General features: G+C 38.0%; 7 protein-coding genes and 1 long non-coding RNA gene across 12 annotated transcripts; 2 read left to right on the top strand and 6 right to left on the bottom strand.

Annotated features, from left to right (window-relative positions):
* Nucleotides 1-6457: 6457 nt before the first annotated feature.
* LOC131971429 (P2Y purinoceptor 1-like) lies at nucleotides 6458-7423 on the bottom strand. The gene has a single exon (XM_059332869.1). It carries the CDS (start codon nucleotides 7421-7423, stop codon nucleotides 6458-6460), a length of 966 nt encoding a protein of 321 aa, XP_059188852.1.
* A 3524-nt stretch (nucleotides 7424-10947) lies between these two features.
* On the bottom strand, nucleotides 10948-12735 carry si:dkey-78k11.9 (P2Y purinoceptor 1). The gene has a single exon (XM_059332867.1). The coding sequence runs from the start codon at nucleotides 12733-12735 to the stop codon at nucleotides 11761-11763; it is 975 nt and encodes a 324-aa protein (XP_059188850.1). The 3' UTR covers nucleotides 10948-11760.
* A 2304-nt stretch (nucleotides 12736-15039) lies between these two features.
* LOC131971434 (uncharacterized) lies at nucleotides 15040-21023 on the top strand. Its single transcript, XR_009394382.1, has 3 exons — nucleotides 15040-15068; nucleotides 16929-17065; nucleotides 20955-21023. It is a non-coding gene; the product is annotated as an uncharacterized LOC131971434 (long non-coding RNA).
* Nucleotides 16714-24356, bottom strand: ccn5 (cellular communication network factor 5). The gene is made up of 5 exons (XM_059332870.1): nucleotides 24294-24356; nucleotides 22867-23083; nucleotides 22170-22418; nucleotides 19581-19822; nucleotides 16714-17315 (listed from the first exon to the last, which is right to left on the bottom strand). Exons 1-5 carry the CDS (start codon nucleotides 24354-24356, stop codon nucleotides 17028-17030), a joined length of 1059 nt encoding a protein of 352 aa, XP_059188853.1. The 3' UTR covers nucleotides 16714-17027.
* Nucleotides 24357-38621: 14265 nt separating this feature from the next.
* ada (adenosine deaminase) lies at nucleotides 38622-61223 on the top strand. Its single transcript, XM_059332859.1, has 11 exons — nucleotides 38622-38984; nucleotides 44076-44137; nucleotides 45224-45346; nucleotides 47731-47874; nucleotides 47970-48085; nucleotides 50471-50595; nucleotides 53297-53368; nucleotides 53808-53909; nucleotides 58292-58359; nucleotides 58461-58590; nucleotides 59858-61223. The coding sequence occupies exons 1-11, from the start codon at nucleotides 38844-38846 to the stop codon at nucleotides 59960-59962; spliced, it is 1188 nt and encodes a 395-aa protein (XP_059188842.1). The 5' UTR covers nucleotides 38622-38843; the 3' UTR covers nucleotides 59963-61223.
* Nucleotides 61224-62391: 1168 nt separating this feature from the next.
* On the bottom strand, nucleotides 62392-95448 carry pkig (protein kinase (cAMP-dependent, catalytic) inhibitor gamma). Of its 4 annotated transcripts, none has more exons than XM_059332873.1 (3): nucleotides 95207-95448; nucleotides 67326-67507; nucleotides 62392-63109 (listed from the first exon to the last, which is right to left on the bottom strand). In XM_059332873.1, exons 2-3 carry the CDS (start codon nucleotides 67477-67479, stop codon nucleotides 63027-63029), a joined length of 237 nt encoding a protein of 78 aa, XP_059188856.1. In that variant the 5' UTR covers nucleotides 67480-67507; nucleotides 95207-95448; the 3' UTR covers nucleotides 62392-63026. The 4 variants fall into 4 exon arrangements, with proteins under 4 accessions (XP_059188856.1, XP_059188858.1, XP_059188855.1 ...); XM_059332875.1 differs by lacking the exon at nucleotides 95207-95448 and adding an exon at nucleotides 83224-83334; XM_059332872.1 differs by lacking the exon at nucleotides 95207-95448 and adding an exon at nucleotides 80131-80241.
* A 5630-nt stretch (nucleotides 95449-101078) lies between these two features.
* ttpal (tocopherol (alpha) transfer protein-like) lies at nucleotides 101079-107817 on the bottom strand. Of its 2 annotated transcripts, none has more exons than XM_059332861.1 (6): nucleotides 107805-107817; nucleotides 106435-106661; nucleotides 105190-105433; nucleotides 104012-104205; nucleotides 103548-103658; nucleotides 101079-102103 (listed from the first exon to the last, which is right to left on the bottom strand). In XM_059332861.1, the coding sequence occupies exons 2-6, from the start codon at nucleotides 106642-106644 to the stop codon at nucleotides 101825-101827; spliced, it is 1038 nt and encodes a 345-aa protein (XP_059188844.1). In that variant the 5' UTR covers nucleotides 106645-106661; nucleotides 107805-107817; the 3' UTR covers nucleotides 101079-101824. The 2 variants fall into 2 exon arrangements, with proteins under 2 accessions (XP_059188844.1, XP_059188843.1); XM_059332860.1 differs by having other exon boundaries at nucleotides 107678-107807.
* A 1600-nt stretch (nucleotides 107818-109417) lies between these two features.
* On the bottom strand, nucleotides 109418-116139 carry hnf4a (hepatocyte nuclear factor 4, alpha). The gene is made up of 10 exons (XM_059332858.1): nucleotides 115976-116139; nucleotides 114844-115018; nucleotides 114134-114228; nucleotides 113567-113673; nucleotides 113324-113479; nucleotides 112817-112904; nucleotides 112569-112721; nucleotides 111216-111452; nucleotides 110996-111118; nucleotides 109418-110550 (listed from the first exon to the last, which is right to left on the bottom strand). The coding sequence occupies exons 1-10, from the start codon at nucleotides 116061-116063 to the stop codon at nucleotides 110408-110410; spliced, it is 1365 nt and encodes a 454-aa protein (XP_059188841.1). The 5' UTR covers nucleotides 116064-116139; the 3' UTR covers nucleotides 109418-110407.
* Between the last annotated feature and the right edge of the window lie 13618 nt (nucleotides 116140-129757).

Genomic DNA, 129757 nt, shown 5'->3' with positions numbered 1-129757 from the left:
ATTTTACTTAAATCATTTGTGTGCAAATACTGACAATATATTTTTTAAGTAAATCTTTTGAGTTATTTTCAGTGTGGAAAGAAAAAGAGAAGCAGGCAGAGAGACAGAGGCTCCAAGGTTGCCTGGTGTTGTTCTCTCCTTCAGGCCGGATTGTTTTGTTTATGGAGACATAACATTTTTTGTTTCAAATTAATATTAATTAATTAATTAATTTTGTTTCACTTACCTTTTCTGACTTTTATCTTTGGTTTATGTTTTTTTGTTTTCCTTTATGAGTTATGTTTTGGGTGGAGGAGTTTTTTTTTTGTTTTTTTCCTGCTCTGTGTGGAAGCGTAGTAAAATTGTAATTTACTGGTGTGCAGAGTGTTACTGTAATGTAAACAAATGTTCCCCTGTGAGGCCAAGTGGCGTTACCCCTTTGGGTTTCGTCTTATTTTTTGTTTTACTAGTGCTGTGGTGGCTCTGGTTAGAGCATTTGTCTCGGGGGCACATCATGGTCAAGGGGAAGTGGCCAGTTCTGGTTGCTTCACCTCGCCATGAGTTTCAGTGTTTAAATACCCACCGCTGGTCATCCACATGAAGACTAGGGTTGAGATTAGCTAGTTAGTAATGGTCAGGTAGTCAGCTAGAGGGGAGCCTTGTTTACTGTCCAGGCCATAGTGTTTGGCTGGTTGTGTATTGATTTTTTGCACACACCCAAGTATGACAAGTGTTGATGAGTTAATTTTTATTTTTTATTTTGTTCTTTATTTTGTATTTCTCCTTTCAGTGGAGCTTATTGGCTTTCTGCACAAAAGAGCAGCTGTTAAAAATAGCACAACATTTTGGCCTTGACGTTGATGACAAAATTATAAAAGACAGAGTGAAACTTGTCTTGAAGGCCAGTTAAAAAATTAAAAATTAAAAAATAAAAGAGGGGGGATTTATCAGAAGTCCCGTCAGCATATTTAAATTTTGTCCATTAATTATATTGCAAATATATATTTATATAGCAAATTGCAGCCGTTTTAAATGCAGTCTGTTTTTACCCCATTGGTCAAAGTTATGTTTTGGAACTGAAATAGATTGTTAATGCAAGTTGCTCAACTTCCTGTGTGAGTTGATGTGATATCTTGCTAAAAGATAGATGACAGGTGGTTGAAATCAAGTGAGTGTAATAGATGGAAAAGAGTACGTAGGGGAAGAGAGACAAAAAAGAAGGTATTAGTATGTGTTGACAAGAGAAGAAAAGAGAAGAAAAGAAAAGGGCAACTTGCTTGCTACGAACTGTATGTAATTAAACATTTTTTTTTTGGATGTTTGAACTCACAATCTGCCTGAATTTATATTCTTGCCCCAACATTTCATGCAATTTATTCTCCGATACTGATTCAGTTATCAGTGTACTGAGATATTTTGTTACATTTTGGTTTCATTTCCACTGAGTGTGCGTCACTATTCTACAGTAAATGTTTTAAAGGGCCAGCCACTGTGGGTGAAAGGGGGGTGCCCCTGGATTTACCACAGTTGGATCATGTGTCCTTTTGCTGTACATTAACTGCACTGGAAGCCTCTTGTCTACACAGGTCCAGGAGACATGACAGCTCCAGACAGAGAAAAGCTCTGGTAAGAGTGTAAGACTCTCTGAGTGTGTGTGGCTGAAGGTCATCAACAGGAAGTGGACAGAACCACGTTGGGCAAGTCCATATCAGGTTAAAAAAGAGCTGTGAGAATCATACATTCATGAAAAAATCACATTCATATAATCAATTGTTTTTGACATTATATACTGCAAATTTTTTTTTTTGATAAATGGGTACAGAAAGATTGTTTTGGATACGGCTGTGTTTGTGTTTGGCTCTGCTATCTCTCTTTATAGTGCTTCCTGTTGTGTCACCTGGAGCCGAGGGGGAGAGTGGACGGTGGTAATATTACTATATTATGTACAGAAATTGACATATTGATGACACAAGCATAGTGGTGTTGTGTGTTGTGTGTATTTCTCATATCTGTTCTGTCTGTGTTTTGCGTCTCCATGGTCATCGAAGGTAAAACCCTTTCTCCATATCAAATGACATTAATCCACTCCGAAATGCTTTGCTGCTCACTGATATTGCTACTATTCATAATTTTGTTTGAGTTGGCCTAATGAATGTTAGGCCAAAAGAGGGAATTGTTAAAATAATTGATTATTTTCTATATTGGTAAATGGTTTTATGCTTTATTTCTGCTTCTCTGTGGTCTGTCTCTGTTCTCTGTGAGTGACGCAGGTCACTATCAAAGGTCAAACCTTGACTGTAATAAATATCTCTATGCATTTATATTAAGTCAGACAATATGATTTGATACATTGATTGTGTTTGTGTGTTAATATTGATGTAGAAAACTATGATTACTTTAATTACATATATTCCATTTGTTTAAACTGATTAAGATTCTATAAATCACAAAGAATGACATCCAGATATATTGATACATAGTTTTTGCTGTGTGTGTATGTGCGTTTGTGAGTGTGAGTGTGTGTGTGTGTGTGTGTGTGTGTGTGTGTGTGTGTGTGTATGTGTGTCTGGAGAGGGGAGACCACAGAAGGCCGAATGAAAATCCCGTGTGAGAATCTCTGTAAGTCATAACAAGGAAAAATGTTTGTGCTAACAAGTTTGTTAGTAGGTCAAGGCAAGGCCTGGTTTCGGCAGCAAGCAACCAGGTGGCATGACGTGCATTAAAACTGGCGAATGAGCGGATCAAGAAGGCGGAACTTCCTGGAAGAAATCGACCAGCATGTTTTGTAAACAAATGTTAGTATTTTAATGGGTTCCAGGGAGGGAGTCGTGGTTCAGACTTCATGAACTGAAACACGTCTGTTTGTATTCAGGGAGTTAATTTTGAACACGGAGATCTCTGTAAAGTGCACATTTTTTGACGTATTGTAATAAAACTTTTGTTAAACTGAGAAACTTGGACGTCTCCAGCTCTTCATTTCCCCATCAAAGAATGCGCAGAAAAATGGTGAGGTTTTTTCTGTTGGTGACAGATTTTTTTCTGTCGGTGACAGATTATCAATTTTCAAGGTTTCCTCATGCAATTTTTGCATAACACTATCTTGATTTTTTTTGGACTGCATGTGCAGTAAGTATTGGGAACTAGGAGGAGACTATTGATGCATTCATGTGGTGTCAGAATAATCAGAAAAAATATTCCAGACTTGGAAAAATTAGCTTGAAAACGTTGGAACAACAACTTGGAAAGTCTGTGAAAATTTTAGTACACCAGTTGTCAAGTTGACATCATATTACACAATAACATGGAGAACGGGGAAACAAAACAAATATTAGGTTAATGGTAACAAACTTTTCATTAATTCACGTTGTGCATGCATATTTTGATTATTTTTTAAGGTCTATTAACATTAATCCTGATAGCAAGTCAGATAAAGAAATATTTTAGTTGTTAAAGAGAATAAACATGATTTTTGAAACACTCAAAGCTGGACTGGGACAAAAAAATCAGCCCTGGCATTTTTGCCTCTACCAACCCACCACAACTGATGACTCACCAAGTATCTTAGTGCTCTCCTAACCATGTAGATATCTGAACTATATAACTACACACTACACTACATTTAGGCTACATAAGATGACCCTCATCCTAGAGTGTCAAAACACAGGAAGTCAGAATGGATATGTTTCACTTTCTAATATAAATGCAATAACATGCAGCACAACAAAGCAAGATAATAGGCCTGCAGGAAAAAAAATCGGTGGGCAAGTTAGCCTGCAGAGACAGAAATGTCCTACTAGCAAATTTAACACTGTCACAGTAAAATCATAATTTTCACATCCAACTGCTCGTCTGTTTATCAACTCCAAATCTATCAACAACTGATCAAGCTAGCACAGACAACAGCAAATCAGCTTCAAACACTAACAGAACTGACCAACATGAAATTATTGCGAGGCACTATAATGTTAAACTGGTAACAACAGTTAGCCTAGCATGTTGCTGTGCCAGTCAATGAACTTCAACCAATTAAGCCATTAAGTTAAAGTCCATAACTGTTAAACTTCATTAAAAGTTCAGACGTGCCAAACATAGTGGAGGCAGCAGAAACTTCCCTCTCTTCCTGTGCTGCGTGCGCACCTGTTACTGTTCGTAAACAAGACACCGATACACGATACATTGATGATGTAGCAAACAAACTACACTGTGTTCAAAAAGGTAGCAAGCTAACAAAATAAAGTTATTAACCTGACTTCATGATATTTGAGCCAGGCAGAGAACCATTTGTCGCTTCTTACCGCATGTTGCCGGGTGCTGCCATCTTTCCACCTCTCTCTCCTAATTCCCTAAAGGATAATTCCTCCATCATCACCTGGCGGCGCCGTGCTGAGTCAGCTCCAGCTGCCGCAGCAACAAACATTTCAGATAGTTTGGCGCATTTTGCAGCATCTGCCTGAAGGGCTTGTCGTTTGTTTTTCTCGTAATTTCTCCGCTACTTCTATGCATTTCTTTTACATTTATATTTTCTGGCTGTGCCGTGACTGACTGATTGATTGACAGCCGATGGGCTCAAGGAGGAGGGCTCTCGGCCCTCCGTGATTTTTATTGATCATTGGCCAATGAGACTGCCGGGCCGTGACGTGACTGGCTGATTGACAGCAGAAGGGGCCAAGGAGGAGGGGGCCTTGGCCTTCGGCCCTGCCTCTACCTGTTTTTATCAGTCAACCAAAAAATAAATTAATCAATTAAAATGTTTTTGTTTTTTCAAGTTGTTCGGCCCAAAAGTCTTGCCGGCCCACCCGGCATTTGCCCGGTATGTCAAATGGCCAGTCCAGCCCTGATGCTGGATACACATTAGGACTTAAAGCTCATTAACACACCAAAGTCGGATTAGCAAAAGTGATCATCTGACATTAGTCAGTTAGTTTGGTAAGCAAGGGGCATCCATAATTTAAAATGAACACCTGACTACTTAAAGTGTGTTTTAGTACAACAGAATACTTTTTTTAAGCAACCTAAATGTCACAATTAACTTTGACCTGTTCACAGTGCTTTTTCAGTTCATCAAAGTTCGAAGACAAAAAAACAGACAGTGCGTCTGACAAGAGACATGTTAATCATCCCTAAAGCATACCCTGCTCTACCCTCAATGAGGCTGTCATTTTCAAAATGAACATTATGCTGTATTGAAGGAGACTTCAAACGAGCGATTGTAACCATAAACCCAGGAAAATTACTGGGGTAACAAATCAAGTGAGAAGTAGGGTCCTTTTCTCATTGACTTTCTTTGATTAAAGTCCTATTTACAGCCAGTGGAGTCGCCTTCTGCTGGCCATTACGAAGAATGCAGGTCAGAGTCACTTCTGCATTGGCTTTGATTTGCAGACACAGATGTTCTCGCTTTAACTGTTAGCTTATTTTTTAAGGTAATTGTTCCATATATTACTACATGATAAAACTAATTTGACAGTTGGCCAATACCTTTTGTGAATCCATATTCTTAGTTATGGTACTGGATCATTCTTAGGCAGTGCCGAAGCGGCAACCTCCGGGTCTGAGCAGTGAGTTAAACCAGGAAGTGCCTTAAGCTGCAATCTACTGAAAATTCCAGCAGGGGGTGCTGACGAAGGTTCCAGAATCATTTGGGTCCATTCATTTCAATACAAAATGAGAAAACTTCTCACTTGATTCAGAAATTTTCTTAGGACAACACTATGGTCTCAATCTCTAGGATTTTTTTTTTCTTCAAGACAATATGATGTTAATTGTGTAAATTATGGTCCAGTTTAGCATAAAATAGAAGATAAAGAATCGTATGATTTTGGGCGTTGCTACCTTTGATTGACAAGGTCACTAACAAGGCAAGCCGTCATCAGAATAGAAGAAAAGCAATGTGTATCCACGGCACTGTGTCTGTAAAGTTAAAAAAAATAATAAAATAAGGACATTTACTGGTTTGGTCTCATAACTTTGACACCAATCACCATAATTAACTTTGTTGTCCAATTCCTTAACTCATGCTTCAACAAAATGATTGTTTCCGCTATATTGACATAGTTCTTCACTCCTATTTGTCGTTGGAGGCACATTGTGCTCACAAATACAGTACCAATATTGACACATGAATCTGCCATTATTCTTTTCTTTTCATTGATGTGCAGTTCATTCACCTGTGCAGTCAGTGAAGCTCATAGAATTTGCATCCTGTCTATTTTTTACACACTTGCACTATCAAGTTCCTGTTTAAATACGAAGGAAAGCATGCATACTGAGCCTCCACACCATGACAATAATACAGCAACAACCTTTAAAAAGTGACAAGTGACATTTTCAAATAGTTTCAATAATTTGTTTGGCTGTTTTTTTAAAATCTGACTTTTTATGACCATGTTACATCCAAACATTAACCGAGTACAATAAACATGTTATAATGGAAGATGATGCAATTCAGTTGTTTAATTTAATTTACATATCAAATCCTTTACATCAGGGAAACTTGAGTAGGTGTGATGGGCTCCCGCATGACAGCTTGACGAGCTCGCTGGAGGAGTCGTCGGAGCTGAGCAGAAATATTTTCCTTTGCATGGAGGTAAACCAGAGGGTTGAGAGCACTGTTCAGACACACAAGGCCACGACTTATCTGACGAGCAATGAATACTCCATTAGACCATCCAGGGCAGATGTTCTGTTTTAATAGAACTCTTGACCAAAGGCTGAGGTTCTTGAATACATGATGGGGGATGTAACAGACAGAGAAGAGAAGAATCAAGATGCACAAAAACTTCAAGCTTCTCTGTTTCAGCACCTTGTCTGTGGTATGTGTGTGACAGAGAAAAACAATCACATGTCCATAGCAGCCCAGTATGATGAGGAATGGGATAAAAAACCCAGTGAGTGTCCATCCTAGGCTGTATTTCAGATAATCCTCAACATAGAGGATATCGGTGGTATCATAACATTTCTCAGTGTTGTTTACCGATTTTTTAGTGAAGAACATGTCCGGAAGATTTTGAACACTCACCAACAGCCAAACCATGACTGAGATTCCCACAGAGTGAGTCAGAGTTATCCTTCCCTTCACTCTCATTGGATGGACAATGGCCAGGTACCTGTACACACTTATACAAGTAAGGAACCCGATGCTGCCATATAAGTTCAGGTTGAAGCAGAATCTTGTTATCTTGCAGAATGCATCTCCAAAGATCCATTTACTCTTCATTGAGTAGTACACCATCAAAAAGGGGAGTGTGAGCAGGTACAAAATATCTGCAAGTCCAAGGTTGAGAACAAACACGTTGACGTTACCCAGTTTCTTCCAGTTGTGCAGCAAAGACTTCAGTCCCCATCCATTAGCTAGCAGACCAACGATGAAGACTAAGATGTAAACTGCAGGCACGAATCTGCCTTTAAAACCAAAGTTGATGCGTGAACAAGACGTGTTATTCATTGTTTCTGGAGAGCAGATAGTAAAGTTATTATTCCTGGTGAGCGTGAGATCGAATAGATAAAAACAGAATCACAGCATGGGTGGATCAGAGAACACTTCCTCATTCATACCAGCCTCTACATGCCACATAAAAGGGTTGGGTATCAAAAACCAGTTCCAAGTTGGAACTGGTCCCGATTTCCCCAAGAGCAGTGCAGTACTGCAGGAAGTATTCTATAGTCCATAAAACTTGCACTAATCTGCCAAGACCTCCTACGCAAAACAAACACAACGTGTCACGGCATACATCAAAAAAGAATGTGAGAAAAAGAAACAGCTAGAATCTCAGTTCCCTAGGCCCTGAACTCTCAATGACTTTACTGATGCCAACCAAGTAGTGCTTGAGTGTGGGAGGCTGTCAGGGTGCAAACTGGCACAAATAAACAAACACCCATCCGACCAAACGAAAGTCAATTACAGGTATCAGTCATGACGTTACATACCTGTTTTATAAATTAAATAGCTAATTATAATAATTAAAAACAACACATTTATCTGACATCCACTTTGAGTTTTTAGTGTAGCTCATGTCCCGTCACTACCATGGAGGAGCGGGATTTATAACATATACTTGAGCCCACCACCAGGTGGCAATCAAGATGTTTTGGCCTCACTTGTTGGGAGTTTAAATTTTGCACATCTTTGTATACTGTCTAAGCTCCTGATCCAGTCTGTGCATGCACTGGTTGTAAATAAAAACAATATTACGATGGCCAAAAACTATGATGACAACAGCCAGAATGCTGAACTCTAAACTGTAGTCCACAAACCAATGGGAGACAAGATTTGTGGTGTCGGGGTTACATCCCTTTGCTCTGTTGGAGTCTACTCTGCTGAGGTATGCAAAATGCATGATATATACATATTGGCAGCAATTTCCTAGGACTGGCCATAGGCTCTTGGGGGCCCTAAGCAGTATTTGGTGTCAGGGTCCCCCTAACATTTCTTCGTATGGCACTGAACCAACTTTTGTAATGTACATATTAGTTTAAGCACACATAACATGTTAAGCACAAATAAGCATGTACTGAGACCTACTATCAGCAATACTCTCTTTAAATAGACAAAAACTTTTTTAAATGGTTAAATTTGAAGAATACTTTTTCTTCAAATCCACAAAATGGTAACCTGAGAGGAGCTTTCTGCAGAAGATAGTGACCTAAAGGGGAATATAAGTCAGAGCACCATGTGGTGGAACAGAAGAGACACACATGCTTTGCTGTCAGACCTCGTCCTCTCATACCTGTATTTATACTGCTGCAGATACAATCAGCCTGGAGACATCATGCATTCTTCTGGAGAAGGCTGACATGCTGATTTAACTTTAGAAGAACTGCTGACTTTGTGTTGCAAAAAATAGTTATATTTTGCATTGTTGCTGCTTCCATAATATTCATTCATTCATCATCCTTAAACACTTTTCTGAACTCGGGTAGCGGGGGGCTGGAGCTGATCACAGCTGACATTGGGCGAGAGGCGGGGTATATCATGGACAGGTTACCAGACTATCACAGGGCTAACACATAGAGACAGACAATCACACTCTCATTCACACCTACGGGGAATTTAGAGTCCCTAATTAAACCTAAGTGCATGTTTTTGGACTGTGGGAGGAAGCCGGAGTACCCAGTGAGAACCCACGCTGAAACAGGGAGAACATGCAAACTCCACACAGAAGAGCCGCAGGCCGGAGTCGAACCCTCTTGCTGTGAGGCAAGAGTACTTACCACTACACCACCGTGTAGCCCCCTCTTCCATAACAACTGTCTGTTAAATATTTTTGCATTATTGCAATATTTTTTTGTTGTCATTTGTTTAAAAAAAGTTTTGTCTGTAATTAATGACAGTTGACTGATTTTAGCCTAAGTGTTCCACAAATAAAGCAATGGTCATTTTTGGGTTTTTTTCCTCTCCAAGAAATATTGCAGTCAGATCCGTGATTTGATAAACTGAATAATGTAAGTTTCTGCACTTGGTGTATCCAGGAAGTAACATGGATCAACTCTTGGCTATTAGAATTTTTCAATTTAAAATATATAATTAAGGTTATCTATAGTAAATCCGGGCTACACGGGGGTGTAGTTAGGTGGTTAGCGCTCTCGCCTCACAGAGGGTCACCGGTTCGCCTCCCGCCTGCGGCTCTTCTGTGTGGAGTTTGCATGTTCTCCCATGTCAGCGTGGGTTCTCACCGGGTACTCTGGCTTCCTCCCACTGTCCAAAAACATGCACTTAGGTTTAATTGGTGACTCTAAATTGTCCGTAGGTGTGAATGAGAGTGTGATTGTCTGTCTCTATGTGACAGCCCTGTGATAGTCTGGCGGGCTGTCCAGGGTGTAACCTGACTCTCACCCAATGTCAGCTGGGATAGGCTCCAGTCCCCCGATTGCAGATAAGCGGTTAAGGTTAATGAATGAATGAATAAAGTAAATCCATGCGGAGCTTTAAAACAGCTTAGACTCCAGTATAGGTTTATATATGTTCTTGTGTAGCCTTGTATGTTTTCCTTCTTTTTCAGATTCCTCTGGGGGAAGAAAACCTTGTGACGGTGACTTAATGTCAAACTCTCCTTCTAGCTGTTTCTAACATGAAAGTTTTTAACAGTTATGTGTGCTTCTTGTTATTCAAATATGTTCTTTCAAAATAAAGACATTTTTTATGTAAATATAAGGTTAAAGCAGACTACCATCTTGAATTCCTCATACCGGCATTTTTTTGGTTTGCTGGGCAGTGGCCGTGTTCAAGTCCCGGGCGTTCCTGGATGCATGCCACCATCGCTACAAACTGTGAACAATCTTAAAACAGTGACTGTGCAACTGTTTTACAATGTTAAATAGAACCGTTGTATTTCGTAAGATGTCATAAGAACCGTTGTATAAGGAAAGGTTGTTTACCACTATCAAAACTTTAGTGCGTCACCAAATACCTGCTGAATATAATGACATTCCATCATCCTCAGCTGGAGTTTGTGTTTAGTGCTAATAAGCAAATGTTAGCATGCTAACATGCTAAACTATGGTGTATTGCTCATCTTTTCTCTGATTTTGCTCAACTATGCTGACAGGTTTCTTAAAATCTCTGATAAGTTTTTTTTCTTTTGGAGGCACAATGTGCATGATCAGGGTTCCACACATAGTTTCAACACCTGCACACAAATCTACCATTTTTCTCCAAGCCCTTTGATGTGGCGTGGTGCAGTAAGTGAAGCTTAAAGTTTGCAGCTTTTGTATTTTCACACCATCACACTATCAACTTCCTGTTTTAATACAAAAGAGATAATGCATTTCAGTGAGCCTTCCTACCAGAACCATGCTATGTGGGCCTATTCACTCAGCAAAACTTTCTAATAAAGAAGTGACATTTTCAGAAATTATAAATTGTCTTTTTTTATTATTTTTTTATGGGCGTTAACAGCAATATTACCACCACATGGAAAAAAAAGCCTTGATTCTGTATAATATATATACACAAACTGAAAGCTGGGAAATGTGAAAAAAACAGAATGCAAATCATCCAATCACATTCAGACTTGATGCTGCACTCGTCTGGGGCCTCAGCAATACACCCACCAAGTGAGAAGTCAATTGGATGAACAGTTTGAATTGAGTTATGCCAAGGACAATCATACAAACACAAACTAACATAGATTTAGTAACATGATGATTTAGTGCCACATATGGGCCAACTGGCACCAAATCTGTCACGGCCACTCAGACATGATATCTATGTGGTTGCAATATCATAAATAGTTCACAACATATGGCATTTTTTTAAACAACCATGCCCACAGCCTTTAAGCAAATTTTTAAGGGCTAACATGAGCAAAACTGTAGAGCACATCAAAAAGCTGGAGAAGTGACATTTTCCAGCTTGGTCCATGGATGTTCTTGACCAAATTTAGTGGTGATAGCTCCAAATTTGTAGCAGAATTAGCAAAGAAACTTTAGATTTAATTTAGATTTATAATTTAGAGACTATTCAAAATGGCTAGAAATGTATATGGACGCAAATGGGTGTGGCTTATATGGATGGATTCATCTGAATACAAAGAAACCAGTAATAACAACAAAAAATAGTTTTTATGACTGAAGGTTCAAAAGTTAAAGACCAAAATGTAAAGTTTATTGTTATAGCGCCACCTTCTGGGAAAATTGCAGCAAATCCAACACTGGATCACCAGCATTACTTCTGCCTAGTTTGAAGTAGATCAGATGAACGGTTATCGGGACTTGCATAGGACACACAGATTTATAAAATACAACAATAATGGCAGATGATGCAATACAATTGTTCCATTTCAGTCACATATGAGACGTCAGGGTAACTTGAGTTAGGCTGACGGAAAACCTTGTGACAGCTTGACGAGCTCGCTGGAGCAGCTGCCTGAGCTGAAAAAGAATCCCTTCACTTCCATGGAGGTAAACCAGAGGGTTGAGAGCACTGTTCAGACACACAAGACCACGACTTATCTGACGAGCAATGTAGACTCCATTAGACCATTTACGACAGATCCTCTGTTTAAGCAGAACTCTTGACCAAAGGTTGAGGTTCTTCAATACATGATAGGGGATGTAACAGACAGAGAAGAGAAGAATCAAGATGCACAACAACTTCAAGCATCTCTGTTTCAGTAACTTGTCGGTGGTATTACTACGACAGAGAACAACAATCACATGTCCATAGCAGCCCAGTATGATGAGCAATGGGATAAAAAACCCAGTGAGTGTCCATCCTAGGCTGTATTTCAGATAATCCTCAACATAGATCTTGTTGGTGGTATCATAACATTTCTCAGTGCTGTTTACCGATGTTTTAGTGAAGAACATGTCCGGGAGACTTTGAACACTCACCAACAGCCAAACCATGACTGAGATCCCCACAGAGTGAGTCAGAGTTATCCTTCCCTTCACTCTCATTGGATGGACAATGGCCAGGTACCTGTACACACTTATACAAGTAAGGAACCCGATGCTGCCATATAAATTCAGGTTGAAGCAGAATCTTGTTATCTTGCAGAATGCCTCTCCAAAGATCCACTTATTCTCCATTAAGTAGTACACCACCAAAAAGGGGAGTGTGAGCAGGTACAAAATATCTGCAAGTCCAAGGTTGAGAACAAACACGTTGACGTTACCCAGTTTCTTCCAGTTGTGCAGCAAAGACTTCAGTCCCCATCCATTAGCCAGCAGACCAACGATGAAGACTAAGATGTAAACGGGAGGCAGGAATCTGCCTGTAAAGTTAAAGCTGATGTCTGGACAAGAAGAGTTATTCATCGTCTTCTGGAGAGCAGTTGGAATAGTTACTTCTCTGTATGAGTGTGCTGGTCTTCTGTGCAGATATAGATCAAATCAGAGCACGTGTGGTTCAGAGGACTTCCTGTTTTACGCCCCAACCTCTAAATATCACATTTAAGTTCCTGCACCTTCCTGCAAGTATCCAGGAAATAACATTGATTGGCTGATTTGTCAGAAAACTTCAGTTGAAAATATAAAATTAAAGTCATGTTAAGTGAATCCAAGCTGAGCACAAAAATTACTGGTTTATATTTGCTTGTGGGGCCTCACTTGTAGATTCTTTCTTTTTATGATTTATTTGATAAAACCATGAGAAATAGAAACTGACTGAAATGGTGCAGTGGGTCACAATGAATCATCTGTGTGCATTTGCAAGTTTTCTTGCTGGGTGCTGTTTGATTCCTCCCACTATCAACCACATAAAACCATTTTATGGCAGCCTGTGTCTTCTTTTGGCTCTTCAAAAGGAAACAGTGTGTATATTTCATATAGTCTATAGTTAGATTGCATGGACTGTACTACTACATTGTGTATGATATTAAATAACATATTTAAATAATCAACTTATTAAATCTGCGTTGTCGTTTCAAGAAGTAGCCTCATTGTTCAGATATATTCTTTCAAAATGAAGAACAGGTTTTCAGAAAAATGTTTATATTTTATGAATAAACTTTGCAGTTTATGTGTTTAAGTCAAGCATTTTGCTGGTGGGTGACTTGTTACAAATACGAGATGCTCAGATTTCTAAAAGAAGTATTGGTCATCCGGTAGGTTTAGAAGCGGTGATGTTTGTTATCAGTAATATTACAGAGACTGTTTAATATAATCCTGTTTAATTTATACTCTAATAATATCACATATCTTATAATACTACCTCTAATAAAATCCCTAAAAATGAATAAAAAATAAAGCTATTGCACTTCTTTCATCTGCAGCAGTGGATTTTTTTCTCCTGTTTTCTAGATATCAGGATGTCTAACAAGGTTCTCTGGCCTGAGTGAGGTACACTGCATGCTTATATGTGCAGAATTAAGCAGACATCTAGGCCTGTCATGATAACACATTTTTTGGGATGATATATTTTCCAAGAAACTATCACAATAAACAGACCATTTTATGTCACTAATATATATAGAAATTAGGAGCATAATAATCCAAGTACATCCATTTCCACTGCAATGAACTTTTAAATCTCAAGAATATTAAATATTGGAATTGATATGTGGAAAAGAAATATTCAAATATCCTAGATAAATAAAACATAAATAAATAAAAATAAATAAAATAGACTCTCAGGCTCTGTTATCAAAAAACAGCACTGAAATAAATAAAATGTATTATAATATGTTATATTATAAATAGTATATAAACAGCTGGAATGGCTGCTTGGGAAATATAGGGTTTTTTCGGCAATTCGTACTGTCTGCCAAACATTTGCAGCATTACACAACACAAAAAAACACAAAAAGTCTGCGTTACAGCATTATTTGGGGATAATAATAATAATGGACGTAGTCACCGTGACGTCACTCATTGGTTTGTAGACTGCCAGTTGGAAGCATCGAGTTCAGCGTTACATTCATAGACATATATACATATATATGTCTATAGTTACATTCGTTGCCATCTTGTTTCCGATACGGGGAGCAGACCATATTTTGACTGTGGAGAAGCGACAGGGATCTGACGACACTGACTACACGCCTCTACACCGGCAACCTGACTGAGCGAAGTCACTGCTAATTCATGTTAGCATTAACTGGGATGTAAACGTCCTTTTTTCTATCTATATAACGTTATATATAACTTTATTGACACAGTGCAGTGGATAGGCATTGCTCTGCTTCTCTCCTGATGACGGCTCGCCTTGTTAGTGACCTGTCAATCAAAAGTAGCCACGCCCCAAATCATAGGATTCTTAATCATCTATTTTCTTCTAAATGGGGCCATTAGTAGAACTATTAACATCAAATTGTCTTGAAGATTTTTTAATAGCGATTGAGAACAGTGTTGTCCTAAAAAAATTTCTGAGGTAATAAATCAAGTGAGAAGTTTTCTCATTTTGCACTGAAATGAATGGACAGACTTTTTTTGCAGTCAAATGTAGCACCCCCTACTGGAATTTTCGGTACAATGCAGCTTAAGGCTGGTTTGCCTCCAATCTCAGAGATTGCCGCCTGGTTACTCGGTTACAACGCGTCCACTGTACGCAGTGCGTGGCTCCTTTAAGACGCAGGGCAGTCTACAGTGTGTGCGCGCGTACATACTATTGGGTCTGTGGAATGAATGGACGAGCAAGAAAGAGCGAGCAGGTGATTCAGGTGACAGTAAATGCAGCGGGGGGCGCTCTCCATGCCCAACCGTGGTTTTTGTTCCCGGCTGAGTAAACTGGGTGGGATGGTTGTTTTAAAAGCACTTTCAGGTTCGTTGTATTGCTGGTTTGGGGTGCCACTGCTCTCATACCGGCAGGTTGATTAGGCTGAAATCCGAAATGTCCCCACGCCACACCGGCTTTGGCACCAATTCCATTAATTCCATCACATTTTATGGAATTGTGCAGCCATTTCGGAAACTTAGCTTCGAGTAACACACTGTGTTTGTGTCTGTGTTTCAGCTAGCCAGTCATGCTCTGTGTGTGTGTGTGTGTGTGTGTGTGTGTGTGTGTGTGTGTGTGAGCCCCGCCTCCCAGAGAGCAGACCGACTGACAGGAGCAGGAAAAAAGCAGCGCGACTGGCAAAAATGTTGGCTTATGTAATTTTATATATCGAGCGATAGGTCGATATGGTAATTAACGTGACAGGCCTACAGACATGAACAAAAAATAAGTAATTAATAGTAACACTGGGGATTAATGTGTTTTATGGAATATCAACAATACCTTCTGTGGTGCTGTGTTTTTATTTGTGCAAGTTTTTAAAACCTCATTGGCAAAGGAAGAAGAGTCCTGCACAGTAATTATTGATGTATAAAGAAGTGAAACGTTGGGGAAAACTACAGTATTTACAAAATTAGTTTATAAATCTGTGAATATTACGTGAAAAAATATTAATCGGAAACACAAAATTCAGCGAGTAAAAATGCAAGACATTATTCACTATATATAGGAGACATCTATCCAGAATTATTTTTGCAGAAAATAAAGAAATAAGTGCAATGTCAAGTGACTACAAACACACAAACACAAAACTGTACACATTTAAAGTTGCATTGCTCACGTCATAAAACAATATCTGTCAACACAAAGGTTGGAGTCATTCTGTGGCATAACATTTCTATCAAACAAACATATGTTTAAGTCATTCAAATTGGCTCTTCAAGCCAAAAGATTGCTGGTTAGCAGTGTAAATATGTCTTTCAAACTATCTTTATGACCAGTTCAACATTATGGCCAACTATCCTGAATTCATAATTTAGGTATTTAGGTGAAAAAAAGTATTTTCAATTAGAAGAACATTATTTTTCCTGGCCCAGATACACTAATGTAGAATTACTTGAATTTAATTGGCTAGCTTGCCCTACATTTTTTAACCCTGTGTAAAAAAAAAAATACAAATTTTGAGCTTCATACAAGCCTAAAGATTTGGAAAAATCTTTGACTTTGACTTGACTTGCCTTGTTCAGGAGCCTCAGCAATGCATTTAAACAAAAACTAAATATAAATCACAGATTACACCAGCTTTAGTTTCACTGTATTGGCTCCTGTCACTTTGAGGATCGATTTAAATGCCATTTTGGACACACACGGCATAACATATACACATTTTTAGGCTCCTCTGTACTAAAAAGAGTTGTTGTGCCCTCTGACATCTAAGATGAAAAGTCTCAGAGAAGGCAATCAGTGCACATCTTTCTTAAAACCTACTAAAAGTTTTACATTGAGGCTAGCCTTTTTTTCATTGTTTAATATCCTGTATCTCCTGCTTTCCCTTTTCTTGTTCCCGTAAAGCACTTTTTTGGTTCTGTGTTTAAAAAAAGTGCTATATACTGTAAATTAACTTGTTTTCTCTAGTTTTGCCAAATAATAAGACCACAAGTATAGTGGCTTCCCAAGGTGTGAGAGTTTTAAAAGAGCTGTGAATAAGTGCAGTTTGATATTATAAATGTGTGAAGATCAAAATTAATCAAAAAATCAGTCACAGATTTGATCTACAATGATCATTTTCTCTTTCAAGGTCCATTGATTAGAGGATGCCTCTGTGGGTCCACCCGATGATAAGAACCAGCCAGTGAAGTCCTCCTGCTCTGAGTGAATCAGCACTCGTCCCGGTCGATCAGGGTCTGAATCCCCACAGAGCAGGGTTACTGAAAGGTTTGTAGGGGCAGTTGTTATGACAGACACATGAATGGATCATCATCACTGGTCGCTGTAGCAGTCTGCCAGTGGGGCAGCGGAAGGTCACCTCAGCCGTGGTCGTCTGATAAGGCGTGCAGCAGTGGGAGTCAGTGCATTGTCCGCAGTACCGGAGCTGGTAGGCACGAGTGCTGTAGCAGCCCTGGTGAACAAGCCGAATGGGCCCTGGTGACGTGTAGCTGGCCTTGCACTGCCCCTGCCGTCCCCACTGGGAAAAAAGCATGCACATACATAAGTGTGTTCGTGAATAATTACTCAGAGTGCCGTACTGGTTGTTAATTCAGAGCGCTGTTGAGATATACTGTTTGGTTGTTCAGAGCACCACACATTCAGAGCGGCACAGCGTTCTATGGGAGCAGTGTCTGCAACTTAAATGCTGGAAGGGGCCACAATTTTCCATGGACACTACCACAGGGCCACATATAGGACCGTGCACATCGCCAGATATGATGAAACTGCATTTTTAAATATGATAACAGTGCAGTAACGTAACATATTTCATGCTCAAATGCATGTATAACAGTATAAATAGGAATACAAAAGGTTTGAAGCAAATAAAAAATAACCGCTTACTGTGGAACAGCAGAGCAACATTAATTGCAAGAAGTAATTTTGTGCATTTTTACACAGTACTTTTTTAAAGATTTCATGCTCAAATGCATGTAGTTGTACTGAGGGCCACTTCAGGTGAGGGTGCGGGCCGTATGCGGTGCTCGGGCCTCCAGTTGCCCATCCCTGAAGTAGATGGAGCAGCTGAGCACCAAGTACAGAGAAACATTGGCAGTTCGTGAAGTTGAAAAAACAAACAAGTGGCAGAACTCTGCATTTCACATGTTGCCACAAATGGTTTTGCATTATGTAGTCTTTTTTTTATAGTAGTAGTCTTTCGAAAATTAATTTAGTCTGTTTATCTAAAGGAAAACACCAAATTCAGGCACCAGGTGGCACTTGTTTAAAAATGAAACATAATATAATGTAGTAAGCCTGTCAGGCATTCTGTATTGCTTTTATATATATATAGTCTCCTGTATTTATGAGGTGCACCTAAATGCACCACGAAGTTGTCAGCGCCCACTGTTCACTGTGACCGCAGTCTAAATCAGTGGACAGAAATATAATCCGCTCAAAACAGAAGGAAGTAACTAAGACATACAAAAACAAGTTGTCTGTCAAAACCTACAATTACATTTATCAAACTGTGTTGTTATCTGGCAAAGTACACAGCATGGCAAATAAACACTAACATGCATTCATTCACTTTAAGGCGGTTTATTCTTCAACTCTGTCTGGGAAAATGCTGTACTCAAGCTGTTGTTTTGGGTTGTTGTATTTGGTTGCCATGACTTTGCAAAGGACTGATGGTCTTTGTTGTGTATCAGTTGCTTATCTTCAAAGTGGAGATAGAGAGGATGACCATATGTCTGATTTTAGTGTAGCAGACAGCTCTGCAGTCATAACTGTGATGTTATAAAATTTCATAAAACTCAAATTTCTGTGTTTGTATCAGTGTCTTACAGACTCATATATAAAGCCATGACAGTAGACAATGCTTCAACAACATAGCTCAGAAATGTTTTTAAATCACCAGTTTTAAGGTGGCCATGCAAAATTCTTGTCCAAATGACTGCCCTTGTGGCCAGAAGCGTTTTTTGAAGAATATTATTATGTCACAGTGAAAAAAATAAAATTCACTTCACCATTTATCCTACTAGACATTTGTGTGGCATTTTGTCATTAGTATCTATAAGTATATCAATTCTTGAGTTATGGCTAAAAATGTATTCTGTGAGGTTACAGGTTACCTTTGACCTCTAAAATCTAATCAATTCATCTTTGAGTCTAAGTGGCATTCGTGCCAAATTTGAATAAAGGCCTTCAAGGTGTTCCCGAGATATTACGTTCACAAAGAGGGGACGGATGGACAACCAGACTACATAATGTCACTGGCACGGAGGCATAATTATGAAGCAGGCAAAATAATTAACAGTTTATTTAGGGCCATAATAAATCACCAGTCTGAAATAGTCTGATATAGAGAGGGCACAAAGAGCAGCGGCACCTTGTGAAAAATGTCAGTGTAAAAGAAAAAGTCAAAGTCACAAAAATCTAGTAACAGTACTGTGTACCAGTAGGTGACCAATCGTCAATTCACACAGAATATAACTATAACTATTTCTACCTTAACATTTTAATTTGATTGTGCACAGCAGCTTTGTACTGGAGAAATCTTTGGGAAAGTCAGTTTTGTTGTGTTGGCCCTGATTACAATAAACATATTCACTTACCTTTTGTTGTACCTAGCTATGCAGACAATTTCAGAGACAATTATCTCAAAAACCGGCACAAAAAAAGCTTAGACCATTTTTTGTGATTTGGATAAAGTGAACATTTAGAGCCCTCAATGGAACCTAATGGGACATATGAGGGGATATAGCCTGACAACATACAGGCAGGTAAATAAACAGAAGCTCACCATGGGTTTCCTCTGAACAGGCTGACCTGTATGGCAAGGCCGCACTTTACAGAGTCGAGTTTCCATTTGCAGCTTACAGGCTGGGTTCCGGTTTGAGACCCGTGTGGAAACCCCAGCCCCACAGCTCTGGGAACAGGCACTCCACTGGGTGCTCTGTTCTATGCAGGTGGAGGCAGGTGGGGTCAATTTGTTTAGAGGATGATCCATCGGGAGAGCCGGCCACAACCTGCCAGGTCTCATGGCTGAGGAAACCAAATATAGCAATGATTAGAGTGAGAAGCAAATTCAGAAAATTCTAATTCACACCACAGTTTAAACCGATGTGCTAAACTAAAACTAGATGCTGACTCAACTCATTCACCTCCCTGACTCAGTTAAAGTCTCATTGGATTGTTTTTTGCTCAGAAAAATTCAAAATTCAAATCTGATCCAGTGCTTTGGATTTTTGTGAATATAAAAACCCAAAGCAAATCTTAGTTTCCCCCAAAACTTGCATATACAAGTCAAAATAATTAGCTGATTTTCAGGAATGACTTGTGAATTCAAGTTTCGTATCCAAGAACAAAATGTTCTATTGCTGCTCTCATAAGATTGTTTGACTTGTGTTTGGAATTCCAGATGTTTTTAGAGTGGCTTCATTTCCCTAACACACCCTCTCTCACTCACACACTCCCCTTTAAATAGAGTAATAGTCTCTACATGGCTTCATGTTTAATTGTTTCACAGCTGTGATTGTTGTTATGAAACTAGGAAACATGGTGACTGAGAAAAAAAAATATGTTTTAACTTTTCCAAAGAAATGTGGGTTATATTTGGACTCTGGGAGTTTCCTTTGGCCAGCCACACCCCAGTTTAATACAAAAATGCTCCAGTAAAAACTTCCAGACATGACTACAAATGACAAATCTCTTATAAATGAAGGAATGATTATGTTGCCATCTGGACTAATTATCAATGAGCAACATTTGTAGCAGAGAAATCCTGCAATAGTAAATGTTGAGATATTTCTCACACTGGAAAATGTGATGTAAATGAATGTGATGTTGCAATAAAATTGAAATAACTAGTGTGACAATTTCGTGCAGAATTTGACAGAAAACTTGATACCACTGCTATGTCTGATTATTAAATATGAAGCTCGAGCCAGGAGGCGGTTAGCTTAGCTTATTAGTGTACAGACTGCAAATAGGGTGAAACACCTAGCCTTTCTCTGTCCAAAGGTTAAAAAACCCCACAACTTGTTGTTTTCATACTTCTTTTAGTTGGTTTTTGTATTGATTAAAGTAGAAATAGACCCCCCAGCCTTTCTAAGTGGTATAATTATTGGTGCCATTGTTGCAAAGAAGACAACTTGATGCTTTCCGTTTTCCTCAGAGCCTACAACTACCAACAACACAGGACATGCTGCAATTGTTTCCAAAAGAAACATAGATGTTTGTTTCTTTTGGACTACTGGGAGGAGGAGATTTATTTTCAAGCTCTGGGGGGGATGCTGGCGAGGAGTCTGGCCAGTGTTCTGGGGAGCTGGCAACAAAACCAGGTTCAGTAGCCTCGACGGACATATCAGAAGCAAAGAAACAGAAGAGGATGTTAACGGAAGAAGCTAAGAAGAGAAAAGGACTGGGTGACTGAGCAAGAGGCCGTCGGGCAAGAGAAAATGTCTGACTGGTTGTTAAAGAGCTTTGTGAAATAAAAGGCTGCAAGACAGATGCCAAGCTGGACTTCTTGCTGTAAATAGTAAATAATATAAACTGGTCCTGTCTTTCTTGTAATTCCTAGTTCATTTGCATTGAATGTCATCGTTTGCTATTTCTTCTTCCACAGGATAGCTGTTGTAAGCTACTTTGTTAGGTTGTGTTTTGTTTAGTTCTTAACCATTTTGTTGAGTTACTTGTTAGCAAAATGCTCTTTGGTAAGCTTTTATTGTGAAAGAACAAAACTGATGGAGTGAAGCTTTAATCTGACATTGTGCTGTCTTGGTTATGACCATGGAACACATGTGTTATTATTCATTATGTTCATAAATAGAGGCGCAATTTAGAAACCCTTAGAAAAACACTGCTGTAAATCAAGCTTTCTTTTTCCCGACCTGGTAGCAGACACTAAAAGCGTGGCTTTTAGCAAACCATTCTAAATGCTGATGGTGTCATTATTATATAGCCATTGCATTGTACAGTCGACATTGACATTACAATAATAAGTAAAAGCATAAAATGTGTCTATTGCCACTTTAATAAGCTTTATAGCAGCTCTTAGAGATTTTTTAAACCTTTGGACAAAGTCAGATTAGCTGTTTCCAGTCTTTATGATAAACTAAACTAATCTGCTGCTGGATGTAGCTTCACATTGACCATACAGACATTACAGTTGTATCATCTCATCTGACTCTCAGTAAGAATAAAGAGAATAAGTGCATTTTCTATAATGGCAAACACTTATTTTATCTGTTATTGTCTGCTATAAAGCTTGTACTGTATTCCACTGCTGCTGCTCGTAATGAATCTACTTTATAATATAAATAAAGCTTACATTCTACCCTTAACGATTGGATTAACCGCTATAAATCATCCATCCACCTGTATAATTTACCTGTGATGGCATCCTGAATGACTGTGTTCTCGAGGTTCTCACACACCCATTCCTTGCAACATTTCCCCGGAAGCCGGATATGTTGTGGGTTGGGACAGTCTGGAGTGGGAAAACGGATGTTCAGAGGACAAGTGGGCATACAGCTCACCCCTCCACCTCTGCAGTGGCAGTAAGTGTCACAGGAGGGCTGAAACGACTGGCCCTCATGGTATGTAATGCCGTTGACTTCACAGCCCAGATCCTCCTGACCTGTAGGAAACACACAGCACAGACGGTGTCTTAACTTAGGGGGACAGAGTGGAGGAAAATGAGAGAGAGACGTGAGGACACAGGAGCTGCTGTCCCTGCCAATGGTTATGTAGTTTTATGGGAAACCAGGCCTCTCTGCTAAGAAACTGAGGAGTCTGTTTTTCAATCCATGAGTGTTGTCTCTGCAATCTATCATGCTGGTTAAAGGGCAGTCATTAGAGGAAATGTGTCAACAGCAGTCCTGGAAATAGAAGTTGAAACGTTTTGGAGCTCTGGCAGAGCAGCCGCCCGGCAGGCCGTCCCGCTCTGCTGAGCAGACTTTAAACATTAACTGTCTGTTTGTCCCGCTCACGCACACTGACTGAAGCATTATGACCTCCTCTCTGTATGTCCTCCACTCTGTCCTACCCACACAGACATGGGCCTGGTTGTTAGAGGAGGCACTCACTGACACACTCCCCAGGGTCTCCGGGGAAGCTGGCACTGTAGTCGCACTGCAGTCCTCTCTGGCTGTCGCAGGGGAACATCTCAGTGCAGGGCTCGCCTCGCTGCCGGGCACACACCTGGCAGCACCGGCAGCCATCCTGCACCAGTGGGACTCCTGAGGGGCAATGGGGGACAGAACTGGGGCAGTGGCAAGGCCTGTCACACAGCTGGCACAACACCTGCAGGGACAACACACATGGGAACAGATTAGAACAGGGGTAGTACTAGTTTACTGCCTATGGGAACATGATCATGATATTTGATTCCACAGACACTCAACAACTGAGCCAATGAAAATAACTTCAGACTTCACCAAATACATAAAAAAAGTCTATCCCAAGGCATTTACTGGTTTCTGGCTGAGTTGAAGTTGGAGAAAAAAGTGAAATTCCTGTGAATTCCTGTGAAACATCACATCACCAAACCAGACATATTTAGGCTATTACATTTGATCCTCTTAACTAATGTGAAATTTATTTCAGTTTGAGCATGAACATCATCACCATCTTTACCATCACCACCACCCGATTATTATAATCAGCACCTATTATCCTAATTACATTTTCACATTAGGAGTGTGTTAATATTATTGGTATCCTCAGAAACTGCACGCTGGTGTGCGTCAGTCCAAACCAAACCACTGTTTCCAATTACATGATTCTGGTGGAGCCAAAACATAGACGAGTTATGCATCATTTAGCATGCCTTTATGCAAGCAAAAAAAGGCTAATCGACTCCAAAAATCGTAGTCGTCTAAGACCAAAATTACCAATTAAAAAGACCAAAATTACCAATCAAATAAATAACCTACCACAAACATACACTGCAAGTACATAGGACACTGTTTCTTTACTGTAAATCAACCTTGTACTAGAAAATTTGCCCTTGAAAATGCAGACAACCTGGTGTCACAAGAGCTATGCCAACAAGTCAATCTGCTGAGACTATAAGAATGATGAATACCGATTAGATTTCAGAGAAATAAAAGATAATTCTTCAGTATTATGATTCATATTTTAAATTTTGTTTCTAGCAAAAATGCCAAAAAAAGTCCACTTCCTGCCTCTATTTCTGTCCAAACAGGATGGTTATTATCACTCTCCTCTTTGTTTCAAATCAGGTTAGACAGGAAGATAATAATCCACCCATAATACAAATGAAATATATATAATGTATGGATAAATAATCACATTGAGACTTTTGTGACTTCCTGTGCAGAAAAAAAATCAAATTAAAATTTGACAAACAATGTCTATCAATTTTGTTACAATATTAGAGCCAAGAAAAATCACACAACTTCCAGACCAATTCTTTCTCTCTCACATACACATATTACATTATAATCTAATTCAGAACAAACTACTGTAAGTAAACAGGAACAGGCCTCACCTGTGTAGCCACACACAACAGAACAGCCAAAGCTATCACACAGTCACACAACAGTCGGTCCATGGGGGCTTGTGTTGCTGATGGAGCTCAGTCTGTCTCACGAATCTGTGTGACGATGTTTGCCTACTGCTCATTCTTGCGCCTGCTGACATTTATAAAGTCTGGAGTCTGATGTCAGAGGCTGACTACCGTGTAAACAGCCACTGGACCAGCATCAGAAATGTTTCACATTCCTCCTCCCTGCTGCCCATTTCCACTTCCAGACACACACACACCTCCACCCCCAAGTCTTTCCCCTCTTTTTCCTCTCCTCCCTCTCTTTCCAGTCTTGTGGTGTTCTAAGTTTACACAGCTTAACACGAGCTGAGGGGAGAAAAATACATTAGGCCAGTTGTCTAGAAGTCAAAAAACCTCCGGGGCTTTTGTGGTGACGATTCTGAATTAAGTCTACCAGATTTTTATCTTGCTGATGTTTTTACAGGCTTCTGCTTCACTGTATGGTGAGTCAGATATAGCAGATGATCTTTTGAAGGTACGCAAATAGAGCAGATATTCCCACAATTTAATTTTCATCCCAACACCTAAAATATTTCAGCCAGACTTAAAAGAGATTAAATCTGTCTCTTCCTCTGGTTTCCATAGTGGAAGGGCATGAACTTGAGTCATCGCAATGTCATCTATTGTAAGAGAACTATTCCTCTGAAGATAATTTAAATAGGAGCCTGAAACCAACAGGACTCCTCAGAATCCACAAGGACACATTTTGTATTCATAGACTGTATAAAAGAAGTGGACATAGCCACATTGGCGTCACCCACTGGTTTGTGAACTGACATTTTAAAGCCTTCAGATGGCATTTTGGCCATCACTATTCATTGACTTCATCTTTGTTTACAGTGTATACCAACATTAGCTAATTCGCACTAAACACACCTAAAGATGATGGGTTGTCATTAGCTTTGAAGGTATTAAGTCAATAATGTTGACCGAGTGATTGCACCAAAAGTAATGTTTAATCAAAACCACAAATGTCAAACTCATAGTGGCACTAGAAGAAAGGCTGAGGATCACCAAAGTCTCTTGGGAATAGGGTTGGGAGATGTCTACCACATTGGCATATGACAATGTACACAGTGAAACAGTATGATGGATTATTGTCAGCGCAAGTCATCCACACCAATCAAATCACACTGGCACAAAACCCACTAGAGGGGCTATATCCACCATTAAGAATAATTATTACTGCCTTATTACGTATTTCACCAGAAATTAGCACATTGCATAAGTGTTTTCTTTCAATCAGAATTAAACCTTTTTAAGCACTTAATAAACGCCACCAGAAACCTCAGGCCCAGGTTTAGGTTGAAGGTTGGGACAGTCAGTGGTCATTGACTGTCAACTGTCACAAGGGACAATGCCATTGTCCATCAGCCCGTCCCTCTTTAGGAATCATGAATGTCTCTAACAAGTTGATGTTGAGATGTTCCATTGATTAAGTAACATGTTTGACCTGCTGGTGGTGCTAGATAAAAAGTCAGAGCATCACCAAAGACCTATGGGTTCATCCTCTGGGGACCATGAATGTCTGTACCAAATTTCATATTAATCCATTCATTAAGTCTTGATTAATTTCAGTCTGAACGAAATTGGTAGTGACCGACAGACTGACATCCCTATAGCAGCTTGTGTGGCAAAAAACGTTACAGAAATATTTAGTTTAGAGTACAACTTTGTACATACAGCATGTTTCAAAGCAGGATGCCGTCATTGGCCGCAATATGCCTAAATCTAAACACTACAGCAAAAAGACTGCAGTCACTGAAACAGAAAGTAAGCCATTCATGGTTAAGGGATTCAGTCAAAAGTAACACTAGATTCCTGAATTTCAACTTCAGCCATTTCTCATAGAGCTGGGTGGGCAGTGAAGACATCCAGCAATGAGTTATAAATAGAGGAAGACAGACAGAAAGAAAGAGAATAGGAAAGTATGCAAGTCTGGGCCCTGGCAGGTGGGCCCCAGGTGGCCAGCAAGTGTAGATGTAATGCAAGGCCTGAAATTGAGCTTTCTTTGAAAACTATGCTGTCCTGGCCACCACTCCATGTGTTTTCCATGCTCTCCAAGAATGACAGAGGCTGGAAGGATTGCACTGTAATAGCTCTACTAGAACATACACCAGTTGGGCAGAATATCTCAAACTATAGTATATAAGAAATATAGCCTACTTAGACGATTGTTTTGGATGGAAAGGGCCTTTCTTGGTGCTTAAGATTCTGAATGGCCATAAGTAAACTTACTAGGACAACCTGTATGAATAGACTGGTTTCATTATGATTTATGACTGTGTGAAAAAGATGTAGCCAAGTCATAACATCAACAACTGGAGCCAGTATCAGTCATAGTGAAATCATACAGTATCTGCCAATTCAAACCAAGAGACACAGAGAACACGTTTTTCCAGAGCGCACAGATGTTGGAGGGCTCCCAGACAGTAAAGTATCAGTCTTACTGACGGTGGACACAGTTGAAGAAACCCCCAAAATCCTGCACAATGGTTCTCATTCAGTTTTGGCGAATATTGTTTTGGTATGTGATGGTATGTAGGAAAAGCCCATTGGATCCCTTGTTGATTCGCGAATGAAAAAACTGCAGGGCAAAGCAATGAAAATATTATCTGTCCTGTAAATGTTAGAAAAGAATGCACTGATCTGAAGGAAAAATCACTCCACCAAATCTGTCACTGAGGAGCAAAAATGTCTAACACATGTTCAGAAAAGTTGGCCAGTAACCCAAAAATACCTCAGAGTGGAAGCAGAACAAAATACAGCCGAGACTTACTAGACTGTTGTAATGATAGTCAGTCAGAGCTGACACTGTGCTACAAGTATGCACCGCTGAAATCACATTTACAGATGTGAAACCCTGCAGTTCTGCTTGGACAATATACCATTTGTGAAAATTAGTTCCACAGTGAAATTAGACAGTAACAAGTGCTGATTGAATATCCAGTGTCTGTCTGTAAATTCACCACTTTGGTTTCAGACTGAAATATCTCGACAACTACTTGATGGATTGCCATGAAGTTTTCTACAGGCATTCATTCAAGCCCTGACTTTTCATCTAGCACCACCAGCAGGTTGACATGTGTGCTTTTTGGTGCCAACTGCCTCAACAACTATTGGATAGATTGACATGACATTTGTTTAAATGAAATTGGTAATCCAGACTTTTCATATAGCGCCACTGACAGGTCACTATTCATTTTTTCCAATACTTTGGTTTATGACATTCCCGTCAGCCTAACCTCTACTTTGAATTTAGTTCTAATTTGCATAGCAAATGTTAGCATGCTGACATGCTAAACTAAGACGTCGGATATTGTAAACATTATACCTGCTAAACATCCTCATTGTGAGTATTTTAGCATGCTGGTGTTAGCAAAGTACAGCCTCACAGAGTCGCTAGCATTTGTTTGTTAAAAATATTGAGCATTAACTGAAAAACGCATTGATAAAATGACTGATATTGCCATTGCCATATGTTTCACAGTATTATTCATTTTCATTCAAAAATATATGTAAATGTTCATGGGAAGATTTAGGTATTTCTACCAAAAAAAAAATCTTGATTCCAAAACAATTAGTATGCCAGGACATCCTGACAGATTTTTGCCCATCAAAAATATTGTGCCTTCTGTGACCTGGATATTGCACTAATCCATGTTGCAATTTAGAGAAAATTTTGATTAATTTTGCAGGTCTAGTTCTGAGTTAACAAGAGGCTGAGTTGCACACAAACACAGAGATTTGAAGTGCATACGTAGCAAGCTAGCTTACAGGTACCGCACAGTAAACAAACTGTCCAGAGGCAATTTATGCAGGAGGAATATTTGCTTTGCTTTCAGTCTTGTTTTTGATCAACTAAAATCATAGAAATCATTGCTGCCATTTGAACCACATGACAACTGGTTAAAGAACATTACTTTTATCCCACCAAAAATAAAGCATTAAATACTCCACATGCTAACAATTTGATTATGGAGTTATTTTTGTAGTTTTAACAAATAAGAACCATCCTACTAATACGCTCATATTTTTAGGTTTATGCTTTTACTGAAAGTACATTTTCGTAGCCCCAACACTTGTGACCTCAGAAAAACCCAGACAATATTCAAGTTTGCCAGTTTGTTGGTTTGGGTGGTGCCAACTAGATGGGTCTGATTTGAATGCGACTCGGAATAAACTGTGGGCTGTCCAGCTCTTTTCCCAGGACAATATTTGACACATGCATAACATGCAGAGCTGCTCCAACTGCACTTGGTAATTGGTGTCTGAGGTTTTGGCAACATGTAGTGCTGAAAGTTTTCCAGTCATAGACAGGTTGGCTGTGCCAGATCTGCAGGTATTCTTTCAGTGAAGAGGGCAGATTAGCCGTGACTGCTGGAACAGTCAGAAATAGCAAAAAGTATGCAAGTGGTCCAGCTTTGCAGCCTTGAGTCAGAAAACACACGTGAGTTGTAGTCTGCTCATGATGTTGATGTACTGAGTTGTACTGACTCATTATTCCAGTAAGGATTCTGGGGAGGGCGGTGACCAGCATCACTGGATCACCACCACACCCTGTAGAGGTCACAGACAGAGCTGTCCTAATCCATTCAAAACACAATAAATGCTTAAACTGCACTGTGTCTGTTCTGTCGGCTTCTCTTCTGTCTTTCTTTATGTCTCTCCTCCAACACCCCTCGGCTCAAACAGTTTTTTTTTGTGAGTCAGCACAGAAGTTAATTTCATCTTGCTTTACCACTGGCTTAGAAATAAAATGGTTAAATTTAAGATGAGATTTAGATTTAAATGACTTGTATTTGTGAAATGACCACTATATATCTTTACTTTATGAATCTTGTTAGTAGCCTGAAAAGTGGAATATGTGCAGCTTTAAACTAGGGTTGCACATCTCTCTGTGATAAACGACTTGATTCGCATCTAGATACACAGGTTACGATACGATTCAAAATCGGTATGCTTTTATTACAAACTGATTCGATTTGAATCGATACAGTGTGAGAACGATTCGACTTTTAGACAAAAGTTTTAGATTTTATCTATCTTCTGATTTGCCATGGAGTTAAAAATCTGTTTTATTGTTGGTATTGTTGGTTGTTAGAACAACAAAAAGACCACAAACATCTTTCTACATTTAATAATGTAAAGAAAAATTGTTCTAGAAGCTTTTTTTCCTGTCACCCATTCAGATTTATTATGGATATTATTAAAGTAAAAAAGAATTAAAAAACAGCAGAGAGTCTGTCTCCCAGAAAGAAACACTTATCCATCGTTTGTCACCAGAGAGGCCCATGGAGTTGCGCGAGAACCGTTTCCTGGGCAGCTTCAGCTCTTGAGTTGTTTTAGAGACGCCGACGCAAACTGTAAGTGTGTGAAGCTGCCAACTGATTCTAAGTCTCGCGATACCCAATCCATGACTCTACAACCGATTAATCTAGGAATTCATGGCTGAAATGTATCGATTGAGGAGGCTGCTACCGACGCTGTCGTATCTCTCCCTTGTTAAACCGAATATCTGGTCGCATCGGTTTATTGTTCACAACTCTACTTTAAACAACTCTGTCATAAAGCTTTCAATAGAGAGTAAAAAGACAGGAGTAGGGGATGAACTTTTAAGCATATGGAAACATTTCTTAACATTCACATAACGCAATGAACAGCAAAAAGCACTTTCACCACTAAGGTAGCCATTTCCTCTGAAATCGCTCTTGCAAAACTGCAGAGGAAATACTACAGGTGCACAGCTGTTATATGATGTAATATGCAACTTAAATTGTCCGAAGCTGTCTAAATATATCCAAAAGAACAAACTGAGACATGATTTAATTCGGCCTAGCCACTCAGCCAGAGACTAAATACAGTAATTACCAAAATTCCACACACCAGAAGTCTAAAAACGTCCGAGAACAGAAACAAAAACCACATATGTACACTTTCCAGAGAAAGACAGTTTTCTCAAGAACTGATTTTGTAAGTCCTTTGTCAATGTGCATATTACTGCCATTTATATGAATAATGTGTCAATATGTGGTCCAGCTACAGTAGGACACACAAACGCAGACAGCCAGGACTCCCATAACATGAATAACTCCAGCTGCAGCCAAAATGTTTTTCCTAAAATGACACCTAGAATTCCAGACATTCCAGCTCGACGTGTGAAAATCCCACAGTGTTGCCACAGGAACACCCAGAGCCGACGATAAGGACATCATCCTGACCAAAGGTCACCTCCTGACGTACACAAGGTTGAGGTCAGTCCAGTGTCTACAGCGACAAAAGAAAAAATGGTCCAGACGCTCATTCACACCTACTCATTATGACAGCTGCACTGACAGATGTATCAGCAAAGGTAGAAACAACATTCTGTATATCACATACCATATCAAAACCCAAAGAACGTTGCTCTAATGAGAAATGACAACTTCCTAACCCGTTAACCTTCACGTGTCAGATTCTTATCCGAGATTTCTATATGTTGGTCTGTTAGTGTGTCCAGACTGAACTATCTCAACCACTTTTGGATGGATTTCATAAATTTATGTGCAGACACATATGATCCCCAGGTGATTAATCCTACAGACTTTGGGGGTCCTCTGCCTTTTTATTTTGCACCATGAATAGGACAGGTCAAAGTGTTTTTTTTCTATCCAGTGATACACATTATATCTACATCTACAACATGGAATGGCACAAACGTTTACACTGACATTCATTGTTCCCAGATGATGAATGGTTGACATTTGTGGTTTTAAGTGTCTGGACAGCCACAACACTTCATGTCCCAATATTCATGTTTCCTTTTCAGGGCAAAATGTAATAACTTTCATCCCCTTACTTTTAGATAGCGCGATCATCAGTTCAAATTTTTAAAAGAACGTTTTCCAATACCTGAACAACTAATGACATTCCCATTAGCCTTAGCTGCACTTTTAGCAAATGTTAACATTACATTCTGCAACGCGACATCACCTTTGTTGTCTCTACGACATTTATATGGACAAAATATTCAGTTTTTTCCCTGATTCCAAAAAAGACAAGATTCATTCTAAGGTGTTTACATGGCTAATGAAAAGGAATATTCAACTGAAATTCCCATTGACATGCAGCCGTGCATACTCCAGTTAGTGTGATATTTCTCAAAGTTTTACACCGTTGGTGAACTGTGCAAACAGTCTTCCTAATTCATTCCTGCAACCACCTCCTGAAAAAATCAGTTATTATATTTTTGCGTATTCAAAAACCTGTTGATATACCAGTCTGGCATTATGTTTAAAAGAAGGGATGTTTCTTTTGATCATACAACTCTTCTGCATCCTTGCAAACTGTTGGCAAGTTAGTTTGTGTACAAAGCATTGGCAAATAGGCAAGACACTGTTGCAGTAAAAAAAAAAAAACACCAATTGAGATGCACATTCCATGCACTGTATGCATATCCAAAGAATGCTCCCTAAAATCCAAATAATATCGGCATATCCTATGTTTAAATCAGAAAATGCTCCATTTGGAATAAGGCACAACTGTGACCAGGTAACACAGAACAGCTAGCATGCAGATTCAAGTGTTGTTTTTCAATTAATATTACTATATGGCCTCCTAACACACTGGTTCTAATACTGGGCTATACAAAAATTATATTGCTGCATATTGCTGTCTCATCATCCTCTCAATTATGTAAACTTTTTTTTTTTTTGTCCGAGCCCGGTTTCAGGAGGTGTTTGTGGAGAGATGATTGCAGCAACACAGCGTGGAAATAACCCACTGCATTCACTGACACACCTAAACCAACAACACATCCATTTCTAGCTTCTGTTACTAAAAATAAATGAGAACAAATAAATAAGGAACAAGGATTCAATTCACGACAGCAACCACTTCCTAGCATGGTACACAGTGTCAATATTTTAGCTGAGATTGTGCGCTAAGCACAGGGAAAGGAAAGATATATTCTACAGACAGCTGGAGACTTCTGAAACACAGAAAGTTTTTTATACTGCTATTATACCCCCACAGAAAGCTTGAGTTTGCATGATTTATTTGTTCTTTGACAGAACCATAGGGAGCACCTTGTTCATATCTTACTAACAAGGTCAATAATTCCAACGAATTTCCAGAGGCAACACCAATAACATTTTGGGTGCAGCTCAGCATCCAGGAGAATAAAAGCTTGACCACAGCTCAGAGATAAACAGTGCGTGCTAAGCACACCACAGTGCTCTATAACTGAATTATAGGTGAAATGGTTCAGTGATGTAATGAAATAGCAGTAACTTGTGTGTGGGAGTTGTGAGGATGTGCTATTGCAGTCTGCTATAACAGTGTGCAAGCATGAATTGTAATTCTTCACAATGTTTATAGGTTTTCTTTAGGTCAATTTCTGATAATGATTTTTACTGACATGCTGTGTTGTGTGTAATATGTAATGAGGTCTGGGAATATTTATATGTTTTAGAGACTAGACTTACAGATCTGCCATTGATATAATGTGATCCAAAATGCGGAAAGATAATAAGGATAAAACAATATTTCTTCATAATTCTCTTCCCTCAGTCCAAATCACATAATTTCTGCTCTGAGGCTGGTTTACCTGGTTTAGGTTTGACTTCAGTTTCACTTGTTGCAACAGATAACAATTAGTCTGTGAGTTTATGTTTCAGTGCCACCTGCTGGAGATTTTTAATAGCCCTACAACCACAATTACTTGTTTTTTAATAGCTGCCCCCAAATATGTCAGGACAGATTTGCCTGTAATTAGGCTGGCTCTGAGTCCTTCTTATCTTTAGGGTGGGGGGTGGGGGGTAACTCACAGTCAGAGCTGAGCTACAGGCCTGGTAAAGGTTTTGTCCTTGACCAGCATCTCTGCTGCCATTATGTCCAATCATGATGACAACTCTGACAGATTCAACAAGCCATAGTGCTCTAATAGAACAGGGGTCCACTTAGTGCCCCAACTGTCAAGTGTTCTTCATTTTCTTTCATTTGTGACAAGTCTGAAGCTCAGTTAGGTCATTTTGAATGATGCACTTTCAGGACTGCTCACTAAGGATTTGACAACTCGATGCTTATTAACCATGACTCAATTTTTGGCCATTTAAAAAAAAAAACAATAGAAGGTGAATCTAAAAGCAATAGTTCGTACTTGACATTATGGGAAATATGCTTGCTTGCTTTCTTCCCCTTAGCATAAAGGCTCACTACCTTACACATAATTAATACAAAAATAGAAATATTACGATACTCCAGGAAGTCACTGTGCCCAGCCAAGATATACCGCGCTTTCCAATAAGCATGCTACTGTACTATTTAGTATGCTAAAAAAACATTAATTCAGTATGCCAAAAATACCACGATGCTCAACTCCATCCGGTCACATTTTGCTGTATGCAAGCAAGCATGCTTTCCTGGCTGCACAGTCCTCTCACCAGTATATATGATCCAAAGCGCACTATTTTGGCGAAGTAATTACGTCCCAATTGTATGCACAGTGCATGAAGCAGTACATTACTGTAAAGACAGCTGCACAATGAACTCAATTAAAAAGAAAAAGTATGCAATTTCGAATGCAACTATAGTCTTGTACAAAAACACTAACTGTGATTTACTCAAATAAAATATAATGTGGTAATTGGAGTAAATGAGCTTAGGAGAAGGTAAGTTTTTTTTTAGTTTTTTTTTTAACTTTCAGACAGAGCCAGAAAAGCCGTTTCCCCATTTCCAGTATTCACGCTGAGCTAAAAAAATAACCTAAATCTTCCTCTAAGCATCTGTAAATATGTCTATATCCCCAAATGTCAAAATATTCCTTTAATGTTACAGCAAATAAAAATATGTATGACAATAGTGTTTGTCCGACTCCAACAGTTTAGGAGAGCTCTCTTCCTGTTTCAATATAAAGTGGCCCATACATGATTGGTTTTCTGAGTTGTGTAAGAACTCTGGCCTAAACAACCCTGACCTCAACCCCAATAAGCACCTTTGGGATGAAGTGAAACACAGACTGTGAGTCAGGGGGCCTTGGTGCCCAACATCAGTGTGTCTGAACAAGAAAAAAATACCTGCGGCCACATTCCAAACTTTTGTGGAAAGACTTCCCAGAAGAATCACAAATCACACATGGGTGTCAGTGATACTTTCGGTCAAATGCTGTATACTCACATTGCTTTGTCAATGTAGTGATCACAGGCAAGAGTATTGTACATGGCCCAGCTGGGTCCAGTCTTACAGGAACAGGTACGTTTTGCATAATGTGCTCATTCACTTTCTCAATGAGAGATAGAATAAAAGATGTATATACATTTAATATGAAGCTACAGTTAATAAACACCAGCATAGCTTAGCAAAAATTATTCAAATGGGAACCAAGCCTACCTGGCTCTGTCCAAAGATGAAAAAAGCACATTTGGTTGTGTACTTTAGGCACTCCAAGACAAAGACAATTGGATATTCTTATTTGTTGCCAGCAAAATATAATGTAAACGAAGAGTCTTAATCTTATGTTTTTTTTCTCTGACATTTTTTGGTTGCACTAACTTTACATAGGCCTACTTATGTATTTATAAAATACTTTCTAATAGAGAGCTTTTATATGAGACACCATAAAACTGTGTAATGGAAATGTACAGGGCGATGGTACTGTAGGTGGAAAACAATGGCGGAGCAACAACTACAAGTAAACGAGAAAATTGCATTATTTCAGTTTAACAGAATGCACTATTTCACATTTCCAAACAGTTAACACAGGTGAGAATGCGACTGACCACGTACCTGTTCTCTTCTCGTTTGGACACGCTGTCAGTTTGGGCAACATTAACTATTCATTTTACTGATTTAGACTGATACTAAAGATCCTGAAAACCTGTTTTGACCAGGTAACATCCCCTCCGAATAACACATAAACCAAAAAAAAAAAAAAAAAATTATCTGACAAGCTAGCCGTTAGCCACTCCACATCTAATCTGATTGTTTTGTCTGTGTTTTTTGTGCGGTCTTTTTTTTTTTTTTAACCAGAGGTTTGGTTTGTGAAAATATCCCGCAACTGGTGGGGCAAAACATTTTCAGACTGTTTGCAGACTTTTAAATAAGACAGCTATAGCTAGTGTTGTAGCAGATAATCTACGTCCAGAGCCCACTTCCATCCACTCATTCATGGTTACCGCGGTTACTAGCTAGCAAGGAGTGTAGAAGAGGAAAAGCCAAGGGTCGTAAAGAGCATAGACATATATACATATATGTTATACGTATATATGTCTATGGTAAAGAGGGCGTAGAGCACATGCGCAGTTTAACTGGAGCTGTGATGGAGGTTTACCCATAGACATATATACCGACAGCAGACGGCGCCAGAAATAAAATGATGGTTTCCGTGTTTTCAGTGCTCGACCTGGCGGAACCAAGGTGTTCTATGATTGTGCGCCACCTGTTGAGCCAGATCAGACCAGTGCAAACCATATTGCTGTTTTCATTCCCACACTCGAAGAAACACTTGACACATTGCCTACATTTGCCAAATTTGATATGGGTCATGTAAAACAGCATACTCTGTTTGGATAGTCTGAATGATTATGCTTTATCCCAAATATAGCAGTACAATCGATCGATTAATCAATCAATCAACCAATCAGACTATTTGAATAGCACTTCCTGTACAAATAAAATGTAACACAAAGTGGTACACACAATACAACAACCCCCAAATAAGTTATACTTTGGACAAATTTGGACTTTCACAAATCATCCTCATATGCCTACCCCTTCAAATTTGATTTTCAAGAAGCACAGAAAGAAAACAGTGTGAAAATAGCCTTCTATTGTCAAGCTCTGCAGAGACATCATTCTGCACTGTAATGCTCAAACATCCAACTGTAAGAGCAAGAAGAACTTTCAGACTATGCATCTCACATGGAGTTTTTATTTTTGTTGGTATCACATCTTTTGCCTGCTTACAGTCAGCCTTGTACATTGTTCACAAACCAACTATGGCCAACATTTTGCAAAGCTGTGGTAGAGATGCATTTTATTTTGTTGTCGTGCATGAAATTCAGATTTTTTCTGCTGCCAGCAGGTGGGGCTGAAGACTTTTTACAACAATGTTTCAGTTGTTTGCGTATAGCAACAACCTTAAAAGGCTTCACCACATCTGAATAAAAATATCACGTTAGTAAATGCTGGGAAGATTTGAGGTATAGTGACACTACACTTACGCATTTATAGTTTCACAATCTTCACAGTTTCGTAGTTTCACAATCTTCAAATATGATGCCAGTCTCAGTTTCACACCTGTAGGAAAACTGCAAGCACAAGTGAAACCAAGGCCCTTAGATTCCCATCAAGTCAATCCTTACATAATCTCCCTTATCTTTATGTGATTAGAAATAAAAACCTACTAGCTGTACTGTTTAAATGCTAATGGACAGATAATGGACGACTGTTTATGTAAAGGCCTAAAGATAGGGAAAGCAGCAGAGAGAACGAGATGGAGAAAAATATATTTTTTCCACATAACACAGTGAAAATTTATCATATTCCAGAAAGCATTGTCTGATTCATTGATAAAACACTGCAGCCTTCCTGTGAGGTCCGGCCACAGGGTGGTGCTTACTGGCAAGTACACTAAGTAATCAATTCAGTGGCAAAGCAACCACTGCACAGGTTGAACACTGGTGTAGCCTAGAAACCAGCCAAAGCTGTAGTAGGTTATTTTGAGTAACACGGACATTGTATCTCAAATGGCGAAACAGTGTTTGAATTACTCCGAGGACTACAAATAAAATTCATTTCCAGCATATTATTCTGGCAGCAGGTGACTAAAAACCTCAGTGGAAGAAAAGGAAACTGATTATTTCTTGAACAAAAGACAGGATATATTTTATTTGTTGTAACTAAAGCTATAAAAGTGTGAAAGATTTAGCTCACTGGAGCTCAGAACATCTCTTAAGGTCCCCCAGAGAAACATCAAATAGATAAGTGTATGGAACAACTGCAGTTGTTTCTGTGTCTCAAATAAGTGAAAGCCTTTAAAATCTTAAATGTGAAGCCAAAGCAGAATAAAAGCTTGATATTTTAAATATTAACAGCTGTGATTTTTTTTGGATAGTGCAATTGTAAGCCATGTTAATAGTGACCCTTTTATTTTGTTGGAATGAGCTCCACTGCTGTCTGTGTAGAAGTCAAAACGATAACAATTCCTTTAAATATATATCATTAAAATCACATTAGTAACAAAAAATATTGAAGCTCAAGTCCTTTATTTTGAAACAAACTTGTTTTGAGGGTGGTGACACAAATAAAAATGACCTTAAAACATTGTTATTACATGTCATATAAGCTGTTACAAGTGCAAAATTAGCATCAAAATATAATTAAAGTGCCAAAAGTTACTTGGCATACTGTTAAAGAGTGGACAGGACTATACTCAAGTATGTAAAAGAATAGATGTACATACTGATGACCAACAACAAAAGAAAAAAAAAGAAAAAAAATGCATCTACAACACTTATTTTTTCCCCCAATAAATTATTTCTGCTTTGTTTTGGTTGCTCTTGCAGTTTTAAATGATTTTTTTAGGGAGGCCTGTTGTTTAAACCTGTAGTTTCTTGACCTCTCCTGACACATCTTTTATTTTTCATTTACTTGATTTTTATTGCTGTTTTATGTGTGTGCAAATAAATAAAATGAAATAAATGAAGTGTTGTAAACAATACAAACAGTTCAAAGAAATAAATACTGAATTGATATATAAAAATATATTCTGGATGTGGATCTGAAGTATGTGCATGCAGAGATGTGTACAGGCAGGATAAACAACGTGCAGGATTCATATTGACAGTGAGAGTTCATGATGATATGTACATGGTAAAAACAGTGCATGCTGTTAAACAATATAGTATATAATGGGAGCAAGTGGATGTTTTGGTGTTATGAGGTTATTGGTGATGTATGACAGCCTAGTAAAGATGGGGGTAATTACTTTACTGCTGGGAAGCTTAATGTATTATAATAATATATATTTTGTTTATAATCTAAACATGCAAAAAGCTTAAAAATAAATGTATTGACACCTCCAAAATGGAATTACCTTAGCAAATATAAGTACCTCAAATTTGTGTTTAAGTACAATACTTGAGTAAATGTACTGACCTTGTAGGAACTATAATCCTCTTATTTCAACACATTCCCAGCTGTCAGTAGGATATATATGATGACTATTATTTTTTTGCAGTTTAAATGCATAGTACTTTACATAAACACTACAATTTGCCTTGTGTCATCCGGTTTGACATAATTAATTAGCCCGGAGGTAAAGCTCCCATCACATGGGCGCAAAGCTGCTGCCATAAAGGGCCGTTAATCCCCCTACCTACTGCAGTCTCCATGAGTTAATACACACTGAACCTCAACCTGCAGCTCTGTTACAACTCGTTGTACGGCGGCCTCAGGGCGCTTGGTGGCTGCTTTTTTTGCCGGTTGTTGCACAGAAAGGCGTGTCCCAGAGTCATGCATATAATAGCCAGACGAGCTGCGAAAGGCTTTGGCTCCCCAGTCTTCTCTCTGTGCACCAGCAGACTCACCGGCAGCCGCAGGCTCTGTACGATGGCCGAGCTCTCCTCTGAACAAGTGGTATTCAACAAGCCAAAGGTACGTTACCAGCCGGCGGTCTACAGTAACAGGAGCGTTAATGATTTAAATGGAAAGGTGGTAAATTATAAACGGACGAACTTTTCCTTTTCTCTGCTTTTGCTCGCATTGTGATACAGTTTGGGTCCTCGTGACAAAAAGAAGAAGAAGAATGGTTAGAATATAAACAAGAAAATTGAATGTCAGACAAAAACAACCATTATTTACCGCTGTCTGTCACACAATGTGTGTGTTTGTGCGTGTGTGTTTGATGCCTGAAGTGAAACACGGAAGAACATGTCATTGCTTGCCGGTTAACATGTGATCTCTAAACAGAAATCGAATCAAAGCCAGCACCACTGTGACAAATAAATAGAACATTTTACACGTGGTTCTTTATTTTTTAACTGAGCAAGTACACACTCACTTTAGTTTTGCTGTTTTATATCATTTACTGTGCATGGGACAAATAAAGTAGGCTGGTTTCTGAACTTGCATTATGCTTTTTAACTTCTTCTCTTGTGTAATTCTGCATTAATGCATGCTTATTGGATGAAGGGATTCTCCTTTAATCCATGCAACCTCCTCCTTACTGCAATTTTTCTGTATACGTTTTGCCTGATTGCTAGTTCTTCTATTGACTGGTATAGAGGCACTTGGTTTGCATAACAAAGCCTTAAAGTGAAATGCTCCTTCTTATTTTCAGCTAGATTGACATGCAAATCAGGCACACAGGCGTGAAATATATACTCACTGGTGCCCTTTGGAGTCTTCAGGCAGAGCGTGCACCTGCTCTGCTCAGGAGCTGACAGATGATAAGAAGAAAGGAAATGACACATACAGCACACACAGAGAGATGTGGGTTTTGTTGTTACACACTCTGTGTGTGTGTGTGTGTGTGTGTGTGTGTGTGTGTGTGTGTGTGTTGGTGCAGAAATCATAAATTGTTAATGGAGAGGCCGTGTGGGAGTGGACTGCTTGCAGCGATAATCCAATTAAATATTAATTTTCTGTTGTGGAAATGATACCACTCTTGGGGTCATTGTCATATGCTGACACAGAACAGCAGATCCAGAGTAATTACAGTGTGTGCTCATGTAATAAGTGGAGTTGGTAAACAGCTGTTTTCATTATTACTTATTTTTCTAATTTTTTTCTCAGTTAAAAGATTGTCAGAAAATCAAGGTGTTTGTCAGTTTTTCATCTAACCAACAGTCCAAAAATCCCCAAATATTCAGTTTATAATTGTAAATCACAGAGAAATTCTTCCAATTGGGAAAGTGGAGCCAGTGTAAGTCTCCTACAAATTAAGTTCAAATACAACTAAACACCATTGTCAGTCACGCTTTGAGGGAATTTACTCCCGGATAACGTTTGTTATCTATCTATCTATCTATCTATCTATCTATCTATCTATCTATCTATCTATCTATCTATCTATCTATCTACATTTAAATTTAGTCATTTAGCAGACGCTTTTATCCTATCTATCTATCTATCTATCTATCTATCTATCTATCTATCTATCTATCTATCTATCTATCTATCTATCTATCTATCCATCCATCCATCCATCCATCCATCCATCCATCCATCCATCATTGCATGTAGGAGGCTGGGGTGGAGGGATGGGTCAACTAATGTCAACTTTGAGTTGTTAATGTAACAAACTAATTTCATTCTCATTTTAAGCCAAACTACGGCCTTTTACTAAACCTTTTTTTATTTTTATTTTTTTTATTTTTATCCCACGATTTTGTAACCCATTTTATTTATCACCCAGTTTGTCCTATTTCATGATCCTGGGTGCTACCTCGTCCCTGTCGGTCTGGGGAGAGCCCTGAACTTGCCACATGCTTCCTCAGATACATGCGGAGTTAGCAGACCGCTTCTTGTCACCTGACAGGGGGAGATTCCCCGGTGGGACGTAGCGCGTGGGAGGATCACGCTATTCCCACCGGTCCCCCCCCCACCCATCAGGCGCCCCGACCGACCAGAGGGAGGCTCTATAGTGACCAGGATCAATGCATGTTTTTGTGAGAGGTCCCCGTAAGGTGGTCCTTGGGGGACACGTGGAGAACATGCAAACTCCACACAGAAAGGCCCTTTTGCCGACACCGACCAGCGCTGCGGACACCGGCCTTTTACTAAACCTAAGCATGTTGGGTTTTTTGCCTAAACCTAACCAAGTTATTTAACAAACATATTTATTTGAACTTAAACCACAATATTTCACAAAACATAACATAAAAGTAGTTTTGGTGCCTAAACCTTAACAAATTCACATTGTTAACTATATGTTTAAACAAAACAAATTGAGGATGCAGGTTTGTGCAAAAAAAACATACGTCAATACATATCATCAATTGTCCAAATAATTGCAGAATAATTTTATGTCAAACAATTTATCATTTACTCATCTAATTGTTTCTCTTTGGATCTAGAATTGCACTTAATCTTAATGCCTGAAGTACACCTACTGTTAACGATTTTCATTATTGATTAATGGAAAGATTCACTTCTCAATTAATCATGTGGTTGAAAATTTTTTCTTAAACTTTTCTTAACGTTAAGTGTCTTCTTTTTTTAAACAACCAGTAGTCCAAACCCCAATTATTTTGAGATTATTATCACTTCAGATGAAGAAAAAACTGTAAATGAGTACTACTAATGATTATTTTATTGTCAATTAATCTATTATTTTAATCTGTCCATCACTTTGTGTCTACGAAAACTACATGAAAGCTTTGTTTTATTGGTTTTCTGGTCCTTGAGTTATTCAGTTATTTAAAACAGAAAAGCAGAAAAATCCCAAAAACAAGAAACTTTAGCTAGAGAACATTTGGTATTTTTGCCTCAAAAATGTCTTCATCAAGCATTAAAATAGTTGCAGATACATTTTCTATCGTTTCAGCTCAAACTTTTAGTGGGATTGACGAGACAGTCTGCATGCAATGAGCTTCTGTTCTGGTTCAGATTAACATTGATAATGATAAATACAGACAGAAATAAAAAGCTTAATCTGACAGAACCTAAAATGATGCATTGACTGAGTCACAACTGCTTTACAAACTTTCTATGTTTTGTGGCTTCCCATTGAAATTATATAACTCCACTTATGTGTATAACTTACCATAACAGGAAGTGCTGCATGTACTGATTCAATTGTTACAGGACGTCCTGTAGCTGCAGATTGGTTTACCGGCTGTCCGACACTCCACCACAACAGGCTTTTAAGGGAAGAAAATAAATATAAACGAAAGAGACACTCAAGCAGTTCTTAGAAACACACTTTACTTCTTGTTGTAAACATCTGATCTCAACATCTTTTTCTGTTTTCTTTTTTTTTGTGTCTTTCATCACAGATGGCCACAGCTGTGCATTTTTTTACTATCTATAAAAGCAGTAAGGTGATAAGACAGCAGGTTTAATCTAATCATAATTAGGGCTTTATTTTTATTATTTATTAACAGGTTATTAGGGGGGTTAGTTAATGAATCATTCTATACACACATCATCAGAAAATAATGGAAAAACTTACCCTCAAAATCCAAGTGATCGCTCCTAGTCCAAGGTGGCATCTTCAAATGTTTCCTGTTCAATCAAACTCTAAAGATATACAATTTACAACAATATCAAACAGGGGAAAAGCAGCAAATCCGAGCAAGGAATGTTGGATTATAACAATTATCAAAACAGTTGCTGATTAACATCTACTAATTCAGTTGTAACACACAAGACGGCTGATGTGGATCTTCTTAAAAATACATTGTGATACACATTCTGACCACATACTATGAAAAAAAACATTATTGCAGGCCATTTGTTTTTTATTTCCATTTTGTAAATCCAAAATAACTTATATAACAAAAATACATGGGAAGTGGCATTTGTGTGTTAAGAGGAACTCCAGTCAGTAACATTTCCAAAGTAATGTTTCCATTGACAATCTGCCACATTTCCTTCGTGTTATAAATCACTTGTGAATGATTTCTTCTCAGGTCCTGAAGCCAACAGAAAGCATTCAAGCCTGAGAAAATCTCTATTCAGGGCATTTGACCAAGAATTGTTAATATAATCATTGTGCCAAAGTTGTATTCAACATTACACGCTGCTCAGGCATTAAAATATAAACGTCAATAAAGTTCAAAGCAGCTTCATGGCAAAGATTAGGATATTAAGGCCAGACCGCTATGGGGTTTTTGAAGCCGATACTAATTCTACAGGGGAAAAAGTCACAGATTACCAATATGGCATCCGATATAGTGAATTTTTGGAATGAAAAGAGACAGACTTCTAAAATACATGTTTTCCAGGGGTGAATGTAATTACTTATAACAGCTGGATGGAGCTCAACTGCTCAACAACAGAGTCTTATTAACATTTTAACTGATGTTTGATGGCTTTTTTACATTAAGTTGTTTAACAAATCTGTTGAAAAACCTCTAAATTGTTGCTTATTTAGTATTTAAGGTATTGATTCATTGACTAATCAGCTCAACTGTTCTGACAATGGTAGAAACAGTGTGCTCATGAAGGGTTCCATCATTAAGTCAAAATTAGATTTAGAAAATAAGTTTTCAGGCTTGAAGGTAGCAGGGAGAGAATGTGCTGGAGAATTGCAACACCAAAAAGTATTTTGCTATTTTGGAAAAACAAGGAGGTCTTCCATCTGTTTCTTTTTCTCTCTAATGTGTCCCTCATCATGGCTCCCAACCACAACTAGGAAATAATTTTAGTTCAAACCTCACTCCAAATGATGAAGTTTAGGCATCAGTTGAGATAGGAGCATTGATTCATGTCGGTGTCTTCGGCCTGACTAACTCGCAGCTCTCAGCAGTGCCAGAACACTTAATCTTCTTTGACCCTTTGCTGGCCTTTTCACTACTTGTTGCCCAGTCATGCGCACTGCATTCATGATGGCATGCAGCCAAAACATTGAACTGCAACACCACTTCCACTGCTCTCTCGGGCTGCTCTGTTTTTTGAGCAACACTCGGTCGTGCTCCACTTTTAACTTTTTAAACTGTGTCCAGACGGGGCTCAGATATATAGCAACACCTATCTGTTTAAAAATATTTTGTTTTGATCATGTATTTTTCTCATCCACAGGTTGAGCTGCATGTGCACCTCGATGGAGCCATCAGGGTGCAGACTATTCTCGATGTTGCGAGGTAAGTTCATTAATTGATAAGAAAACATCATTGCTTTTTTCAAGTTTTGTTGATTAACTGTAGTTGTGGTAGGTAATTTCTGAAAAGGAATGAAGAGCACAACTGATAAACTGCCCCTGTGAATTGGCCAAGTGGCAACTTCCAGGTCAGAAAAGTGAAGCCAATTCAGTGGTGCCTTAAACCTACATTCTTTCTAATGGCCAGCAGGGGGCGACTACAACGTGACCCTTCTTCTCACTTGATTTATTACCACAGCAAACTTTTTTCTATCAAGTTTATGGCCTCAATCACTAGTTTCAAGGCTTCTTCACTACAGCATACTTTTTTTTAAACTTTAGGGTAAAATAAATGATAAAGCAGGATTTCACAGTGTGTTCATTAAAGTCACCTGTAACATTTTGGTCGGTTAAAAATGTCTTGTTCAGCATTCAGTTAGACTAAAAGGCACTCTTAAGGCGCTGGCATTGTGAATTAAAGATGCTATTTGCTTGCTAGCTCTAGCTGATAACATAGCATTCTTCTGGCTCCTGATCTATTTTGCGCTGATTGCATAAAACCAAGATTGCGATGAGAGAAAATGGGTAGCTTCTCGATTCCATCCATCCAATATGTTTTATTCCAGAGTATTTTACACAAAACAGCTTCCTGAACATGGTGCTAATAAGAACGGTTAGAGTTAGCCCAAGGAGCTGTACTCAAAATACAAAAAAATGTGGCTGGGTTGTGATTGACTCCTCACTAGCACTGCTACCTGCGAGCTCTCAACTGCAATAATTCTCCAAGTGGTTAGCTAATTGCTGACGCTCCCCAATGTGCACTACCACACCTTTATGTTGTGGACTATAAAGCAAAACAATGAGCTGAAAGATGCTAAAATGGTTCGTTGAGCTGAATGGACATTCTGGCGAATCAGTTGGTCACAATGGGCAACACCTTTCACGTCACACATAGTCAACTGACACATTGTTTATGTAAAAATATAGTTTTGAGCAGCTTTAACACTCTACTATTGGTATCAGCCAAATGACTCATTCAAATTCCAACCCTGCCCCTGAGCTGTTTCTTTTTTTCCCCCTCTCCTTCTAGGAGACGCGGCATCACTCTGCCAGGGAATACCGTGGAGGAGATGACGCAGATTATTGTCCTCCAAGAGCCAGCCACCCTCACCAAGTTCCTGGGCAAGTTCGCAGAGTACATGCACGTGGTTGCGTAAGTACTGACATGTTGCCCTTTAATGATTCCGTTTTATAATTACTTAAGGTGTTTTCTTGCTGAGCAGGTGAGTGCAAAGAGCAAGGGTCTACTCTCATTAATGTCACAGGAATGTTACTCCACAAAGCTCTGGATAAGGGTCAAAGTGCGGTCAGTTTGTTAACACACACATGCACTTACGTTATGCAATTATGACGCATACAACCCCTTAACACCAATGTGTAGTATAGTTTGCGATTAAAGCAGCTTCAAGGAACTCTCATTTTGTGTGAGTTTAGTGGCGTCTGTGGACAAAAGCTGGTATGTCGCACCAGACTACCTTGAGAAAACCTCTCATTTTACTGTAGCGGGGCACTGCCCTGATCAGTCCTGGTTCTGGTTCTTCTGTGCCTCACTTCCATCCAGCAGGGCCAGCTAAACAATGTGGGCCTCCAGCAGCGTGCTGTCGGTGTTGGCTCTAAGGAAGCCAGGGGAGAAGCAGCTGTTGGCAGCCACGGACCTCTCCGCCTCCTTTAGGAATTCTGGCGATTCGCATTGGAGCTCCAACTGCAGGTTGGAGGTGGTCATGCAGACATATGATGGGCTGATCGCTGCCAGAGGCCCCTATGGAGTCTGGGCTAATGGTTCAGGAGAACCTGCATGATTTCCTCCGATCATTTAAAGTAACTGTATAGAAATAGCCAATATACTTGCTCGTTCTTGTTTCCTTTTCTAGATCAAACCGAATCAAAACCAGTTACAAGTTCCCTATAGTTGTTTTAATGGTGTTGGTGGGGAAGGGTTTTTAAATGCCAGACATGCAGAACATGTCATCATTATTGATATCAAGTGTCACCTTGGCAACCAAACCTAGAGGAGAGTAAAGTTGTTCGGAGAGACCATTTCCAGAAAGTTATATTTAGTCCTCGAGTGACAGGTCTGAACTGTGAGGAAAAGACCAAATAAAGACACTCAGCAGCCATGACAGCTTTCCACAATGACGGTCTGTAGTGGCGTGTAGTTCTGCAGAATGGAGCCTCTTGTATCAAGGGTCTTGAAAGCCTTGTGTGCAGTGTGGCTTCCAACAACATACAGAACTTGCTAGCTTGGTTTGGCTCATGTAGAATTTTTGTATGAGCTCAGTGGTGATGTGTGTTTGGGCGGGAGGGTAATGAGAGGATGCTGGAGAACAACAGGCATACAGAACTGTGTAAATGCTGGAAGCTGTGTTGTTGTCCGTCATGTGATATGTGCTGCTGAGGCTGAAGGGGAAAGGGGGAAATATGGAGCTGTGGTTCTTCTAATATTGTCACAATAATGCTTCTGTGTATGGTCATGCAGCACAATAATATGGACAGGGCAGACCAAAAGGTTTTAGTTGTAACATTTTATAATCAAAAGGTAAGAGAATGTCTGAAAATTGTTTGGCTGAGGAAGGGGCCTGGATATGATATACTTGATGAATTGATGATTATGAATGATTACAGATTAATCCCTTTAGATTAGAAAATGTATTCAGAAAATAGTAAGAAATGCTGGTACATTTTTTAAAGGTCAAAGTCTATTTTGTCCAAAAACAAAAAGTCCAAAGATCATCAGATTTCCTGTCTTATAAGACAAAGAAGCAGATCTTCATGTTTACAAAGATAGAGCAACAGGAAGATTTGTTTACCTTGCATGGCGGCAAAATTCAAAAAATTTCCCCAGATCATATAGGAGGCATGGGATCACAAGATCCAAAATCCATTTTGTCAGGCTTCAGTCAGATAGATAGATACATCTATTAGTCAATTAAATGTGTCATACAGCAGCCGTCAGATAAATAAATCAACAAACAAAATATAACCTGATAATAATGTTGCCACTGGGCAGTGCTCAAGTTATGTTAGTGGTTGCACCACTAGTGGTTCAGACCTCAGTTGCTTCTGTGAAAAAAATATCTGCACGTTAGAATGAAGTTACAATGACTCTCAGGAGGGAAGGCTGAAGTAAAATATGAATCCAGGATTAAAAATAGAAAATATTCTTTCCTGCTTTCCCGAAAGTCACATTACTTTCCCTTCAGTTAAAGTTTTTTACTACTCCTCTACATCTTAAAGTGTATGTGTAAAACTTTTTAAAATAAATTGACAATGGTCACATGATACAGTTAATGAAGCCTTTACATCAACCATAATGTTGCATACACAGTTTAACATGTGTAGGAGGTGTTTGAATGACATCAATGCCATCATATCAGCAACACTCTGTAAATGCTTATATTGCTAATTTTGAAAGCCATAATAGTTAAGATGATGGATTAGCAGTGGCTAATTGTTTTATTTCTAAAACTGAGATAAGAGATTATTGGAGCCAAAGGGCAATGTCATTAATTTTGTGTTTTTCTTTGTTCTTTTTTACAGTGGGGACAGAGAAGCCATAAAGAGGATCGCCTATGAGTTCGTAGAGGACAAAGCCAAGGAGGGAGTGATTTATGTCGAGGTCAGGTACAGCCCGCATTTCCTGGCGAACACTAAAGTGGACCCCATACCATGGGACCAGAAAGAGTAAGCCTTCGGCCTTCACAAAACCTGGTGTTGTGCTTTTTAGGAAGGAAAGTTTGACTCATTGCATGTTTTCTTTTTTCACTGTCTTCATTCAGGGGCGACCTGAGCCCAGACGAGGTGGTGCACCTGGTTAACGAGGGCCTCAGCGAGGGGGAGAGGGCCTTCAAAATCAAAGCCAGGTCCATTCTATGCTGCATGCGCCACATGCCAAGTAATGAACTGTTCATGCTCCTGTCTGCCCAAACAACCTTGTGAGATAAGGCTCCTTACTGTCCTGTCTTCTGTCTTGTCTCTGAGCTCTGCCTCACTTATTCTGATTAGATAATGAGCAGCAGCACCACAGAAAGACACAATGCACTCAGAAAACTTTATACATGTTTTGAATCCACACAATTCTTATTATAACATAATGCTACATTTGTGGCTATACAGTGAAAACCATGTGGGGTTTTTTATGGGTTAGGAAAATTCTCCTACTTTTAAATCTAAATAAACCATTAATATTAAGAGTCACACTCCCACTTCAATCAGTCTCACTATACACTATATTTAGTATTATAATAAATTGATAAGTTTACTATTTAACCTGGTTTGTGCACTAACTAACCCTTTACAAAGTCACACAATAATGCGAACAAACTAAACGATCAAGGCAGCTTTAAACTCGAAACTCACATGTTCTGTGAGGTAAAATTACTGTTTTTGTCAATGTAGTCTGGTGGCTTTCACGGAAACATAGAACAGCTTCATTCCCCCCGTAAACAGGGCTACCTGATGGCAAGATAAAGCAGTGAAAATATTCTAAACAGAACATACACTTAAAATTGATACTGATTTTTTTAACTTTGCATTTTTTAGGTGGCTAAAATACACCTAGCTGGGTTAGGGTTAGACAATCAATAATAAAAACATTTTATAAACAGGTTAAGATTAGGAAAGAGGCTAGGATTATTTAAATATTAATGGGTGTGTACACCCATAGGGCTACCTTTATAAATATGGGTGTGTTCCTCTTTTTTAAACATTCTGACCTGATGAAGATAAAGTAGATCAAAACATTGTCAAAATTTATTGACAATCCATCCTATAGTTGAGATATTTCAGTCTGAACCAAAGATTGACAGACTAATATCGCCACCCTGAGCTCATGAAAAGACAAAAAAATGTTTTGGAGATACATAGTTTTCACAGAACAGTACTGCTATATTAGTGCTATTAGTTGGAGTAGTAGTAGTAATATAAATAACAGCAGCGGTAATCAGTCACTGTGTACAATAACTGTAACACGAGCAGTTGCTGTAGCAGCAGCAGTGACTGTAATTGATCTGTCTGTTGCAGATCAGCACTGCTCCTTAATGCAGCTGTTTCCTGCCTGTGTTGCAACAGCCAAGTGAGCTTCATATCTTCCATTCTGGATTTTGCATCTCTTGCAAAACATGCTGTTATATCGCCGGGTAATAAAGTCTATGTAAAAGACTTCCAGACATATGAAGCATATCTGACTCATTATAGAGAAGTGCTGTTTTAGGAAAATTGTACAAGCTGTGGCATGCAGTTAGATCTGTTGATGTTTAAACAGTAGGCAACCTAGCATACTTTACATTAAATATGTAAGATGATCTGGGACTTATATTCTTATTTTATTTCGTCCTCTTATTCACTTAATATAACACGGATACTGTTAGGGGATTATATTTATGATTATTATTTTAAATCACATATTTAGGTGTTTTTTAATGTAGCTGCCACAAAATAACATGGATACATTCCAAAAATAGGTGTACATTTTTGGTAACTTTATACCACTTTATAATTAACAATAAAAAAATAGCACGATCATTGGGAAGGCAGTAACTAAGGTTAAAATAAAAAGTGAAGAAAGAAACAAAGAAACAAAGAAACAAAGAAACAAAGAAAGAATCATGAAAAATGTATTTTATGAATAAGGTTGTACATATCTAATATAGTTTGCAACGCTATGAGCAAAAGATTTCAGATCAAGTGAACCAAACAACATGACATTTGGTGATAACAGCGTTGTTATCTGCTAACATGCTAGAAGAATCAATACATCTGGACGTAGCCGGCTATGTGTGAGGCTTTACTGTCATTGCCATATACCTCACCTTCTGGTTAGGGAAATGGTAAAGGAAAAATTTGGTCTAATCAAAAGCAGGGGTAACACATGATCACATTTTAAAAGCAAGTAGCACCCAGGGTAAATATAAAGCTACCCCAAGGAGACAGTTAGTTTAGTTTACCTTAGCATAAAGACTGGAAACTGGGAGAAACAACTAACCTGTCCAAAAGTAACAAAAGCTGCCTATTTGGTAGTAGATTCATACATAAACTTAGACTCACTCAGAAACAAAGGAAAATGTTGCACTATTCCTTTAAGAATTGGTCCTGGTTACTGTCAGCCAGACGAATACAGTCACTACAGCATGTTGTTAATGTTGTTTTGTGTTTGTCATAGCTGTAGATCAGCACAGATCATCTCTATCCTCACATTTCATCTACACGTCGCCTGTGTGTGTGTGTTTAAGGGGACAGGACCAAACTGTGTAGTCATACATGTGTGTTTTAAATCCTCCAGGCTGGTCCATGGATGTGGTGGAGCTGTGTAAGAAATATCAGCACGAAGGTGTGGTCGCCATAGATCTAGCAGGGGATGAGTCACTCAACTGTGAAGCCAATCCACAACACAGGAGCGCCTATGAGGTGAGCGTGTGAAAACATAATACCAGCAGCCTTAGCCATAGCATAAGGGTGATTAAAGAGGTGTTGGCTTTTGTGTGTCTTGTATACTTTAATTACAGACTCACATGCCAGACACATAAGAATAACTTGTCGAGCAACTACAGCACTAACGGTGATAATGATAAGAGCTAATGTCAGCGAAACAGCAGCTTGTTCTGCTGCTTCAACAGGAGCTGAGGGGGATTGCTGGAGGGAATGCAGACAGTGTAAATACATAAGTAGACTGCTTAGCTTGGCATTAAAGCATAGTGGGCAAATTTTTTATTGATAGCATATTTCATTTTGAGGTTGTAAAAGAATTTTACAGCGTCAGAGTCCACATCGTGTTCCCGCTGGCGACAGGCTGATGGAAATATTGCAGCAGTTAATCGCCCCAATAACTTTCAGGAATCCTTAGAAAGAATCTGAAGCTTTGTTTGGTGGAGACAGATTTGTCTCTAGGGATGGTAGTGGTGCAGACTGAAAGATCTTGACAACTATTGGATGGATTGTGTTAAATTAAAGATGTAGACTGTCAGCAGAGAACGAATCATACTGACTTTGGTGATCCCCTGACTTTTTACTATTGCACCAACATGAGGTTCACATTTGTGGTTTTAAGTGAAATGTCCTGAAAACTATTGAACGGATTAATGGATCACTGGGTTTTGATGAGAGCACGTACTTCCACTTCAGCATGACCAAGGACACATTTGCGTACACACTGCTAAAAATATGTGACCATATGTGGCTCAGAATACCTTCAAAGTGGTCTAATCAATCAAATCTCAATGCATCCTGAATGCTTCTTGGGTGCATTCACATCCGAACTTGTTCTGATCACTCAGGAGAAATGTGATGTGTAATGTGGTGTCATCATTTCTCATATTTGGTAACAAAGTTCTTGTTTGGAAATTATTTTTCTATTATATAATCTGCACAAGCCTGTACACCTTGTGCTAATGGAGGACATAGTGTCTCAACATCACAAATCACACCGTAGATCACAGTGAGGTTGCCAACTTGCAGATCTGGCTTTGTGAAACAGGTTTGAGTTCATGTGTTACAGACAGTTTTCTACTTTTCTCAGAATCAATGAGGACTGAAGTGTCTTTATCTGTAACCAACACAGAATGGCATTAAAACCTAATACTCCCAAACCAATTTCCTCTTAAGCACAGACGCTTTTCAGGAAAATCCAATTTGGTGTTCGGCCAACGTTTATTGATTAATTCAGAGAACGCCACAGTAAGTAATCAGTTTTGCCTGTCGGACCGTAATCAATGTGGTAGATTAATCCGGTAATATGTTACGGTGCTGGACGTGGCTTAAGTCTTAAATGGATTGCATGGACAAAGGACGAGTGGAGCTGACTGCTCATAATGGTTCATAACACTCCAACCATTTTAGTTATCTGATGCAATATAAACGGGGCTGTAACGTCATGATTTAAGGCTGTAATTGATTTGCAATTAGACGGGCGGGTGTTTGGGCGGGAACTCGATACCGCAGCTCCATTCTCTGTTACTTCTGTGCAGACTACTGACATTACCAGTGCAAGATAGCAACGCCTGTGTCCAGGGTATTTAGGCCTCAATGTTATTCAATGGGAGAAAGTGGAGACACATGGTCCATCCTTTATACAGTCTATGGCTCCAATATGTTACACATGAGGTTACGTGACAGTCGAAAAACTGTGTGCCAACAGGGGTCGTCAACGGTGGTTGCAAAAGCACTCTGGTCCTATCTTGAGACAACTTCTCACTTGATTTATTACCTCAGAAAAAATTCTCACATTATTGTCTCAATCGCTAGTTTCAAGTCTTCTTCAAGGCAATATGATGTTAATTGTGTAAACAATGGTCCCATTCAGAAGAAAACAGATGCTAAAAAACCTTATGATTTGGGGCGTGGTTACCTTGAGACAACCGCAGCATAACAATGCGTATCCATGGCGCTGTGTACATCTAAACAGCCGTGAACTGGTTTGTCGTGTTTTAATTTCATGAAAGCTTATTTGAACATTTTGTTCATGTAAATATGTCTCTTATTACTTAACGAGTCCATTATTTATATACAGTCTTTGCCATGCACGCATATATTGGTTAACACAATAAAAAACTGTCTCCAACTCTATTTATTTATTTATTAAGCAGAAAACAAACCTATATCCAGATAGAAGATTTTGGCCACATCGCCCTACTTACAGTACATCAAGCAAATTGTTCAGTTCTGAAAAAAATTGTGTTTCACTACCCACAATGTGGAGAGTTTCTAAAATCCTGTCAAGCTGAGTCTATACCTATGGAAGAAAATGGAACCATGCTGTAATTATTAACAAGAAGCATGAGTCAGAGAGCAGAGTCCATACTAATATTCAGGGTTATCTTCATAACCAAATGACCTCTGGATACCTGCAGATTAATAAGCAACCCACACTCGTGTCCAAGGTTAAGGATTCTAAAACAGATGATGAAATCAGAAGGGTGTCTGACAATGACGTGACATATTTACATATTTAAAACCTTTTATCCCTTCAAAAAAAGCTAGTGTGCATGAAAACATGTCTAAATGATAAAACGGCGCCTCGCTAATGACTGCAGTATCACAGATGTGAAAGCCAGATGTTTGGCTGTTCTGTTCTGGCTGCTGATGTGTTTTTCATGATTGATTGTGATGGCAGGAAGCAGTACGCTGTGGGATCCACAGGACAGTTCACGCAGGAGAGGTGGGGCCGCCGTCTGTGGTGCAAGAGGTAAAGCTCAACAATAACACGAGACATTTCTGAACTGGGTGTCATCTGAGATCTTAATTGTCTCGGCCACTAAACAAAACAATGAAGTCACGCACTATGAACAGCAAACCGGCAGAGAGCCAAAAGAAACAAGAAGGTGACAAGTTGAAGGTTAGAGATTGCCTGAAAACAATAAAGTGGAGCAAACATAGGCACACATATGTGCAGATTTATGATTATTATTTCATGCTTGAGTCCATCTCAGCTGCTCTGTCTTTAGTGTAAAGCTACAGAATGTCTCACTGCCACATTAAGTGGCCACTCTGTGAGGAAGCCATCCCTCAAAGTGACAGTTCAGCAACAGTTGCTGCTAGAAATAGCCTGCAGATTCTGCTGACATGGAGGATTTTTTGTGTTTTATAACCTTTTGTCTCCTGACCCCTGTCTTATGATATTTAAGGCAGTAGAAGTGCTGCAAGCTGAACGGGTCGGACACGGTTACAGAACACTCGAAGACCAAGTTCTGTACAAAAGACTGCTGGCTCAGAACATGCACTTTGAGGTGAGGAACTTTACACAATCAATATAGTTTTCATTAGAAAGCTGCAACTCCAACAACGATTACATTCTGCAGAAAAATGTTTGCCTTTTATTTAATAAACATATCATCCTTTTCATCATCATCTACAGTGGCAAGAAAAAATATGTGAACCCTTTTTCTGCATTAATTTGTCATAAAATATGATCTGATCTGCATTTAATCCCAAGTATAGACAAACACAACATGCTTAACCTAATACCATGCCAACAATTATAATTTTTCATGTTTTTATTGAATATTTCCATGAAACATTCATAATGCTGGAAGAAAAAGTAAGTGAACCCTTTGGCTAATGACTCCATTAAGAGCTAATTGGAGTCAGGGGTTAGCAAACTTGGAGTCCTAACAATGAAATGAGATTTGAGTGAGGAGAATAGATACTTTGACCTTTAAAAAGCACTCAAACTTTTTGAGATTACTATTCACAAAAAGCATCTGCTGAAGTGAACCATGCCTTGCAAAAAAGAGATCCCTCCGAGGATCTGTTATCAAGAATTGTTGATTTGCATCAGACTGTAACGGGTTACAAAGTAACCTCAAAGACTTTAGGTATTCACCAGTCCACAGTTAGACAAATTGTCCACGAATTGAGAAGATTAATTGATGTGGCTACTCTCCCTAGAAGTGGGCATCCAGCCATGTTCACTCCAAAGGACCAACGCAGAAAGCTCAATGAGGTAAAAAAAGAACTCCAGAGTAACAAGTAAAGACTTAAAGAAGTCATTGGAACTGGTTAACATCTCTAGTCACGAGTCACACACAAGATTGAACAGGCATGGTGTCCATGGCAGGACACCAAGGAGGAAGCTGCTGCTTTACAAAGATAACATCACTGCATGCCTGAAGTTTGCCAAAAAAAACCTTGACACTCCACAACACTGCTGCGAAAATGTTTTGTGGACTGATGAAACAAAGGTTAAATTGTTCATGAAGAACACGCAGCACTACGTATGCTGCCTCAGGGCCTGCTTGCTATCACTGAGGGGAAAATGAATTCACAAGTTTATCAAGGAATCCTACAGGATAATGTCAGGGTGGCTGTCTGCTAGCTGAAGATCAGTAGAAGTCGAGTGATGCAGCAGGACTATGACCCTAAACATCAAAGTAAATCTAATATAGAATGACAAAAAACAAAATCCAGTCAGAGCCCAGAGCCCAATCCAATAGAGATGCTGTGGAATGACCTGAAGAGAGCTGTTCACACCAGACATCCGAGAGATATGGCTGAGCTGAAGCAGTTCTGTAAGGAAGAATGGTTCAGAATTCCTCCTGAACGTTGTTCAGGTCTGATCAGAAGCTATCAGAAGTGTTTGGTTGAGGTTATTGCTGCAAAAGGAGGCCCAACCAGTTGTTAAATCCAACGGTTCACTTACTTTTTCCACCAAAAAACATGAAATATTACAATTGTTTGTATGGTATTAGGTTAAGCACACTGTGTTTGTCTATACTTGGAACTTAGATGCAGATCAGATCACATTATGACAAATTAATGCAGAAAACTTGGTAATTACAAAGGGTTCACTTACTTTTTCTTGCAACTGTATTCATCATCACCATTACAGAGTGGAATTGTTTTATTCAGGCGGTGCCAGGCAGACAACTACAAAGCTTTCATGATGAAAACAAAGTATCAAAACAATTCTTTAAATTTTATTATATGTACAGTTGAAACCAGAAGTTTACATACACTATATAAAAAGACACATATGCTTTTTTTCTCACTGTCTGACATGAGATCAGACAATCACTTTTCCTGTTTTAGGTCCGTTAGGATTACCAAAATTATTTCTATTTGCTAAATGCCAAAATAATGAGAGAAGGATTTTTTTAGACAATTTTTTATTACTTTCTTCAAAGTCAGAAGTTTACATACACTAACATTATTATGCCTTGAAACAATTTGGGAAAGCCCAGATGATGCTGTCATGTCTTTGGAAGCTTCTGATAGGTTCATTGACAACATTAGAGTTAATGAGAGACACACCTGTGGATGTATTTTATGGCACACCTGAAACACACTGCTTCTTTGTGTAACATCATGGGAAAGTCAAAAGAAATCAACCAAGATATCAGGAAGAGCATTGTGGACTTGCACAAGTCCGGTTCATCCTTGGGTGCAATTTCCAGATGCCTGAAGGTGCCACATTCATCTGTTCAAATAATTATATCCAAGTATAAACACCATGGGAATGTCCAGCCATCATACCGCTCAGGAAGGAGACGGGCTCTGTGTCCCAGAGATGAACGAGCTTTGGTCCAAAATGTGCTTCTTCCTTGCAGAGTGGCCATTCAGCCCATGTTGGTACAGTACTCGTTTCACTCTGGATAATGACACACTCTTACCAGCTTCAGCCAGCATCTTCACAAGGTCTTTTTCTTTTGTTCTTGGGTTGATATGCACATTTTGGACCAAAGCACGTTCATCTCTGGGACACAGAGCCCGTCTCCTTCCTGAGCGGTATGATGGCTGGACATTCCCATGGTGTTTATACTTGGGTATAATTATTTGAACAGATGAATGTGGTACCTTCAGGCATCTGGAAATTGCACCCAAGGATGAACCAGACTTGTGCAAGTCCACAATTATCTTCCTGATATTTTGGTTGATTTCTTTTGACTTTCCCATGATGTCACACAAAGAAGCAGTGTGTTTCAGGTGTGCCTTAAAATACATCCACAGGTGTGTCTCCAATTAACTCTAATGTTGTCAATAAACCCATCAGAAGCTTCCAAAGACATGACAGCATCATCTGGGCTTTCCCAAATTGTTTCAAGGCATAATAATGTTAGTGTATGTAAACTTCTGACTTTGAAGAAAGTAATAAAAAATTGTCTAAAAAAATCCTTCTCTCATTATTCTGGAATTTAGCAAATAGAAACAATTTTGGTAATCCTAACGGACCTAAAACAGGAAAAGTGATTGTCTGATCTCATGTCAGACAGTGAGAAAAAAAAGCATATGTGTCTTTTTATATAGTGTATGTACACTTCTGGTTTCAACTGTATATATATATATATATATATATATATATATATACATATACACACATATATATATATATGTATACTATATATATATATATATATAGTATACAAAAAAGGGAATGTAAGATTTTTCATTAAGATATAATGTATATAAAAGTATATAATGGATTAAAGATAAGTTTCCTGTGTTAAAGTGGAAACGACCACCAACTCCAACAGAGACAGACAGCTCTGCTCTTCACAGCAAAGTGCTGGAAAAGTCCTGCATAATAAAAGTCCTACTTTGAAAATGTTACTTCAGAAAAAGTATGCAAAGTATGTCACGGTGGTAGAGAGCGTACCACAGAGGCTTAGTCCTCATTGAATCTGGCTCGGAGCCCTTTGCTGCATGTCTTCACTCTGTATCTCTACACTGCAAATATTATCTGCAAAATCGTATTAATCAATCAAATGTATCAAGCTTATGTAAAGGAAAAGCAGCAAATCACCTTTTACATGAAAAATAAGAAACGGTTATCAAAACAGTTGCCAAATTAGCTGCCCTCTTTATTTGTAAAGTAACTAAAGCTGTCAGATAACTGTAGTGAAATACAAAGAAATGTAGCAGAGTAGAAATAAAAAGTGGCATGAGATTAAAATACTGAAGTAACGTGCCCTAGTGCAGTGGTGGAAGAAGTATTCAGATCACGTACTTAAGTAAAAGTACTAATACCACACTGTAAAATTACTCCAAGTACTCGTTATGCAGATTTGCCCCACTCCGATTGTGTTATGTATATTCTAAATATATTATTGGATTTTTCAATATTATTATTGATGCATTTATGTAAGTAGTGTTTTGATTGCCTCAAGGCAGGGCTCATTTAAACTACTTAGTATAGTTTTATGAGGTGAAAAAAATAAGATGTTTTTCATGTTTAATCTCAACCTGAAAAGTAACTAAAGCTGAAAGTAAAAACTACAATATTTACCTCAAAATGTAGTGAAGTAGAAGTATAAAGTGACATGAAATGGAAATACTCAAGTGCAGTACGAGTTCTTCAAAATTGTACTTAAGTGTAGTAATTCAGTAAATGTGCTTACTTACATTCCACCGCTGTGCACAGGCTGCTCATGCTGAAGCCACCCATGTGTATTGCATTACAGTCAAAGCCACATTTGTTTGTAACTCAATCATAGCAACTACTGAATTTAAGTATTCTTGGTGCCGCCCAAGGTTTATTTTAGTCGACTGTATTGTTACAGTAGCTACCAGTGGGAGCACAGTGATACGCTGACCTCTAGTGGAGTCTCTAGTATCACAACTGGAAGAAGAAAAACTGCTGTAATGAGGTTTCTCTGTGCTGCTCTGATTGCAGGTGTGTCCAGTTTCCAGTAAGTTCACAGGTGCCTGCGACCCCGACTTCACCAGGCATCCTGTCATCACGTGAGCTGTGTTTATTTTACATCACAGTCTGATAATTAGCCTGCATTAAAGATGGATTAGGAGTAATTTTTTGTGTGGATTTCATCATCTGCTTTGTGCAGGTTCAGGAAGGACAAGGCAAACTACTCCCTGAATACAGATGACCCTCTGATTTTCAACTCCACCCTGCACCTTGACTACAGCACCGCACACAAATACATGGGATTCACCGAGGAGGAATTCAAACGACTGGTGAGATCAAATGCATGAATAATTACAGCAGCGGCTCACAGGATGAAGGCGTTTAAATATGGTTTGAATTGATAGCACAAGGTGTGGACACGCCGTGCATGCCAATGCCTTTCTCTGCTGCTAATTAAAACGGGAACAAAAGGCTGCATAAAAGAAGCGTTTCAAAGCCTCCGATCGTTTTAATTGTTACAATTACATTTTATTTATTTTTAAAGGCGCAGTCAGCGATTCTAGAGAAATTTATATCATCAGGTCGTTAAATACTGATGCTTTAGGATGGTAGTTGGACTGAACCACCAAGTATTTGTAAAAGTGTTTCTACTCTGTGTTATTACTACTTTTACTTAAGTAAAATATTTCAAAAAATTTCACTACTACAGATTTGTTTTACTATGCACTGAACACCTTCCAGCAGACAGATTTTTAGGGAAAGGTTGGACTGGCTAAGCTAAGCTAATTGGCTATTGGGTGCACTTTACGCTTGTCTTGTCTTAAGGGTCCAAAACGACCAACAAGAAAAACTAAATGAGCTGTATTTATGTCCAAATTTGATGACTTTTCCAAAAAAATGTTTTCCTATTTATTGTTGTCGTTTATACACCTTGGAGGTCAGGGAAATGGTTAGTATGTTGTAGCTTATCTGTATAAATATAATGCCAAAGAAGTTCAAGACAAGTCATTTTTATCTCTTCAGTTTTTCTGAACTGTGAAGAGGGAAAATCTAGATATGCACAAAAGTTTTGGATGAAAGACAGGTGGTTTCTTTGTGGAAAAATACATTTGGGATTTTAAATACAATAATGCTGCTTTATTTTGAGTGAAATTAGTAATACATTTTTTTTACACTTAAGACAAGGGGAGTATATAGAATATTAGGACTTCACTAGGGTTGAAGAAAAAAATCTGTAAAATAATAGAAAATGTACTGGCAGCTCATTACTGGGACATTGTTCCATAATTTAAAAAAAACATTTTCTTTAACAGTGTGTCTGATGTAAAAAAGTTCTTCTCTTTTTTAACAAAACATGATTACTTTTGTTATCAAATGTAATACCTACAGTATAAAAACTGCAAATGTTAAAATATTGTGATGTAAATTTAAAAAAATGCTATTTTCTGTTAATATACATAGAGCAATAACAGTTTTATCATCTCATCTTACTCTGTGGGACAGAAAATAAGCACATTTCCTAATCTGCGAGAGTGTTAAAAGTTGATTAAAGCACACTTAACGTGCACTTTATTGACTTCTTTGTGTTTCTTACAGAACATCAGTTCTGCAGAGTCGTGCTTCCTGCCTGAGAAGGAGAAGAGAGAGCTCGTCCTCAGACTGTACGAGGCGTACGGGATGATCCAGTCGACCGCCTTTTAAACCTAATGAGGAAGTCTAACCCAGGGACAAACCGCTCTGAACCCTTAATCTCCCCACCGGACACAATGCAATGTCTTTTTCATCATTTATAACCATAAAACCTACATAATAATACATTAAATATGTCTATTATATGGCTGCTGCCTTCACATTACATACCTGTCATCAGGTTGTCAGTGGTCCATCTAATAGATAGTTTTGCTACTTTAGTTTACAGTGCAATTTCCAGAGGATGTCATGGTGCTCTGCAAAGTGCAAAACATAAGGGCATGCAGGTGTTTTTAAAGTATATTCTGTTTGTATTATAAAACCTATGGATACCTTCATCCAATGTTTACATCCTGTTGTCATAAAGAGAATCAGGGTAGCTGTTGATGCACAATTATTCAACACTGTGAAGAGTTTGTCGACATGCAAGGGAAGGATAAGGAGGGTTATTTGTCGTTTATCTTTAGGTGAAAACGTGTGGGGAAGGAAAATGAAGAATTTACTACTCATGGGGATAATGTGGTTTACTTGGTTTAAGAAAAAGAAAGGGAATGTAGTGTCAGAAATGTGCTTTTTGCCCTCCACACAATGAAACAGCTCTATACCAAAAGTGTAGTCTTACATCTGAACACTAGGGGATGCACTACGGTCACCTAGCTGGACAAAACCACTTTAATGTGGGTTTCATAATTACTCAATTCTTTTGATGTATATATTTATTTGAAAACATTTTTCTCATTTAACTTGATAAAAGAATACTTCCATTCAAAACAAACACATTTATGACACTTATAAAAAGCATCTTTGACCATAATAAAAGCCGTTATGAAATATTTCTGCACGTCTGACTGTTTCTTTACTTTCTAACACTCATAATGTAGAGTTTGACATTTTGACCGGCAGATATTTAGAAAAATGAGCAAGAAGAAGAAGCAGCAATTTTATTTTAATTATTTTATTTTAGCATTTTCCTTATCTTCCTTCCAATTTGCTAAGGCCTCCGTCCCCTCAAACCGCACTTATAAAATTATGTAGTTGACGCTGCCCTCTTGGCAGATCAAAGAGACTTTTACCTGATTAAATCAGGGATATACAGCGAGAGTTTGTTATGAAAAATCACAACTTTACAGATAAACTGCTCTGTCATCTTGTCTCTTTATATATAAGCAAATAAATGGGAACACTGGGACCATGCTAGGTGGAAATGTAAACACTTGCTTCCTGCAGCCGAACTAATGTACACAAAAGCTGCATTCAATAATATTTATGGCTCTGGAAAAACTCAGCCAACTGAAGTCATTAATCCTGTTTGACTCGGCCTCTTTACAGCTCCTCTCCTCCTAAAACCCACCTGCCCGCCAGCAACCACCTTCTTTCTTTAATTACATAGCTCTTTTTTTTTTTTATTAATACACATTCTATCGTCCAATATCTATTCAGTGACACAGCCAGACACCAAGATGTAGAAGGTGTCTGGCATAAAGCATGTCCTAGTTATTGTTATGCAAATATGACTTATTATGCATGAACACATTTTTTAAGGCACATTTTAACTGAAACTAGAATATGGAATATTTTTAATGAAGCCTCATGAATGCATTTTGGTCTTACAGTTCTTTTGTTATAAGCTTTTCCACACAGCACACAGAAGTTACCACTACTTTATCCCCATTTCTTGGCTGTAGTGTCCCACTGTCTCCTTCTATAAGAATACTCTGCAATTTATATCTGCTGCCATAAGGCAAGCGAAACCCTTGCAATATATACTGCTTTTTTCTACTGTAATGGTAATATTTTCTTATATTTTAGATTCGTAGCTCCTTTATTTTGTTATAATATTGTATTAATTTATTTTTGGTTATTTTGTTTGTTTTGCATATTTTCTTCAGGCAAGATGTTTGCACTAAAACATCATGAATCTTGGAGAACACACAAACAGAACAAATTAATAAAACTAAATCAAACCCATCCTGAACTAATCTGAAATCTAAACAGATCACATCATGTTTTTATTTTTATTTTATCCCCCTCGCTTTTCTTTACATATTTTTTTTATTAAACTACCTTTTTTCCCTCAAATCATTTTATTTTTCCTTTCCCCATTACTTATGTATCCCATTATGTTTTGTAAACAAATTAATCTGTTATTGCCTTTGTATTTGGTTAGTATATCCATAATGTTTACATGCATATACACCAATTGTTGAATAGAAAAAAGGAGTGACTTTTCAAAATGGCCCAGTAAATATTCATTGTCTTTAAATGAACACTCATCCATTTGTTACAAATATACAGTTAGATAAAAAAGGAAAGGTTTTTCCATTTGATTATGCTAAATAGGCAATAAATAAATAAATGTGGGTGTTAAAAGGCTTTATACCTGCTGTGTTTGACAGAAACTGGGAAAAGCTAATGACGCTTGAAAGCATAAAACACAAATATTACAGTTATTCATAAGTATTTTATTACACAAAGAAAATTGCTATCACAAAGTTATCACTGAACATTAAGCAATAAATATGAAGTCCGTACACAACAGTATAATGGCGACTATGTTTTGTCACTGGGAAAAAAGAAAAAGGACTTGACGATGAAACCGAACAAGAGGGTCACAAACACACACGCATACAGAGAAAGAAAATGACAAACAGATGATTATGAATACGCCCTCCGTGACACGGTTCCATATTAGGCTGGAACAATGTTTCGAGTGTTATAAATGAATTCTGTTCAGCTCAGTCCATCTCCACAGACATAAATCCAAAGTTTCTGTGCTTTCTTGTCTTGTCAGGAATATAAATGACTTAACAGAGAATGAAGCAAAAGAGCAGCATCTCAATTGTCACTTCTACTCTGTTCTGCTCCACGAGTTACAATCTGATCCGATGAAAAGGCGAACATTTGGGCCGCTGAAGCTCCAAACAGGCTGGCAGTGAGCAAAGGTGTCCTTGTGTCTGGTTAGGACAACCAATAAACACTCTCTCTCTTTCCTCTCTCCATGTCTCTCCACTTTCACTTGCTTCCTTTTAAACTTTTCAGTCCTTGGCTCTGCCCCCCATTTGGCCTCTGGCTGAGTTTAGGACGGGCCCCCGCCTCCCTGGGCGTCTTGGCTGGTGGAGCCCTCTGCCTCAGGGGCTGGAGAGGCCCCTGGGTCTCCCTCTGGAGGAAACAACATGCAAAAGAATTTTTTTCAAAATCAGTCAAGGATTGTGTATATACACAATCACGTAAAAAAAAAAAAAAAAAAAAAAAAATAGACCACCCTTGTTTTCTTTAATTCTTGTTCATTTTAATGCCTGGCACAACTAAAGGTACATCTGTTTGGACAAATATAATGATAAGAACAAAAATAGCTCATAAGAGTTTAATTTAAGAGCTGATATTTAGACATGTTTTATTTTTTCTTGATAATGATTTTGGTTATTATCAAGAAAACCATGGAAAATTGCTAGATATCATCTCTTAAATTAAACTCTTATGAGCTATTTTTTTTGTTCTTCTCATTATATTTGTCCAAACAGATGTACCTTTAGTTGTACCAGGTGTTAAAATGAACAATACATTGAAGAAAAAAAGTGGTCTAATAATTTTTTACATGACCGTAATAAGCATAAACAGAAGGTAATAAATCTGCTTTCAGCCTCCAGAAAAGAAAAAAATAATGAGAATCCTGAGGAAGGAACTACAACTTCCTGTAGCAACACAGAGTCAAGTATGATATGAGATTATTTCCAAATTTGAAGGCTTCCCACCACTGCTCTGATTTATAGCTGTCAGATTCGGGCATCATGTCATGGGAAACTTGTCTTTGACTGAAAAGGAAGTCGATGGTCGGACATCTGCGTCACATTCGGACATGTTCCTCCAAACAACTTGACACTCTGCTGAGAGCGGAGGAAACAGGGACTATCTGTCATCATGCTGTCGTTACAACTCATTTAACTCTGAGGCAACATAGCAAAACAATCAAACCTCAGAAAACTCCAGCTGAGCTGTACCACCTGTTTGTAGTTTGTCTAGTTCTTGATTATCTTGAGGATGAATTTGCTACGAGAAAACATGGCAATCCCATGACAGCTTTGTTCACTCCAGCAGAACATGTTTGACTTCTGGAAGAATTCAACACTAAGGAGGAAGTTTTAGTTGGAAACTACAGCAGAGAAATTTGCTCCTAATTGAGTTTGAATGAGACAACGCAATTAAGTCTTCCGATGGAAAAGACAAACTTGAATTCGGAAGCTGTGCACTTGTAATTTTCTCTTTAATAAGATAATAAAGGTGTAAAAGTGCTTCCTTTCCTCATAAGAGCTTTTCCAGCCACCCGATCTGGATGTCATCACATTACTGAATTAGTTTATCAGCGCTTATCATCCAGTAAGTATGGGCAAGAAGGGACCTATTCCACCTTCCAGTAGGTTTTTATCAGCTCATTCAAGGGTCTCTGTTTCATTACATTTCACTTTCAGTTCAGTTTCAGTAGACACAGAAAAAGGTTGAAATTCCATCGGTTTAGGCTACAATACTGCTTTGCGTTACTTAAGAAGTCAGATAAATGCACATGAACGCCACAAGTGAAGCAATTACGCTGATGACGTTAATAATGGAAGTGACATTGTTACATTGGTAACATGGTTAGGTGATGCAAGATAAGAGATAAGATAAGACTTTATTTAGCCTGCAGTGGGGACATTAAGTTGTCATAGCAGCTCAAGATACAGACACGTTGATATGGAAAACATAATAAAGAATATAAACAAGACATATACAAGCATTCTATACACATTATATACATACATTTCTGCTATTTGGCATTTATTATTAATATATTATGTTTTGTGTTTTCCTGAGAGTACTTTGCATTTTGCAGATATTGCACATTGGAGAAAAGTATATTTTAGCATGTTAAATAGGTAAATAGGTTATTGCATGTAATGGTATGAACATCAATGAATAAAATATAAATACAGAAATGGAAAAAAATTATAAGACCACCCTTTTTCTTCAATTTCTTGTTCATTTTAATGCCTGGTACAACTAAAGTTACATTTGTTTGGACAAATATAACGGTAACAACAAAAATATCATCATACCACAAACCACTAAAACACTATACATCATAAGAGTTTAATTTAAGAGCCAATTTCCATGTTTTTTTTGATAATGATTTTGGTTATTATGAAGAAAACCATGGAAAATGGCTAGATATCAGCTCTTAAATTAAACTCTTATGAGCTATTTTTGTTGTTATCATTATATTTGTCCAAACAAATTTACCTTTAGTTGTACGAGGCATTAAAATGAACAAGAAATTCAAGAAAACAAGGGTGGTCCAATAAATTGACTGTATGTTACTTTAATTTACATTACATTTACTTTTGGTTTCACATGGGACATGAATTCCAGTCTCCTGAGTGAAAGTCCTGGGTTTGTTTCACCCAGGAAGGACTGACAGCATGAAAAACCAGATTCCACCCACGCCTAACCCAGCCGGGTGTTATTAATTAATTAATAAGCTGCCTCACTGTGTGAAGTGACAAATCATTTGTTTATATATAAGGCAACATCAGCTGTGGTAATCAAACTATGACAAACACACACATTAACATAAATCCACCCGTGTGCTGTTAAACGTAAAAGTGACATTGGACCCACGCCGGACCGCCAGATACCTGCGGTGCAGCTTATCACTGGTACATACCTTGGTTTCAAGTGTTTGATCAGGCGGCAGAATCCTTTGTTTTCATGACAGTCAGGGGTTGCTCATCCAGAACAATTATTTCTGTTATTTTTGTCACTTTCACAATATCATTGTGGAGGTTTCTTGCATCTTTGCAATGCATTGGACAAAGTTAACCGCTTCTTCTTAACTGTTCTTTCTTTTGATTGGTTGAACTCATGAAATTCTTTGTCATGATGCTTTTGCAGCAGCACGACGAAGGCGGTGCTTCCCCTGGAAACATTGGCTTTGCAATTATTGCAAGTAGCCGTCGAACATGTTGGAGTAATAACCCTGAATTATCTCCAAACAACTCCCATGTTCCCTCTGCAATGTGATCTATTGGCATGCTGCTGACACATATTACGCCTACGTGTAATCAGACAACAACACAGAACTGAATAGAATAGGCCCTATGGTCACAGATACCCGGTCCAGCTATTTAAGTCCGTATCAGCCTGATATCCAGTATCAGTATCGGATGTATCTCTAATTCTGAGTTAAACTGGAGTAGGGGTGGATAATGTTTTTGGCATAAAATGAATCTAACATTTAAAAAAATATATAATAAGCCATATTTTATTGTCTTGTATTGAGCGCAGACCCTTTAATTAAATCACTTTTAAATCATTTCATGGCCGATTTTGTGATCAGCTAATATCATATCATTGTTCAAAAAACTGATATAGTATTATCATGATTAACATCCCGAGTAGTATATTACCAGAAAAACATTATGGAAGTGATGCAACTTTGTGTAGTCCAGAATGCTACAGTAGCAGTGGTGGAAGAAGTATTTAGATATCTAATTTAAGTAAAAGTACTAGTACCGCACTGTCTAATTACTCCACTACATGTAAAAATCCTGCATTCAAAAGTTTCTTAAGTAAAAGTACAAAAGTATCAGCATCAAAATGTACTTAAAGTATCAAAAGTTATATATGTAGTTATGCAAAATGAACCCACTCAGATTGTTTGATATATTCCAAATATATTATTGGATTATTATTATTGATGCATTTATGTTAGCAGCATTTTACTGCTGTCAATGAAGGGTTTATTTTAACTATTTAAAATACTTCATGTGGTTTAATTTATAAACATGCATAATTATTATAAATTGATCATGTTTTTATGTTAAATCTCGACCTGAATGGTAACTAAAGCTGTCAGCTAAATGTAGTGGAGTAATAAGTTCAATATCTGCCCTTAAAATGTAGTTAAGTAGAAGTACAAAGTGACAAATGTGGAAATACTCAAGTAAAGTAAAAGTACCTCAAAACTGTACTTATGTACAGTACTTGAGTAAATGTGCTTAGTTACATTCCACCACTGTACAGTAGTACTTCACTTCCATGAGAGTAGTGGTGGTGGTGGTGATGCAAAACAGTTTAATACTTTTCACTTTTACTACCTGAACACCTGATTCATGATCAACTCTCCCCAACACATCATCAGATCCTGATTCTCTCTGACTGGTATTAAACTGCTAATAAATAACTTTAGAGCAAAATAAAACTGGCTGAACACTACAGACCAGTTTAAAATATCTTTCTGAAACCACCCCCAGGCCTTTACTGTAAGGTATGAACAAATGAGCACATATTTCCTCTGCTTTCAGACCGTATTTCACATGTATTCAGAGGTGCGTTCACTGACCTGCAGCCTTCAGGTCCATCTCTGCCAGATCTTTGGTGAGTTCACTGGTGCTGGCCGCTCCTTCTCCCTTCCCTGCGATGTCGGGCACTGCGTTCCTGCGGCCTGTGCGATCACAGTTGATGAAGTCTGAGTACGACGTCTCCACGTCCATCATCTGTCCATGACCAGCGCTCTCATTACACCTGCCAAGAGGGAGGAGGAGGAGGGGGGGCATGTCAGACGGCTGTGGAGGTGTTGCAAGAAGCAAATAAATCATCCTGCTGTCTCCCTTCAATGGTCTGCAGCACCCGTGGGAGGACGAAGCACTGCGTCTTATAAATTTCTACTTCAGCAGAGTCGATGTGACACACAGAAATACTGACTGAAGACTTAAATCACACAGTGCTAGAGAAAACTGAGGATGACCAAAAAGGGGGGACTTCAGGATATGGCTGCTTGATTAAGGCAAAAATAATCGTGATCGTGATTTATCGTAACATTTCTCACTGACTTTGGAAACATCATGCATTAATTAAAATTAAAAATTAAAAATGTAAAAAAATAATAATAAAAAAGCTTGCCCTTTTAGCAGTGGATTTTTCTTGAATTTTAAATATATTTTCACTAAAGAAAAAATTAAAAGATACATTTAAAACAATAAGATTAAAAAAATACGGCCATAACCCACTGAAAACATATATTCAGTTTAAACCAATAACAAATACATTTAAATGTGATTGATATAAAAATGATTAAATGTATTGTAGTGTACATCCATAACCCACTGAAAACTCCTAAAGAATAATTTTCTTGAATTTTAAATATATTTTAACTAAAATGTAAATTAAAAAAATATATATATATATGTTTTTAAATACTGCCATAACTCACTGAAAAATATATTCAATTTATAACAATAACAAATACATTTAAATTATTTATATGTATACGATTAAATATGTTGTAGTGTACATCCATAACCTACTGAAAACTCCTAATATATGTTATATGTTTAATGTAAAACAAAATAAAAAAATACAAGTGATCAAATATTTTATAGTGCACTGTCACAAGCTACTGAAAGCCCCTAAAAAACTCATAACTGGATTTATAACACGAGACAAAACAAGAACATAAGTGCGAAACAGAATGAGGCAAAACAATAATTTCATCTCAATTATCTTGTTTTTATAGTCGTTGGAAACATTATAATAACTATAATAATTGAAAATAAATTAAATCATTGCCCATCCCTGTTTAAGAAGCACCTGCACCACCGGAGAGGTCCACAGCAGCAAGGAGAGAACTAATACAAAGAACAATGAAGGTGTTAATACCTCCTATTTCTGCACAACGATTAATGGCACGACTGACATCTCTGCTAGTAGGTCGTCCTAATTACATCAGGAATAACAAAAAGCTGCACCAAATCTCTCACTTGCATAGTCACACTGTTCTCCTCTGCTAGAGTCCATTTGTCTGTTGTAAAGATACTTACACAGCAAGGATTTGGAAAAAAATGAATAAAAGGAGAGGAAGGCCGCAGAGAGCACTGATCAATATGGAAAGAGTCAAACGGCTTGAAACCATTCAAAGGACAAGTAGAGGCGTGGCCAGAAAGGGCCCCGGGAAAAAAAAAAGAAAGCAGAGCTCCCATTAGCCATTCATTCCTCTTCTGTTTCCTGTTCTCAGTCCATATTTAACTAGGTCATGGATCCTGCCAACCACTAAAACACTATACAGCTGGTAACTCCTCAGAGAGAAGAGGACACAAAATAAGGCTGCTCCAGAAAAAAACGAAAGAAGAAAGAACAGGAGAGATAAGAAAGTAGTAGGAGGAAGTCATCCTCTGAGGCAACGAAAAAGAAACTTAGAGACACTTCAGACAGCTGGTTCCCTCCTACAGCTTCAGTCCCTCAACTTCCCTTCCTTGCCCTGCATGAGCAGCATAACTGACGACATTACAGCTAAACACATACCCTCTGATAAAGCTTGTAACATGATAGAACAGCTGTGTGTGAGTGGCTAAGCTACGCATCCTAAAGAAACACGAGGGGGGGTTGGAGTCTCGAAGGGAAAAAAAGAGAAAGAATGAGAGAGGAATAAAAACAAGCTGGCAGTCACAGCCATTGACACGCTGACCCCAGGCCGCTCTGTTCCCAAACGCACATTCTTTTAGGATCACTCAAAAAGGTATCACAATTGTTTTCTCTCTCTTCTTATGTACAGCATTCATGCCAAACAGGAAGCAACCCAGGGTCGTTCCCTGAGCGGTCACAAGCCACACAGACACAGGCAACGCTGTTTGGGAATGTGAAATGTTTGCAGTGAGGGGCAAACTTTTAAGCCAGTATAGATTAAGAACAGTACCTCAGGAAATGTCACCGAGTTCTAAGGCTGCTGGCATTTCTCTGAGAGCGTCTACCAAACACAAGAGCCACTCTGTATTCCCGGCTGCAGACGGACGGTGGTGTGATCCTCTGAAAGATTGTCGTCTAGATAGCCGGGCTGTTCAGTCATTAGCGAGCTGGATCGCCGTGGGAGGCCAGCGTCTCAGAGGTTCACAATTACACCTGCAGAACTACCTTTTCTCTCCATCCTTTAGTTCAAACAGAGACTTTCAACGACTGACTAATTGGAACAATTTGAGTGAAATATCAGACCAATATCATGACTGTGATAAACAAAAGTTCAGTCCAGACCTTTATCGACATATATTAAAGTCCATGTGACATAACTGAACCATTTATAACCTCAAATGTATCTTGTTTTATGCGACCAGCAGCTCTATAGCTAGCTCTGTTGGTCCCATGTTCCCAAACTATTAAATGGATGTTTATCAGCACTACTACACTACTACAGGGCTACAAAACTACTTCTCTAAGGTCAGGGCAAAACACTTCCCAGTTAGGAGTTATAAAATAGACAGTTTAAAAAGTTAAAAATGCAAAAAAAAATGCTTAAAAAGTAAGTAGTTACAAGGACAATGCAACTACCGGAAGTGAAGTAGTTACACTGGTTACATAAAAACATGACACACTGGTTATGTTACGTCAAAAAACATTGTTTGATTTTGGTTTCACACTGGACACAAACACCAGTTTCCTGGGTGAAAGTTCTGAGTTAGTTTGACCCCTAACAGTAACTTTTCTTGCTTTATATTACATTCCTTCGCACACTCCATTAAGTCACTTCTGCCTTGGCGTCATTCATAATAACTACAGCCATTAGAATACATGCACATAAATATAGCAGACCAGTGAGTGAGTTCATAACAACCTACTGGACCTAATAGAAGGTGGAGCAGTAGTGGGAAGATAACCTCTGATAAACCATTCAATAGTGTGAGACCGACCAAAGCGGCTGGTCAGTGGTTCGGTCCATTCATCCACCCTCTAGTGGCCGCAGTTTTTACCCCAGGAAACTGAAATTTAGCATGTGGGTCAAGTGTTGTTTTTACTTTTAGTTCATTTCCGTTAGTTAAAGAAATCATATTATGTTTGCCTAGTTTCTGCAGACCAAAACTGACTATATTAGCTAATTTCATAGTTTAAATGTCATAGTTTGTAAGAAACTAATTTGCTTTCTTACGAAGAAAGATAAAGATAAAGATTGACAATACACATCAGTATCTGGATCTGTTCAAAGGTAACGAAATGGTCCTGGCCAGTAGGTAGTGTCACCCATAACAGAGTAGTTAGTGAGCTTTGGAGGTGCTGGTAGGCAAATTTAGTTATTGAACAGTTATTTCCTCCTGTTTCCAGTCTTTGTGCTAAGCTAAACTGAGCTAACGGGCTCTAGCCTCAGATTTACTGCAAGTAATCCTTTAAGAAAGACTGTTTTTCTAGATTTCTAAAAACAGGCATTAGATAGTTTGACAGTTTATCAACCATAGAGTTTACAGATAAAAGTTCAACCTGAAAGTTTTGTCTTAAGCAAAAATCTGGTGACTACATTAGAATTTGTCACCTGGATGAATATGTTTCCTTCTATTTACAGTCTTTGTGTTGAGCTAAGCTAACAGGCTGACAGTGGTAGCTTCATATTCCCTGTACAGACATGAGAGTGCTATTGATCTTCTCACAAACGCTTGACAGAACAGCACAGAGAAACATGTTCCAAAATGTCAAAATATCCCTTTAAATTGCCTCTTTCAAACCACAATTTCAACATCAAAACCAATCAGCTTCACCACCAATCAATACATTTTCTACACGGACTGAAAGATTCTGAAAACAAACCACCAGCCCTGGCTGTGTATCCCCTGCAGCAATTAATTGGTTATGTTTGCCTTTTTCTACTCCATTGGCTCAGTTGTTATGTGGCTTATGGGAGCCCCATCTAATTGCCCTTTGTTGGTTTAATTAGTCGGCTTGCCTGCACATGTGGATCACATCCTACCGTGAGATCATTAACAGGTTTCCATGGAGGGATGTTGATGATGATGGTGCTGATGATATTCTGCCTCCTGCCTCTTGTCTGTCTGGTCTCAGCTGTGGTAGAAGCAGTTTAATGGTGCTGCCTTTTAAAATCACTTTAAGGCTAGATATATATCCACACTGCGATGACGGACTTGTTTTTGTCGTGCTGGCTGACTGACTGAAGCAGCTGATGTTGTTTTGTTCACCTGCTGTGATTTGTATAATGCAAACCAACATGTAAATCGTCTTTGAGGCAGAAGATCTGGAAAACACAATGCTGATCTTCTGTGTGACTCAACTAATGCAGCTGTTGCTTATTTAAAGAATAGCCATGCACTCCATCTTGGGCTGCAACAAGCAATAATGCTGTTCTTTTTTAAAATAATTGTACAGTATTTTTGATTAAGTAAGATTTCCCAGAGCAGACTTCGGATGTATTCAAATGTCTTGTTTTTTCCCAGCCAACAATTCAAAATAGGGTTCGGCCGATGGACAATGGCATCGATCATTGAGTCTAACATTGTGATTTTAAAGCCCCACCAACACATCCACAACTACACCTGCGCGCGTGATTGCAATGGCAGCCTTTAAGAAAATACTTATTTTTATCTATGTAATGCACTACTTTTTGGCTACTAGTCCTTATATTCTTGATGGATGATATTATAGCCCCTGCAGTGGTTTTGTGTCCTTATGATTTGAGTAGTTTGGATGACTTCTGCTGAGGATATCATCGTCCATTGTGATGTTTCACTGTGGACATAGTTATATGTATGTAGACATCGCCCAACTCTAATCTAAAAGCAGAATATATGCATTTTAAAAGGTTATAAAACAAAGAGAGCAATAAGAAATGGCATCATTTGAGAAGCTTAAGTCTGCAAAGGTTCAGAACTTTCTCTTGTTAAATGATTCAAATAATCAAATTTGTTGCAGCTTTAACCCTACATGTTACTTTAAAGATGACATACATGTATGTCCTCTGAAAAAGGCATGTCGCATGTGTAATATATTTGACCTATTGCACATATATGATGCCAGCCTTGCATCATTCCTCAGCTTTCTCACTGCAATCACTCCCCATTCCAGAAATTATGACTTACAGCTCCCTGTAAGTGTGTGTGTCCTAGTTAAATAAAAAGGCTTTCTTTATGTGGAAAGGCCAGGGTGTGTATGCGGAGAGGGAAACTCGACACAGCTGCAGCTGGAAACACTACCACGAGACAAATGTCACAGGTGTGTATTTTCACCCGAGACAATAACAACTCAATCCTCAAAGGGAAATCGCTGTTGCTCAGCTCATGAGCCGAACTCGCCTTGCTCTCTTTCACCCCCCTTCTTCTTCCTGCTCTGCCAATGTGGGGATTCTCTCCACAAGAAGTTATTTCGGGAACTGATTAAAATTCAGGTTATTATGAGAGAATTTGGGAGCTGAGTTGTCATATCAACATAAAGTGCTATAACCTCACTGTGGATAAAAAGGCAAAGCTGCACAACAGCTGTGCATGCTGTGAGCGGTTTACCTTATGACAGGTTTGAACATGAACGGTGACCACGCTGGGCGAGGTGACATGTAACAGGAGTGGTTTTGGCATGTAGATATTAGGAACAAAAGCCTTTGAGATCACTGAGGGGAATATGAGTCAACATAGCCACTTACAGCGGGCCCATTAGAGAGGCAGGCTCACTGCTATCCCGCTGGAGCCTTTTAAGCCTGATATGTGTGTAATAAACTCACATTATCTGTAATAACCCGCACAAAGACCGGCTTCTTTGCTGATTTTGATGTCCATTAGCGCCGTCTACATGACCAATTTGAAGTCTGTCGACTAATTCTGGTGCATTTATTGACGAGGTGAAAAGCCTCCGCGCTTCTCGTAGCAACTAAACTTTTCCATCGCTCTTCACCTACAATCTTCAATATTTAATGCACGGACATTAAGTTTGATGTTATCAAGCTGACAAAAATCTAAAAGGAGGAAACTTTTTTACCATTTTCATTATCATGTAATCTGTCGTTAGGGCTCAACAATGAATTTAAATTTTAACGAAATCGCAATATGGAATATAGAGGAGGTGCAATATTTGTATTATATTAAAGACAAAATGTGTCCAATAACTATTTTGAATTAAGTATTCCCGGTTTACGAAATGTATATTCTACAGAAAAAGAAAATACATTTTTTGGGACAGAAGATTGCACAAAAGTCACATCATGATAATTTTTAAAAAAGACAATAATGATGCAAAAATTATTACCTCAGATGTTAATCTTGAATGCAATATCAGTCATAATAATTGTCATTAGACATTTTTTCCAATCTTCTCTCCGGATATCTTCTCTTGGGATATAGGTTGTTTCATATCTTGTGATAATGATATATACTATAATATAATCGTTATGTTTTCTGGTAATTTGTTAAATAAGTATTCTATGTGAGATAACAACATGGTAAAGCTTAGTTTTGGTAAAATATGTAAAGCTTCACTCGAACGTGCAAAGATCAGAATGGAAAAAGTTGTCCAAATGATATTAATAAAGCTGTAACGAATTTCAGTTACTGTTTTTCAACAATGCGATTCACACAATATAGAAAAATATAGGCCATTTTAGTATGGTTGGTATGGTATTGTGATGATATATATGTATATGTATCATCATATTGCCCAGCCCAAGCTGGCGTTTATTTCTGGTCTTGGTCTATAAAGTGTCAAAAAATAGCCCAAATATCATTTCTGAATAACTGCTTACCTTGTTTTATAAAACATAAATACCAACCCTTTGGAATGTGAGAATTTAATGTTTTTGTTTGCCATACAAAGACCTGTTACAATAATATTGACGAATCAAGTCATCGAGGTTCATATAATGTCAACATTGCTTGTGTGTGTTTGTGTACACAAGAATGTCACACACAATCCTGATTTCAAAAAAGTTGGGACACAGATTGATGATTGACAGTAGACAAGATATCTAATGCTCTAACTGGGAAACTTGATTTTTGTAAATATATTCACTCGTCCTCAATTTTTAAAATCAGGGTTGTATTTTTTTGCTGCAATACATTTTTTCTATCATTTTGGTTGCGCTGCTTCTGTCCTCCCATAGGCTTTTGGTGTCAAACACACAAACAGACACAACATTAAAAGTGCATTACCCTTTGCAAGAGTGTACTTGTATTACTATGCTATTTTACTGTCATGTGATTGTCTTAAAATGAGAAAAACATTGTTTATCGCGTTTATTTCTAGGAAAAATATAATATCGTCCAACAAAACGTGGTTATCATGAAAGGCCTAGGTCATACATGATAATAAACTGAATGTCTTTGAGTATTAGACTGTTGATCAGACAAACAAGACATTTGAAGGCATCATCTTAAGCTTTCAACAAACATTTTTCATTTTACTAAAGTATTAATTAATTAATAAATCATGAAAATAATCTGAAGATGAATCGCTAATCATTAGCAGTGAAACAATGCCCTTCAGAGTCATAGATGACGTCTTCAAACATATTGTTTTGTCTGAAAAATAGTTCAAAACAACCTCAGAAGCTGTATTCACAGTACATTTGGCATTTCTGTTTAAAATATGACTTAAACCAACTATAACAGTAGTTGCTGATTCATTTTCCGTCACTCTACTCATGTAATAAATCATTTCAGCTCTGATAAACTCTAGAAACCATCCGGCTTCTTAATAAAAGAAATAGATTTTTTTTAAACAATTGGCAGTATAAAAATAGACACTGTTATTGAAGCTCTCGAGGTGAAACTGTGCATCAAAAGATAAATCAAAGATGAATAAAAAAAAGTTAAGAAACTGTTTTATCTTACCGGAGTAATCAGAGTTGCCTCATGTGCTCCTGGGTGGCTGTGAGCAGACCCGAACTGCTTCAGACAAATTCATCTGAGTCAAATCGCCCTGCAGTGCTAAGTGTTACACAGCGAGAGCACCATAACACTGGAGTGCCTCAGCTCTTTTGCCCTCCTGCTCGCTCGCCTCTCAGCCCCCCGACCAATGCGGTCTGGGCACTGTCTATTCACATGATGTCAGCAGCTGCTCGGTTGACAACGAGCCCACTTCAAACACAAGGGAGCTGTATTTCCTCATCAGGATTAGCATTGTTGTTGCTCTCCGGTCCTCCACTCATAAATAAATAAAAAGGGCCCCTGTCTATTGAATTTTGGTGTATATATTTGCCCTATATCCTTCCTCTTCCTACGGGAGCCGGGGCTTGGGTGTGAAGGCCTGATTTCCCCTGGTGGAGTGGATATTGGAAGTTGCCAAGCAGCTAGCTTTTTGCTCTTGAAACCGTCAGCCATTTCCACTGTAAAAACTTTTCCCCGCTGAGTGGATGAGCACACAGATCCACTAAAAAGAAGGTTTTCAGCACCTCTCTCTTGCTGGCACTTTAGAGTTTCAAGCTCACCATGAAGCCACAGAAGAAGTCTCCATCTTCTCTGTCAGACATGCAGAGTTATCACTGATCACACTGGGTACTCAATGCAATTTTCTATCTCCTTCTCACTGAGCGGAGATACCGAGAATGATCACTGCCACTCTCACATAATTGCCATCCTAAATGAGCGTACTGAGCTCCTGCGCCTGAAGGCATTATGAATCAGCCGAGGAACAGGAGATAAGAAGCCTGACCGAGGCTATTAGCATCAGCTGCTGTGTGGAAAAGTCTTCAGTGAACTAATGAATAAAACAAAAGGCCCGGGCGAAAGGCTGCTTCTTCAGAAAGCTACAGCCAAATCAAAAATCAATCTAGCTTGGACAGATGATCTCGGCAGGCATACAGAGTTGTGTTCCCCACTTCTCAAGTCGAAGCACTTCAGAGATCAATTCCCAGCATCTGTCTCTCACGGGAGAGCAGTGATGGAGAAAAAATACATATGAATGGCTCTGCTCCAAAAAGAGTTCCACCACTACAAAAAAATATCACCCACCCTCTGATGTTGACTGCTGCCAGGCTGAATAGATTATTTTCTTTACTAATTCATTTGTGGGTTATTTTCTTCATGAATCAATTTGTTGTTTAGTTTGTAAAATACATCAGAAATTAAGATAAAAGTATTTTGCAAAGCCCAAGGTGAAGTCTTCAAATGTTTTTTGTTTTTATTGTCTTAATAACAGTCAAAAATATTCAATTACAAACCAAGCTGCAATCTCTGGGGTCTAAAAAGAGAAGCCAATGTGGAAGTGCCTCAAACCTGCATTCTTTCTAATGGCCAGCAGGGGGTGACACCACTGGTAGCAAAAATAATTCAGAATGTATGAAATTCTAATAGAAAAAGGCCATACTTTTACTTGATTTATCACCTCAGTAAAGATTTTTATAATGAGTCTATGGTCTCAATCACTAGTTTCAAGTCTTCTTCAGTACAGCATGATGTTCATTTTGTAAGTTATTGTCCCAGTGTGAGTAAAATAGACAATAAAGCAAGGGATGCTTTAGGGTGTGATTGACAGGTCGCTACAGTGGCACTTTCATGCTTTCGTCTTTGACTATTTCACTGTGTGTTTTTAGTGTGTTAATAGTAATGTTTTGGTCACCAGACGCTAGAAAGTCAGCTGTTTATTTTTGCACCTTGCACCACGCTAGCCAGCTAGCATTAGTAACTTAGCTCCACCAACTGGTCCAAATCTGGTCACTTCGGGCTCCAAATAAACAAAATAGAGACGGCCAGCATGCTAAAGTCAAGGCTTTAAACTTAATTCACAAACCAACAGGTGACATCACGACAGCTACATTCACATCTTTTACACTGGGTTTATGTTACAAACAGAGGAAAAGGTACATCCTCACCTTTAGGAAGCTGGAGCCAGAGAATTCCTGCAAGTCTTACATGAGAAAAAGGACTGTGATGATTAATCAAAATAAAAGTTGTTTCATAACTATTTGCTATCAATCGACTAATAATTTAAGCTTTAATGTTTAACTGTAATAGTTGAATCATCCGAAGATATTTTGTTATAAAACTTTCAACTTGCAGATGGCAATATAAGACACAATATTAGTAAAAAAAACAACAACGACTACTTCTACTTTTTACTTTATAATGTACTACACAAAGCCTGAGGGGGAGGAAAGAGGAACGAAAACCAAAAAGAGATATTTATAAAAATGCAATAATAAAACATGAGGATAATTAAGCATGTGCAAATACCGATTATTTCTCATTATTGATTAATCTACATATTATTTTCTCAAATTATTGAATGTCTCCAAAAAAAATTTAGTGGGTAATGGTCTGATTAAACCTAAATATCTTCAGTTTACTAGCATAGAAGACAAAGAAAATGCATTTAGTCTTAAATATTTGCCAAAAAATTACTAAATTATTGGAATGGTTGCCTTACATTTTCCTATTATCAACTATTAAATTGGCTAATCATTGCTATTAAGTGCAGCAGCGAGATGGAAATCAAGGTAAATACAAAAGCAGGTTTATAAAACTGTGTTAATGGCTTGATGGATCATTCTTTTCGCACCAGGAAGAATCATCGACTATCTGCTCCCTGCCTGAGAAACTTCAGGCTACAACTGGCTCATGGGGGATTAGAAGGTCAGAGATGCAACGAGGTACTAAAGCAACATGAGCTTCGGTGGTCAGGAAAATCAATTATAAACTTCGCAGGCAACCTGTGTGGTTAAGTGTCCACGTGCAGAAGGTCTTCTTGACTTTTTCTCCAGGTTAGCCGGATCAATGGCAGGTGACCTACTGTCATTATTTGGCTTGTAGTTTGATAATGAAAACCAAGATTGGAGTCAGAAAACCATCACTTGCACTTTTTAACAGCAGGCTAATCATTGTGTAACTACAATATAAAAGAACATAGTTATTTATGTTTAGCTGGATAAAACTGTGGGATGTCCAACACTTCAGTGACAATAGCAAGGTGAGCAGGAGCACATGTGCAACACATCACTACTCATTATTTATATATTTGCAGTAGTTCTGTACAGCAGAGTCAATGACCCATAATTACCACAATGATATGCAGAGCGGTTACAAATTGATAAAAAAAATCTCTCAAAATGGCAACAAAAATTTGCAAAAAGACCTCAGAAAGATGCAAAAGGACCACAAGGGAATGCAAGATGGCCACAAAAATATGCAAAACACCTACAAAGAGACACAGAATGACCACAAAGTTATGCAAAGAGACGGTTCTCTCCCCCTAATTTATGCAACTGGTACTGCAATGACTAAACACCTCTCCTGAACATTTACATTGACGTATGAGGTTGTGAAACACACCTGTGAATTTGAGGGTAGGAACGAACGAAGAAAGAACTTGTTGGGTGCAGAATTACCACAGAGATGCAAAACGGCTTCAAATGACAGATGAGTAGGAGGCATTTTACATGTACCCAGGATCCATATCTGAAGTGACTAGTTACAGCTATTTATTGATAATATTTCATATTCAAATATTTAAAGTTGTTAATCAGATGTTAAGTAATTACAATGAATAAACAATGAAGGTGTTAATAATGTACAGTTTATTTCTGCCAAGAATCAGGGATTTAATTGTGAGCACATTTACAGTCAAATGTGCCACCTTCCAATAGAGTTTCTAAACCTGGCCCTGGAGGCAGAATCAAGGTATTGCTCAACCAGCAGTTACTTCTTGTTACGATGAACTATTTCTTGCGACCGCCGGTTGCTCAGACGCCTCAAAGTGACAACAAAACAAAACCAATGACGTGGAGGGATATCTAACGTTGAACTGACTATTCAAAAAGAAGAAGAAAATGAATAGCTACGACTAGGCAACATTTCCTGCATTATACATTGTGTAAATAAGTTTTCAGAACGGCACATATAGGACAGAATATACTCAGCAGATACTGATATGCCAATATCGGCCGATAATAGCCTATTTGTCAACCGATAAATCTGTCGACCTATTTCCTGCAGCGAGAAACTGTTCCTTTAAGAAAATATTAAATGACATCACCGAGTGATCCCACCCAGATGACCCCATCACAGTCACTTGACCAGCCGCTGACACAAACAAACACACTTCAACTGAAAAGCAGCTGAAATACACTGAAAACTTTCATTGAAGGCAGACAGATCTGCTCTCACTGACACTAACTAGAAAGTCATTTTTTTAATCTGCCAAATTGTCTCATCTGTTCAACAGATGGCGGGAGAGCGTGAAAACGACAGAAGAGACACACAATACTTCCACCACAGACCATGTTCCCTTTTGTTAGCACACTAAGCAACAGCTGGGTCAATCAATACCAGTTCTTGAGGCGAGAGAGAGCATCATAATACACATGACACATAACATAACACACATACACATAACAGAACCACAGCAACAGGATCTACAAGGTTCAGATATCCGTGTGTGGAGGTAAGTGAAGATTACATTACCAGAGGTGTTGGATATTTGACACTGCGTCCCCCTTGTGTACGAGCATCCCCAGAGTCTGAAAAAACTATGAATAAGCTGCTTGATCAATGCAGTTACAGGCAGCAGAGACAGAGAGTGTCCAGACAGCCAGACATATGGGGACTATGAGTGTACTGTAACAGCATGTCCTGCCTCCAGCTACAGGGAATTCCCGGGTTTGTGTTTGTGTGGACGGGTGTGACTGAGTCTCATCAACCACCCATGATTCACAGCTGAGTCAGGAGCAGGTGCTTCGACTGGACTCTGAAATCAGACTGTGATTACAACCCCCACCTCCCTCAAAAAAACACTCTCACATCCCAATCTCCGACTGGCGTCACAACTGTTCGTTTGGAGTCTCAGCATTCTTGCGAATCTTCACAGGAAGTGGTGTCGCAAACACAAATGTGTCGGGAGAAACAGATTTCATGACTATTACTATTCCTGTTTCAGTTTCTGCTGTTTTATATTTCTAATTAGAGGTGGGAATCAGCAAAGGCCCCACGATACGATTTTATCCTGATACTAGAGTCACAAAACAACATTTTAAGCATTTTGCGATATGGTGAGTATTGCGACACAATATAAAGGGATTTAACTGCATTTTATGTCCACAAAATTAAATTCAATCAAGAATTGTTTTGTCAAATACGAGAAAATTCTCAGTTCTGAATTGTGAGGCTGCCATGCATTTTGGACAAATATAATGATAACAAAAATACTCTCATAAGAGTTTAAGAGCTGATATCTAGCCGTTTTCCATGGTTTTCTTGATAATAATTTTGGTTATTATCAATAAAAAACGTGGAAAATGGCTAGAGATCAGCTCTTAAAATAAACTCTTATGAGCTATTTTTGCTGTTATCATTATATTTGTCCAAATGACCATAACTTCATGACACGATATCCTGACTTGGTGCCTATAGATTCCTTAGATCTTCTAGTTTCATATGATACCAGTAAATCCACTATATTCCTAAAATACAGCCTCCACAACGCTGAAAATGGCGTGCCATTAGAAGGCTAAATATCGATTTGGCCACCATGAATCGATATATTGCCACGAAAAATATCGCAATACTATGTTGTATCAATTTTTTCCCCACTCCTTCTCCTAAAATACTTTTTTTTGTACCAGTGGTAGAATGTTACTAAGTACTTTTACTCAAGTTCTGTACTTAAGTTTAGGAAGGTACTTGTACTTTATTGAGAATCTCCATTTTTGTTACTTTATGTTTCTACTTCACTACAGGCACATACTGCACTTTTTTATAGTTGCATTCTAATGCAGGACTTTTACTTGTAACAGAGTTTACTTCCACCCCTGCTCATATGTAACATTTCTTACGATACAATTTGATTAATGTTCCTTGAGACAAACAAGTCTGAACAGTTATTCTCCTGTTTACTTAAAGCCCAAACTAATTCATGTCTGTGTAAAGCAGCTCTCATAGATAAGTAAAGGTTTTAAAGTTGCTGCGTCCAAGATGAAAATATTTAGATGTGTGTGACTCTGCCATGTGTCTGGAAAAGTGCTGAGAGCTGAAAGGAGCATAAAAACACATGACTAAAGAAATGTTCTGATAGTTTTATGTTTATGTTCTTGGCTGCTTATTTCATTGAGTTTACTTTGAAATGTTTCCATGATATTTTAACTTTAAATCATTTTAATTAGAACGGACAGATTTGATAATCTATAATTGTTATGGCACCCTCTTGTTCCAGCTCCTCATATGTCTATTTCTCTGTTCTTGATTATTGAACAAGAAATATCTTTAGACTGTTAGTTGCAAAAACAACAAGCAATAGTTCAAGCGGTTTTAATAAAGAGATCATCCTGGGCTATGAGAAATGAATGTGATGATTTTCAATATTTTCTGATATCTTGTAGAACAAAAGGATGACTCCATTAATATAGAAAATAATCTGTAGATTAATCAATAATGGAAGAAACTGTTAATGCAGCCATTCATGAAAAGATTGTCATATGAAAAGTGCAACATAAATAAATCTACTCTGTCTCTTTGGTAGAGTCATGTAGTGCTTGTACAGCAGAAACAATTAATTGATTAATAAATTAGAGAAAATGAATCTGCATCAATTGATTAAGCTTAACATTTTATTTAATAAAGCAGAAATGCCTCCAGAGCCAGCACCCACACTTTCAATTATTGATTAATGTGGAGCCAATTTACTCATCTAATCTATTAATTGTTCCACCTATAAAATATCAGAAAATGAGGTCTGGAGTTAATTAGGTCTTAGTAAACTCACACTAATTTCATTGATTTAATCAACAGATTAATGTTTAAAACTCTGCAAAAACAGGATTAAAAAACAAGTAATAGAATAAAGAAAAAAATATTTATAACTCAATGTGAATTCTTCCAATGCCCTGTTTTTGTCCAACACCTGAAAATATCCAGTATACAACAATAGAAGACAAAGAAAGCCAGTAAATATTCATATTTTAGAAAGTGAAATCAAACACCATAATAAGGTAATGCTCAAAAGACTGAAATGACCCAAAACTACTTGGATAGTTTTCATAATCAATCATTAAAATGATTAAATCTTCAGGTTTCAGCAGCTTTTTCTGTGTTGAAATCATTAAAAATGTAATATCTTTGGTCAGAATATAATTGACAGATTTATCAGTTATCAATTATTAGTTGCAGTTGCTGGATCCAATCACATCCAATGTGTGCTGAAGAATCAAATCAAAGTATATTTTAAATATTTTAGCATTAATATGTTATTATGTTGCCCTGATTGTCTCAGTGCTACTTGATAAGCCGCAAAAAAAGATTAATTTTTTTAAATTGACTTATCTGATTTTTTTTCACAATTCATTGGTAAGTTGTTTGGTCTACAAATGGTCAGAAAATTATTTATATTGCCCAACTAAAGCCTGAGGTGACATCTTGGTCAACCAACAGTTCAGTTTATACTCACATACGACAAAAAACTGCACATTTTTTCTAAAAAAGAATGACCTCTAATCAATGTCTAAATAATTGCTGATTAATTCAGTATCAACAGACTAATCAACTGAACATCTCGGCTTTAATTACTTGTCGTCTCAGGTGTCACTTCTTGGTTTCTCCATCTCCGGGTGCTGTGCTGTGGATGTTGTGGATAACTGCTGCTCTGGTCGGTGATTTTTCCTCCTACTGCCCATTCTATCTATTCTAATTCTACTGCAAGGTTGCCAGGTTCTATTTCTGTGCACACATTTAACAACACGAGACCTCGGCAGGAAGCAGGTGGTTTGTTTGCCCGCGTTGTTTATGCCCTATCTTTTCCCAGGCTCTGTGCGCACACACTGGAGGCTGAAAAAGACCCTCGAGTTTGACGAGGAGGAGGAGGAGGAGGAGGACAAGAGGGAGGTAGGAAGGTAAATGAGGAGAGGACGATGAGATGGAAAGCAGTTGAGGACAAGAGAAAAAGAGAAAAAGGGAAAAAAAAGGAAGGACGAGAGGTGCAGGGAAGGAATGCATGTTTATTGTGCTTTCTAAATAAGGAAATTTCCCTGGCTGCAGTGTTTTCACTACTAAAACTTGAGAAACGTGATACATCCTCCTCGGCTATGCTGCAGCACAAAACAATTTAGCCAATTTGTAACCGAAGATATGATTTGGTTGCAGGCGGCGTCCCTCTGCACCACCTGTTAGAGGGATTTCACCCACAACTCGCCACACCTCTCTCTCCTTCTCTCTCTCTAACAAAATAACAGCAGCCCCGCTCAGCCAAAGCCTGCTGCACCTCACTTACAAATCTAGATTTGATCATTACAACCACAACCGCTCCTGCTGCATCTGAAATAATCTCAAGGCGATCCTCTCACCTGTACTGACGGCCACGATGTGTCTGAGGTTCGCCAAGAAATTCTGCTCAGCTGCATCATTACACTTTGCTCCCACAAGTCCAGGAGGATGTGGGCGTCGTGTGATTCGATTTGCTGAGTTGACGGGGATAAAAAGGCACACACGTAACCCTCCCCTTGAGCAAACACGGGAAAAAAAGAGCAGAGGCAAACGTTTCCTCCAGACCTAGATAAGGAGATCATCATTCATGTGGGTATACAGGACACAGACCTTTATCTAACATGCTCCAAACCTGCTGTGACAGCAGTGCAGCGGAGGATGAATTCAGGTCCTTTAAGTGAGTAAAAGTACCAAATAAACAATGTACAAGTAAAAGTCCTTCATTTAAAATCTGCTTTTGTTAAAGTATAGAAGTATAATCAGTAAAATGTACTTGGTTGGTATCCAAGTCAATCATTGTATAAGCAGTTCAATGCAATGATCAATTCATAGTTGGTTGAGGTACAGCTTAATGCAACTACTTTTAATTTAGTTTTCTTAATTAATCATTTTGTCGATAGATCACCAGAACATAATAAAAAAAAAAATACATTTTAAAAGAAAAACAAACAGGCCTAGGTGGTGTCTTTTAACAGCTTGTTTCATTGAACAGTACGAGAAATTCTGTTTATATGTTTATATATAATATGATAAAGAAAAAGCTTTTAAGCTTCATAATTGAGAAGCTGGAAACAGTAAATGTTTTTCATTTTTGCTCAGAAAGATAATTTTCATGATTAAGTGATTATCAAAGTCAGCTATCAAAATACTTTCTGTCTTTTAACTGATTGATTACTCGCTGCAGCTCTTAATAACACGTTGTCCGGTTAACTTATCTGGTAGTTCCCAACTTATGGGTTGTGCCCGTCTAAAGGGTCACAAGATTAATGTGAGGGGTCATGAGAAAATTAATGTGAGAAAAAAAAATCCCACTCTACAAAATTGTTTCCTTTTTTTTTTTTTTTTTATACTTCTTTTCAAGGGCTGGGTATTGTTTTAAAAATGACAATGCCACTACCAATACCAGTCAGCTGTTAAGAAGGTTGTCAGCCAATGAAAGGGCAGTTATGAGTGGTTATCAGCCTCATATATACCCGTTAGAAGGTATCTACTTCACTAAATGTGCAGAAGGACACAGATTTAGGTGCAAAACACTATGTGGTCAAGTTTAGTAATAAAGAAACCACATATTTCTCAGAAACCAGAAAAAATGTTTGCACACACATTTTTAATCTGAATTCTTTTGAAGAATTTCTTCTGAAATGATGCACCGTGGCTATGAGTGTGCTGTGCAAGCATTTTGTTTACAACCGTTACCGCTACCGTTTTATGGCTCGCAATACAAAAATAGCACACACGTAAGGTCCGCAGTTGTAAAAAAAGGCTGCAATTTATGTGGATTTATGTGATAAAACCACCTTAGGTTTAGGGCAAAAAACTTCCCAGTAACTTCCCACGTGACTACTGCAGGTTAGGTAAAAAACGTAATTTACGTTCAAAACGTGATTCACATAACTTAAGTAAAAAATAATTTATCATTATTTAAATCATTTTTGTTTTCACACAGGACACAAATCCCGCTCTCCTGGGTGAAAGTCCGCTGTTTGTTTTCATGCTGGAATCCGACCTTTTTAACTTTGCTTGGCTGTCAATCACTTCTAGCAAGATCAGCAAGATGGTGGCGGACGCATTACAGCGGACGGTGAAATACGTAAAAATCGCTCGTTTTTCGCTGCCTGTACACACAACCTATACTGATGTTTTGAGGGGAGAACAGGCTGCGTGGTCAGCACGTCTCCAACAACAGAGTGCACTCCTCCACCTCGTCTCGGTAGATTTAGTTAAAAAAAGATTAAAGTTAAGAGGGCGAACTCTTTGAAACTATTTTGTAACTGTTACTAGTCATAAGCCCCAAAAGGGGAAGAATAGTATTAATAGTTAATAAAGGCTGTGCACTGCTTTGTAGTGAAGCAGAAATAAAGTAGCATAAGATTAAAATACTCATGTACAAATACCTTACGTACTTAATATCTCAGCCCCTTTATTTAACAAGCCTTCTCCATTCAGCCGTCATGGAGTATTTTCCTTCAGGCCGTTTAACAATAACATGTATCCATCTAATTAAGACTAATTAACACATTTGATGAATTAGCTTTTCCTCTAACAACAGACAGGGAAATGGGATGTACTTTCAACATATCACTGTCAAGTGATTTTTAATGACAGTACTACTTCCTGTGAGCGACCTTCATCAGCGTCGCTCATCGTTTCTGCTCCTCTGGGATTTGAATGAAAACCTTCTCGGGAAAACAATCAAATATATTTAAAGCGAGCCGAGCCTGAGAATTCCCTGAGTGGATCAAATCAAAGCGTAAAGCAGATCACACGCCTGCGATTCGCTGTCAAACACTGAAGGTCATGTTGTTCCTTTTACCCTCCAGCTTTTCTGTCTCATCACTTCACATGAAATCTGAAATGGGCCACTCCACCTAAAATAATCAAAGCTCATTTTCACTGAGAGAGATTCTCATCAAATCATCTCTCGTTGACTTGCGAGGCCTAAAACAGGACACGTCTATTTTACTTCCACGCCAGTTCACATGGATAAGAATGCATTTACATAATAAGGCTTGATTAAAAATTCTCTCGCCAAAAAGATTAAAAACCGGTGTTTATTCAACACCTCGACTCTATCGGATTAATGCTGAGAAACAGATGTGTTGTCACTTTGATGAGCAATGTCATCAAACATTGCCATTCATCAGGAAGAGAGAAATAGATTTTGGTCTTATAAATGTAGGAACAATAAAAAGGACTAATGGATTTGTAATATCCGTCTATTTTCTGCAGCCACTTAGTGATTTCAGGGCTGCAGCTGCAGTCTGAAACAGGGCCAAGCCATTTCAATTGGCTGGGTCACTCTCTAATATTTCCTGCGCCAATTTTCAGTTGGAGTCAAACATTTAAGTGCTTATCCGCCCCAAAATCTATCTTTTGAGTATGACATACTCGTCTCCCATGGGCGTAGTAAGTTAGCAGTTTGATTCCTCGCAACAGCTGTGGTCAGTTTGTATTCATGCTGGTTAAAGTGCATTTCAGTGGTGACCTAGTTTCGCAGCAAAACAAAAAGTTCCAAGGAAACTTCCCAGACTTTTTCTAGCGAATAACTGTCTTTTCCTGCCGTCTGTCAGTGCGTCAGAATCAAACACATGATGCTTCAAACAGACTGCACTCGGCAAAAAACAAAACATATACTGTACAAAAAGCTTATTACGACTGATATTTCTGTGGACGTAGAAAATATAGATGTTACTAATTAACTGCTTAAGCAATAATAACAATTTGAACGATTGATACAATCAGTTAAACCGTTTAAAAAGATTATAAAATGTTCTAAAATGCAATTAAAGAAAGGTTTGCTGCATGGTAAAACAAAAATATGGTAAACAGTAGGGGTGTGTGATATTGTATCGTTCATGATAATACCGGTATACTTTTTATATGATAAAATGAAAAAATGCACATCACGATATTGGCAACATTCCTACTTCTTCTCATTCGTCGTCTGACATTAAATCATTGCATTCAAAACCTACAAAAGCACCAGCAACAAAATCTACCTAAAGTAACAAAAGTAAAAGTACTCGTTATGCAGAATAACCCCACTTGGACTGTTTTTGATGCATTTATGTTAGCAGCATTTTACTGTCACCAAGGTATGGCTAATTTTAACTACTTAATATACTTTTATGTAGTTTAATTTATAAAAATGTTTAATCATGTTTTTTTTATGTTAAATCTTAAGCGTAGCTAGAGCTGGCAGCTAAATGTAGCGAATGTTTACCTTTAAATGTAGTGAAGTAGAAGTATAAAGTTAAGTACAGTACTTTAGTTAATGTTCTTAGAAAATAATTAAAAAAAATAATACTCCAAATGTCAGTGGTGGAATGTAACTAATACTTCAATTTTTGCACTGAAGAGTCCAGAGTAAATTTTTTGTATTTGGCAACTGTTGAGATTTGCACTTTACACTTCATTTAAGATTTATGAGTGATTTTAATTTATACACACTCAAAAATAAATTTAAAAAAAAATCATGTTTTTCATACATTTTTCAGTAGTTTGCAATATCGTCAAGAATATCATTATTGCAAAAATACCTTGAAATATTATGATATTCTTTTAGGGCCATACCGCCCACCCCTACTAAACAGTCTGTTACATAGAGCATGGGGGCAACTGGCGCTACTGAGGGAGGGACAGCTGGCTCCACGGGGCGGAGATGATGAGGCCGCGGCGTCTGGCTCTATGAGGTAATCAGACTGGCTTCCTGAGGCTGGTCACTCTAGCAAAGTACTATCGGAGGGGTACAAAACACTGAGCACCATACTGCTCAGACATGGCTGGAGCATGTCAACCTGTTGCCTTATCTGAATAAAATCAGCAGACAAGCTGTCTGCTGTACTGATGACTGCCCTGTTTATTGTATTTTAGGGTTATTTCAGGTCTGAAAAATGTCACTACAAGACTTTACGGCTCAATTTAATAGTAAGTATAACGGCAGCAAAGGAGAAAGTTAAGTGACGTAGTATAAAGAGTGACAAACACAGGAATTTGGCATAGTCGCTGAATTAAAGCTCTTGGGTCCGTCTCATGATGCTATGGAGACCCAAAAATACTAAACTGACTGTCATTGGGACAGGGAGGTCTGTAAAAACATAAACCTTTTTCGAGTGACACAACCTCCACAAAATTACTCATTTTACAATCAATATACTTAACAAGACTACTTGATTGGAATCATGGACAATCCTTGACACGAACAAATAATTGGTTTACTCTTACAGTTCCCCATGTCCATGGGATTGCAGACTTTTCCTGCTGTCTGCAACTGTTTCTAGCGTTGGTCATTTTAAACATAATTTTACTTATTAATTTATCTTGTCTACTATCTGTATTTTGAATCACGTACTGTAAAAAATGTACTGGTCGTCACTGTAAATGAGGGAAACCTCAGTGCCTTATGAGTTTAAAAGTATTATATTATTTGGAAAGTCTAGAAGACCTGTACAATTAAATGATTTTATCCCCATTCAAGTTAGCAGAATGCTAAAACGATGTTAGCCAGCTCAGTAGGCCTGTCACGATAAATATTATATTAGATAATATACAGTATCTTCCCAGAAATTATTGCGATAAATGATATTATTTTAAGACCACTGCCAATGCTACTGATATGATAATATGATTATAATGTAAGTAGACCCTTTCAAAGAGTTATTAACTTTTAATTCTTGAGAATATTTACACATGAATGTGGAAAAAATATTAAAATATCCTCAATAAATAAAACAAACAGAGCTGAAATGACAGTAAAACGTGTCTCAGTGTTTTTTATTCTGTTCACTGGCCTCTCTGTTTCTAGGTCATATAATAGTCCTGCTGTTTGTCAAACATGTTGGTAACATTATTAAGTAAACAAAGCCACATATAAACACAACCATCAGCCAGAATTATCATGGTCATGTCCATATATCATATGATAAGTCCATATTGTAATCATTGTGACAGGTCTCTGGCTCAGCAAGCAGAAGTCTCAAATTTAGACTCATAACAGAAATTGTCAAAATCAGTATTTTTCACAGAGGTATTTAGTAAAATTGGAGAAGCCAGTTTTAACTCCTGTCAAACACAGGTGTAGACAAGCCTTTAACCATATCAATATTTCATCGTGCTTCACCAGTCCATTAGACCTGTCAACTATCATTACTGTTGCTATTTATAGAGCCTGTATCATTATTTCATTAAGTGTTCCATCATAACCAGCAATGTCTCAATTATCCCCATTAAAAGTCAGAAAGATTATCAATTTTAATCTGCTTTATAGCGCCGTTATCACAACAGTCTTTGTCTTAAAGTGCTCCACAGTAAGGGATAAAATTTATAGGACAATAAAAGGATGCATCAAATAAAAGATTGACTAAAGTGCTCACAAATGTCTATGTGCCTCTTTCACTGATATTATACACCAACTACATGTGTAGGCTGCAAGAATATCCTAACCTTTTTGACACAATATATAATGCAGAAAACAGCATTTAGGATGATTTAGAAATGGTATTATTATTTATTTATTTTTATTTATCATTTATTTGAATAGCAATTGACTCATATGGTAGTGATATTTATTTAGAGATCCATTTTATTTATATTTATGCTTTATTTTCTGTTATTGTGAGAATTGTCTGACAATGTAATGGTATGCATAATTTAAAAATAATGTTAAATATTATTTAATAAAGCCTACTGAAGACTTTTTCACACATTTAATGTCATATCAATTACAAATTAAAAATGTCTCTTTGTGTTCTAGCTCAAAAATTATATGACTATATTGGCCGCAATATCGGCTTTCTGTGAATCTTTCCATTGTGCTCTGGTTTTATTATTTAGATTCAAGGTTCTTGAACATTTATGGGCAACATTTCAAAATGTTTCAATGTTTTAATGACTAAAATTTAAAATTTCCATTACAAAGAGAATGCAAGTCTGGAAAACAATGTGGGGAAATAAGTATGTAGACTTAAGTTACTTTTTTTGATTTTGTTGCTCAACATTTCTTTCAAGTGTCAGATAAGTTATTCTAATACACTGTCAATTCAAAAAGAAGGAAAGACAGAATGCGAGAAAAAAAGGATGTATGTTATCTTATACGTAACACATTGACGCATTTCAGAGCTAAATAAGCAGCTATAGAAAATATATTCACTTATGTTATATTATGTGGAAGGTTTCCCATCAGAGATAACTGTACAATACATCTCATTATACTCAACATTCACAGACTTTTCCAGACTCGGAAAATTAAATTTTAATCCTCGACCTTTCCAGATTTTCCATGACTGTGAAAACCCTAGAGATTTTACCCTATTTATCATCTAGTTTCCAGAAAAACAAAGCAGTCTTTTATAAATAAAGATGTATGAAAGGTTTTTATATGTACGTGTGGTTGGTACATGATTCTCGGCTTGTCAATCATCTCTGAAGCACTCTGAACTGCACTAACCTGTATGAAAGGTGTTATACAAAGAAGTCTAAGAGGTTCATTCTTATAACCGGATCCGCAGTCTCTTTGTGTACCACAAGGCCCTTTCTATCTGGTGCACGACGCACAGAAGGCCGGGGTGGTGCTGGTGCTCATTCTCTCCTCGTGGGGAAGTCAGGGAGCTAAAAACAGAGGAGCTTAAGTCCTCTGCACACAAGGCAAAGAATGGAGGTCAACGCAGTTGAACCGACAAATCCCCGTCCACAAAATATGTACACATTAAACCCATGATTATACAGAGGGAGGCATACAAAAATAGACCAAGAGCAGCGCGTTCACATGGCACCAAAACCCTGCTGCACTGCTCCCTGTTATCTTAAACATGGGAAGGTCTCTGGGCAGCGACTCATTGTGGACAGAATCTCAAAGAAATCTTGGCACTTGAACCAATTCTGAGAATAGATTGCTATTTTTATCTGTAGCATTTTTTTGTCGTGTCCGTGCAGCAGAAAGGCTTTAAATCCAGCTGCTTCAGATTCCCATTGAAGGGCAGATCTCTCAGACGAGGAATTAAAACATATGGAAGAAAAAATCGTTTTAACCTTCAGCAGCACTACAAGTGGAAAAAGAAAATGGGATGACCACTTATGGAAAAACAACCACACAGCAATCGCCCCTGCCCCCGCAGTGTACACTTAATTCAGACACTCAGTACCGGTTTTCAGGGGTCCAAATGTTCTCAGGGTAATCATGTTATTGTTGGCAGCCCTCAGCAGGAGCACATACAACTCCCATTCACTGACGGAGTTGCAGGAAGAAAGAGATGTGAGTGAGAGTGTTGGTCATGCAGCACTGCAGATAACGGTGCAAGTATGATCTGATTACTCATGATTTAGCCGCTTTCTGAATGACCAGCGGCGTCACAGATTAGAAGGCGCATAGGGCACAAAGGCCTCTGGGGACGAGCTGTCATAATAGCCCAAACACAAGCACATGCAATCTTAACAGTAAGCGGTTTTTCTTTTCTTTTCTTGTTTTGATTCGGTAAATATGATTAAAAACACAGGAGGTTCTGCAGGGATCTGTCCAAGGTCAGCAGGGCATGTGTGTCTGTGGTAGCAGCAGTGGTTTTTTTCTTGCATCGCTGCACTCTCTCTGTTCTGGCTGCTCTCCACCCCCCCCATTGGCCATTTTGAAGGATAACAGACCATGTTTGGTTAGCTGGTGCAAAGAGAGGAGACAAGGCAGCCGAGAGCTATTCCAAAAAAAGACATCTGACATCAGACTGTACAGAATCTAATCTGAAATTCATCAGGTGGCTTAATCCCCTACGACATGTCATCTCCCCCACCTATATAAACACCATAATATGCTCTTTAATGTCAAAACTATGTCCAAGCATGCTTTCGCCACATAAGGCCTTATTCACCTTCAGCGAGAAAAATGTGGAGCCATGACGTGCATTTCTTGTCATAAATTGCACCTTTTTTCATAATTGTGAGCAATTTTTAAAAGAAAATGTTTCCAAGTTCCAGCTTCTAAATGATGAAAAATGTGTTCTTTTTCTGTGACTTATTCAGAAGCAAAGTGAACATCTGCAGGTTTTGTATTGATAAGAGCCTGATTGATGTGTCGGACAGCTGATTTTATTGTCCTATCACAGACATATTACTGTCTATTGGTACCAGTGATGTAGAAATGGTGTTGGATATTTATTTAATTTAAATGTTTTCTTTATTTAATTGGTCAGAAATTGACTGACATTAAACATATTGTACTGGTGTTTATTTAGCTTTTAATTTGTTCTTTTCCCCTCAGTTTTCATTTATAGATCTGGTCGACAATGTAATGCATTGTGTGTAATGTAGAATATTGTTGTCTGTGGTCTAAAAAAAGGTTGAAAATGAATTTCATTTCATTCATTTCATTTATTGCACTATATGAGGATTTGAGGATTCCCTTGTTTGATGAAATACAGAAACAACCTGGAGTCACTATTGAGGACTGCCAGTTTTATTTCTGTGGCCTGAAAGAGAAAGCAGCTCTTACAGTTAGATATGTCAACATTACAGATAAGATATGTATTAGGACTTATTTCAAATGCTTATTTATGTTGTATCCTAACAATTTTGGCTGTTTTTACTAAATGTACATTTGATCATTTTTTATTTGATCATATCTTTTAGTGTCTTGTAAGCCCATATGGGGCGGGCTTTATTAGAAGCATGACACCTGTAGAAAAATAAATCTTAAAAATGTATCATATTCTTTAGTTATTTGTTAAATACAGAAGCCTTCTGGGTACCTTTTTAGAGTCATATTGGTGCAAAAGGTCCATTATCATTTCAAAAATGAACTATATCTGCCGACATACTGGTTATTGGTGGATTTTTCTTAGCTGAAATTGGTATCCGTCTCCAAAATCCTGTAGGGGTCAGGCCCATTTATTATTTTCATGAACAAAATTTCAAAACTTTTCCATGACTTTTCAAGGGCCTGTATTAAAATCCCCATTACAAAGAGGATTCAACTCTGGAAAACAATGGGGGAAAATAAGTATGTGGGCTTAAACTCAGACTATTAAAAAACTTTGCTACAGCAACTGAAAATATATCCGCCAATATGTTATTATTATGTGGAAGGTTGTCCATGGGGGATTACTGTAACAATTAATCTTAATTACTGTTTTATTTTATTTTTTTGCTTCACATTACTTTCAGGTATCAGATACATTTATTTTTTTAATGCATTGCATTTTCATTCCTGTTAAAGAATTCACTAAATCTGGCGCCATGTCAGTAATTTGTGATTTTTTTTCTTTTTAAAATCTGTATCATTAAGGCTCAGGTATTCATTGGACAAAAGAGTGATTTGACATCATCAATTTTGGCTTTAGGAACATTTAAGTAAAAAAAAAAATTAAATGATAAAATAATAATATAATATATTTTTTTTTTAAATCAATAATTACAGCCCTTTATATGACCCTAGTTTTTTTTTTTTAAATAATTTAACAGCAGATGCAGAGTCACATGGTCGCCTGCAGCTCTTTCCAAAATGTTAAATTTAAAGTGATGTGCAACAGTTTCCTGGAGCCATGAAATGCCAAATCAGAGCATATCACAGTTGATTCCTTGTCTGCTAATAGCATGTCAAACACGACAGAATCCAGCTGACACTGGCCTTAAAATGAAACTGCTTGTTACATTGCAACACTGGTATTTTAATTTTACCCAGAATGGCACATTTTTGTGTGCAGATTACACGTTAAAGGTGCACTGACTGAGCTCAGTGTTGTGGTTACAGTCAGCCAGCCAGTCGACAGTGAAGCTAACCACCACAGGCAGGCAAGAAGCCAGTATTTATCTACACCAGTGCCCATGCCCAGTAACGCTGGCACTTGCCCAGCAACACTCATGCAAAGTGGGGGGTCCCAGGCTGCTCCCCCTCCTTCTTCTTGCTGCTGCTGAATCTCTGAGCACAATCTCCATCTCCATCAAGCCCTGTCATTTTACAAGATTCACCTCCAGGAAAAAAAACTGGACTGACAAGCCTCTTTCTTCTCTCAGCAGCCAGGTTATTGCATAAAAACCTGCTGTCATCGCTGCTTTGTTATCTAATCGAGTTGGGGAAATAGAAGACCAAGTTGATTTGTGTTTACAGGAGAAGCAGAGGAGGGGGGCTGGCTGGATGCATTGACAGAGCAGAAAAGCACAGTTGATGAGAGAGGAGATGAGAGCTTTCAACAGCCATCCAGGCTGTCATTAGCTCCCCTGAATGCAGCAGCTAATGTGTGGGAAGGACGTGCATGCCAGTCCTGCAAAACTGTACACTCACAATACACACCAGCATAATGGATGCACTTGAATGGCTCATACATTCGAGGGAAAAAAATGTGATTAACATTCATAGCGTATTTCACCGACAGATTCTCTGTACACTGGACACAAACGGCTCTACACATGCATTGTCTGTCGTTGTGCTGGCTGCAAAAAAGCATTTTTTTTAAATCATGTGGGGTGGGGGGGACTTGCTTCGTGACTCTGCAGCTCTCTGCAGCTGGTCACTTAAACATTAACCATTTCTGTTATGCACATAAATGCACAGTTCCCGCGCCGCACATTTATGAGAAATATCGCCACTAACCTTGGTCGGGTCGCCTCTTGTTATCCACTTGTTACAATGGAAATTTAACACCATGGATCCCCAGTTAAGTTTCCTGGCAGGCGGACAAAAACAGCAGCAAGCGAGCCGGAACGGAAGCACGTTGGTGTGGATTAAAATCCTGTGGTGCTTGATGAGATGTGTGTGTTAAGAAAGCCTGGGTGTTTTTCTCAGGGTACCGTCTGCAAACAACGACAAAAGGTTGTGTCTTCAAACAGCTGTTTTCCAAAATGGAGTTATCCGCGTCTGGGCCAATCAGAGCGAGGCTGTGGAGGATCCCACTCCTCTGTGGGCTGGAGCCAGCAGCACATCAAACACTTACACATTTTGCATCTTTTTCTCCTTTCTTTCTTTTTTTAAAAAATATATTAAGGGATGATTCACTGTAGCTTTCATGTCACGGCGGCTTTATTTAGACGCACATCAAACCAGCCCAGACACAGACAGACACCCCGACTGATGAGTTTCCTCTCAGGGAACCCCCAGATGTTTCTGATGTTGGTTTTAGCAGCAGTGGAGGAAGTATTCAGATCCTTTACTTCAGTAGAGCAGGGCCGGATCTGTACAGCTGGGGCCCCGGAGCAGGAGAAGTGGGGGCGGGCCCTGCCTCGCAGTGAATAGACAGTTTTTTGTGTTTTTATATTTTTTATCCATTGTGTTTGTAATATAAGTTCTTGATTTTTTCTAAATTCGTGGAAAGAAACCATAAACAATTTCATTCTACTTGAGTATAATGACAATTAAGATATTTCTGATTCTGAAGTATGCAAAGAACCAGCTACTGTATGCAATAATAACCTAGCAAAAAATGAGACGTTTAATGACCGTGGTTACAAAATTAAAGCTGTAATGATACCTGGCTGTCAGCGGGAAATATGTCGGCCATATTCAGCTATTTCGCTAAAATGAATAAAAACAGTGTACATTCTGCAGCTTAATACACCATAAAAAGTAAACCTAATATAACAATAGTAAATGCCACCTAGCTTCCCGGGTGCTAGTCCTTTACTTTACCCACTGATTCATTATCATTGAATACAACAATACAATACAATAACAATGCAATGGAATTCCGTTCAATGTGCATATTTTTATGTATAACTGAATGACAATAAAGTCTGTCTAAGTAAGTCTAAGTAGGTTTTTAGCAGAAAACCTAGAAAGTAGTTTTTTTATACTATATATAATCAAACACAGCTTGGATGAAGACATACAATTATTTAAGGTTCACATAAATGGCATAATACTAAATGTATTGTTACTGGCTATTTAAAAATGCCGTCAAGTAATACTTGTCTTTGGACGTGGCGTTCAGATTACAACCATTTCACAAGCAAATAAACTGTCAATCAAATGTTTGTCTTGGAAAAAAGACAAAGACACATGGATCTTCCTTTTTCTTAACAAAAAAAGGTATTGTTAGTATTATTATTATTGATTTCTGGTTTGTAAGAGAGGCTCTGACTGGACCATTATTGGACATGGAAACAACGCCACCACCTGGCCGCCCTCTACATCACCTCGGTGCAGCTGTTGGCGTCCAACCAGGACGACCTCACCCTCAGATCAATGTTTGCTGGGAACCCTTATGTATTTTATTATCTTTTACTTTTAATTAAATACAGTGAGACATTCAAAGTAAAGCTAACTGACTGCATTCACCATTTTGTCTTCTAATACTAGTGTTAAATAAATAGCACTGTCACTAACTTTGTATTTCCAGAATCATTAAAGACTCTTATAACAATCTGGATGAGGAAACATCCCGCCCACTTCATGCCAAAAAAAGATCTTAAACTTGTTCCCCAAGCTGCAGCTGTGTGTCCTCTCCACATAAATTACATATAGCATCTCCTTGCTGTTTTTATAAAGCATGAGACAAACATGAATGCATTGGTTCCTGTCACAGTGAAAAGAATGTTTTTGAATGTGGAAATGTCTTCAGAACATCAGTGAGTGTTGCTAAATGACCTTGTGGGTTGTTTAAAGATCAAGATTAAAGATCAAAGATTAGATCTGTGACTGGAATCCAAAGAGAGGCACAAACACTGGCACTGTTTCAAACCACACACCTCCAGATTACAATGCAGGCTTTCTGTTTCAGACTTAAGACTCAAGCACAGGCTGAGATCATCTGTGACATCAGTAGAAAACACAAAACAGCTGTTTCTAAAAGCTAAATCACCATTATCTTGGATAAACAAACTCTAATGCGTAGAATCAGTAAAACCCTTTTTTTGCTTTTTGTTTTCTCATGAACTCATATTACTCGAGTGTTCAGCATAAAAATAAGTCCTGTTCACTAAATCAATGTCATGGAAACGCAGACTAACAATATCCAACAGTGTAGGCTGCATGCAGTTTAAAATAAAAGTCATAATCTCATGAAAGAGACTGTGAACATTCCCGATGGAGATGATCAAACCAGCAAGATCACATGCAAAAAACTATTTTAATCCTGACTGTAATACACAGCTCTTCATTGTTTAAAAAACATATATTCCTGTATGTTCTATACTGCAGTCTTGCAGAATTCAAACCACTTGATTGAAGTCCAGAATAGACAATTTGAAGAATACATGTGATCATACAGGGTTTTAAAAATATTTTTACATATTACACTATACGATATATAAGTATATTATAGTATTATATATAATACAGTATTGTTTATTACTAAATTACAGATATATGTTTTCATTGATACTCTATTCTTCCCTAATGTGCAATTTATGTGAAATACAAAATATTCTAAGGGAAAACAAACAAACAAACAAAACACAAACAAAAAAATAATATGTGCAATATATAGCATCCATTTAAGTATTTGTGTATATAATCTGTATTTAATGTATGTATATGTCTTATTTTTTTATTCTATTTTTATATCATTGTAAACTCCCCTTTCTGTATCTTGAGCTGCTGTGATGACTTAATTTCCCCACTGCAGGATAAATAAAGTCTTATCTTATTTTACTATACTATACTATTAAAATAACCTCTTTGCTTTAAACTCACAGGAGTTACACATTTTAAAATAATTGCTTTTTTCTCTATTCAACATAACAATATTTCTGTAGCGGTGGAAAGAACCTGAGCCATAAATGTTTCTCAATAGCACAGAGACTTTTACATCTTTTGAAATACAAAATCATACTTTCCCTACATACTGTCCCTCTGGAGGCGAGCATTATAAGTAGCCCAGAGAGCCTGACACAGAGCGGGCAGAAAAGAGTACCAGCAGCTTGTGCAGAAGTGCAAGAAAAGTCAAGGAGTAAGATATAGAAGTGCCAGTGAGTGCTGGTCCACTTTGAGCACCTCATTCAGTTCAGAGTGTTGAAGAACATATTTACTTGGCATTACAGGGGTTCTTTATTTGCATTAGAGCAGCCCAGATTACTATAGGGTGGATTGAAATGCAGCTAAATATTCATAGTATAAATTTTAATATCATGCTGTTTACTCGAAATGTCTACCCTACGTATGTTATGAAGTTAAAAAATACTGACAGCCGGCAATTTTGCATCTTTTTAGATGTCAGGAGTGAGAATTAGTCATCATCCTCAACATGTGTTGTGTTCTGGTTTCAGAATGTTGAATCTGTTGGAGAGCAGTCCGACTATAAAACATATTGTCGGCTCTGCAGGATGATTTTATTTTTCTCTGCATCTATCACATCTTTCCAAAATGATATAGAATCATTCTGTTATCTTGAAATAGTGCATATAGCTGCAATACATGGTGAAAAAAACCCGAATGTTTACACTGTCTGGCTCTGCCCATGCTCCAATACATTTATGACACAGCTATAGTTACTTTTCAGGTGAAGATTTTAACCACAAATATTGTTGTATTAAATATGACACATATTTTACTGTCAGTAAAAAATAAACTTTGCTCCACTCTGACCAGTTAAACCTCAGAATGCTGCTTAAATGTTAATGCATCAGCAATAATACTTATATACTGAATTGCCAGTTTATTAGGTAGCTAAAAATAATGCAGTCTACAGTCCTGCAACGAATCCTCCTTTCATTAGGTTTAATGTTTAACTAAAACTGATTACAGCCTTTATGATTTATTATAGGACTGTTGAATTAGAGCATCTGTTTTTTTTTTGCTAGCTGTACCTAATAAACTGGACACTGAGTTTAAACAATCTTAAAAGGTCAATTCTGCTTAATTAGTACATTTGATTTTAATATGTACAGCTCATTTTGCCTTTTAGAGCGCTGTACCTCTATTTAGCTTCACTTTTGCATGCAGAACTTTTACTTTCATGGAGTATTTTTGCATGATGCTATTGCGACTTTACAAGAAAAAGATAAAAGAAAACTTCTTCCAACAATGTATTTCTGATTTCTTTGGGGACCCGAGAGCCCCTGCTCAAGTCAGTTACAATGTGTTGCAATAACATTGTGAAAATACCCACAACTTCCCCAGAGCCTGCAGCAAAACAGCAACAACTGCCAACAGCAGCATTCACAGCACAAACAAGACACAAATAGCACTTTCTTCGTTTGACTTTTACTTTACATCCTTTACTATCAGCAACAGACATCTTAAAACACAACATAGCTTATAGTCACAGACATGCTTAACATAAAAATATAAAATAACACTATTCAAGTTAGCTTGAAGCTACCGCAAGAAAACAGATCCGACATAATTGCACATTTCTGTACATGGCCTGGTGGCAATTTTGGCAAAGCAGATGTGTATAAAGTCTAAATGTTCTATGCAAGTCCCGTGATCAGAGATGGCCCCATGTTAAGACTGAGTGATGAAAGCAAACAAACCATAAGGCAGATTATCTGAATTTAGACAAAATAATCCTCTCAGAAGAGTCAAGTGAGAGAAAACTGAAGCCTCAACTGAACAAAAGGCCCAGGAAAATACTGTGAGAGTTAGATATTAAGCAAAAAGCATTTAGTGGCAAATTGCATTATTCTTTCTCGCAGACACAGCAGCCACACATCCTAATGATGACGTCTATCAAGTCTTATGAGAATACACATGAATATTGCTTTGGCGCACACAAATCCAACATGATTTATGCTATATAGGAGAATCTACAGTTTAAGGCAATGTATTGGACAGTTACATACTACACAAAAACTGTGTTGGGGCGATGTAACCATGCACACAGTATGCAGACACTAAACAAACTGTGAGTACTTTCAGTGGAAAATATTAAAGGATAGGTTCACATTTTTCCATGTGCGTCATGAAACAATACTCACATATGGGCATTGGCACAGTTTGTGCTTGCTGTAATCATTCCTCCTGTTCATGCGGGCTGTTGAGAGATCCCTTCTTATTGTGCTGGGGCACAAATCCACAGTCCTGATTCTGGGCAGAAAATGTGTTATAAAGCTAATATGAGGCTTCAGCAGCCAATTCAAGTGGGTGACTTTAAAAGTTTTAATGTTTTTAGCATACACTCCCACTTTGCTCTTCCCTGGACGATGTTTCACCATCCTGGAACAAATCGGCCATCAATTCTTTAGTGGAAAATGTACTGGTAAGGACCAGTTGTAATATGCTTGAGAATAAGAGAAAATCCAAAATCCAATTAAATTTGTGAATGTAGCAAAGTTCTTGTACAAGCCGTTGAACAAATCTGTTTGTACACATGGGTCCTGCATGAGGCCCAAAGTTTACTTCAATCAATACTTTTTCTGGGTGTTTTGGTCAATAAAACATAAGAGCAGATATCTGCATTTAAACATTCTTAAAAATGCTAATAAAAAGCAAATTTGTCATCAGATGTTGGCTTATAAGCTCCAAGATCGCATTTGAGTCAACACGTTTTGCATCTCAGGCCTCCACAAGGACAGTTTGCCTGCATAGTTGGGATAAGCCGTTATGGACAATGAATGAATGAATACTACTCAGACTGCATACGGAGCACAAACAGAAACCAGGGGCTGCTCCATAAAGCAAGTTTACCAAAAAAAAAAGACAATCTTATTCAGGTTAATCTGAATCGTTTTCAGTTGATCCAGTTCATAAAGCTAATTAAACATAGTTTAAGATCACTTACTATGGGAAAATTATGCTGGAAAAGTAATTTGGAACGCCAAGATTAGGTAAAATGGCTTTATGGAACAGGCCACTGAACTCTTTTGATACCAAACTCTTGCCTTGTCGCCTACAGATCTGCATTCATCTGTTAATAGAGATTCGTTTTTCTGACTGTGGATTTTGTCTCCCATGTCGTACACTGAAAGCACATCTGGACGGGATTCTTTCACGGCCAGTATGGACAAGAGGACCTACAACACACATACATGTGCCTGACAATCAAAGCATGTGAACCTCTCCTTTAAGTAACAGAAATTCCTTCATAGAGGGGCCACTGATAATGGCCAAACATGCATGGGCTCGTGTTAAAGCCTGAGCCTGCAGCTGCCTTGGAACCACGACTGAATGCTGGGCAATGTGTAAACTACAGAAGACTATCCACCTATCGTAGTGCTGCTTAGTTAGTAAAATAAATCATGTATAATATTGGCAACTTGCCCTTTAAAAGTCTACACACATGTTTCAAATGAAACAGAAACGTCCTCTCAGTGATGGGAGCGTTTGCAGTCTGCATCAGTAGCAGTAGTAAAGTTGAGAGCGCAGGCCCCTGAAGGTGTCGTCGTCCTGCCCGCTGGCCTGCTCTCCTTCAAACAGCATGGAGTCTGGGAACACCACGCCCTCTAGTGGATCCGGCTGGCAGAACTCCACTATAAATTCTTCCTCACAGTCCAGAAGCACTCTCGACCATGCACACAAGTCCAGCTGGCCTGCGGTGCCGCCATACTCCTCCGGCAGAACTGACCGGGGGATGTTCCGGTGCAGAGAGCGCAGGTCCGAGCCGTGGAGGATGTACTGAGGAGGAGACAAGCGCACACACAGCGTTAGTGACATCATCTGCCAAAGCTTCATTATTTAAAGTGGCTGCAATCAATTTTATATGGATATATATATATATATATATATATATATATTTATATATATGTCATGTGAGGTGTCATTCATAGTAATCAACCCACTGAGAGTTATGACCCAACTCTGCAGCTCCTCTCAGATTTATAGCTTCTGTCAGCTTGTTGGTTTGGTTCGACTTTTGGTATTTGGTTCGTTCGGATATTCATAAGGCTTTCTCAACTCTTTTAAATCAAGACTGAAGACTTCTGTTTGCCACTGCCTTCCAGTAATACTCCACTGTTACTTGTATTTGATTTAAAAAATATATTAAAAAAAAAAAAAAAAAAAATATATATATATATATATATATATATATATATTTGCAGCTCACTTTAATTTTTTAAAATTTTTCTTTTCTTGCCTTGGAACGCAGCAGGCAGCTGTTTTCAGAAGCTCTAAATAGACAACATGCTCACCACCAAACAGCAGCCAGACATAATTAACTGGTGAACATGGTGAAGCATTCAGTGGCTAAAGAAAATGTTTTGTAATTTTCTGTATCCTGAAAACATACAGTAAATCACAATATATTGTGATTTATTAATTTTTCAACAAACTGCACATTTTATGTCCCCAACGGAAAATTTAATCAACTCTTCTTTAATCTAGTTAGATAAAAAAAATTCAGTCTGTTCATCTCATTTTAATAGTTTTTATGGAGCAAAATGAGATTGTCAGACTGTCATAAATGTTGCTGACAAACAGAACAGGATGGCAAAATGAACTGAATGTGAATGTGTTCAGACTACAGTACAGGTATTTGGAATAATGCAACTTACAAAAAATATTTTGTATTTTCAGTATTTAATTCCTATGATATAATATTGATCTGTAATCTGGCTTTTTTGTTATAGTTTTGATGCTTAACATTTATTTTAACATCTACTTTATGTTTTCTGATTGTCTATTGGTGTTTTTTTGTACTTGGTTTTTAATGTAAAGCACATTGAGCCACAGCTCTTTTGAAAAGCACTCTATAAGCATCTCTATAATCGTTTATTATTATTATTATGATTAATACAATATTGCAATGCAAAATACTGCAATATAGTCCCAACCCTAGCGAACAACTGTGTCTGCTGGCCCCAAATGAATAAAAGTTGTTACTGCAGGATAAAGAAAACACAAACAAAACCCTCGCAAGAGATTTTGAAAAATACAGGGTTGTGTCGCTGGTGGTTTGAGTTCATTCCACTGAAAAGATAATGCTAGACCTTCCATTTTCCCAGATGAAAATAGACCATTATTTTGGAGCACAGGCTGCGGATAAAAGGGAGGCACACGATTCAAAATAGTTCTTTGTTTGAAACAAAAGAGTCAGAGACAATTCAAGGACAATAGTTACCCTCTCTGCCATCTTCTCCTTCAGAAAGGGCTTAATTATAGCAAAGATGCCTTTGAAAATCCTCGGCTCGTTTATTATGTTAACAGCCTTGATTCTGATTGGAAATCCATCCTGTGAAGTAGAAGAGAAAACCTCATTCAGAGCAGTCACAGCCGGTCTTTGACAAACATTTCAGATGTGTTTTGTTTGCCTATGTAAATATTATACAGTCTGTAGTCACGACCAAACTCAACAGCCAGTACTCGAGAGCCACTGTGGTAAATGACAAGGTCTTCATTCTCGTGTGTTACTCAAATTTACTGCTGTGTCGTAGTTATAAAGTAAAATAAAGAGCCAGTTTGAGTAAATTCTGCATTCATACAATCTATCTTTTAAAAACAGTCACTTGCTGATTTAATTTTAAAATACATTTAATTCAAACAACAACAAACTATCATCATATCATCAGTTGTTAGATTTCTCACCTGGAGGATGCTCACAACTTTTTTGGCGAGGAACGGGCCCGGATTGGACGCCTGTGACATGCCCACTCCGGTGTAGTCGGCTAAGATGACGATGCCGTTCACCTGCGTCTCTTCCGGCTGGATCAGCTTCTCCAGAGTCAGATAAATGGCCCTCACGTTGTCAACAAACGGATAATCATTTGGCTTCCATTTTCCTGTAAAAGGAGAGTGAGAGGAGAAATCACACATCACAAACACGGGGGGACACGGGGAGAACATGCAAGCTCCACACAGAAGAGCCACAAACCGGATTTGAACCTGTGACTATCTTGCTGTGAGGTGAAAGTGCTCTTATGTAGTTAGAGATTTTTTTTTAAAAACACTGAGTTTGAGGTCTATTGAATAATATGCCAGCTCAATAGAAATAAGTAATTATAAAAAGTTAAATTTATTAAAAAACTGCTGAATCCTCTTATTACGATGAAGCAGATAGTTAGACTTGTTATGAACATTATTTTATCACCATACAATATATCGACACGACTTCAATCATTTCTGCTGACCTTTGTGTTTATAAGCATGTTTGTTTACATAAGAACCTCACTTTAATTTAAGCCAGCATGAAGCCAGAATAAACAGCAGGGCTTTACTATGATGAGACTTCGGCACAGCACCTTAGTTACTTTTTTCTCACCACCTGAGCTGAATAAACTGAAATAAACTATGCGGTGACGCGTTTTGATGTCGAGGCAGCAAATCAGCCTGAACATTTGGAAGAAAAGGTCTGAATGGATTTGGTTTGAACATTTTGGGTTGAAGCTGAGGAAGGCAGGAGAGTCCATAATGTGAAAGAAATGTAAATGAAAAGTAGTACTACAAGGTATGTTGCCTGTTTAGAAATGAATGATTCTCTATACCCCTGTGCCAAATGTTTAATATTTGAGAGCACTTTTGTTAACAGAGCCCCAGAGTCTATTTTATTGTTTTGTTTTGGCTGTGTGGTTTTACTATTTTAGAATATTTTAACAGCTTTTTCACATTTCAATTCCCATGTCCAAATTAAAAGTTAATTAAAAGGGTGTACTTGCATTACTATGCTATTAAAGGTATACTGTCACAATATCAGAGGCATAAAATGGTCTTAAAGAGGCAATAATATTTTTTTTTAATCACAGTTATTTTTCAGGGCCTTTACCAACCTGGCCGCAGACAGAGGATGTATCTCCCGTTGGGGTCCGGCTGTGGCAGGACTGTGAGAAAGCCCAGGTCCAGGACATGTTTCACTGTGGATGGCTTCAGGTCCTGAAACACTTCTGGCCAAGCCTTACGACCTGCGTGGTAGTTGAGCAGCAGCTGCAGAGCGCGGTCATAGTCAAACTTCCTGGCCCGCAGGAAGCGCAGGAGGAAGGCATCGTCCAGCCGAGTCCTGAGGTTGGGCTGTTCCTGCAGAGTGAAGTCAAAGAACATGAGCTCAGTGGATAAAAACATGGTAAACGTGGTGAAAACAGTAAAATACAACACTATAAAATAATGGCAATATTTTTAGGGTGAGTCCGGTGAGTGAAAAGTATTGTCCATGCATCTTAATCCTGATATATAGTATTCCTCTGTGCCACAGAGTTCAAAATACTCACTAGAGCACTAAGAATGTGGCTGAAAATTGTCCCCAACAAATTCACTATTATGCAGTGAATAGGCAATTAATTGACTAGACGATCGACAACTATTTTGATAATCAAATCATTGTTAAGTCATTTTTTATGCAAAAAAAAAAAGCCAAACACTTGCCAGTTTCATGCTTCTTACGTGACAATAAACTGAACAGCATCAGATTTTTGGACAGTTGTTTGAATAAAATATATTATCTGAGAATGTCACCTCAGGCTCTGCAGTCTATTTACTGACATGTTATTGATAAAATTATAAAATAATGAATTGAGCAAAAGAGGGGCAGATTAATCGACTATGAAAATATTCTTTAGTTGCAGCCTTTCTCCTGTTTAAATAAAATTGGCAAAAAGTAAAAGTGCCCACATGTTTTACAAAATATTTTAGCCTTTTTTTTTAAAGACAGAGAACATATTATTGACTCATTTTTAAAGATTTAGTTGAACAAAAGAGCTGAGGTCACAGACAGGAGAAGTCAGAAAGTATTTGCGACAAAGTAAACATTGTTGATTTTTATCTTTTTGTGTAATCTGTTGGCAATAACAGAAATACAGAATATCACCAAGAGAAGATCCATCTCTTCTTTAAACCACACATTGCGACTGTTATAGGTTTTTGTTTTATTGTATGCTAGTTATTAAAATAACTTTTGTTTAACAATAGGAGTGAGCAATCAGTGCCAACAGTTTTTGTGGTTTCTACTAAACTGCTAAGCCCTGCTTTAAATATTACTGCCACATAAACAGGAATGAGACGGTTTATATTTAAATGAATACCTTCAGTATCATGTCTCTCAGTGCTTGGACATCCCGCAGACGCCACTCTGGCTTCTCCTGGAGCTCCTCCCGTGCCTTGTGCACCAGCTCAGGGGTCAGGGTGCAGGAATACATGGGCGGAGGGGGCCCAGGGAACCAGCTGTGTCCTGCAGCTTCTGACGGGTCCACTGGAGGAGGCGTGAGATCGATGGACTCATGCTGATCGGCCATGGACTGACTGGGTGAAGCTGTTTGGACAGAATCACAGAAAAGGTGACGCAGAGGCTGTGAAAACAAAACTAAAAGAAAGACTTGATTCTGGGCTGCCACATTAACTTCTGACAGGTTTCATACACACCAAAGTGGGATGTAACTAAGTACATTTACTAAAGTACTGTACTTCCAAAATTGAGGTACTTGTTCATGAGTATTCCCTTTTATGCTTATTGTGTTATATTGTCGGATTCCAATTCCAAAATCAGAATACTTTTAAAAGTTAAGAACTAATAGTTCCTTGAAAGGGTGTACTTGCATTTTATGCTATTATACAATAGACCAACACTGCACTTAGTACTGTACTCCCATACCAATTTGAGGTACTTGTACATGAGGATTTCCCTTTGATCCAACTTTATAATTCTACTCCACTACATTTCAGAAGGACATAGTGTATGTTTTGCTCTAATAGGGTTGTCTAGTAAATTTGGTGACTTTGAACATGTATATCAGTGATAAACCTAAGGATCTTCCTTAAGATGTAGAGAAAATTATCCTACTTTTTGAGCTCAATAAACTCCTTTCTTGGAAAAGCGATGCTACAAAAAATATAATGATCTTTTGGAATAAGATGAATTAGTGTAGATTAAATTATCCACCAAGATATAAAGGAGTTAAAATTACCACAACCTTAAACATCTACAACAGTAACATGCAACAAATTTATATCAATGCAGCAGTAATATTAATGCAAAAACATCATCTATAATAGTACAACACTGACAGGGACCCTTATTGGGCATGGCTGTTTTTATATTGTGGTATTAGTATTTTTACTTAACTAAAGGATGTGAATATTTCCCCTCTGCAGACACCTGAACTGGACAACACATACTGGAAATATTAACACAATAAATATAATAATAATAGCATAATAAACATGCTAACGCTGTGCATCTGTTCAGCAGTGAGTCAGAGCTAATATAACCTGATACCGAGAGAAACCGCTGCGACAAAACTAAAGTCAGAAAAATGACTGAATACCAACCACAAGATGCGTTTAACAATAATCGTCTAAGACACACAAGTACATCTTTTATGAGCATCCATTGGCAAAAATGTCATCAAAAACACAGCGTTGACCAGAAAAAGTGGCAAAAAAAATCATAACCGACCTGTCAGGAAAATCCTTTTTCCGGGTAAAGTGATGGCGCCCGCTCATAGGTCCATATGCAATCACGTGATGTGCTGCTGACGCAAAAACGTAACTTGCGTGCGTCTGTTGTTTTGATTGCTACGCTGCGTTCAAGCGCCCCTCGGAAACTAGTTACTCAAACTTGATGTTTTTTAAAGACTGACATAAAATAGTTATAAGTGGGAGTTTCGAAACCTCTCCGATTTTCTGTTTTTCTGTTTTCAGTTTTTCTATCCAATATTACAAATGTAGAAAAACAACCACTAAAATCCTAATTTAATTCTATGTTGACGACTCATAGTAAAATTACTATAAAATAAATGTAGATAATTAAATTGAATTTTCCCCAAAAAATATTTATATTTATTTAATTTTATTTCATGGAGAATTTTATGGAGTATTCAACTGATATGCGTTAAAACCTAGAACACAATTTCGCGAGTCTAGCAGGTTTTAGTTTAATTTAAAAAAAACACGTGTAGCTTTTACGACACTCTTGTAGATACGTTTTGCACGACTTCAGTGCATTTGAACCTCCCATGTTGTAAATAGGATCAATAGATCAATAGAAATCAGTCATAGATCTACATCTCCTCGCATTATCCACCATTGATAAAGTAAAGCATTAGGCCTATATTTACGGCAGAGCATATTTCAATAAAAATAGAGCCTGCAATTTTAATAGTATCCTATCGTAGTTCATGCATATTGTGTGTGGAGTTGAATTTCCTGAAGATTAACATATTTATTATTATTATGCTTATCATGTTTAATTCCCATGTTAGTTTATAATTGCACTTGTGTTAGATCGGGCCTTTATTTACCAGGTTAATGTGGCCTCATTATTTCGTCTCGGCGGATCGCATGTATCAGTTTCACTTGAATACGGTAGATGGCAGAGTTTGCCTTCATGTTGCTCAGCCTGCATCCCTGTCACAATCGTCTCAAGATATATCAGGTATGTTTTATTCTTCAAAGTTCAAAATAAAGTATTCAAAAAGTAATACTTATAACTAATGTATTTATATTTATATTCCTATTTGGCTTATTGGTAAAAATAAAAAAAAATACTTTCAATTAATATCTCTGGCAATGACTTCTATGCCTTATCCTTCCACTTGTTCACAAATTCAAACCTCTTACATGTCGAATTTCTACTATATTGCACATTGATATTAGCTATATGGGTTTTTTCAACTGGAATGGAGAAAGAAATCTTTGAAGTGTTCACCCTCCTCCCTCCCTCCTCTCTCTTAAATCAGTGCTATCTTTAATGATTTTATGGCACTTTATCAGTCTGAAGTAACATGTTGCATTACAGTGAAGTGAACATGCTGCTCTGCCACGTTGGACCCTTTCCCCCCTACAGAGACAGTCCAACATGTCTGATTTGAATGTGCAATTCCTTTTATTCCTCAGAAAATGTGTGTCTTATGATCATATAACTTCAATTCCCAAAAAGTTGGGATGCTGTGAAAAATAACAGAATGACCTTTGTGACCTACATTAAATTGAATACAGTACTAAGACAATATATCTAATGTTCAAACTGGAACACTTGTTTGATTGTTTTGTAAAATGATATGCTCATTCTGATTTATTTTTTTTGCTTTTATTTACTTTTTACACCACGTCCCAACTTTTCTGATTGTAGATAGAAAAAAAATGGTCTGCAGAAAATGCAATGTAAAAATAAACCTTGAGATTTATTAATTCATCTTCACATTGTAAGGCGAAACTTTGCCTGTTTTTGTAAGGCAGTACAGGTTACAAGGGCAGTTTATTCCAACAGTTAAACCTTGACAAAAGTACTAAAACGAAAAATATAATATATATTTTTAAAAACCAATACAATATATTATTGGGGAAACTTCCTCAGTGTGTCTACCTGTGAACTTTATAAAGTGGCACCACAGAGTTTCACTATTTATACCAATATTTATTGGTTAATGTTCAGTTTTACTACTGTAAATATGTATTTTGCTGTACATAAAACAAACCACATAAATTTTAGTCTTTTCACAGAATGTTTAAAAGCTGAATACATTCAAGTGATTTCCTTTAGCTTTGTTAGAATAAAGATTTTCCTGTCTGAAAGTTGGCACCATTTTATCACTAATGAACATAAAATAAAACACTGTGCAACACTAAATAAATGACAATGTAAGGCCTGTTGTAACATTCATAAAATACTGACATGATCACCATGTCTAACATGAGCCTTACTGAACACACTGAGGCCATGCTAAAGGAAGTGATGTCACCCAATAATAAACTACATATATACAATGTCTTTCTACGTGTCAATCTTACAGAACAACAGTATGACTGGATGTTAGTTTTGTCTCGCTTTCGCTGAACTGTGGCGCTCAACTGCAGCTGTATGTGCGAACAAATAATCCCTGAAGAAAAACAGCAATCTGCAAGGGACATCATAATTACATTTATATTCTATATATTTAGCAACTTTATTGTTTCAGTCAAGTTAACAGCCTCAATGCTGATTATGTATAAACTTACATATAAAGACCCTGGTTTAACAAAATAAAATAACAACTGAAGGAATAAGGGTTCAGGGGACTGTTAGATGGCCTCTTGCTTTGTAATAGTAGGCTGAGGGATGGAGGTCGGCTGCTTGGGCACGGTGGCTATGACCCCCTGAGCCAGTTTATAATGTTCTGATCCGGAGGCAGTAGGTGGAGACGGGATCGGGGTTTCAGGAGTGGCTGAAAAAGAACAGAACAGGAGCAAGTCAGATGGAGAAACTGCAGCACAAGCAGGTGTGCTGTATATTCACCGTTCTGCGGTATAAAATTTCCTGGAGCAACACAAATTTTCAGATAAGGAATAAGCACTTTTGTGGAAATTTCTCAGAGCATTAAACACGTTAAGAAAGAATAACAGAAGTTCTCTTTGACAAAATAAGCCAGATTAGTTTCCATGAAGAATTTGGAGGATTATTCTGCCAAGCCTGTTTGTCCTTCCAGCTACCTGACCAGGCTGCACATGGAGCTGGGTGAGGGAGATCTGACTGTCTCTGATCATTAAAATATAAATTAACTGTAAAGTTCCTGTCCTGTATGCAGCAATAAAAAAACGTCAACGTTTAAGACAGAGAATTAATCTTAGATGCCACAACATTTGTGCTTCACGTTTTTGTTTTGTACTTACAGATTTGACCGTTATGGATCGGCGTTGGGATGTTGCTGGTCACTATAACGTTGCTGCTGAGGTGCTCCTGAACCAGGTGAGGGTGCAGAGAGTGAGGTGCGTGTGGAGCCTCATTTGCAGAACCTGACAGACAAAACACACAAAAAAAACAGTCAGTCTTAACTTACTGCATCATGTCTGACATAACAACACTCCTCTCTGTTGATCTGAGCGAGCTCACCTCCTAGAAGCATTTCTTGAAGGAGATTGTCGATCTTGGCCATGCCAAAGAGTTTGACAAACTGGATCTGTTCGATCATCTGCCAGGTGATGCTCTGTAGCGTTGGCAGCAGCAGGAGCAGCTCCCCGAAGCGCCCCCGCGAGTCGTACTGCCTGTCGTTGATGTAGTCTTCCAGGCTGACCTGGACTTGGTATCGCATCCGCTTGATCTTTCCGGGGTCACTCAGACCTTTAGCATCTGTGGGCAGATAAAACAAGGGGTTGTTTACAAAGAGAAGTGAGATCATGAGTTGTAACTTCTAATATAATTACCCAACTTTTTAATAATTACCCAACTAGTGAATGCGATAACTGCAGAAAGTTTGTAGAAAAGGAGCGATTTGGGCACATTTTGACATTCTCTGTGAATATTGCATCAGAAATTATTTTTGTTGATATTTTTAGGAACTTTTAATACAATTTTCTTAAAGTATTATGTATGTTGTTGAAATTTTAACAATCATACATATTCAATAGTCTTATTTTCTTTGACAAATTATGTGTTTTCTTCTTCCTGACACTTTACTAATGCAGGAGGAAGGCTCTATGAATATAGATTGTGTGCAGGTCATCACTGTGCCCTTATTGTGTAAGATTTTTTTGAAAGTCTTAGAGAATAACCCAACCTTCAAAATAAAAGCTTCACTTAGTTTTCTTCCCAGAAATGATTAAAATGCTGAGATAAAGGCCAACTGTATATTCAAAACAATAAATTAAAATGGTCTTACACGCCTTGAAATAAAGATTGCTTTGTGAGAGAGAGAGAGAGAGAGAGAGAGAGAGAGAGAGAGAGACGAAAATCGGCCTTCTCATGTTCTCATGCTGTTTTCGAGTGATTATTGTCAATGCTAAATAAAAAATTTAAATTTATATGAATAATGCTTTGTTGATTGAGTTTTGTTTTGTTACAAGTTAAGCACCAAATATAACACATGAAAGCTATCAAAGTAACACAGTAATGTAAATTTAATTTAATATGTAATTTAATTTTTTCTTCACAAGATGAAAGATTGTGACTGAGAATCGCTGGTTTAGAATACTTCCCACTGATACAACCCTGATTCCCAAAAAGTTTGTATTCTGTTTAAAATTGTAATATTAACAGATTGCACCAAATCCACAATGAGTGTATATATATACATAAACAAGTTTCCCAGTTGTAGCATTAGATATGTTTTCTTTGTACTTTATTCAACTGAATGTAGGTTGCAAATGATTAGCAAATCATTGCATTTCTGTTTTTATTAAATTTGATCACAGCACCCTAACTATTTGGGAACTGGTGTTGTGTTACTGGCTTGAAAAGAAGCAATACCTGGGTCAAAGAAAACTATGGCTTTCAAGCAGGCATATTCATTGTCGTCTATCTGAAGCTCCTGGAAGGGAAGCACCAGCTCATCCAGGATCCTCACTGCTACCCTGCCCACCTCCAACTCAGGGCAGTTTCTGGGAATAATGTAGTCATTTCCTGCAGGAGCATCACATATTAGGTTTAGACTTTGCTTTTTGTAACAGAATAGGGCAACATGAGTGTAGTAAAACACTTCACATGTCAGTTTGTACCTAATAGTAGGATGTCTTTGTAAAGCATGGACCTCTTTGCAGCACCGAGCAGGAGGTGCTCTCCAGCATGAGCTCGCAGCAACGCCACCTGGAACACAGTGAATTCACTGATTTATCAAACTCTGCAATCCTCCATGTTTTACTTGAGCATCTATGAATATTATAAAAAAGTCTCAGTGTTTGAAGTGAAGAGCGAAAGCAGAAGACATTGACTCTCTCACTGATATAACATCAGCAAATCAGTTACCAAGGCCTGGTGATCACACTGTTAATGATTCAGCCCTTTTTATCGAGGAGGGATATCACTTTAAAACCAGCTCATCATATTCTAACTGAGGATTAAAATACATTAACCACTCTGGTTGAAGAGTTTGAAAGTTAAAAAAACAACAAAAAAAAACAAATTTTTCCAATGCACCTTCTACATTTTTATCTATTTAAAGCTGGTTGATGAGTGACCAGAGTGTCTATACAACTATGTACACTGTGTCTGTGTATGAGTCTTACCTGGTCATCCAGGGGCAGGTCAATGAAGGCTGGGATGTACTTGGCCCACTCCACCAAGACCAACAGCTGCTGTTTCATGGACTCACACACATCTGTGATGGTGGCGATCTTTTTGGTCCTTATGTCACCGTTCAGTATCGGAGTAGGGGAGGTGATCTAGACGTGGAAGCATTTGATATCCTTGTTACAGGTGATTAATCACAGTTAGATGCGATTCCCAAACATGATGTAGTGGGTTGTTACCTGTCTTGACAGTACGTCTGCCTGGATGAGTGCATTAATGGATGGTAAACTGCTGTCTTCGTAGCTGGATCTCCTGGTGCTGATTCTGTCTCTTTCATTCTGCACAGCTAAGAAACAACAGATTTATAGCATCATCACTGCTGCAGCTGAATTCAGAGAGAAATGTGACATTTTCATGCAGCTAAATACATTTTTAAAAAATGCAGAAAAACTTTAAAGAAAAATGAGTCATTTTCTCTATTTTTTGTTACACAAAGAACACAGAGTCATTTGAAAGAAAAATAAGCCTTCCAAGGCTGCCATGTTTATCAGTATATGGCTATTATTGCCCGGAAATGTTTGCTCAGCATAAGCTGGTTAGAGACTTCAGCGATCCACCGAGTGAACATTAACAAAGCTTTACTCTCGAGGGTATTGCAACACACTCAGACGAGTCACGTCAATTCAGCGGGGACAGCTCGCACTGTTGCAGTGATTTTCTGATTAAGTTGAAATTCTCTTTTTTTGTGTCCACAGTTTATAGATTCAGTCAGTTTTCTTTAAACATATTTTTAAAAAGGCTGCTACCTTCTTTCTTCATGCCAGCTCTGAAGCATTTCTTCAGTCTGCAGTATCGGCATTGATTTCGCTTGTCTTTGTCCACAATGCATTGTCTGTTGAATCTGGAAAAAAAGTGGAATAAGTTTGTTTGGAGAGGAAAAACTTAAAAAAAAATGAATTGGCAACAATTTCTTTATTTCAAGCTCTTCTTTACTAAAATACTTCCTAATAAGACAGAGGTCGGAAAACATACAATTGGTTTATGATTTCTGAAAGCTGAAGACATCAAGTCTTCAAAACAGTAAAACATTCATATTTTCGATAAAAAAAGGTTATGAAATATAAATCTAACATAAACACCTAATGCATAGCTGGCAGGGCTCTCTGGATTAAGAGATTACAGAAAAATATAAAATACTGCTGGTTTGTAGCCTCTCTGAATATGAGGATTTAATGCTTTTCTTCATTGTTAACTGAGTATCTTTGGATTTCAGACTGATGGTCATACAAAACATGACTTTTGAGGATCTCAACTTAACCTCTCTGAAATTATAAATGCATTTCTCTGTAGATTAACTGCAGCCTAAGGAGACTATTTCTGCAGTATTTATAGACAAGTTCATGTTTTGTTTGTCCCTCTGTCACTCGCACAAACATCATTTGGGCTACATGTGCAATGCTTTGCATCATTTGCACATTAACAGCAACAGTAACTTCAGGTGCAGATTTGTCCTCACCTGCAAGAGTACATGTGGTTTTTACGAACGCTTCGTCTGAAGAAGCCCTTGCAGCCGTCACAGCTGGACGCCCCGTAGTGTTTGCCCGTGGCTCGGTCTCCACAGATGGCACACAGGCTGCTCGCCCCCAGGTGGCCGGTGGCATTCATGTTGGCGCTCTCAGCTGGTGAGGAGTCTGACAGAGAGAGAGAGAGAGAGAGAAGGGAAAAAATATGGCTTTTAGTTAACCAGTTTAAGACCTCAAACCAGAGGTAGAGCGTTTTTATAAAAGCTTGATTAGATGGCATCAAGAAAAATATTTGAGAGCAAGTTTATAAGCTTTAAAAATAGTGTTTCTTGTTTGGTATTCAGAAGGTGTGAACATCTCAGAGTGAGTACAGTGATCAGCTCCATTGTCGGCTGATCAAAACCAGCCTACATAAGAACATGCAAGAATCTGAGTAGCTCAGACTGAGTCAACAGAACATAATTGATGTTTGATTGCCTCTGAAAAGGGCAATCACTGGAGACAGTTTTCTTCTTAGTCAGAGTCTCACAGTCACCAGACTGGGTCAATCAATCAAAGAGCACGTCATGCTATTGATAAAAACTGTCAGTGTGACTCATAAGACATCGCTATACATTTAGAAAACAGAGTAGAAACATATAAGTGATGAGCAAGTTGATGTTCCCTGCCAAGCTTCCTTTTCTGAGTCTCATTGGGAAGTTTAGAATCACAGCCAGACTTCATGGGAGACTGCATATATAAATAAGTTGGTGTCATTTCTTCACTTTAGACTCTGTGGGAACGGACCGTTTGTAACAGGAGATGCATGATCATGATACTCAAACTACTGCTTCATAGGAGGATGAATATCAATCCACAAGCTGAAACAGGTTAAAACTGCTCCGACCAAAATGACCTTGGTGCATTGAGAATAAAGAAGAGTCTCGTAAAATCAAAGTCTCTTAATGTTTTACTACAATGACTCGGAGGTGATAAAAAAAAAGACCACTGCACAGGATCATCCCCTCTGTGAGCAGATGGACAAATGACCCCTTTTTATCACTTCATGCCAGAACTCTCTGACCAAAGTTTTAAATCAGTAAAAGTCTCAAAGTTCAACACCAGAGTTGCATATATGTGACTCACCTGTGCCCAACGGGAGCACTTGCATGTTTTCGAACTCCAGCGTGGTATAGGCTGGGTCCAGAGCCTCGCTGTAGTCTGCCATGTCCATGTCTGCCAGTGCTTTGGACAAACAAATTCTCAACTACCTGACAGTGGGGCAAAAAGACTTGTCCAAGAAGCTGATGTGTCCCCCCCCTCCCCCCTCCTCCTCTTCCTTTCCTTCTCAGACACCCCCACACACCTCCACTAACCCCCCAGCCTAGCTCCGCCCAGTAACAAGGTAGCTCCCCGGCCCAGTTGAGTGTGATGGGACCTACTGGTGTCAGAGAGGAGGCCAGTGACTGACAGCAGAGCTCGCCTCCTTCTCCTCCTTCCCTCGTGCTGCTAACCAGAGGAGAGGTGGAGTGTCTCTCTGGTTGATGGTTAACTAGCCCCTTCAGTGGTGAACCACATGGGTTTTTTTGTGTGTTTTTTGGGGAAGAGATAGCACCACTTTGATATCTGACATCTCTTTTTGCCTCTCTTGTAATGGATAAACAATTCCTCCATGAGAGTAAAATCAGGCCAAGCCTTTGCCAAATCACTCCTCAGCCACTTCAAACCAGATCTTTTTTTACAGCCAGCACTTTCTGTAGCATGCTGTTATCACATGCACACTAATTTACAGCAGACACATTATGCTATGAAGCAACCACAAGACTAGATGAAGGTGTAGCTTCATGTGTCTGCAGACCCAAAGTAAGAAGTGATTTTAGTGCAGTACTGTACTTTTAAGGTAGTTAATGGATAGTATGGAAGTAATTGAGTATTTCCATTTTATGCTACTTTATACTTCCAGTCCACTTCATTTCAGAGGGAAAGCTTGTGTTGAAATATTGAAATGACACTGTCCTCCCATGAAAAAATACGACTACATGAGTTGTTTGTGCTGCAGCCTATCACAGCCCATTTGTAAGTATGTTGTTAGTTGCGCCCTCTAGTGGCCGGAGTATTTATGAAGCACACCAAGGTGGAAGTGATGTAACTGCATGTATAAAAGTGAGGATATGGACTATAAAGAATGACATGGTCCGCTTAAAGTGGATGGGTCACAGGATTTTTACAGAGGAGACCGGTGTTCATTTGAAAACAAAAGTCAACAATGTAATTTGACAATTACGTAACCTTACTTCAATGCATAGCTTCATGTGTCATGTTTTATTGTTGTTCTCATGTTTTTTTTTTTTTTAGCAAGTATTTTGCGCAACAAAAACTATTCATATCGGCATCAATCCAAATTAGCGAAACTTTTGTGACACAGGGTTTGAATATATTCACATTGATCCGAAAGATCCAGGGAATCGACTGGCAGTCTATACGTTACCGGGTCTCCTTTTAGCGCATTGCCTGTGTGAATTTAAGTTTCCTCCAGTAAACAGTTATATAGTGTAGGGCTTTTATTGTGAAAGTTGTTTTTGACATTTTGCAGGTGAAGCAGAACTCTAATTTTTTTAATGAATTTTCAGTATTTAGTTCATAGTGGAAATGAAGAGTTTGTCAAAAACATTCCTGCCACGGCGAATCCCCACTGATGCTCCTCCACAAACATATAATACAAAATACTACAGAACACTATTAAAAACATTACAGGAAACAATCAAAGAAACGATCCAGGTTATATTTTCTGCTGTGAAACCAATTGAAGTTGCTTTACTTCACTGTACTTTAATGAAAGTGATACTGTAGCCTCAGTATGCTGTGCAGCTGTTATATGAATAAAACAAAAACAAATATTGGATTTGGTTGACAGATAATTAATAAGACTGATCAGAAGCAAAATCAATGCATGAAATATTTGTACCTCATCTGTGACTGTCAACTTTGCAAATTAAGTTTTTGCAACAACAACAATTTATGAGCTATAATTACATGACACACATGATATGTTATGGTATGGTATGATACCCTTGAAAGGGTCCATTCTTTAGAATGAGTACTTTTACTTTGATTCTTAAAGCAATTTTTTTGAATATTTATTTGACTTCAGGAAACCTGTAGCACGTCACTGATAAATCTGAGTTAATTCCAGCATAATTAACTGGAGAAAATAACTCTTGCTAAAGCAAAGTGATGCCTTTATGTAAAAATGTAAAAGACTTCATTGTTTGTGAAAATGTGGAAAGGTTGATCCAAGAGCTTAGCACTTGTTCTTAGAAAGGCAGCAGCTCCTGAGAGAGACAGTTTGGGTGATTCAGAGCATATTTAAGATTCATATTTAAGAGAAATGCACATTGCAATACATTCTAAAGTAGTTTCAGAACATGGTTTATTATATAAGCTATTTTATGTCTTCTTTTTTTTCTCATACACCTGACTCAAAGGCTTTCTACTGTTGATCATATCATTTGAAAGTCAATCAGAACTTTTTTGGGTTAAACTACTGAACCTGAACACATTTATAAATCCACCCGTGAATTATTTGTAAATGTTTCCAATCATAAATCATTAAATGTGAATACAGAGATTTTAAACTATCATAAAAAAATGTTCACTAACTGTTAAAGTGCCAGTTATGGATGCTTTATAGGAGGAGTCACAACTGTTGACAAATACATTAATAAACATTAAATTTACTTGTATACTGCTTACCACTTTGAAAACTGTGACACTTCCCCAGCTGATTATTTACATTTAATTTGTGTTACACATTTTATGAAGTGTTGTTTTTAAATGTGCATTGAGACATTATCTTATTATATATGTGATCATTTGCATAACTTTCCAGAACAGAAATCTGATTATTGAATTGAACCAAGTCAGATTTTATTTTGTCTATCAGAGTCAAAGGGTTTTACAGCTTCCTTTTTATAGCTCTGTAACAACAACAGCCATAAAAAAAATTTTCTATTAATCAGGCCATGAAAAATATATGAACAAAGCCCTCTGTAAAAACCTTCAGAATATTTATCAAAAAATGACTTCCTGCCATTATTTTAGGAAGGTGACGATATGCAAGTATAAAGTTTTTCTCTTCTTTTTGTTAAAACTCACTCACTCACTTTTGCAAGTCACTGTAGTTGATTAAGACAATATTTTTTGTATTTTTAGTTTTCTGAAATTTGATGTTAAAATATGCACAACGCATTATCTGATTCAAATTTTTGGTGAATATTGAAGAAATCTAAAGATGCAGATTGCAAAAAAATAATAAAATAAACATCTAAATGTGTATTTTCTTTCTTTCCCCCTGTCTGAAAGAAAACATGTTATGGAGGCAAAACAGCCCAAAATCAGTGCATCAAATCTTAAATCGGTCAAAACGCACAGATTTTCTGTCACATGTGACTCTTGTAACAAACTCCTGAATCCAAATGTTTGTTTTTTAAAAATGTATTCTCTGCTTGCGCAAAGTGTCCACCTCCTACATGTCACACAGCAAACAGTAGTCTTGTATTTGAAGAGAAAGTGCCAGTACACAGTGTAGGTCAACGATCCCGAGTTCAGGCTGAATCTCAGGAGCAGTAAACCCCATGTACACTCAAATTATACTGAGAGCTCATAAAATTATTTTTCTTCCAGCAGGCAAACACCATAACAACCCCGGGGGCTCCTGTGCATGAATTTGACATGATCTATTCAATGATTATATTAGCAAAAAACCCTCTTAGACTAATTCAATCAGAAAAAGGAAGTGATTAAACCTACAGAATCTATTCTTCTCACTCTAAAGATTGAGATTAATTGATCTAGAGATCTTTAACAAGCTGATTAACTCAATGGAAACTACACCCATGATCAAAAAATGATTAACAGCTTCTTTATAATCCTACAAGATGATTATTCTGCATCAGGCTCTGCAGCTCAGTCCGGAGCGTGTTGTTTCACTTGTGTGTACAGAGGTCGTCCATTACAACATTGCTTCACGTTCGATCTGCGCTGCTCTTCTGCAATGCCCATATTTGCTCAAGAAGTGTGCTGATTATTTCAAAGCAGTAAGCAGAGGGGGAGGGGGGTGATGATGGGAGAATCAGTGCGGAGCTATGAATGAGTCACTCAGAGCAAATCTTATCTTCACCGTCATTAAAGTGCTTTTATCGCTGCTCCCATCTTAAATTTCTGTGAACTCCTCAAGGAACAGTGGTATACAGGCCAATAAAGTATAATCTGCACGGTTATTGCTTTCTCAATCACGAACTGACAAACTGTTCCGATGTGTTTGATAGAGGGCGAATTTCTCCCACAACTTATCTGCGTATTGAGGTGGGGGGTTCGTCTTAACACGCTGTACCTGCATTCCCACACAGGCTGGACGGACACGTGCAGGAGGCTATAAAACATGAAGACCTATGAACAGAATAAGGTCATGGCAGCTGTTTATTCTGGTGATAGTCTGATTTGGTCGCCATGTTCATAACACAAACACAGATATTAAAGTTCTGATGAAGACAAAACCTTTATCTCCTGCTGCTGTTATTCTGTTACAAAACAATTATGCATGTCTAAATATTTAATAATCTTAAAGCTCGCTAAGAGTTCAATAAGAAGATTGATGCCACTCTCATATCCGTACACTAAATACGAAACTACAGGCAACTGTGCATATTTTACACAAAACCATAATTTTCAAGGGAATCCCCAAAGTCACTAAGATGTTGTTCTGATGGATGGTTGGAAGCTATTCCTATAAAAATAATGCACTGAATGCAGTGCAAAAAAAGTCCACCTGCAAACAGCCCACAGACGCCTTAACCCTCAAATCACAACTTTTTCATGACCTCACAATGTAAAAACGAACTAACGTCGAGCCTGCCGTCAACTTCCCTCTAAAGCAGCTATTCTCAACCTTGGGGTCCCGACCCCAATTGGGGTCGCAAGATGATTTCTGGGGGTCGCCAAATCATTTTGGAAGTCAGCTCTGTCTCCACTGTGTTAAAGTGTTCATGTGTTAATGTGTTTTATTCTTTTTGGTCATTTGGTGTCCTTTTTTTGGTCATTTTGTGGGTTTTTTTGGTCATTTTGTGTCTTTTTTTGGTCATTTTGTGTCTTTTTTGTCATTTTGTGTTTTTTTGTCATTTTGTGTCTTTTTTTGTCATTTTGTGTCTTTTTTGGTCATTTTGTGTCTTTTTTTGGTCAATTTGTGTCTTTTTGTCATTTTGTTTCCTTTTTTGTCATTTTGTGTCTTTTATTTGTCATTTTGTGCCTTTTTGGTAATTTTGTTTCTTTTTTGGGCCATTTTGTGTCTTTTTTTGGTAATTTTGTGTCTTTTCTGACAAATCCCAAAGTATCCCAAAATTCGTCGTATCAACTGAGTTTGTATGATCTGAACTGTGCGTGTGAGATTCTGTTCAGTGAGCGGGGGTTGCGGACAACATGCATGTTAAATTGGGGGTCACGACTCAAAAAGGTTGAGAACCACTGCTCTAAAGTACTGGCTTTAAATTCCACGCCAGTTTTTGTTTGATGATGATAGGCCGAGTAAAACAAATATATATCAAATATATTTAGAATAAAAATATAAAAGTAGATTATAGTTATATGTGCACCTGTGTTCACATTTCAACATTTAAAATTCTTCATTGAGCACGATTGGGTTTTAAAAGTAAAAAATTTTTTTTTAAAGTTTTCAAGATTTTATAATAAGTATCAGGTAACATACAGGTGAGGTTGTGCTGAAAAAAAAGTATACCAACAAACCAATAACTATGACCCAAGAGAGCCATGATCGTGCACTGTTGGAAACTTTTTTCCTCATGTCTGAGTTTACTGACATAACAAAGCACAAACCAGACACTTATATCCGTGTGCCACAGCTTGCACTGCCTGCATTCCACCATGGTCACTCTTCTGCATTCACATATAATTGATTGCAGCCAAAACCTGACCAGTGGTTCTATGTTATAATGTCACCAACTTGTTTAAAACTGTGACCCTTATATTGTATTATATCACACAAAGCCTGTTGCATGAGTTTCCTTACAAAAGCATACAGCATAACATGATCATTAGCATATGCTACTAGGATTCATCAGGTTGAAAGTTGTTCAAACTTTCATGGTCATCTATCTGAAAATTGTTGCGCTATATTTTTTCTGGAACTGGCAGCCGGAGCAGGCCACCATTGCAATCCTCATCTCATGTCATTAGGGTGATTAGAAATTACATTCATAGTGCATTTAAATAATCGGTGTGGATAGTACCTGGTACCTTGTAGTTATTTTAGTATCAACTTGGTGGAGGTAAAACACTGCTGACCACCGACTGGTCAGAGAGAATCGTCATCAGAAAAACACCGGATATCCTGCAAAACCTGCCATTTTTAAATAGCCAAGCTAGCATCAATATAGGTCATTTTGCAGACAATAATGTTTACATTTTATGTATTTTGTTATGAATTAGCTGAGAAAACTCGTCGTCAATCCAACTATCCATGCTGATGTCACTGTCAGTTTGATTCAGTTTATTTTATTTTTTATTTTGTGGATGTGGGTTTTTTTGTGTTGGTGAATATTTGAACACTTGTTATGTGTCTATTGTTGAAAGCAATGTAATAAAAACATATATTTTCATTGTTTTGTTCTCATTTTAATGTATGTGAGCACAGTTAATGGATGATAAGCAGGCTATTCAAGCTGCGACAGAACTCTTGCACAGCACTTTGATAATGTGACACAAACCGCCCGGACATTTATCTGTTAAACACCTGTTAATGCAGTGGGAGGCTGCCCTGCTGAAATGTGATGGGCCACAGAGTGCTGTCTTATAATCAGTCACCCAAACTCCTGCCCCGGGGCTAAAAGTCAAAGGATCGCTGAGACCTGATGTAACACTTGTGTGATTCTCCCCTTTGAAACTTCAAACTCCAGTTTGTGAACAAAGTCCTGTCTATCTTTTGAATAGGAATCTCCGACCACTGACCAAACTCCATTTGCAACCACTGCCTATTTGTGCCTTCTCCTCAATGACTGCATTTCATTTCCCCAAGTCCGATCTGAAAGGAAGGCAGCAGGGAAGAAACAGTAAAAAAAATAATACAAGAACCAGCAGCTGGGAGGAAAAAAGACGATCATGTTGGCCTGGAAAAGCTGAAAAGACGTGGAATATACACTGTGTGGGAACTTAGTCTGCTTTTTTTGTCAGAGAGCTGCACCACAGGGGGAGAATGTGAGTGTTTGTAAAGCATCATCCAGGAGCGTGTTGATGTTGATAAGAGTAAAACAGAAGGAGACAATGTGCTGCCTGCAGCAGATCTGAGGCTGCTGCTGTGCTCTCCTGCAGTAGATGGAGGAGATAGGTGAGTAGAGTGTCATGGCAAAGACCTTGTCAACAGATAACTATCTGCAAATAACACGGCTTATGCAAGCCCCCGTGGCTGACCGCACCAATATCATATTTTCTATGCCACTGGAATATTGACAATTACTTTCATTGCTTCTAACAACACAGATTGATATTTTGTAAAGATTCAATTACCTTTTTAAAAATGTATTTAGTCTGATAATTGATGTTATAGGCCCCTTTTTCGTGCTTTCATAGTGGAAAGTATGTTCCTACAGCTCCGCTAAACAACTTATTTTTAATTTTTCCTGTTAAATAATAGCACTCTGTATCCCCTGAAGCTAATCTGTCTTCAGAGGCCTACAGACCCTGCTAACCAAAGCCAGTTCATGCCCTGTGGTGGTGTTAGGTACATAGTTTTTGAGGGTTTGTGCTAAAATTACAAATGTAATCACAGACAGAATCAGGTTGCCAATCACAGGCCTTTCCATGTTAATAAAAAGATAAAAAATATGCAGTAAAATGTTTTCTTATTGGTTTCTCTTCAGCCATATACCCTGATTATATAAGGGGGTGTTTAACTGTGTGTTATAAGAATTATTTTAGTACATGTAAACAAAAAACAGACTTTTTTTTTCTCTGAAACATTTGCGTTGACATCATTCTCTCCTCGTGATAATTTGGTTTCAGGATAAAGATAAACTTAATTTTTCAGTATCTTTTAATATTTCAGGGTGATAAAATATTTCCTTAAAAAAATGAGGGTGGTAAGCAATTTAAGGAAAGATAAGCTTACATTTTTTATTTCTTTTCAAATTACTTCTGAGATTGTGTCTTTGTATTTGAATGCACAACTGTGCATCTATTTGTTCTTTTTTTGCAGAAACTAACTTTTGTAATTGCCCTACCTAAAATATCATGTATTGTGACAAGCTGAAGATAAAATCTTTAAACTACAAAAACAAGCTTCATGTTGTCACATCCAGCCAGACTGAAAAACTCAAGTAGCCTCTGTGCCACCAAATAAGTAAACAATTGCATCAATAAACACGAAAAGCCATGCAAGACGTAAATCAATCACAGTGCGTGATAAGGCTCTGTAATCATTAACTCTGTTTTGCTGAGAATTCATTTTGACTGCTGGCCCAATCACCTATGTCAGCAGCTCTGCTCTGACCACTTTTATCTCTCTGATTCTCTATAAGGTCCTTCAGTCAGCAGCCGGTCGATAGACATTTAACCTCCACAACTTGAATAACAAGGCACTAAATGTTTGAGAATTTACGCTATCCTGTCATCACACGTGGCCTAAATTAAAGACATCTTCATCTGAGATTGAAATCTGCTAAATACTGTTGAAAAATAAGAAGTCAAAGGCAGCTGAGGTCACATGCTGCTCTCTTCTGGTATCATCCTGTTTAAACTAACCAACTCTGTCGTCTGTTCAAAGTTACAGGCCTGTTGACAGCCGTTGAAAAAGTATTTAAATCAGTTTTCTTAAGTTAAAGAAGCAACATCACATTGGACAAGTACATGAAAAGTCCTGCATTCAATATTTTTTCAGAAAAATGTTAGCAAAATGTGGATGCACATTCAAACTGCAGCTGCAGACCTCTGCAGCGGTGCATTCAGATCCCTTACTTGAGTAAGAGAAGCAAAACTGCAATAATATAATACTTAAATAGAAGTAAAGTTTCTGTCACTTCATAAAAAGTGCAAGCAATGCCAAGAAAAAAAGTATCAAAAGTAAAATAATTTACCTAGCAGGAAAAAAGTTTCAGTTTTACCATATTGTACATTATATTTTGAGTTATTTCTATGTTAACATTAAATTAGCATATAAGGAGCATTTTAAATGTCATAGCTGGTCAGGTATAGCGCATTTTAACTACATTATAAACAGCTTTAATCTATAACAAGTAGGAGTGGAAACCACCAGAGGCCCCATAATACAATATTATGATGATACTTGAGTCACAATATGAAATTATTGCAAGTATTGTAATGTATCATGAGTTGTTTGTTGAAAAAAAGATATAAAGGAAGCAAACCACAAAAATGCAGGTGGTCAGTTGATTAAACTAGAAAAAAAATATGATGAGAAAACTGCACACTTCTCTCTTACAGTTGAGGTTGTAGTTTATTGGTTCATGTAAAAATCACCAACATGTTTCGGCCTTTAAGAGTTTTTTTTATAAGTTTAGAATGTCACAGACATGTTCATCCTGATTTGTTACCTTTTTTTCAACTGCATATTGTGGCTCAAAAGGAAAACTTTATCAACCTCTGTTTTATGTAATAGGATCAGCCTGTTCATCAAACTTTTAGTGCAGCAAAAAGTTGCAAATCGTACCTGACAAACTGAACTGTTCTATCACAGTCAATCAAAATGATTAATGATAATAATAATGAAATAGCAGCATCTTAACTTCCACCAGTGGACTGAAAGGGTACAGATTTAATTTTCTAGTACCAAAAAGTTTGATTTGTATTTGAAATATCAATAAAATGTTGGTACTTGGCATCTGTGTTTTCATACAATATTGACATGCAAAAGTTTGCAATACTATGCTGTATCGGCCATCCCTAATAACAATGCATTATATTTTTAAGCTCATCACAGGCTTTGCATGTGAAATAAAACAGGAATGAAAAAAACTAAAGCCGTCAGATAAATGAAGTGAAGTTCAGAGTACAAAATGTCCAGCTGAAATGTACAGTAGTGTAGTGTAAATTAAAATACTCAAGTAGAAGTTCTGCACATTAGTTTATGTACTTTGTCCCCTTCCAATATGAAGAAAAAGACCTCAAAATAAGTATGTCACTTATTTACCTTCTATCACTGTCAGTCAGGCAACATGAAATCACTGCTTACTGCTGCCATCATGTGGACACATGTTCACACAAAGTTCACAGTAAATTCACTGTCCAGTTAACAGTTTTATACTAGATGTTTCATCCACAAACTGTTGAGTCACTGAATTATTCTGCATCCAAAATATTCACTACTTAGAATCCGATTGAGGTTGTCAAGATATTGTAACCTCATATGCATTAATTAAATATTCTCCTCAATGAAGCAGATTTTGTAAACACAGCGTTCCTCTTTCAAAACACTTCAACAACATACTTCTTATGAAAGATTCAAGCGGCAGTAACATAGAAACACACAACACTTGTTTCATTTTCCCATCAGCACTGGTCTGGTAGATTCCAGCAACTTTACTTCCCACAGCTCCACGGCTTTAACGCTCAAACAACAACTTGTTGTTCACCCTCCATTTTGCAATAATCTACACACCGATTCATAACTCTTAAAGCCCTCTCTCTCTCTGTTCCTGCTGCCTTTACCTGGGTCGGTGAAGTGCAGTGTCCCATCGTGTCCATACATCCCTCTGAAGGCCGAGCCCTGACAGTGAGCCGGCCAGCTGAGCGAAGGCCCATGAGCCTCAGCGGCTCTCTCGGGCCCGGCCAGGCTGAGGCAGGCTGGGAGGAGAAGCAGGGCCACTGTTACCGGATAGAGCTGTTTGCCGGGGGCCACCGGGCCGGCTGTAAGGGCCCACAGCACCCAGGGATAATCCCCCTAATGCCTGTCACAATGAGATTTGATTGGAGACTTGAACACCCGGATTAGTAATAGTGTCAAGTGAACAGTGTGTAATACCTACCCTCAAAACAGGCAGCTAATTGGGCTTTCTGCCTACAGGCACATGTAGATCATATTTTTATTACAGTATGGAGGCAATTTCACTCCATCAGCTGAGTGGTTTGTTCACTTAAGGACACTGTAACACAAGCTTAATCATTTCTGTATGGATTAAGTTATTTATATTCTTAATCTTGTTTTATAACAACTAATTTCAGAGGTAAAGTTCATGTTACTATCACAGTCTGATCTCATGGTCACACTGTCACAAACTGGCGAAAGCAGAAGCCTCATCATGAGACTTTATTACTACAATAAATGGAAACAAAGCAGCGTCTGGATCAGAGTTTACATTATAATCCATCTGATAAACAAAGAAAAAGATACCTCTATGACAGCGATACTGTTTAATATAATTTAGATATGCCGGCCGATAAGAGTTTTATCTGTTAGTATCTCATGAAATTCACATTTGGCCCATTATACTGGAATTGTATTTATGGAGGGTTATCATTTAGTGCTACAATGTAAAATCCACTTGACGTGGACTTTCACATTATTCAATGGGATTTTATCAGTGGTTATCATCCCATAAGTATGGGCAAGTAGGGGCAAACTCCACCTTCTAGTAGGTCCAGCAGGTCGTTATCCGCTGATTCAATAGCCAATCACTGTTTTGTAACATTTAACTTTCAGTTTCGTTCCATTTAGGCTACAAAGACCTGATTTGAATGTTATCACATGATTAAACGGGTGGATATCAGCAGTTATCAGCCCATAAGTATGTGCGAGTAGGGCCTGCTCCACCTTCAAGTAGAACCAGTAGATCGTAATTGAGCAGCTATATGTGTTGTTTAGTGGTGCCCTCTACCAGCCGTAGTTATTATGAACTATGGCAAGAGGGAGGTGATGTTACAGAGTGTGAAAACGAAGCAGGTGCAAAGAAAGTATAGTTTAAAGCGCTAAAAGTCCCTTTCAGGGACGGTGGGAGGGAAGGTATTTTTGTCAAACAAACCAAAGACATTCACCCAGAAGACTGGGGTTCGTGTCTCATTTCAAAGCCAAAGTCAATGGTGTCATCCTTATAACACCATAACTTTTGGCGAACCTGGTCTCACAGGAATCCGTGAAATAGCCACATTCGCTTAACTCAAAATCCGTGGAATAGCCACGGAATAACTAAAATTTCTGTGAAACTGACATGGATTTCGCTACAATGCAAGTTATGCATTTTTTGTGAAAAAAAATCAATATTTTGACTTCTGCATAAAAATGGATTTTGATCACTTTTCTAGTGAGAAATATATGTTTTATTATTTTCTAAATATTCACTCAGTGAATGTACATAATCACTTTGTATGTTGGAATAGCCACGGGATATGACTGTCATTTACTTGCATTGTAGCAAAATCCGTGTCAGTTTCATGGAAATCTGAGTGATTCCGTGGCTATTCCACGGATTTTGAGTTAAGCAAATCCGTGGCTATTTCACGGATTCCTGTGAGACCATGTTGCTTTTGGCGTATACGTGCATTTCTTTTTTATTTATAATATTTTTTTGTCAGAAAACTGCAGCCTTTTAACGCAACTTAACCAATGTTTTCAGCGAGTGATCATTTTATTGGCTGATAGCCTTCTTAACCTGCCAGCAGGTGGAGTAGGCCCCAACATTGTTATTGGAATGATAACCGCTGATAACGCTCATTCATCTGCTTACATTCGTATGTTAGGGCAAAAAAGAGCCTGGTTAGGCATAATAAATGATTGTTTAAAAGTAAAATAAATGCATGTTAATGCCAAAGTGGGAAATCACTACAGCTGTGTATCTTTATAGAAGTATCTCTATTTCCAGCAACATGTGCATCTGCACTGCACGGTCTCTCTGACTAATAGCATGCCCCCAAAGCCCCCAAAATAACACCAGGCATGTCTTATGTAATATTTATATAAACACTTACTGGTACTGGTGTATTATTTGCAGCAGCATCAAATTTCTCTGCAAGTTAAAGGGATTTTGTGTCCAAACTTATATGTAATGCTATATTGTACTTGTTGTACTTGTTATCCCTTCACAGCTATAGTTACATTACAGATTAATATTTTTACAAGCAATACATACAATCTACTATTAAAATTGATGCATTATTAATGAATGTACTTCCCAACAGTTGACCAAACAATCTCTCCACATGTACAAGAAGTCCTTAAAGTATTTAGAAAACTAAAAATTTGAAAATTTCCATGAAAACTGAGCAACTGCATTTGCTGAGGAGAATCATCTGTTATGATCAAAAACTCAGAGCAGCTACTAAAGGACCTTATGGGCCTAATGCACCTAGCTAAAATAGTAAAACTAGCTCAAACATAGCAATCTAAAACATAAAAAAAGCTTCTTACACGAATGCATCAGTAATTATAATACAATGGTATAACACTGACGGGTCATTTTACCACCTATTGAGTACTTTTATTTTTTTTTCTGTACATTTTGTTGATAAAACTAGTACTGCTACTTAAATGCATGATGTATAATTTGAAGAAGATATCTTGTTAATGAGTCTGGTTCTGTTCATTTGAACAGCTAACTTTGTCTGTCACTCAGGCAGCGTATATTAAGGAGCCTCTCTGCGCCCCTCTGTCAGGTCATTCAGCCTCGTAGGCAAACAGATATTTGCTGAGGAGCTGTTGAACGGCTGCTGTCATGTTTACATTTAACAAGTGATTCTGCCAACAGCAGAGCTCGAGAGTTTGTCCAGGTTGTGACCGTTGGGCAATTAATCCCATATGTCCGACACAAGTTATGTGTGTTGTAGGTTACCTGTCTAAGAGGACGGTTTCTCAGTTGGTCTCTGTTGTTGGGTGTAAAAAGGCTGTTTTGACAGCAGAACTCTGATGTTGGATTT

Source organism: Centropristis striata, chromosome 5, assembly GCF_030273125.1.
Source record: "Centropristis striata isolate RG_2023a ecotype Rhode Island chromosome 5, C.striata_1.0, whole genome shotgun sequence".
NCBI classification, from domain to species: Eukaryota; Metazoa; Chordata; class Actinopteri; order Perciformes; family Serranidae; genus Centropristis; species Centropristis striata.
Note: the sequence above shows the minus strand (reverse complement) of the source record. Positions and strands in the feature narration are given on the sequence as shown.

Coding starts and splice junctions, on each gene's coding strand:
- LOC131971429 (XM_059332869.1), bottom strand. CDS start 7,423: ATGAATAACACGTCTTGTTCACGCATCAACTTTGGTTTTAAAGGCAGA.
- si:dkey-78k11.9 (XM_059332867.1), bottom strand. CDS start 12,735: ATGAATAACTCTTCTTGTCCAGACATCAGCTTTAACTTTACAGGCAGA.
- ccn5 (XM_059332870.1), bottom strand. CDS start 24,356: ATGGACCGACTGTTGTGTGACTGTGTGATAGCTTTGGCTGTTCTGTTG. Junction 23,084..24,293: donor TGTTGTGTGTGGCTACACAG/GTGAGGCCTGTT, acceptor TTGTCCCTGCAG/GTGTTGTGCCAGCTGTGTGA. Junction 19,823..22,169: donor CATTCAGGATGCCATCACAG/GTAAATTATACA, acceptor TGGTTTCCTCAG/CCATGAGACCTGGCAGGTTG.
- ada (XM_059332859.1), top strand. CDS start 38,844: ATGCATATAATAGCCAGACGAGCTGCGAAAGGCTTTGGCTCCCCAGTC. Junction 47,875..47,969: donor ATACCATGGGACCAGAAAGA/GTAAGCCTTCGG, acceptor GTCTTCATTCAG/GGGCGACCTGAGCCCAGACG. Junction 53,369..53,807: donor CGCCGTCTGTGGTGCAAGAG/GTAAAGCTCAAC, acceptor ATGATATTTAAG/GCAGTAGAAGTGCTGCAAGC.
- pkig (XM_059332872.1), bottom strand. CDS start 80,177: ATGCTCGTACACAAGGGGGACGCAGTGTCAAATATCCAACACCTCTG. Junction 67,508..80,130: donor TCAAATATCCAACACCTCTG/GTAATGTAATCT, acceptor CCCTCTTGGCAG/GTGTAATGAGAGCGCTGGTC. Junction 63,110..67,325: donor GATGGACCTGAAGGCTGCAG/GTCAGTGAACGC, acceptor TGTTTCCTCCAG/AGGGAGACCCAGGGGCCTCT.
- ttpal (XM_059332860.1), bottom strand. CDS start 107,735: ATGCTCATAAAAGATGTACTTGTGTGTCTTAGACGATTATTGTTAAAC. Junction 105,434..106,434: donor TGAGAGACATGATACTGAAG/GTATTCATTTAA, acceptor TTCACTCTGCAG/GAACAGCCCAACCTCAGGAC. Junction 103,659..104,011: donor AAGTTGTGAGCATCCTCCAG/GTGAGAAATCTA, acceptor TCTACTTCACAG/GATGGATTTCCAATCAGAAT.
- hnf4a (XM_059332858.1), bottom strand. CDS start 116,063: ATGGACATGGCAGACTACAGCGAGGCTCTGGACCCAGCCTATACCACG. Junction 111,453..112,568: donor CATAGTTTTCTTTGACCCAG/GTATTGCTTCTT, acceptor ATCTGCCCACAG/ATGCTAAAGGTCTGAGTGAC. Junction 110,551..110,995: donor GATCCATAACGGTCAAATCT/GTAAGTACAAAA, acceptor GTTCTTTTTCAG/CCACTCCTGAAACCCCGATC.